Source organism: Thunnus albacares, chromosome 4, assembly GCF_914725855.1.
Source record: "Thunnus albacares chromosome 4, fThuAlb1.1, whole genome shotgun sequence".
NCBI classification, from domain to species: domain Eukaryota; kingdom Metazoa; phylum Chordata; class Actinopteri; order Scombriformes; family Scombridae; genus Thunnus; species Thunnus albacares.
The window spans coordinates 33,474,306-33,618,484 of NC_058109.1; the positions used below are offsets into that span (position 1 = coordinate 33,474,306).

At 39.2% G+C, this 144,179-nt stretch overlaps 1 protein-coding gene across 2 annotated transcripts; it reads left to right on the forward strand.

Moving 5' to 3' along the window:
* Window positions 1-400: 400 nt before the first annotated feature.
* fbln2 (fibulin 2) lies at window positions 401-78,758 on the forward strand. 2 transcript variants are annotated; one of them, XM_044349534.1, is made up of 17 exons: window positions 401-485; window positions 3,141-5,090; window positions 28,261-28,384; window positions 30,161-30,290; window positions 31,330-31,516; window positions 37,367-37,576; window positions 39,560-39,688; window positions 43,743-43,844; window positions 59,006-59,140; window positions 61,341-61,478; window positions 63,698-63,841; window positions 64,859-64,987; window positions 66,742-66,867; window positions 68,254-68,370; window positions 71,399-71,527; window positions 73,460-73,583; window positions 76,749-78,758. In XM_044349534.1, exons 2-17 carry the CDS (start codon window positions 3,248-3,250, stop codon window positions 77,107-77,109), a joined length of 4,128 nt encoding a protein of 1,375 aa, XP_044205469.1. In that variant the 5' UTR covers window positions 401-485; window positions 3,141-3,247; the 3' UTR covers window positions 77,110-78,758. The 2 variants fall into 2 exon arrangements, with proteins under 2 accessions (XP_044205469.1, XP_044205470.1); XM_044349535.1 differs by having other exon boundaries at window positions 424-485; window positions 3,146-5,090.
* Window positions 78,759-144,179: the final 65,421 nt, after the last annotated feature.

Below are 144,179 nucleotides of genomic sequence, written 5' to 3' on the forward strand. Positions count from 1 at the left end.
CTGTTTATAATATGATAAAATGTCTGCGGTGAAAAAGGTCTATTGTCTTGTCATCCGTGACTTCATTTTCACTGACACTGAAAGAACACACTGCTATGCTTTGAATGCTTTGAATTTTTTTTGTCTGTTCTCTACCCCAATCTGTTATAACTTTGTTGTTGTATATATAAAGTATATATATAATTTTACATTTCATTTCATTTTCAATGTTTCAAAATTCAACAACCCAACTCAATATCCCCATCTTTACCTGTTATATTGTGTGGGCTGGCTGGCCCCGCCTGCAGACCCTTCTCTTTATATGTATTATGGTGGGATCTCCTCTGAAGTGTCCAGCAGAGGAAACTTTTCGTACCTCCCCCTCCGCCTGCCTGCTGCCTGCTGCCTGGTCCCAGCAGCGCTGCGATGGTCAAAAGGTCCACACTTGCAGCACTCAGAGGACCGGCAGCCGGCGGCTCTCCAGCCCATCAGTCCTACATGACAAGGTAACACATACCGGTGAATACAAACGGCTTCACTCGTTAAACCGTGTGAAGTGCCCGAAACTTTTTACCGACAGATTTCTCGCCTGTGTGTAACATATAGCCTAGTTAAAATATGAATGTTGTTGTAAAAACTTTATTAGTCGCTCAATGCGGGTTGTAATTATTGTAAAACTCGTTTTTATCGTTTCTTCAACTTTTTACCTACTTTTGGCTGCAATCTTGCAGAAGTTGGATAACTTTTTTCACTTACCAGGTGGAAATGGAGGACATTTCAGTTTGAAAAAAAGGCTTTGATAGAAAAAGATACACCGTTTCTATTCGTTTTTCTTTCATCTGTAGAATGTCGCTGCACTTTTTTTTATTCAAATGATAGGCTATACGTTTTGCTACCTGCATACAGGTGTAACAAATAGCAAAAAACCTTCAATAGACTCTGAAAAGTTTTTGTAATGTTCGTGTTGTTACAGATCAGGAGCTTAAAGCGATTTTAACTCACTTAATCTTTAATATCCCACTGTATAAATGAATCTCATCTCAGTGTATTCCAGTGTGATTTATAGTCTTCTATACAATGCAAAGATGCATTAAAATATTAAATCTTTTTTCATAAGTGAAGCTTTTAAAGAATCATCCTAATTTTTGTGCATATTGGCAGAGCTGCATGACATCAGGGATTGTTTAGACATCAGCTGAGTGTTTGTGCTTGTGTGTGTGTGTGTGTGTGTGTGTGTGTGTGTGTGTGTATGTGTGTGTGTGTGTGTGTGTGTGTGTGTGTGTGTGTGTGTATATGTATGTATGTATGTATGTATGTATGTATGTATGTATGTATGTGTGCGTGTGCGCGTGCGTGTGCGCAAGCAGAGAGAAAGAAAGCGAGGAATCCCCTATCCCTCACTGTTCTGGGAAACACCAGGCTGCTTAGACTACTCAGTTTGCATTCTTTTGCAGTCATGCCTTGCCAACTTTTATTATGTCTGGTACAGTAACAGTGCATGTCACTCTCACTGACAGAGCCGCAGTGATTCTCACTTCACAGGCTAGAAATAAGCTCAGTTTAGACAGAAGCCCTCCGGGGTGGTGCTTTGGCCAGTTGTCCCCCAGGGAAGCTGTTGCATGAGCTCCACCTCTGAGAGTTAAAGATTTAGAGCAAGAAATGCCAATTATTCAGCTCCTCTTCCTTTTCTCTTTTTCAGAGTTTGCATTTTGCGGTTCAAACTTCTTGGCTTTGACACTGTAAAATATCAAAACCAGCCTTTTTATTTGAACAGTCTGGGAAGCATGAGAACCAAAAACTTGATTAAGGAGAATGTGAAGGTTTTTGTGACTAAACTCAATTGTTCTCCTTTAATTTTTGCCATACCAAGGAGCATGATCATTTTATTACAACACAGTGGGTCAATGAGTCTTAATCTCTATTCATTTGACCAGAAGCTGAAACCTGACAATCACAAAACCATTCATTTGCTTTTTATTAATTCATTACTCCATAAATGAACAATTTAGCTACACTTCCACTATGTCACAACATTTTATAAGGCCAAGGTTTAAAGTTGTGTCTCAAGTGTGTTTCAATGCTTTTGCAAGTCATGGTAAAGGTAACAGCAGCAGTTTTTAATATAATATACTTATGAGTGTGAATGTGTGAACTATTCTCAATCTGTAGGTCTTTCCCTGGTTCCCTCTTTAAACGTGTATTTCATGACTCAGATCACAGATGATGATGTGAACAGATGATGAAGGTAACTCTGCATTGATTTACTGACTTCTGACAGCAACATCTGTGACAAAGTTGTGTTAAATTCAGCACCTCTGAGATACTTCATGAATATCAGCCCAAGAATAGTTTGATATAGGGGTGTGTATTTACTTGTCGAGATGACCTACAGGCTAGCCAGCATCCATTACCATGGCAAAATATGCTTAGTGTCTTTGATGATGAATCAGTTTGTTCAAAAAGATTTCAGCAATTAGAATAACCATGTGGTAGTTTTGGAATCTTCTCAACTTCAGAGAGAACGATGTGGAGCAGAGGGGAATACTTTGGTATATCAGGCTTGATTGTTAATTTAATTTATCAAATTATCAAATTACCAACAGATTATGTTTAAATGAAACAAATGAATGAACTCACTACAGAATAGAGCTGTGTAGTTCCAGTCACTTTGAGTCTGTACTACAACTCTTATTAAACACATCATTTAGAACAAGAATCATTAGTCACAGGAGGCTGTGCACTACTCTCTACTCCACTAATTACTCAGAAAATGTACAGGGCTTTCCATAAAGTGTAATCAGTTTCCAACTCAACTGCTAAAGAAATGTGAAGCAGCTACATTCAGCAGTTAGACTTTAGGGTTGATTGCAACACAAGATTGTTATGGGATTTTTTTTTTATGGAGATAATCATGGTAAAAATTTAAGACTTGGGCAGGTTCCAAGTTTCATCATGGCAGCCTGCATAATGATTAAAAATACTGTACTGTAGCTGATGTTAACGAAGAGTGTGTCGTCTTAATGTTAGGACAACCATGAGGCTGTAAAAACTGCACTCTCAAGAGCTCTACTAGGAAGCCAGATGTTTGTCTTAGCCTGCTTTCATTTTGAGAAATAAGCCTCTGTCTGCCTGTCTGTCTCTCTTTCTCCTGTTTCTTGCAGAGCAGAGGTGGTTTGCATGGGCAGAATGTGCCAGAATCCTTGAAGATAAACCAAAGGCCTTGGACGATATCTGATCTCCTTTGACTGTTGTACATTCACCTGGTGCCATGGCTGGTCTTGTAAGAGCTGAAGTAATGCTGCTGAAGTGCACATTGCTCTTTCTATACCTGAGTGTCTGCTTGTGCCAGCGTGACTGCACCGGTGTGGACTGTCCCCTGCTGGACAATTGTATTGAAGAAGTGCTGGAGAGTGGCTCCTGTTGCGCTTCCTGCTTACAAAAAGGATGTACATGTGAAGGTTACCAATACTATGATTGCATCAATGCTGGATTCAAGAATGGGAAGGTGCCGGAGGGAGACTCTTACTTTGTCGACTATGGCAGCACAGAGTGCGCTTGCCCCAGGGGAGGGGGTCGGATCAGCTGCCACTTCATCAGCTGTCCTGATATTCCGCCAAACTGCATAGAGGTTTTGGAGCCTGCAGACGGCTGCATGCAGTGTGAACGCATAGGATGCGTCAATGGCGGGCAAAAGTATGAGGCTGGACACTCCTTCCACATTGACTCCTGCCGGGTCTGCCACTGCCCCAATGAAGGGGGGAAGCTGATGTGCTACCAGGTACCTGACTGTGACCCGGACAAAGTCCATAAACCCATGTTAGCTGCACCCACAGATGTCATGGCCAACAGGCGTGACAGTTACCCTTACAGGTTTGACAAACTAGGCCACATGGATCCATTCTCCACAACATATCACCTTCCACCTAATGGGAATCTTCCTCTCTTTAAATCTCCGCCATCGGATAAGGAGGAGCCAGATTATGATTATGGTCCTACAGACTTCCCAGAGACCTATCCTCAATCTCTAGTCTTCCCCACCCAGTCTTCTTCCCTCAGCAGGGGCATTGCTGTGTCCAGAGGCTCTGACAGACCTGACAGAACCTCTGCCTTTCAAAGCTTTGACAGACGAAGCAAGCTGGAGCTGAGAGAGCAATATGGAGTTCGTGACCATCCTGCAGAAAAAGAGGAAGTGACAGAGAGCCCTCTGAGAGTAGAGCGCAGCACTGTCAGGCCTCATATGCATGAGGATGCCACTACTTCTTGGCAGCACTCACAGGTTTTAACAAGTGTGCAAAGTGTCTCATTCGGTGATCTGAGTACACAGACAGATTTAGAAAATCCTTTGGATGCACACAAAAGTTTGGGTACTGTCATATTTCCACTAACCCATGATTTAGACAGTGAAAAACACCCTGAGTATCCACATATGAGTTCAGAGACTGCAATTGATCATCAGAGAAGCTCAAGGACTAAAACACATCAACAAAATGCATCAGATATTGTGACAGTCAGAGGTTCTGAGATTCAGATCAGTGTTAGTCCTCCAGCAAGAGGTACAGAGAGTCAAATCAATCAGCAGAGACCATCAGATAGAGTGAATTTTCCCTTGTACATGCTGAGAAGCCAAGAAACTCCAATCCATCCTGAGGCAAGTTCAAATGGTCAGATACAATTACAGGGGACAGTCACACCGCATGATGAGGAAAGACTGGATGAAGAAAAGATGGAAGAGGAAGAAATAGTAACTTTGCAGAATGTCACTGGGCCCGAGGAAGGGGATGTGCCCTACAATATCGAGTCAGAACAACAGGAGAGAGGCCATGAGGAGTCAGATAGCAGCGTTCCGGCCGGCAGCTATGAAACGACCACACCCAAGCCCAGCACCAGCTCCCCCAGGTGGCCTGAGCATTCGTCAACTCCCATGGTCCATTTTATTACCACCACCCAGCCACCGGTAAGGGTCAGGCTACATGAGAGTAAGCCCAGCAGAAAGCCAGGTCAGAGTCTGGTTAACCTTCACAGTGAAAACCAGGAAGAGGTCAAGGAAGAGGTGACAGAGAAAGAGGAAGAGAGGAAAGATCGTCCTGTTGTACTCGACAAACCTGATGAAAGTAAGTGAAGAGACACATTCACAACACAGATGTTTGTACTCAGTTTAGAACTGCTGCTCATATCTTTTTTAAGGGTTACTGTTGTAAAAGATGCGATGACGACTGTAAGAAACACATTTTTTATTACATCCTAACATTGCAGCATCTGGCTACCTACTCTCCACTAGGAAGCCCCAAAAATGAAGAATAAAAAGAATAAAAAATACAAAATTTCCAGTTAAACTCCAGACAATTGCCCTTGTTACCTGTCAGCCCTCTCTCTATCACCATAGTGGTGCTACCATCTTACGTGGTAAACAACAAGTAAATGCCATGATGTGTCAGAGTTACTGGTACTTAATTAATTATGTTTGTTTTTCACATCCTCTTGAATATATTTGCACAAGATAGTAAATAGACATTTTAAAACATTTTCAGAAAGAAATAGAGTGAGGATAACAAATAGGCCAAAGTAATTTAAAGCAGTATTAATTGTTTTAAGCCACTAGGGGGCAGCAGAACAAGCTGAAAACAGAATACTGAAATATTATCGCCTCATTAAGTTGATCTGGTGAACATGTTACCAAAGAATTGCCTATTTAAAAAGGGTGTGTATCTCTCACTCTCAGATGATTCAAAGAGTATCTAGATAAACATGCCAATATCCGGTACAAGGATGATATAGATACATGTAATGCTATAAGACATTGTGATTCAAAGCCTATTTGATATGGTTTGATTCAGCCGCAATTAGTGATATTTTATGTATTTAAAATACATCGTCTCCACAACTTACATTTAAAATAGCCTACTAAATCAGAAATGGAAAATAATCATGTCGTCTGCCACACTGTTGGCCTGTCCCTGAGGATGATGAATTTTTCTCAAAAATGCTGCTGGGTATGGTTTACCTCAGCTAGTGGGTCAGTGTCATCCTTCTGAATTTGGCATTTTCAATAATGCTGTATGGGTATATGTCCTTGTAAATAAAACAGCATGACTTCAGCAATCAGGAGGAGCTGGGGTAGCATTAGTAGCTTTAGCTAAAAAAAAGAATAAAAAATACATACTTTGTGTTGACTACTCTTTTCTGTAACTTTTGTCATCAGCTCTCACATTGTCTTCTTTAATGAGCAGCAAGGTTTGAGGTGCCACCTGCAATTTATTTTACAACTAGTGCAACGCCCATTCAAAATGTGCCTGTTCAGAATGGACCGATTTTTCAATAGTGCCCATCCCCTACATGTCTTTCATGCAGACTATCAGTAGACACTACAATTTACCGATGCTTCCTAGATGCCTCAAATGCATGCTATCAGTAGACACTACAATTTATTGATGCTCCTTAAACGCCACACATGCAGAATATCAGGAGACCACAACTTTGAGCTGAGCTGAAGTTGATCAGATGAACTGTAGTGCCCGTTCAAAACGTGCCTTAGACATCCTGCACTATGTCTTGAACATACAAACAAAGTTCTTATGCGTGAGCAACGGGAATAGAGTTTCACTCTCTAAACTTTTTCAATTCATTCTCTATGGTAATTCTTATCTCTACGGATGTAATCCCATCTCTGACCACAATGGTGGTTCCAATGGCAGAATGGTGCTGTCCATATTTCCGCCTGTTGAATCCATGTGCAGAAGAAGAAGCAGAAGCAACGTTGTTAATTAGGTATTTTTACATATTTCTGAACGTGCCTGAGAAATCCAGCACTAAGTCTTGAACGTACAGCTAAGTTTCGTTCACAGTACAGTTCAATAGTAGAGTTTAAATCTGTTAAACATTTTCAAGTTATTAACACTATGGGTGTAATCCCACCTCCGGTTGCTCATGGGGGAATGTTGGGTCTCTGTAAATTTAAGAGTACAGTCTAGACCTGCTCTATGTGAAAAGTGCGCTGAGATAACTTAATGACTTCACTTGACTACTGTTTACACATCAAGCAAAAAGGGAGTAACATTAGTATTTATTTCGAGTTGTGTTTCCGTCCACCTGAAGAATCTAATTCCAATATTCAATCTCATTTTAGTTCTGTTTTGCTCTCCACCAACACCTGAGAAAATAATCTGGCTTTTAGCTGCTAAATGCTCCACTGTGTTCATGAGCTAGTTGCAAACTTCTGTTGTTTGATGCAAGACAGGAAGTGCACAGTGGGTTCTGGCACTTGTGTTAATATAAAAGATATTGATTAATGCAGCTTTAATGCTGTAATGTTAAATGTGTGAACTTCTGTGTTACTTCATGAATCCTAAATTGCTTTATCTCTAAAAAAATATCTGTAATGCAGTCCAGCATTTAGCGTCCCATTTTGAATCCAGAATAATTCATTTAAAACTCAGTCTACCTGACTTAGCTATACAACATTGTCCTCACAGAACAATGCTCCCTTTCTCTATCCTGCTCTAAACGTTAAACCAGGCTATATGTCATGTGTGTATGGAAGGAGTGTAGACACTCGCTGGTCCCCAGGTATCTTAACAGGAACATAAATAGTGAGCCCAGAGTCTGTCTGGAGCAGGGAGTCAAACACTCCTCCCGTGGTGAACATTGTCTCACAGCAGTTTCTTACCAGTCACCACCATCCCTCACCCAGCACACAAGGCCTTGCTGCTTTTTACTGCACGTTGCCTCAGCTCTCCCACAGGAGAAACATAGGCAGCACTGGGAGTCAGGATTCAGTAGTAAATACTCTCTGGCCTCCAGCCTTCAGGTGCTTTTATTTCAGAGGTGTTTCTTAGATTTAAAAGTTGTCATTTGAAAGATTTAGAAACCTTTCATTGTATATTTTAGTATGGTGTCCATTAGGGGTGCAACGGATCATAGTTGATCCATGAGCCGTACGGATTGCCTCCCACGGTTCCACACGCATGTGAACTGCAGATTAATTGCAAAATTTAATATCTCATTTAAAATAAAGTAAACAAACACTTTTCCGCAGTTAATGTTTGTTTGGTGGCTCGTTCAACAAACTAAGCTGCAGGACGAGACGCATGTTCATGTTTGTAAGTTATGAAGTTTTGATAATGTGGACACAGGCTGTTGTTTCATTCACTACCATGCTTAAAGGAAGAAGGTATCATGCTTCATATTGCAATGTAATTTAACAATTGAGCTTTGAATATTTTATATATTTTAAGATTTTATTTAAACATTTGATATCTTGAATGTTGTTTTCATTTAAGACCATGGGCAAAAGTTCCATGCTGTAAGTGTTTCCCAGAAAATATGGAATACAAAGTTTTGTCTCCCCCTCTGAGCTGAAAAATTATCCAATCCGTGACTCAAATCCGTGATACGATCTGAACCGTGAGTTTTGTGATCTGTTGCACCCCTAGTGTCCATCAAACATCACAAACATTGTGTGGGCACTGTGACTTCTTGGGTTTTTCAGCTGAAAAAAAACCCAGCTTTCTATAAGTGGCTCTTTATCTTTTCAGTCATAAAGGGTCAAACTGTACTCATGACGAATTCCCAGTTCTTCTATTTACCCCTAAGAAAGTATAGAAAAGTAAAACACACCTGGTTCTTGGGCATTTTACTGTAGTAATGCAATGATCTACAATAATTCTTTAAAACAGCAAATGTAAAAGCTCTCTGGCTATAGATTGAATGACAAACTGTGTTATAGAAACTGATTGTAGAGTGTGAAACAAAAAGGACATTTATTTAGCTAAAACCGTCATCGTAAGTTTGGTCAGAATTTACGCAGGGCATTGCATGTTATATAGTTGAGATATTTGATCCATTGTTGGTGTATATGAAATGGCTTTTCAAAGGTAGGTGCAGTAAGAGAGCCAGATGTTAGTGCCCTGGAGGGCTTAGATCAAGCCCCCAGGAAGAGTGCCACTCTATGAGATGTATACACTCACTACGTTTAATAAAAGTACTCTTTAAATAGAGCATGTGGAAGATAAAGTGATCCAGTTCTTCATATATTAAGAGGTTGTTCTTAATCAATTAATCTTTTGATGAGATTATATAGTTGCAGAATCACTTTGTGGCATATTTGATTTATTCTCAGCCCATTTGCACATTGATTCATGGTAATAAGGAGGGACTTGTGTGCAGTGGACTGGTTGGTGGATCTCAACCTGATTCCAAAGTCTCTCCCAAAAAATGACACACTGCTGTGTCCTCTGTAGCATATGCGGGAGGATAAGCCTAGGAGGAGTTATCTGTCGGCTTATTCCAGATAAACTGCTTTCTCCAGATAGAAACACTCAGCTTTACAGATAGGTAGCTGCTCACAATCTTCATGTGGGGATAGAGGCCAGGGCCAGGCAGGGCCTCTCTCCAGCCTACTGATAATGAAGTTTATCAGTCCTGATGGCAAATCGTCTCAGGACAGCACCAGAAAAGCATGCAGGATTTGGCAGCTCTTTAACATAAGTGGCTCATTCTTTATTCTTTGTCATTAACTGACTTTTATCTTTTTAAAGATGAAAGGGATGGTTTGGCTTGCATTTTATCTACCAGAATTACATCTACTTATGTTTTGGCATTTGTGACTTTTTCTTGAGTTTCCTAAAAACTTAAAATAAAAAATAACATTTTTTTTTTTTTCTTTTCGCATTTTTACCACAGTTTTAACCATGCTAGCAGGATGGTGGGTCAGTGGGTACATCCACCACTTTGATCCAGACTGAAATATCTTGACAGCTATCAGACATTGGTCCCCAGAGAATGAAGCCTACGGTCTTTAGTGAACCGGTGGCTTTTCCTCTAGCACCACTATGAGGTTCATATTTGTGGTTCTGAGTGAAATATCTGATCAACTATTAGATGGATTGCCATGAAATTTGCAATAGATATTCAAAGTCTCAAGAGGATACATTCTAATGACTTATGAAATAAGTCATTAGAATGAAATATTTTTACAACTATTGTCTAATAAACTCAATGAAAACTCTATTGTTCGACCCACTTGGCAGGTTCATTAAAGTTTTAAGGCTTTCTAAATTCTTCCTTCATATATTGTTTTTCTTGATCATACTTAGTACAATCTATGCTTGCATGCATAATAGTCTCCTCAGCCATCTGGAAAAAAATATGTGCATATATCAGTATCAGCGCATATATCGGTATCGGCATTGGCAATCGGCCACAGTGAGTTGGAAATATCAGCATATCGGATATTGGCAAAAAATCCAATATCGTGCATCCGTAGCAGTTTCAAGAAATTGTATTAAATCTTAATTAGCATTTCTCCTTACTAATATGCTGACTTTTTTGTTTGACAATATCACATTACACAATTTTGCTGTTTTGAAGAAGGGTATTTTTTGTAGTGCAGTACTTCACCCATCTCCTGCCTACAGTGAGTTATATTCCGTAAATTATGCTCAGCCAGTCAGATATCCTAAACAGTCTGTCAGGGTGATAGAGTGGCTGGTCAATCAAATGAGGATGATTTATTTGTCAGGTACCATATTTATGTGCTCCGTCCCTGGGCTCAGGTGAGTCAGTCCTGAAGAAGCTTTTCAAAGGTTACTGTCATGATAATCTCACATGATGACAAACTGTCTGAGGCATCTCTGTGGCTCCCATTTACATCTGTCATTTCTACTTTAGATGTCTTGGTAGACATTTGGGACACTCCTGAACTATTTGATAGCTTTCATTTCTTTTTGCTAAGACCTGATGCTAGGCTTGGCAAGCTTTTCAATCTAACACTGCACATTCAATGACAGATTTACAGCAGCAGATTTACAACTCAAAAAGCCATCAAAATGAAACAATGTGTTCTTGATTTCGGATAGTAGAGAAAAAAAGTAGCCTGGTCATTATAGCCAGTGACTGTCAACTTTGCAGGCTAATAACAACTGTTGCTAGCAGATTTCATCAGCTCTAATTAGCTAGTGAGTTAACATTAACTCCATGAGTTATAATGTTGTCTGGCTGACTTGTTTTAAAATGAGAACCCTGCAAAAGATCTTAAATCTGCACTTGACAGCAACATACATGATATCATGCTAATCAGGCTAAAGCAACAGTACATGTACATGTCTGAGGCAAGAAGTCAGCATCCTCACCAGTCCTCACTAGCACAGTACTATGGACACACTTTCTCATTTAAGTGAATGGGAAAGTGTGTCCAAGCTTTTGATTGGTACTGTATGTAGAGGACATGGAAATGAAGGAGTGGCATTGTTTTTGTATTCCAGAGTACAGCTAGTTATCCCTAGTATAGTATAAGAATTAAAATGGTAAGATCAGAATGTTTGCCAATTTTGTTCTAACACACCCCTCTTTAAAGAAAACCATACTAGGACAAGCGGTGGTGAAAAGTAACTAAGCATATTTACTCAAGTACTGTACTTAAGTACAATTATGAGGTACTTGTACCTTACTTGAGTATTTCCATTTGATGCCACTATGTACTTCCACTCTAATGATGTCATATATAATAATATATCAGTCAGAGGGACATTAATACTTAGTACTTAGTACAGTTTGCTGCTAATACCTGTGTACTTTTACTTAAGCAGGATTTTTCGTGCTGGACTTTTACTTGTAATGGAGTATTTTTACATTGCTTTATCAGTACTTTTACTTGATTAAAGGATCTGAGTACTTCCTCTACCACTGAGGACAAGCCCCATAGAGGTTAGATTTGTGCTTTATTGGTCATACTCAAGCAGTATGGTTCCGTTTTCACTATACAAGAGAAACAGCTTTGAGGATGATGTCTAACCAATGAGCAAACTTTTCAGTTTAAAGTTTGCTGAAATTGTAAATCTCCCCAAATCCAGACAGAGCCACTGATGTTACTCTAAACTCTAATATAGTAGCATCCAGGACTGCCTCCCACACAGTGGATGTGTCCTGAATGGGTTTTTTCTACCATAACCTGGAACCTTCCCACCCCCCTATTGTAGTTAGCTATATGCTAACTCTTGGCCTTGGAAGTAACACTACCTTAGCATTACTACTGTAGGTGGTAAACTTGTTAGCCGGGAATGCTTTGCAGCTTTCAGTAGGGCAGATAAACACACAGTTGAATCCATTCCTTGAACATTTGCTCTTGTGTTTTTAGCCTTGGACAAGGCAAAGTACACCAAATCATTCAATTTATTCATATACCAAAACCCAAAGCTTGACAGGCCTGTAGTTACAGTTGCTAAGCTATGATTGGACAACCGCTGTTCAGGGAAGGGGTTTATCAATTCAATTACAGCAAAGATCTAACAGAAACAAACACATATGTCACCATAATAAATTGTAGAAGAATAACTGAAGTGTCATTTGCTTTTTTGGCTTGAGAGAGGGGACTCCCAGCCTTCCTCGCTGAAATGTGTTGCAGCCTTGGTAGCTGCTGGTAGCATCCAACACTCTAATAGCTGGGGACTAGTTGTTCCAATACACATTACGGTCTGGAAAGTGTGTTTTGAAAGCCAGAAATCTCAGCTTCCAGTGAAGTAATTGTTGAGTCACTGGTATCGATCAACAACCCAGTCAGCTGCCTGCAGATTTATTATGGTCATCTGCTATACCGCAGTAAAACATTGGTTATTATAACACCTTTAATAATAAGATACACAAGTAAAGAAATAACTGACTATAATTCGTCATAGCACAAAACATGTTTTTTCCTTGAGACAAGCCCTCATTGGATCCTGTGTACCTCTTTAAACACCACTGCGTGATGCAGATTCAAGGTCACACACAGTCCTCTGAGAAAAAACTGCAATCAAAATGCCATTCACACTCCCAGGCCCTGACAGATAGGATGGTCATGGGATATGCCTCTCACAATCTGGCCCACTCACGGCTGTCTACACTGCTACACTGCAAATAGACAAAAAGACTTTTCACATCATAATTTCCACAGAATCTTCTTAAACTCCATGATCATTTGGCAGACTCTGTCAGACCTGTGTCGAGGTAGTCTGCATGTGTTCAGTAAATGTGAGACAAAAGTTTCCATCTGTTCACCTATAATCACAGTATTTCCTCTGGGATATACAATAGCAAACACTGAGCTGGGTGTGCTTTAGAAAAAATCTGACTTTGATCTGAAATCTGGACTGTGTCCAAGCAGCAGAGTATGTACACAAAGCCTGAGAGACACATGTCTTTATGTCTGGATTAGTGACAGAAATTATTTTCCTCTTCAAAGGGGTTACTATACAAACAGTTCAAACTGAGATATGTATAACATATGAAGTGACAGTGACTGGATTTCCTGGCTGAGTGGACATTTACCTTACTTATATCACATTTGCATTATGTTGAAACACATGTCTCATACATTAAGGGATTCAAACCACAAACCACATGAGTGAGGATTTATTATGTGTTGCGTTATCACTTGTTTTTCTGCCATTATACACTTAATGTGCTTAATGCAAGACATACATGGAATCTGCCTCAATACCCACATTTGCAGTATTTTTAAGTAGTCGATTGTCTGCTTGTGTGATGTATTTCTAGTAATTGTCAAAAATGCCCTTTAAGACATCAAGTGTGTGGAGGTTTTTCAGACCACACTGGGACACACTGGGTTAATGTGGCTCTCCCATTGCTGCAGGGATTTCACTTTTTTTCTCTTTCACATTTGGGATTTTACTTACATCAAACTACAATTTCCACAGTCAAGAATGAGCATTCTCCCTCAACATGTTTCATTCTTTCTGGGTTTCCAGAACAGAGAACAGGTTTTGACTGCTAAATGAAACCTCATCTGTCGTATTTTTTCTTCATTGTCTCTAAAATGCCATCAAGTGTCTTGTATTTCATGTGCTGTCGATATAATCATTTTACTTTCTGAAGATATAGTAGATGTGTAAACTTTTCGTAGATTTGAACATTTGACGCATTCTCACAGCAGACCAAGAAGAAGTCTTTGGCCAGATTAGAATCTGAGGCACAGAATGCCTACCACATTAAATCATGATAAAACCAAAAGTGAGTACATCCGTAATTCGCCTTCATTTCCTATTCAAAATACATGTAGGTTTCAAAAACCTAAAGTTTGTTTACAACCTGTCCAATTGTCTGACTGCTTGTGTTGACTTTTTTTGAATGATATCACTATGTTCCCACATCTCAGCATTTAACTCAGGAATTATGGTTACTGCAAAAATAAAAAATAAAACAAACTGCAGTTTGTAATAAACCATCCTTTAAGCGCTCATTGGGACAAATCTATGACTTCATTCACTGTATGTCATGTGACCCAAAGGCAAAACTCCAACATTTCAACATTTTTTCAGAGTTCCATCCTCTCCCTCTTCATCAGATCAGCAGTGTCTCTTGTCAGTTTGCTAACAGATCAGTCATCGCAAAGGACTGCAGATTTCTTTGTGACACAAATCAAAGAGTTAATCACTGCGATCTGTCTTAGAGAGACAGTTACCTTTTTTTTGGCTCAGCTCCATGTCATCAAGAAGAACTCATCCTGTCTATAACTCTCTCCTGTCCCAGCATGGCCCTGGCACCTGGCACTGTATGCTTCCACCTCCAGTTTCTAATTATAAGAAATCTAATTATAACGCTGAGGTCACCTTGTAAAGACATGAAAGTCTGCAATGTTTGGGACTATTGTTACATTACTAAAATAAGTAAATAGAGCAATTTAAGCCAACACAACACTGAATTTAGCTTCTTCCAACACCGGGGTTGATTAGGAGCATTTGCACTGTGTTTATTTATAAAGACTACCAAACAATGGCAAATTAATAATTAGTTTCAGAGGTTGAGAAAGAGAAGGATAATTTTGGGGCATCTTTTCACTTAAAGGCAATTAAACTAGTTGGTGACATTTTTTCAACTAAGTGTCAGTTTTTCTCATTTCTATCATTAACTCATGTAAAACAATAGTCATTCAACAAACACAATGTTCATGAAAGTTTTTGGGATTTCTGTTCTTAACACCTGCTGTTAGGTTGGTCTTATGGTAACAATCTTCTCATACACAGGAAGTGATGTGTTTTACATTTTTCCATCTTGTCTGGAATGACTGGGTACGTAGCATGAGTAATGATAGCCGCCCTGGCTAGACGGCTCCAGATACAGACAGTCTGAGTTTGATCAAATTCAGTCTTCCCCACTAAGTATTAATGACCTACAGTATTGCACACAACAATGCAGTCAAATAGCATTTTTTTTCTGTCCTCAGCTCTATTGCTGTGCTTTCTGTCTATGGTTTTTCATCAGGCTTGGTCTCCACCTCCACTTGCCAATCATGCTTCTGCAATTTGATCATCACCCCATACAAAACTAAGAGGCTTGAGTCCTTCAACAGGCATTTGCGGTGTTAAATTTATGAGTCTTGATGTTGATTCAGAAATGAAAGATATATATCACTTGGAGACACAAGTCTTCAAGTGATAGAGTTCATAGAGTGTAGACGCCGCTATTAATTTTGGCAAAGTTTCTATGTGCTGTCACATGCTGTAATTTTGTGTGTTTTAAGGCATTTGGGACTTTCTGTGTGTGCACTAGAATTTTTAGGGCAAATTTCCAGACAAGACTGAAAAAACAAGGAAAACCTTGTAAAGGTGAGGGCAATTATGGTGCTCTTTTGTGAGAGTTATAAGGTCTTTATTTATAAGGACTTTATTCATGGCAAGATGACAGAATTGAGACCATTATTGGACAGGGATTAGGGATTAGAGGATTGATTTGACTATAGTAAAGTAATAGAAACTGTCTGAGAGTTTGTATGGGAGCCAATGTAGCAAAATAACTTGGCTTTGTGAAAACAGCAGTGTCTGCCTGTTGGAGTGATACATTCCAGGAAAAGTCACTTACTGCACTGATGTGAAATAAACTCAGCTGAAACACACTGTGGGAAGTACATCAAAAGCAAAAACACATCACACAGTTTCTTCCAGATGGTCACGTAATCATCTCTCATTATCTGAAATGATTTCAACACAGCATTTTGTGTTGCACTTTTAGCTGTTTCAGCCACTCTTTCATTCTCAAGAAAGGCAGTTTTCTTATTTTCAGCGTCATTGTACCTATATATTTTCACTGTCAGGTGATTTTGATGATTTACAGTTGAAATATTATGTTTAGATTTATGATGCTCCACAGCAGATCTATTAGATCCAGATCCATTAGATACATGTAATGCATTACCAAAGACAGTTTAAGTCCTGATGTCACACCCAGACTATGTAAGTCAGTGCAGTCTCTCTTCAGAGTTACTTGCATCATTCTTTCTGAAAAAGTTAAAGGTGTCTCTGGGGTGTAGATAAGGATTTTAACAGTTTTAACAGTTTCAACATTTGCCCCAAACCTTTCAGTACAGGATGTTTGGTTTTGTTCACAGCTTTATTTCCTGTAAACTAAATAATTACTGTCAAATTAACCAAATAGTCTGCCAGCGCAGCAGGTTTCCCAATACAGGGAGCTCCAAAAATAAAACAGCCAAAAAGTTAAATGTAGCCCAAGTTTTGCCACAATACAAAGTATTTCAGCAAGACGCTGCATTGGCCAATCACCTACATGCAAGTTTACATTCCTGGCAGATTACTTTGTAATTTGAATGCTGTATTTCTACTGTTGAGTGAAAGATAAAGTGTTGTGAAATCCTGCCTCACAGTATTGATTATAAAATGTTGTGCAGTGTTTTGGTCTCTGAAAAGCCTTAAAATGTTTGGATCTGTCACTCAAACTGGACTTTCTGGATCATATTTCATATCTGTCCCAGCAGACAAAGGCAGTGAGTCACAGAACATACTGTTGAACACACTGTGGGTCTGGATTTTTAGAAATATTCATTATTGCAAATGTCATTGTGATTTTAATTCTAATTTAATTTTTCAACTGTTTCCTGAGTTTTTCTGGTTATTTTTTGCATTTTTCATAGCTGCTTAGTTGCAGCATACTATTGTCCTTCATAAGACTCCATATAAGCTGATATAGGGTCTACTCTTGGTAGATTGACCTTTGCCAGATCAAGCTACTGAGGTCAAGAGGAAACCCTAAATGATGTCAACCAGGCTCAGCAGCAGGCACAAATCATCAGCCTCTCTAATAGTGTTGCTGACAGTATTGACTTGACTGAGGTAGGGTGTCAATAACTCAAAGGTGCACAGAGCAAAGGGACACAGTCCCAGTTATTTATGGTGTCAGTGGAAGCTCTGTCTGATTATCATCTCCAAGATGGATGACCCTCAGGTGTCCTGCATCTGCACCGTCTCCAATTCCCTGATTTAGCACAAGATCTTCAAGCACCCTGAGGTTCTTTCTTTTTTCTTATTTGAAGTGCAGGTATGAAAGCAGCATTATATGTGATAGATGGGAAGATTCAGTTATTGCCTTGGACCCAGAAGGGAGTCAGTATGAACCCCTGGAGTCTCAACAGTTCTTGCTTCCTGCTGTCCCTGGATAATACTGTTGTTATGAAGGTCTGCTGGCCTGCACACTCCACCCCAGTGTCAACCCGACCTACTACATGACCCCAATCACCAAAACAATGCTGCATTCTCTGCAGCCAAGTACACAGACTGCACAGATGACTACCTAGAAATATGGGCTCCTGAAGACTTAACACTGCAGTATGCTGGTGTTGTAATACATGGTGCACGAGTCAAAAAGGTGTGCCAGTGTTTACATAGTGGCCCAGAAAAAAAAAAACACTGACCTTAACTTGGACTGATCCCATTTGTGTTATAGTATCACTCTGTCTGAGCTGAATGTAAGGCACACAAAAGAATGTGTACTTCCTTTATTTCCATTGCCTGTGGTGTTTTTGTCAGCTTTGAATAGAATAGAGCTCAGCTCTTTGCCGACTGTCTGGGTGGAAAATCAGAAAAGGATTTTTTTTGTATTGTCATTGTTATTCCCAACAATTGAGAGAGTGTCTCTTAAGATGTCTGCATTAAAAGCAACTGGCATAGATATCGTGAATAATGGATGATATTGATTCTCATCTCCTGTTATATTTCTTGCATATAACACTGCTTGATGGCTTTCTTTTACATATCTTAAATGAATCTGTTTCTCCTGCTATGTTCTCAGCTGATTTCAGAGCCATTTTGCTCGTGGGGCTTATCTGCAGGCAGCAAATCCTCTACATAAAAGCTTAAGATGATGTAGAATGGGACCCTCATCTGTCACTGGGGTCGTTCTCCTTATCTCTGAATGTTTGTGGAGAGATGGCTGGGTCATGGGCACAGACTGTCTACTTTTGTTATGACCCCAGTCATGCTGCTTTCAATGCCTCCTGGCCACGGTAAAGCAGAGCATCAAGCAGCTAATCATACGAAAACTGTATTTGTTTTGTGTTGGTTGAACTTCAGCATGAAAAAGAGTCAACAAACACTTGGATCTGCCATTGAGTACAAAACAAAATCTTTGTTTCTTCTTGAGGAAGAGTGGAGGTGATTAGGGGAACTGAAAATTGTTATTTTTTGCAGCTAATCAAGGCAACAAGCCCTCATGTAATAACATACTTTTGCAGGGGGAGTGTGTGAACAGTTGGAAGCTGAGGCTTAAGAAGTGGAGCACTATGTTTTGCTGCCAAATCGTTCGGAACTGAAGAGAAGAAGAAAATGAGGCATCGTGTGCCTTTTCCAAGCAATTTCATATATTATATGTCAACTTTAATCGGTCATTTCACCCAAAATAGGGGAAAAAATATTTTATCACTTACCTCCAGTGATACCTAGCCAGGCAGATAGTTTTGGATTCATTTGTCCAAGTTCTTAGATATCTGCCTAGATGTCGGCCTCCATCTCAGTACAATGGAGGTGAATGGAAACGTTTGTGGTCTTCACAGCATTGAAAAATGACATTTAAAAACTCAACAGCAACATCTCTTTCCAGAAACAGTGTAGTCAGTATTCTGAATAATCCACAGAACACATTATGAACAGTTTTCATTGGGACTACTTCTTCAGTAGTTGGTTGTTCCAATGGAAAATGGTTTCACCCAACCTCTAAAACCAAAACTATCTGCATGGCTAGATATCACTAGAGACAAGTGACAAAACATGTTTGTTTGGGTTTTTTTTTTTAGGTAATTTGGGTGAAGTAACCTTCAAACCTTCATAATCAAGAGCAGATATTACAGTTGTACTAGCATGCCTAAAGTATATTGAAAAGTGCTATATAGATGGATGTAGTCTGAGTAATCTGATTTCGTCATCTACCAGCCTTTAAATAAATATGTGAAAATATTACACTTTGCTCAGCAGTGGACTTACTGCTACTGTTAGTTGATTAATTAATCAATCAATGGAAAATTATTTGCCAGTTATTTGGTAAGTGATTAATTGTGTAAGTCGTTTTTCAAACAAAACTGGTGGTTGCATCTTCTCAAATGTGACTGAGAAGATGTAATGTGAATTTTCCACTTTTTCTGGTCTTAAAGTAATTGAACATATTTGCTTTAGACCGTTGTTCTGACAAAACAAGACATCTGAAAAGATCATCTTGGCCACTGGAAATTGTGATGGGCATTTTTATAGAGCAAACAATTAATCGTTATTGCAGCCATGCTCAACATACATAATTTAAAGAGGATGTAGCAGTCCAAGGGGCATTTCACAGACAGTGAATAAAAGGCAGTAAGGAATTTTGCATTGCATCAAGTGAGCACAAAGCCCCCCCCCCCCCCCCCCCGTTTTGTTACAAGCAAACAAAAGTTGATTCAAATTGTAAATCAACCTCAAGCCCCCAATTTTTTGTGTTGGGCACATGGCCAGCCCTAAAGTAAATATTGAGTATGACAGTACATGCTGGTAGGGCTGTGTAGCCAGGGCTGGATTAACCATCCAGGAGGTCTTGGAGCATAAATGGGCAAATAAATAGCCATGCAGTGAATCTGGGGCCTTCAGGGACCCTGAGAGTCTGCTGTCCTGGTGCAGTTGCCTGCTTTGGTATGAAGCCATTTAACCCAAACAATCCTCTCTCACTTCATCTTCTTTCTTTCCCAGCTTCTATAAAGGTATTTTGGCAAACATCAGGCACAATTACCCTTTACAGAAAGTAATATCAGGAGCTCAAGGTCTCAAGGAGTTTTTTTTCTCGGATGCCAGGTGTCCATTGACCGCTGAAATGCCTTTTTTACTGTTGGAAAAGCATTCAAAATGGATTTATTTCACATGTTCGACATTGGGACCAAACCTCTCAACAGCGTGGCTGCCATGACTGGCAGATGTGAGAGGTTGGCTTGAAAGAGAGTCTTGCATTTTGTTGCCAGCGGGGCCGCTCTTTCAAACTTCACTTTCTAGGCCATGTCTGCTCCACAGCTTAGATCTGCTTAGACTGCTGGTGGTGGTAAATTTCTACCAAAATGATCTTGGCTGATGTCAGTAGCATTGAGCATAATGAAGTCTGACAGAGAGAGGATGTCCCAGAATATGAAGGAAATGACTCATTACTCACTTTTGGTGCAACTTTATGTTAAGTTCAGACTTTATGAACAATGTTAACATGTTTATGAATCACGTTAGCATGTTGGCATGGTAGCATTTTATGACTTTTGTACTTTTATAGCTAAATCAGATGCATACCTGATGCACCATTCGTACTTATCATAAAGTGAAATACAGTTTTGAGGCCAAATTTGGAACACTGACTTGGGCTTTGTGTTTGAGCCGCCCTGCTGTCTCATATTTGGAGAAGAATGGCAGCAGACATTTCTCACAAGGCAGCCGGTGCTGCTGTGGACAGGCTGCTGCTGATGGGTGTCTGGGGCTGATAGACTGCCAGACGTGAAAAGGGCTGACTGGTGGTGGGAGGCCGGATGGGCACGCTGGGCATTGCAGGAGATTAGCATTTCTAGGCAAAGAGGAATAATAGTTGAGAGCAACAACAAAGCTGTTAGCTCTGTTGTTTCAGAAACAAGAGGCTGAAGGTGAGAGCAAAATGCTGTATTTCTGACTTTGCCCCTGAGGACAGCAGAGTGTGAAACAAAGACAGTGCATTGCTGTACTGTGAGGTCCTTTCTTTATCTATTTGAGTGAAAGCACATATTTCAGGGACAACCCTGACTCAGTGTAAGGACAGTCTTTTCAAGCCTGCAGTCCATTATATTCCCATCTGCTTTACAGATGAGACCCATGGGGGCTGAGTAAGAAGAAAGGCAGAGGAAAAGAAATGGAGATGATTCTCACATATCACTGTGGTCATGTTAAACCGCCTAGATTTGGGAAATTCAACAATCTTCTGGCTGACCTTAAAAAAGTGTGAGCAAAAAGTAGGGATGTTGTTCCTGGTTGTTCTCCAGGTGACACCGTAGAGATGCAGAGATTTCACAAGAGGCGACAGTACACTGATAGACTGGCTATCTGTGCAGGGGGCAGCTATTTTTAAAGCAACACTAAAAGCAAACTTTTATGTAAAAATACACAGGTCTTTTCAGCCAAATTAAAAAGTGACCTCTGCCAAAACGAAATGATTGTGACAGATGTGATCATTGGCAGGTTTTCCACACACAGGAAACAGCAAATTAAAACTTAGTGAATGAAAGGCAGACTCACATGTGAACATTCAGAGACAGCTGAACTTAGCCTTTGAAATAAAGGAAAACATGCATAATTTGACTTTGGTACAGGCCTAAATCTGAGACCTGAACCTGAACCTGATCCAACCCGGCTAAACCAGAAACGTACAGACAAATTAAACCTGACCCAAGATCCAAAACTATATTTTTGCTTTATTTTATCCATCGCTAACTGTTAACTCACCAGGTTGTTGGCTACTCTGTGTCTGTCCCTCCTCCTAGAGAGGTTTTAAATATCCATCTGCAACACATGACACGCATGGATGAGAGAGAGACATTTATTAAAATCAAAAAAGTATTTCTCTCTAATATGATTCATGACTAAAATGGCAACAACTCTTTATTAAGAATTTAACTCTCAAAAACACAGTTAATCTGCTTTATGAAGACTGTGGGTGTTTGGGGGTTTAATCAGATCAGATTTCATTGACAGTAGCCGACCAACAATACTCCAATGTCATCAGATTCTGATTCATATGTTCCTGATCCCGACTGCTACACAGACATATATGACATCACCTTTTTCTAGCTGAGTTCCACCCACTTCAAACCAGTAATGACCTATAAAAAATAGCTTGTGAAATAACCAAAACTGTTCTGAATTTGGCTGAAATTTTAATTTTATGTTCACGAAGGAGCCCATGAACTTCAGTCCATACTGGAGTTCTTTTTTTTTTTTTTTTTTTTTTTTTTTTTTTTTTTACATCTCACCAAAAAATTGAAGATATTCCTCACATTTGCACTCATTCCAGTGTGGTCATATTGGACTGAAGGTCAATGTCACAATGCTTTCAAATTGTTCTGCAACCTTTCCTAGAACTCTGTATTTCTGCAACTTGAGATCTAATGTGTCACTGAATGCTGAAGGATATTCTTGCCAACATGCTGCATTGTATGCAGTGTATAATTTTGACAGGATCCTCATATTGTTCTGGAGAAGGATTAAGTCAGTTCTCTGCTCTGCCTGGTTTATTTGTTTAGGAAGCATATTGATGAATGACTGTCACTGTGTGTTTCAGGGTGAGAAAAGCTTGCGACTGAGTCAGGGTGGTGGGAGCTGAGGCAGTTAGCATCCTCGCATTGTTCTAAGCCGTTTCCCATACATGACTGCTGGTATTATTACATTGTAAAAACGACACTCCCTGAATGCCTTGAGTGCCTCGTCGGTCCATTCATACTGGCTGCAAAAATAAACACATTGAAACAGAAAGCACTCAGATGTGGGAAGGATAGAATTCATCATGTTTTACATCTGTGAAAGTTCAACAGAAACGAAGGGAGTTTTTGATTTGTTTAAAATAACAACAACAAACAAACAAACAAAAAACATGGAGACAGTAATGTTTTGTCTCTGTCCAGCTGGCATGTTTGCCAGGGGTGTAAGAACATGCAATTCAACCTCACTTCATACCACCATTCTCAACTGACACTCCTCTCTGTGCATTTTGGGGGTTTTAACAGCCAATACAGATTTTTTAAAATTAAGCTGCCAGTTTAATTTTCATGACAGTATTGAAAGTTGTCCATTTCCCCAGAATTATGCACTTGATTTATGTACTCAGCTCTACAGAACATTTTAGCGTCTTCCAGCTCATTTTTACGGTTTCATAGCTGGCAACTTTACTGTCAGTCTCATCACTCTCATCCACCTTGTTTCCAGCCACTGCAGGCAGCTGTTTTTTGCTAAAAAGCTCTGATAAACCCACTGTACACTTCCTGCCAAGCACCAAATACAAGATAAAAGTTAGTGGTTAGCTGATGAACACAGTAGAGCATTTAGCAGCTAAAGACCCTGATATTTCCCTCAGGGGTCAGTGGTTACCTAAAATAGAGCTAAAAGGAGAGTAAATATTGGACTTCAAATTAATGCTAATGCTACCCCATGACTGTTGAATGATTGTTACATAGGTGTTTGCCATATCAACTTTAACTTGCCCCATAGTGGCCAAAAATATCTGCCAATCGTGCTATAAAAGCTTCATTAAATTATTTCTTTGGACACTTGGGGGCAGTAAACTCAAAAATTAGCTGAAAATACAGCTGACATTTTCTTATGGCGTATATGTAAGCAAACAGTTGCATTTACACATTTCGCAGAGCAACATTAGCATTAGCTAGTTGCTAGCTTTGTTAGTTGTTACTGGGTGGGTAGTGTAGACTGGGTTTATCAGAGTTTTTTCTGGAAACATGTGCCCACTGCTGATGATGATGGCAAAATGCATTCATTTATTTATTTATAAATGACTTTTTTCACATTTGATCCATTATTAATATAAAAAATATTGATTAGTGCAGCTTTAAATTTACCAAATTATCTATTTAATGTCAGTAAAACTCTGGAATCTTTCAATGAAGAATGAATTTAAACACTATCAGATAATGAATTGAATACTATAAATACATTTTGCAAAGATTACAACATGTCACTTCTGCACTACATTAGACTTCATTGCTTAACATGAATGAGCTGATATTTCTGTACAGATCAGCATCAGTGTAATAAATCAGCTAATCAATATATCGTCACCTCATTAACACAGATAGTGTCCATACTACAAAGACAATGGTGTCACATGATGCGGTTGGTGCCTGGATGTTGTCATACATTCTCAGCCGTCTAAGATGCCTCTGACATGTGTCTCAGTGTGGTGTGAGACAGGTCTGTGTTTGGCCAGACAGAGTAATGATGGCGAGCAGTGTGAGGCCGGGCTAATCAGTCCAGACAAACCCCATGAGAGCTCCTTAAGTGGATGGATGTCTCTTATTCTTGGTCTATCTGCTACATAACAGCCTGGTTTGGTCCAGAAGTAGTGCTGCCATCCCTGAAACTGTTTTGACTCTTGCAACAATAGCTATTGGCAAAAGTGTGGTTTCTGAGTTATAAATATATGCACTTGCTCCCATTGTTTCTCAGGTAATTAGTAGGCTACTCCCGATTGTTAAGCTGCATCTGACCCTCCGGCTGAACCTCATGTTTGGCCTTTGGCAACGACTCCTGGAACATACTTCACATAACAGTGGGAAATTACAGTGCTTCCAAATTTCCCATTTAGTGTCAGTGTGAAAAAATGAACCTGTGCGGTTGTGACTTCAGATCGTGTCCAACAGTTTTTTTTCCTCTCTGCAAAATAGACTGGGATGATGTTTTTGGTTCCAGTCTTGAAACAGTCAGAAGTTCTATGAAACGAAAACTAGCAGAGATGTTTCTTTTCCTTCTTCTTCTGTAATAGAGAAAGGAAACATACCTAAAACCTCATCGTTTTTTTTCTTGTTGGGATTAGAAACAGATTGCATGGAGACTCATCAATAAAACATTGGACATGTCAGCTTCAAACATCACTGTGTGTGAGATTAAAGTCTTTCTAAAGCAGGATCTCAACAAGGACATGGATTCTACAATAATAATGTTTTACAGAGCATCGTTTCAGAGTGGAAACACAAATGTTTTGGGGGTAAAATAAGAAGTTGCTTTTACTTTCATGTGTCTTCTTCTCTTAACGTGACACTATTTTCCGAAGACAGCATTTATAAATTATGCACAGTAAGCTACAGACAGCCTTTGCTTTAAATGATTGTTTACTGAGCATTAAAGGAGCCGGGTTCGGGATGAAACTGAATGCAGTCAGTTGAAATAAAAGGAGTTTCAAAGTGAAGCTCAAAGCAGATCTATTTAAGGCATTCCTGGCTCTATGGGTCTTTTTCAACTGAACGTATACAGCGCAGTATGGGATTAGCATGGTTTAGATGTATTATACTTGGAGGTGAATACAATAGATGTTACATCAAGGAAATAATGCATGCAGGAAACTGCAAGATCTGATCAAAATGCTTTATTTGATGTGGAGCAAATTCTCTGTACTGTTGCTGTTTTTAATTAAAGGGACTCATACACTGTAGCGTAATGCCGTGTGTGTGTGTGTGTGTGTGTGTGTGTGTGTGTGTGTGTGTGTGTGTGTGTGTGTGTGTGTGTGTGTGTGTAAACAAATGTATTCATGTCTGGATGCTTTTATGCATCAGAACAGTATAAAAGTATGAAAATTCTTTTGTATTTGCTGTTTTTTTGTTGACATAAATAAGGTTCATGTCCTCAAAGTTATAAAACAATGCTTCATTTCATGCAGTGTGAATAAGAAGAATATGCAAATGTTCTGTACTGCGTATAAGCCTACAAAGGTTTATTGAGTTGAAAAACAAAAGCTCATTGTCAGTGGCTTTTCTTCAAAGGGCACGGAGAGAAGTTTGGTGTGTGCGTGCGTGAGTATGTGTGTGTGCTCGAGTGTTCATGGTAATGTGTGGATAAAAGCAGTGGGGTGAGACGGCTTTGGGTGTGACGTGGAGGCGATGGGGAGGCTGACGAGCTCTCTGCGCTCTATAGGGCCAAACAGCAGCAGCAGCAGCAGCAGCAGTAGTTGTGCCTCATGGTGTGTTCATCCACTGACTAAGCTTGACGCAGAGCAGCCAGACTCGCTACATACTCAGCAGTGGGGGGGCATTTCAGTCTCTGTGGGAACTGCAGTGTAGCAAAGCTGCCACGTCACCGGTCCCTTAACGTAGGCAGGGTTTGCTTCAAATGAACTGACTTCTAATTGGAAGCAACAAAGTAGCATTGATTTATTTGTTTATTTTTGGCTGGTGTATGCATTGACAGAAATGTGAGGTTTAGATATATGAAATGCTTTCATTCAGTTGGGGATTTAATGGGTTCCTGGTTTAACACATGTTTTATGCTCACTTGCTTCAGTTAATGACATTGAAATGATGCCATTGTTCCTTTTTATAAGTGGATTGCAAAATAGAGATGGTTTTTGAAGAGGAGCCATCACTGGAATTTTATTTTTGTATTCTTTTACTGAATGACAAAATGGCCAGTTCATAATGACAACTGATTTAACTTACAGAGCCATGCATAAACTATCTAAGGTCAAATCAACTTTGTCTCAATAAATGAACAAATATCTCTGCTCCACATAGCATTTTTCCTAAACCTCCTGTCATGGAGTCATAGCTGCAAAGCATGCTGCTGGTTCTGGAAATATATTTTCCTACACTGTAAAATCTCATTTTCTTTTAGTTCAAAAAGCCTTGTCTTTGCAATTGTGAACAAAACACTGCATCCCTGAGTTCATCTAAAATAGGCACAGAATCTGAGCGTGAACTGACTTAAACGGCTGAATGTTTTATCGGGTTTCAACAGAGCATGAAACTTTAGCTTCCGCCCACTGTCAGCAGAGCATGCAACAGAATTTTAAGCTTGGTGAATGGATGTTTTAACAGAAATGCTCTCCTTCCATTTGTGTGTACACAGACATACACCTTTGACTTTATAAGTATGGATGGCAATGTCAGTTGGTTCACCACTTTGGTCTAGACTGAAATATCTCAACAAATATTGGATGGATTAATATGAAATTATGTACAGACAATCAATGTCTCCAGAGGATGAATTCTGTCAAATTAATTGGCATGAAATTAGGCACACACATTCATATGATTAGTCATATCCTAATGACTAATGAAAGGATTGTGAAAACTGGTAATCCCCAGACTTTCATGTAGCATCATCATCAGGTTAACATTTCAATTTGTTGAATAGTTTGGTTTATGACCAAAAACCTGCAAAACTAATAACTTCCCTTCAGCTAATTCCCATCAGCCTCAGCTGTAGTACTAACTAGCAAATGTTAGCATGCTAACATGCTAAATTAAGATGGTGACCATGGTACACATTATACTGTACCAACTGAACACCATGTTAACATTATTATTGTAAACATGTTAGCATGCAGTTATTAGCTTTTAGCTCCAAGTACAGCAGTAACTGGTTAGAGCCTCACACTGCCACTAGCATCGCTGTGAACTTTCACTGTGTGTTCAGACAGATCCCAAAGTGCAAGTTGAAAATGTCTCAACTAACCTGAGCGAATCATTTGCGTGTATATCAGGGAAAAAGAAGAGAAAGAAATCTGTGAGAGAGTCTCTGGTGAGTTCTAAGTTCAGTCAGAGGCTGAGCACAGAGACACAGGCACACTCCCACAGACACGTCAGTGGTACAAATGGCTCACCAGGAAAATTTGTGTGAATGATGCAAAAATTTGCTTAGCTTTCTGTATGAAAACACTTTTTGTCTTTTTATCAAAGAACCAAGTATTTTCTAATACAGTTGCTCATCTTTTGTACTGATGATACAACAAGGAGATTTTCATGTCCATTTAGGACAAGCGCTCCAATTGCCAGTCACCTGACATTGTCCAAGTAGAAAATGAACAGAACTTTTACACTTTCTGAATCCTGAATGCCCCAAATACGTCCTCCCACCTTGGTTCTCCATTGTAGCTTGTGTTACCCTACATGTGCTGTACATAAACACTGCTTTTTGTTCACAACCCTACCTGAGAACTGCAATTCTACTTGTGAAAACTATGTAGAGATTAAATTTAAGCTTTCCCCAGCTGTTTAAAAAAGTTTCCAATCATAAAATGGGCTACTGTATTCTGGTAACCTGACTGCACCTCTTTATTCAGCTGCAAAAATCTTAAAGGTGCCTTTGAGGCGTCTACCATATGTTTCTGTCTGACTGCTTACTGTATTCACTGCACAGTTCAGGCCCCTGTCTGGTCTATATAGAGTAACTGTGCAGACACAGATGATTTACTGCAGGGCTGTTTTTGTTCCATCAGTCTTGTGTGCTGATGTATGCATACCTGCGTGTCTCTGTGCTGCAGGTCCAGGTGTCTACGCGGAAGACCTGCTGCAAAGCTGCTGTGCTAATGGCCAGAGATGGGCCACAGAAAATCACCACTGCAACCACATGCCTCTGCTGAACAATGACAAGCACTCTATATGCAGGTAAGTGACATGGCCTCAGATTCAGATTGTAGTTTTATTCAGACAAATATTTTTGGATGCTGCTCTAGAGGCAGAAATAATCTCATTTTTTCAACATGATGTGATGAATTCTCTTAGCTGACAGTTTATGTAGGAGTGCTGTAAGCCATAGATGTATTAAGATTAAAATGTAAATGTATAACATAACATTCTAGCAGGACACCCCTGCCTGTCATTCAAATCAAACTTGCTTACCAAGTGCATATGCTAAAAACATTTTTCAGGTTTCCTCAGGTGTTTTTGGGCGTGAAGCACATGGGTGTTAAACCCCATTTACACTTAGTCACTTCATGCGTCTTGGGCAAATCGAATAGCTATCTGATCTCAAAAAAGTGGAGAGTAAATGCATCCAAAAAGCTTTCATGATGGACTGAAATCTCCCACCTCAGGTATGGTTCCCTGTGATAACAGCAGCTGAAATGAGACTGAAATTAGCTGTAGATCTTCCTGTCTAATTAAAGCAGTAGGGCTCCAGTGATTTCAACACATACAATCATAAAGAAAGCTTAACGAGCTGCTGTAGCATTTATCTGATCACTGATCAGCTCAAGCATTGATTGATCTGTGTGGGTGAGAGAGGGGAAACTTTGAAACACACACACACACACACACTAATCACAGCAAGCTACCATGCAAGGAGCTCCCTAACACTCAAGGAGGAGTTAGGGATCAAACCACCCTGCGATCAATGGACAACCCACTATACCCGCTGAGCCATCCCTGATCTGAAGATAAGACACTTGAAATAACATTAACATGAGTGTAAACATGAGTTTAAAACACAATGTCTACACAGCCTGCGTAGCATGAGCAGTACTATAGCAGAGCAGCAGCGGCAGCTTCAGTCCTCCGTCTGTGTGTCTACACGGAGGCGTTCAGGCAGAGCACTGAGTGTAGGTCACCCTCGTTTTGGCAGAACTCAGTGCTTAACATACAATCACCATAGTTATATATCTGCATGAAATGAAAGAATGTGTAAAAATACACATCAGGTCACGGTTACGTGCGAACCGTTATGCCTGTGTAGACAGCTGTATTGATTAAAATAGAAGCATATCTGTTCTGTCAAACATGTGTGAAATGGACGACTGAAAAGCGCAGCTGAAACGCCTCCTGTGTAGACAAGCCTGTAGAGTTCTTCTCTGGCTGAGCTGGCTGACTTCCTGCTGGCTCCCCGCACACTTTCATGGCATCAAAATAATTTACAGATGCAGCTCTTCAAGACTTTCCAATTTTTATCAAAACCAATGACCATATTTGACAATCCAAAAAGTCATATTATTTGTGACTATTCCAAAAAAATGTATCATTTTACAACTTGTCATTTGGTAATAATTGTGTTTGGGAAAAGTGTTTTTGGGCCAGTGGGTGTCACATGAAGGATGAAATTTCATTAGAGATTTGAAAGGCCTGCTTTGAGTTTGAGTAAACCTGATGATTATTCAAACTTCACTTACCTTTATTCTTAGGTTTTCTTTACATCAGTCACCACTGACCAGTTTCTCCTTTGCCAGTTCATGCTCATTCTTTTTTACCAAGTTATCTGTCTTACACCATGTAAACACCAGCTCTGCCTTGGCTTTCACTCCAAATCATTCATATTATCAACTCTGGCCTGACTAAAAGGTCCCCAACTGCGCACATATACTGTGTTCATCTCTTCAGCTCAACATATCATCAATCATTCAGTGTTGTAAATAAAAAATGTACGTGTATGTATGTGCATGTGTGTGTCAGTGTTGCACAGAAGCAGTGCTGCCTCAGCTCAATTAAGGAGAACCAGTGTGAATCAGGCATAACTTCAGCCAGAGGAGGAGACACCTGTGAAGTGTCTCAGGAGGACCAGTGCACAGATGACTCCTACCAGGCAAGTTTAACATCATTGTCTCACTACCACTGGAACTCATCCAGCAATGTGTTACTTCTGAAGTAAAGATATCCAACATAGATTGTCTTTATTAAAGAATGACAGGGAAGATAGAACAAACACAAGGAAGACGGTTGAGACGTGACTGGAAGAGATGACATCATAGGTGGATGGCACACACATTTTCTAATTTCCAAGCTCTTCATAAAACAAACATTGAACTGATTAAAGGTTATTACATTTTCCTCTAGAATAGAAAATGAACTGTTTTTTGTGAGTCAGGTAGAGTGTGACTCACTATTTCAAACGGTTCAGGATGTCAAAACTAGACAGTGTTTAAGCTATGAGTTCCCACACATAGACAGTGGTGAAATACTGTGAATCCTTTGGAACTGCCATAATGATATGGTGTATTTTAGACTTTAAACTGTTTAAACATCCCCTGAAACGCATCTTTGTTTTGCCCAGAGCGAGATTTCAATTTTAGATACCTGTGCCAGCAGAGAGGCTTTCATAAATATCAGACAGTTTATTTGTGTTTATTGGCGAACATGTTGAAATATATTTGTGAAGAAATGCCAAAATCTCCCACTTCTGTGTGCATCATTCAAACCTGTGAATACTTCCATATGGAAATGGGAATCATGCCTTTGATCAGAGTCAGCTCAAATAACTTTCCCAGTTTCTCCAAGAGGAAACCCGGTGGTTTGGCCCTCCAGCAAACTGTTCATGTGTTAACGCAGCTGAGCCAAACCATTGTGCCAGGTCATTGTTTTAGAAGAGAGTAAAAAGGTGAACGTCTGGTTTTCTTTGCATGACATGTGGTTCAGCTTGAGGCGGCAGCTGAAATCCTTTGCAGTGTGTTCACAGGGATGAACTAGCCTGCTTGACTCTTTAGCTGTTATGTCTCTCCCTCCTCTGTTGTTTGATAAACAGGGCTAAAAGTGGAGGGTCATAAAGAGAAGAGTCGATTAGAGATGTGAAGGGCACCCCAGTGACACACTCCTAATAGGCTTTGCTGTTGTGTCTGGATCAGCAGGTGTGCTGCAGCTGCTGTGCCCTCGGCATACGTGTACGCAGTGAAGGACGTGGTTGCAATGCCCACCAGTACCTGGGATACCCGTGCGGACATGTCTTCCTCACATGCTGTGAGGAAGAGGAAGGTCCAAGCCAGCTCCCGCTGAGGAGAAAGCAGAAGCCCAGACCAACTGCTATACCTAGAAAAGGTAACTGTTACCCACTGCATAGCATTTTCTTACTGACATGGAGCTTTCAACATGGAAAAAACACTTACATGCACTTTTGTTAGGATTTACTGTATGTGTTAAACTAGTTGAGTTATGTTAGAACTTATCCTTGGACCCAGAGCTTCTCTAATGAAATAGGCACGAGGTAAACAAAGGGAACGCTAATGAGCCTTGCACATTTGCTAATGAAAAAAGTAAACCTTTATGCTACATGGACAAGATGTGCCTAAAGGGATAAAAAAACATCTATAATTTCATGACACTGGCAAACTTCTTCTGCTGTTGAAGATTATGTGATATGATCAAAAGCTCCAGAGCAACCTTGCTCTGAGATTGCTTTGTCACTGTCTGTTTCCAGGGGTAAAAAGGAATAAACTTTGAACCTCCAAAAACTGTAATTTGTCAAATTAGCTACAACATGTGGGCCAGGGATTCATCCCTGTTCCATGATGACCCTGTAGACCTGCCTGCAATCTTACCCTCACACAACCTCTTACTGAAACCATTCTCTTTTCTTTGATAGGAGAAGTCAAGGGAAATGATTCATGAAAAGTCTCTCACACCACATGGGTTGCTAACTAGTGACTATTGCTAAAACTGGTAGAACTAGATAAACAGTGAACAGTTGGACAACTGAGTGGGCCATGGCTTTTAGATGAAGCTGCCTATCAAGCCAGTTGGGCCAGCCACTATATCTTAGTCTAAGCAGATACAATGTAGATATAAGGCTGAGTCAAGCTGTTGAGTGTCTGCTCTTTATGCCGTATTCAGACCAAATCAGGTTGTGCAGTGAAAACGCCAGTCCTCTCATTCATTTGAATGGAGGTAGTGCATTTAGGCTGTGGGGGTTTTGGTCACAGCGGCGCCGTACTGGTCTGCAGTTAGAAAATTGATCCAGAGTCAACTTTTGGAGAAACACAACCTGACATCACACTGCGGTGGCCAATCACAGCCGGCGATCAGACTGATCAGAGCTGTAAAACCCTGCCATGAGGGAGTACAGGGAGGACATTTCTCTTCGTTTGATAATGTTAAAAGTAAACTTAGACTTTACTGTCGGCTTCCCAACTCGTTTTAAAAAAGACGAGAGAAAAAGAGAGAGAGAGAGCTGAGGGCACCATTGAGAGAGAACGAGAACAGCTGTGATCGAGCAGTGAGAGTGAATAAAGAGAGGGAGCAGTGGTAGCAAGAGAGCCGGTGAATCAGATCAATAAAACATTATTTTCTGATTGTTTTACAGCGGTTATGTTCTAGAGCACAAATAAACACACCCACACCCCCACACACCTCCACTCAACCCTGCGGTGGTGTGCTGTAACGCCTGATTTGGTCTGAATACAGCCATAGTTGGGTGAGAGTACAATTGAAGGAGGATGTTTAAAAGTGCATTAGTTCAGAGAATGGTGTTGGAAGTTTTCTTATACAACTGCTGAAGGTAATAAGAGGCTTCAGCAGTCTGAGTTAGAAAAACCAAGGGGATAACTGCCAAAGTTTAGTCCAAAGTCTTTTTAGTACTAAATTCCTACTTTGTGTTACTATCCCTCTGCCATGGCTCAGCAAGCTAATACCATCCATGGAATCACAGAAAATTTTAATTCTAAAAAGACTCTAAAGAAGATCCCAACTTGATTTGACCATCAAGTGTGATTTCAGACTGCTGAAGTTTCATATTAGCTTCAGCTGCACGTTATAATTAATTTTGCACAGAACAAGGACCATGGATTTTGTACCTCATCACTTGAAATTGCTTTAAGCAGGGATTTATTTTCAGCCAGTACAGACAGGAGGAACATTTACAACCAATTTTTAAAGAAATAGCAACCAATAATCCCTTCAGTATACATATGGGCATATCAGTATTGTTTTAAGATCAAAGAATATTTTAAAAAATCAAGCATTTTGACTATGGATACTGACTTTTTTGAGTATACTCAAGTTTGTCTCTATTCCAATGGGAACAAATAACATACTCAAAACCCACTTATAATTAGTATGTAGTCTGGAAATGAGACACAACTTGGGTACAACAAACTAGGCTTACTTTCCTACTGCTGTTAAAGTAACCAAATTTCCTCAAATAGTGGCCAAGGCCTTTATTTACCTCAACTACAGAGGGTTCCAGGCCTTTACTGAAAGTAGGCTTATTATTTCTAATGCCCTCTGTTTGATTAGTGTATTTACTCATATTTTAGTACAAAGCCTCCTTGTTTTCTGATATGCTTCTCTTTTCTCTGTTAAATTTTTGTTACTGCATTGCTGGTAATCTGGTGCTTGAGTTCCCCATGCTCATGTAGTGTTCCTGCCGTCATTATTATTAAAATATGCGCCGTTATCTTTGTATTTAAACAATATCGCGTCTCCTCTGTCCTCCTCCCCTCTCTGTGACAGTCAGCTAGAGGGCTAAGCTTAACTGGCATGCACATTATATTGGCACAAGGAGTTTATCCACCCTTGTTTTTTCTCTGGCCTGTTTTTGGGACCGACCTTCACTTGTTCGTTCGTTATTGGAGACTGTCTTTTATTTGAGGAAATATAGTAGTTAACTAGTTTGCCATGTCAGTTAACTTGGAAAAATTTGATTAATTCCATCTCCAAAACATCTCTTCCTTCAAAATACTGTATATTTGTAACTATTTTAACAGATTTTGCACAGTACAGGATTATTATGGAATAGTCCCGGGCTGAGTTATCACTATTTTTTTCCTCATTGAAGTTTATGTCAGAGGTGGAGTATGGGCCAAGTTTGATCTTCCAAAAGACAGATGCTCAAGGATGATTGGTCAGGAGTCACATTACCATTCAGAGTAATGGGAAAAGATGTATGCAAGCTGTGATGAATCAGGAACAGATGGCAGCTCAGGCTGTTGTCTGTCTACTTGTGCCAGCAAAGTTTTCCTCTGTCTCTGATCCGTCAAGTACCTAATGCCAGTGACATTTACATCTATGAATTTTCAAGCAGTGGAGGTTCAGAACAAACATGTTTCATGCAAAAGCATTCTAATACCCATTTGTATCTCCTTATAACCAAAAATGGTGGAAACACTGCTTCTGTTTAGAGAAGTAGCCTCTGAATATGAGCTATATATCTTGTTTGCAGCTGTAAGCTCCATGAGAAGTGATTTACAGTGTTTTTCATCAATGACATCAGGTGTGATGAGTGAAAAAAGATTACAGTATGACACCACATTAGTGTGTTAGTCTTTCTGTAATACTCCTGTACAATTAAAGCATTAAATCCATCTTAAGATCTTCTGAAAAGATCTTAACTTAGGAAACTTAAGATGTTTGTTGACAGTTCATGGTAAATATACCATAATTGATTCGGGATTTGGTAGACCGTTGGCCAGCTTTTAGTTTAGTTTATTGGGACCAGATATACACAGCATGACATTGCAGTTCATTATCAGCCAGCCTTCTTGGTTGTCCTTTAATGGGAATAGTTGTATCCAAATATGATGGTGAGGTAAGGTCAGTACTGTTATTTCATTCACAACATCAGAGGAATTCCTCCTAATCCCACCCTTTAATAGGCTCTGCTCTAACCATCGACTGCAGCTCATTTCCTTCAGCTTTAAAGGGGAAATTTGAATGATGTCATTCTGAAGTGGGAATCAATTAACCTGCTGAAAGCTGTGAAAGGTTTAGGAGCTGCAAAGAGTGTTCAAGCTCTCAGTCAGAGTGTGTCCCACTCTCTCTCTCTCACACACACACACACACTCACACACACTCACACTCTCAGGATGCATGAAGGATGCCTTTACTTTGTGAGCGTTTTATGGATGAAAAAATGGATGAAATGCACTGTAATTATTTCCATGGGGGATATGTTTTCAGTCTTATGACTCACCGCCTTTTAATTAAAACAGGAAACATTTAATCACTTTGCTCCTTTGGATTTAAACCCCAGGTAATGAGTGTGAGAAATATTTACTTAAAACCCACAACTGAACACATTACTGTTACAGTACACTGCAAACAGCCTTGTGTATTTTGGCCTTTAGATTCTTTGTGATACTGGTCAGATGCTGTGCAGATTAAAGTGGCACTCCACCATTTACTAGTAATGGTTAGTACTACTGTGAAAACTGTTGTATAATGTTTTCTGTGGCTAAGCAGGCAGCTTTTGTTGAGTCGGAAAAAAATATTTAAGTCACATCACTTAAGTCACATCACACCTGTCAAGCTTTCTGTTCTCACTTGGCACATATGCAGTTTTGCAAATTTATAGCTTGCACGTTGCAGAAATGTTTGAAAGAGTTGATCTTAAATTTCACACAAAGTTAACAAAAGCAGGTCTCTTCTAGCCAAGGATCATGGACTTACTGACATGACAACTGTTGCTGGCAGGTTTGATCAGCTATATATATATATAAGCTAATGCTAACACTAAAACTACCTTTGTAATGTTTCCAGCAGGTTTTGAAAGAAAAATCCTGTTACAGGTTCTTTAACATAAACATAATGGCTACATATATGATAAATGTTGAAAGACTGCGGCTAACGTGTTTCAGGCAAAAAATCAACATCCTCAACAGATAAAAGTATAAGTAAGAAAGTAAGTAAGAATAAAGTGTAAACTTCTCTAAACCAAACAAAGCACCTTAGTTGCTTTAATGTTCTTACATTAGAGCAGATAGACGCACTGTTTTATCCATTCCTTTTACTTTTGCCCTTGTGTTTTTGGTTTTGGAAAGGAAACCCTTGTTACAGCCCCATGCACAGAATTTAATCATGTGGAGAAATTCAAAGCCTGCTGTGCCTAGTTAAGGTTGCTAAGTAGAGGTCTTGAGTACATACAAACAAATCTTGAACAGTGAATGTTTAAACTGAACAGACTTTACTGAATCACCAGTGTCACTGAAAGAATCAGTAGCTTTTAGCAGTGGAGCTCCCCTCGCTGGTGAATGAAAGCACCATTGTTAGGTCAGCCATGATACACAGTTTGTTACTTGCTGTCCTGCAACAACCACAAAAACAAACATGGTGTGATAACTCTGCTGCAAATAGATGGCTGCTGAGCCATGAACCTTATAAACAGTGCCTTGATAGACTTAGTTTAGTACTGAAGACTTGTACTTTTACAAAGTAAACACTTCCTTTCTCTTTTTTGTCAATATTATTGGAATTGTCAATTGACAAAACTGATCAGGGTTTCGTGGTTACATTCAGTGTTAGCATCCTGTCATGACCAGTCGATTGAACCACATAGTGTGAGCATATACAGTAAGTCCTGTGTTTAGGCCGTGCAGAAAGGGCGATTAAAAAATGTAGTGTGAGGTAATGCAGTATTACAAGTTTAATAAACTATACAGTGCCTGCCCAGTTTACTTAAAAGTTGTACTCAGACTAAAGTCCAACTGTGTGACAGAGGCAGTGTGATATGTGCAGTAATAGAAGTTTTAAGCTTGAAACAGTAAGTATGTCATGTCATTCCCTCTTTGCTAAATGAGTTTCCCTCTCTACTCAATCTAATTGCTGTCTAAAAGCGCTCAGCATTTTATCTGTTTCTTTTCCCAGCATTTCACTCCTCTCACATTGGTTTCCTTTGGTCACAAGAGTTTAATAAAGGCACTAAGGCCCCGACCTTTGCACTTGTCACTGGTTGTTCCTTGTAATGATGATGGTAATTTAGGAATTGAAGCTCTGGATAAATATCACTTAAACACTGAATGTAAACGCAAAGGAGGAACAGATGTTGTTTTGTGTCCTCAAGTCAGTTTCATGAGGTAAGTGTGCGGGATAAATTATAGAGGCAATCTGGTGCTGTCTCTAATTTGAGAACCCCCTCCCCTTACACACGCACACACACACTTCTCTCATTCTCTCCAGTCTCAGACAGCAAGTTCCCCAAGGAGGCCTTCTCCATCAGTGCCACAGATGAAGCTGCCAACGCAGTGGTGGAGCAGGACGATGTGGATGAGTGTCAGCTCTACCCGGGCCAGCTGTGCCAGCACACATGCACCAACATCTGGGGCTCCTACCGCTGTGGCTGCCACCCAGGCTACATCCTGCAGCCGGACGGACACTTCTGTGCACCAGGTACTGTAACTCACCTGGGAAAGTTAATTCACACAGGTTATACTGGATACCAGGGCTCTAGCTAAAGTAACTGGTTTTAATTGTAAAGCTGAATATGAGCCAGGTAAGCTCAAACTTAAAATTTGACAACAAATTTTTTTTTCAACATCTGTGCACTCTCATTGCTCTCGTAGTTCATGCATTTTGCTATTAACATGGCATGCAAGCAGCACTTACACTATAATTAGTTTTTGTACTGGGACTATATTCTCATTTTAACAGTCAAGAGGTAGCTGGTGGCTGCACCTATTTTAACATTTTCCTATTGGCCCATCGAAGGGATACTTCAAGTTGGGAGACTCAAGGCTGAGAAATCTAAAAGCGATAGATCCTACACTTCCCTTAATGCAACCCAGTAGCATCTTTTCATTAAACCCTCCCTGCTTGGTAAACAGCCATGTCTGTCAAACATTTGTAACTGTAACGACCTGGTGCTCTAGAGGAAAGGGAAGCAACATAAAACCAGCTGCAAATTGGAAAAGAAGTTATTTATTGCAGCAGTGGATCATGTGTCAAACTTAAATGGAGTACATATAATGATGAATAATACAATTAACAAAAGCTACAAAGGAAAAAAGGGCCTGCGGGTGTTGAAAAAACAAAGAAAACAATATAAAAAGAGGATTCCTAATACAGAACTTTTAATAGAATCTATGTTCCTGACTAAAACAAAAAATATAACCTCAGCTGACTGAGCTGCCCTGTGCTTATGTATCCATTAAAACAAAATAAAGGCAACTACCTCTTCTCTGTAGTGTCTCTATACACTACAGTGTGTAAATGTGAGAGCTTGTTTGTAAAATTATCACAATGAGCTCAACCTGGCCCAGTCTTAAGGTATCTCAACAAGTGTCTCAGATTCACAATTTACATGATACTAGTACAAACAGTCTGATTAAATAGATAAACAAAGACGAGAGACACAGTGGCCTGCAGATCACACGTAACACAAGGGTGTGTAAGTAGCACACTGGCAGCTGGTGTTTTGGGCACTCTTCTGATTACAGATGTCATGGTGGCAGCCAGGAAAGACAATTGGCGGTGTCTCAGCAGTGGGGTCAATTGTGAACATGTAACTATACAGTATTATATACATATAGCTTTACACAAGCTATATGTCATTAAGCAAACCCAGATTACTCTGATGACATCATCAGGCTTTATTTCTCAGACTTGACAAAGCTTCCGTATAGCACAGTTGTGGCATATCTCTCATGCTTTTCAGCATTAGTTCCTCTGGATACTCCATTCAGCAGTCAGTCTTATTTATTGCCATGAGTATGATGCTAAATTGATGACCTGGCAGATATAATGCTAACCACATAGTGTGAAAATAGTTCTTATCACATAGTTTGGTCTGTATAACTTGTGTTAAATATATATGGGTTGTCCTCATGTTGTCTGCTATTTGACCTCACATTGTACAGATGCCTGATTGGAATTCATTGACAGAGGGATGAAGGAATTGCTGCTCAACAAAACTTAAATATTTGACTTCTATTAGAAGCTTAAATCTAGGAATGATGTTTTTTATGTGTTTGCACATGTATGGTCATCTCACTATGATTATGCTGTGTTAAACCAACAACACATTACATCATCATACTTATGGCACTTATGCAATAGCTAAAGTCTTAAACTTAGGCTCATCAACATTCTTTGCAACCTCAAATGAAAGATCACTTCTACACAGACCTCTCTCTGTTCTATAAAAGAGCTTAATGACAAAAACATCCAGCATGGGTCAAATTATGTCTTGTCATTAAGAAACAGATATTATGTGGAATATTACTTTTTAAAATTGGTTTCATATATGGGGAACATGTGAGTCAACCTGCCTTCATTCTGCAGTATCTCAACTTGAAGTCTGAATGACTAACCCTTCATTTAGCTGCAGTACTTTATACACGTCCCTCATGGTGTCTGTTGTGTTTCCATGTGCAGTGAGTCCTGACGAGGACAACAGAGTGAGAGAAGAGGACAGCCTTGCTGTGATCCCAACACAAACCACTCCGACCAGCACTACAACCAGCACATTCACCATCAGCCCTGTCCACCTCAATCCCTGTGCAGGTAATGCTTACGTTACAGATGTCAAGTATTCATGTGACATCAACAAAGGAGTCGCCACACTTACACCTCTCTACAAATGGTACACGCTCAAGTATTCAGCATCTGTGCATTCACATAAAAATACATCAAAACCAATGTTAAGATAGTAAAGAACTGTGGCTTAAGAACAATGGACACTAATGGTCTGCAGCCTGCCTGATGTAACACACACACACACACACGCACACGCACAAACACACACAGACATATACTGTATGTACATAGACATATAATATACACATATAGATATTTATTCATATATTATAGGTAGGACACATGCACACATACATACATACATGCACTCATATGTTTTACACTATACTATGCTATTGCTTTTACTATTTTAAATATTTCTTTTTTTCCTTAGTGCATTGTCGAGGAGCTGAAACCTAAGATAGGACATAATAATAAAGAAACTTGAACTTGAACTTAATTCATAAAGACCAAACTGAAACAAATGGATTACTATAATCAACAAGACAATAGAAACCCTGCTTCCAAAACATCATTATGTCGTTGCCATTTTGTGTAGCTTACATTACATTTTCATTTACATTCTTAAACTACTCCGTGACTCCATCTTGATTGCACTTCAACCGTCAGACTGAAGTCATCATGATTTTGATTTAGCTAATGAATGCTTTAAAATAAATGTCATATGTATGCCTCTAAACTTTGTGTAACACGACACTATTTCTCCAAAATAAGGTGCATTTATGTCAGGAACCTTTATCCATTATTGATTCTGGTGGCCTTGAGCTTTTCTGAATGTTTGTTTGTTATGCTCCTCAGTGGCAGCGAGGTGCACATACTATACCACATGAAGTGTATCAATTATGATATTTGGTTCAATTAGTAACTTCATGAGAAGCCATTGTACTACATTTGCACTTGTACACCTTACAAGTCCAAATGCTGTTTCTCATAGAATGGCTACTTTTTAGATATGAGAGCCATCATTGATAAAAATGATGACTACAAAACCTGACCTAAAACAATGGTCACTTCTTATGTAGAATCTCCATTACAGTGCTTTTAAATGCTAATGTCCATATAGATTGATATTTATTGAAAGGAGTGTGACCAAATTTAACTTTGGCACATTTTCTTTAGTAAGTTTATGCCACATGAAACTAGTTGCCTCAGCAGTCAGTTTTCATCTACAAGTGAATAGGACCAAGATTATTATATTTACTGGCCAGAAAGTCAGAAACTACATATTCAGCCTTAAAGGATTTGGCTGGTGACTTTCTATGTTTTTCTTTATATCTACAAATCTCATGTGCAGAGCCAAACTAACAATGAACTGATCTACTTCCAAGTATTGTGTGTGTATCCAAAGCCTGATATGTCTGATTCCTCTGTGCCATAGCCCTCTGTTGTTGTCCAAAAACTATTAAAAACATGTCAATGAGCCACACAGCTCATTGACACTGCACCAAGTGACATGTTTCTTCACCCCAAAAAGTTAAGGCACATTAGTTTGTTTAGAAACTGCTCCAAAGACTAATAACAGTGATCACGTTTTCAGTCTCTGGAGAGTAGTTCTGTATGCAGGAACCTGGTTCTGTTTACAGAGCCTCGCCAGCTTTTCTGCTCCCCGGAGACAGAGGAATAAGATCAGGCTTTGAATACACACACACAATACTAGTAAGTAGATCAGGTTATTGTTTGTTTGGCTCTGCACTGTGTTGACAATAAGAAAAATATAGAAAATCACCAGCCAAATCCTTTTAAGCTGCAGACATATAAAAAAAAAACTTTCATCATTAGTTCAGATAGTCAGTACCCAAAATGTTGGAGAGTTAGTTTACACTTCTCTGGCATCAGCTGACATGGAGAGAGCCAGAGAGCCATATTAACAACTCAAAGACAAAATAGCTTATATTTTTGAAAACTAGCACACTTGCTACTAATTTTTCAAAAAGTATTGTAGCCATTATTTAAGTGCTAAAAGCTAGTTAGCCTAGCTGACCTCCCAGAAAAAAAGTCACACTAAACTACATTTACAGTATCTGCGCAAGCTAGTATGTTTGCCTGTTGTTAGCTAGCACATCAGTTTTTATTTACTTAAATTTTGCTGCTCATGTGCCAAGTACCAAACTGACCTTATTTAGCTCCATAGCCTACACTAAAACTAAACCACTGAGATTTCTCCAGAGTTTCTCCACATAAATGTCATCTAATCATGAAGTGTATAGTAAATGTACAGTACCAGTCAAAAGTTTGGACACACCTTCCCATTCCCTTGAATTAGAAAGTGTGACCAAACTTTTCACTGTTACTGTACATCTACTGTCAAATGTACTAGTGCAGTGCCCGTTCAAAACGGCCTGTTCAGACCTGGCCGATCACTTGTCCTCCAGCCACTACTTCATCACATAGAGAAATTAATACAGTTGATGTGAGGTGTGAATAAGTTTATACAGAAACATTCTCTTATACACAGATGTTATAAATATTAAGTACTGTAATAGTAAATAAATGTTCTTTTCTCATTTCAAGTAGCCTAAAATAAGGGCTGCATTTAAAAATAAAATTATGCATCCCAAAATAAAGTGGCTCGATCATATTGGGCGCTTAGATCATTCCTATTTTCTGTGCCTTCATGTCGGATTTGAGTGAAAAAAAATGATTTTGAACTGCCCCCATCGAAATTATTTCCTTCATTTTATGTGCATATATATACAGTCATTGTGTACTGGGGTCTGAGCACTTCCACAACACGGGTGAAATATGCTCAACCATGCTCCTGAACGCCTCCTAGTTTATTGCTTCAAACCAGTTGATGAAAACGCACCTAATTCGCATTTTCCTTTTTGCAACATTCCAAAAGTTCGCTTAAAATTCTCTTGTGAATCTAATGGAAACACAGCTATTGTTAACTTTCAACCCATGCTAATTGACCTCATTTAGAATAACGGGTGATCTATTCATAAGCAATGAATTCACATGGATGTCATTTTCAGGCTTTGACATTATTCACCAAAATTGCATTACCATCAGCATAAAGGTAGCTGTGAGATAATACATTAATGTAGTAATATGAAACATGATTTGCAGATTTTTAGCTCTGGTCTTCACTTCCTGCTGTGATACACTTCTTCATGGATCCTTCCCTTTGATAAGGGTGTGTGTTACGCTCTATGTGTAGTGGGTGATGAGAGTGTTTTGGGCTTTGGAGCGTGTTTCATATGAGGCAGTGAAGCGTACATGCAGTTGCTGGTGTCTTGAGCTTCTAACTCCATGTCTGGAGCCCAGTAGGCCGGATACATCTGCTCAACACATCAACTCTGCTTTTATTGAAACAAAGCGAGCAGGCCCGGCTGAGACACATGATGTGTCTGAGTGCTGCCTGAATTTCCTGCAGCGAATAACTCCCTTATGAACAGAAGTAAAAACAGGGACAGTTGCCTCGCTGCATGCACTTTCACTGATAAACCGTTCAGCCATAGCTGATCTTCTGTGTTCATGCTGCTGCAGGTTCATGAGCTGAATCTTGATCAAGTCAGGAGAACAGCAGCGCAAACCCTCGAGCTGCCAGAGTCTGTACTCCAGGCTCCAACAAAAGCGCTGCTCCTTCAGTGTGTCTCTGATTGTTAGTTATAAGAATATCCTGATCAATTTATTGAGTGGGCCTTCCGACACTTCACCACTGCAGAGCTTTAGTGCGGAATGTGTTGGTGAGTAATTGTGGGGAAACAGTTTCTGGCCCATGCGTCTTTGTTGCAGGACTATCGAGCTGTTAAATAGGGAGAATCGATTAAGTTGTGTTCAATGCGATGGCTCATGAGAGGCTTCTTCCTGCGGGGAGTGATGATCAGTGTGAGGGTGTGAAGGCGGGCTCCATAGGAGCCTTGGGGAGCATGACAACAGGGCAATGAATTACTGGGACAGCAGAGAAACAAGGATGAGAAATTTAAGACATTATATGTGAATGACTGTCCTGGAGGTGTAGCTGTATGGCATCAGGAGATGGTTGTAATCATGCTGCTCATATTTCTGTCTCTTGCAGAAAATGGTCCTTGCAGTCAGCAGTGTACAGTGGTGGCTGGCCGGGCTCACTGCTCCTGCTTCCCAGGGTTCTCGCTAATGACAGATGGACGCATGTGTGAAGGTAAGGACTGCTCCATCTCATAGTGTTGCCATTGGCCATAATTGGAACAATTCACAGAGCTCGTATGTATCCCTTAAGCTTAGCCCCTCAAGCTGGGTTTGCACAAAGTAACAAACAACCCAACACCACCAACAATACCACTCACTGCTACATAAATGAACAACAAACACATGCAGCCATGACAACAAAACAAGAGTGCAATGGAGCAGTTTGTCTAGAGATCAGGACACTTTTTAATTGGATGCAGTCACTCATGAAGGAGGAAAATGCAGGTCTTGTGATACTAAACAATGCATCGACTGATTGGGCTCCTACTTCCTGGTGGTGGAGACCGTTGCTTGTAGCATGAGTCAACCATAGCCAATTACTCTGTGGTAGCTGTAGCTGCAATAACAAACACTTGACATTGCATGTGATTACTTAGTTTCCTTCTTTTCATAAAACTGTGATACGGTGGCACAACAGTGGCACCTCGGACATAATTCACAACTGCAGTGTGTTGTAGTTTAAATGACAATAATCACGTGTGCTGTGTGGTGTCCGCAAATCAGGATGGTAACAATATTGATGTATCTGCTCACTATAAACCAAAATTACATAATTTCCTCAAGTAATAAAAAGAATAGGGCTGGCAATACTCTATATTTCTGTTATTTTCTATAAATCTCATGAAAGGACCAACAATACATTAATATGTCTTTTAGTATTTTTCGACTTCCCTATAATGTCCGTGGCACTCATCCATTGGTTATACTGGTGGCATAAACCTGTGTCAGAAATATATAGTTTAATTTTTTAATAATTTCCTAAAACAGCTGGGAACTGTAGTTTTTAGCAAACTTTACTCAAACAGGAGTAACATGCATTTGTTGGAGCTGAAAGACGGTGTTTGTTGGATCAACAGATAAACTGCAGTGTGTGTGTTCATTGTAATGAAGGAACATGTCACCAGTACAACTATGGCATAGAGGAATAATTTATATTAGGATTTAGATACGCACACAATACTTGTTAATAGTTCACTTCAATGTTGGCTTTGGTCTTTTCATGGGATTTGGTGAAAAACTTCAGAATATCACCAGATTTATCCTTCCTTAGTATTTTCATGTTATGCTATTTTCTAGTCATTTTTACTCCACTCCATGTATTAAGTATACACATAATTTATATAGTTAGTAGTTATTTTGCAGATTAAAATCACTCTACGTATTATTTCTTATATTGGCAATACATCAAATGACAATGTATAAAGTAAAAGGGGTCAATAGACTACTTTACCAGTTTATAAGGTCCACCTATTGCAGCCCTGCAGTAAATTCTACCTTCATGAAGGTTATAATACTCAGTTTTGGTTGAACTGTTTTAGAGTGGTGCTGATTTTACTTACTGTAATGGTCATTTCAGAGGCTGTAGCTTGTGGAACTGTTGAACTGTACTTATTATACTGAGAGGTGTTTATAATATATAATCTACCATCGTTGCCATAAATGGAGTGGACAAACTATTAGAAACACCTCTCAGTATGACAAGTACAATTTGACAGTACTGGCAAGTATAACCTTCATGAAGGTAGGATTTATTGCAGGGTGTTAAGTAAAGGAACTAAATACATCTTTCACTACTGCTATCCAGGACACATTATCAGAATAGGTAGCTCTGAAGGACCCTGTTAAGCTTCATTACATCCTAAAAGAGTCACCTACATCACTAATAACAATGGAAAGTTCACAATATAAAGATAGCTGCTCACCAAATAAAGGCTCGTTGGAGGTGCTGGAGCTGAGGATCAATGTGAAATGACAGTAAGAAAAACATCCACACAGTCCAAGTTAACATTATACTGTGGGAAAAAGTCATCACAGAGGTAGACCAACAACATTAAAGGACTAGTGTGTAAGATTTACTGGCATCAATGAGGCTCCAGATTGCAACCAACTAAATACCTCTCCCCTTCCAAACATGTAGAACACGAAAAACGTGACAGGCCTTCTCTAGAGCCAGTGTTTGGTTTGTCTTTTCTGGGTTACTGTAGAAACATGGCGGTGCAACATACTTTGCATATTATGTTCCATTTAGTCCGTTCCGCCAGATGCCACTAAATTCTACACACTGCACCTTTAAACCTCACCCCAGAAGAGAATGTAATTGTTACCGTGCCAAAGACTGTTTTCCACGAATGGCCTTACAGTAATAAATTTTCTGTAATAGTTAGTAAATTGATCCATGAATTTGCAACAGGGCTAAACCTTGGCAGCAGTTTTTGAGAGAAAAAAAAGTGATGTATAGTCCACCTCTGGAATTCGATGCACACCCACTCGATAAGTGTTGCTTGTGAAAATCCCTGCTTACACCACATGGTACTGTCAACTGGACAAGATGCCATTACAGAGGTGGATAGTTAGAGAGTGAGTGATATTTACATGAAAAATGTTTGCTTGTATAAATGCAACATCATGTAATGCTTAGTTACTGTTTTGAGTAATGGATTTCCCTGCAGTTGTAACGCTGAATGTATACATTGGAAGTGCAGTCCTGGCTGGGTTTATTTAATCTGTCTGTCTGTCAGCAGACAGCATAATACCTCTGGATGCATAAGCACTACATAAGAGTTAGTGTTTCCCCTCCTATCACTTCACTCAGTGAGCAGAGTAAGGACTTTCTCTCCTAAAGTGTTCCCACATGTGAACACGTGGGTGGGCAACACTTGGATCCGACTGAAATGAAACAAAGCAAAGCAAAAAAGCAAAACAAAGCACCACAAGATGTGAACATGAGGGGGGGTTTTGAGGCTTTGACAGACTGTGAAGTAAACTGTGTAGTGCTTGTTGTTGTAGATATATCATAAAAACTGTGAAAACACTGTGACGGCATTAACACCTAGGATGTTTGTAGTAAAGTCCTCTGAAATTTGTTCAGCAAATGTAAGCACCCCTATCAGAAATACTGATGTGATTAATCATGGCTGTGTTATATTTTAATTCACAAGTTTACAGGGTAAATAAAGCTGATTTTATCTGCTGCTCTCCCTATGGTGTTTTCAGCTGCATATGAATGTGAATGAATAGAAACACACATTTGTTCCCATGGAGATGTGTGTGAATGAGCAAGGATCCTTCCAGTGTTACAGGCAGGATGGGATGTGTGCAGAAGACTCTGCATAACCTGAATAAAAAATGTGTTTGTTTGATGGTTAATCAGCACTCTGACATTATTTCTGCTCATCACCAAACTGTGAAAGGATATTCTTAAGTTTCCCAGGCAAACACACACAGACACACTGGTCATTCACACACCATAGCGGTTTGTAGCTCTAATGTATGTGGTTGCCACCTTCACCCACTTATGAAATTCACTCTGAGGACTAAACAAACCATTGCGGGCAAGGTTAGATTTGTCTTGCATTCCTCTAAACAGTGCAGGAGGATCAGCTTTCAGAGTTATTATGTGGACGATAATTGTGGATGAGACTCTGCACTAAATAGCAATCAAGGCACACTGCATTATCCTCTCTGTGGTCACATTGCTAACATAATCTTTAGGTTTGCATGGCTGGGATTGTTGGAGAGAGATATTATTTTACTCAGCCAAACCTTGCGGAAGATACTTACACTAATCGACCACATCATTTTCAGAGTCATGGACCCGCCCTGTCAAACAGAGAGAAGCCTTGAGGTCCAATCCAGGCCAAAGGTCATCATAGCTGTTTCACTCCAAATGGAAACCCATTCAAATCATTATCCCAATAGAGATGTTTCAATATTCTGTCCTTTTAAAAGTCTAAGTGCAAGGCTAGTGCTTTCATGGCAGGGCAAAGACTAGTGTAAGCAGTACTACTGCATAAAGGCCTGCACACCAGGTTTTATTTCATGGCTAATTCAGTTCATTCCAATGGAATCGCTGCGATAAGTGGATTCACTCTTGGGGGTAAGTGAATGCAGATTTTTCTCATTAAGTTCAATTTTGGTGAACTTTGACTCGTAAATTTGCATCGTTGTCCAATTGCAACCTATCTCCTGACAGTGCCAGAGAGTCCAAATGGTGGAAGGTATCATAGCTCATTAGCTTAAACCTCCACTATCAGGGTAAAAGTTGTTCCACAAGTTATGAGACAGGAGCTCGCCAGCCACAGCAGTTCACCAACTAACTCTGTGAGTAGTCACTACGTCACCGAGCTTCCCAACCCACCTATTTCATATGGATGATGAATGTCACTTTGTGGCGTAAGCACTGAATCGCAGATTAAAGATGTTTCCACAACCTTGAAAATCTTTTTGATATTTTGGAGAATACATGGAGGTGGAAAGAGGAACACAATAAGATGGAGTTCCATACAGATAAGGAGGCACATGGCTAGCTGTTGGTGTGTGGGTGAAAATAATTTCTTTGATGTTTTGCTGAGAATAGAAAAGATTATTATTAAGATTACATCGCATCTTGTGGCCTTCTAGAGGATGGAGTTGCTCAGTTGTCATGGAGATGGTTTAGCAATGATCACGTGACCTATAAATGGAATTTCAGTAAAGTAATAAAAGATGGTCATATATAGGAGGGGGAGATTGTAATCCCTGTCTCAGTTGAAGGATGGTATCGGGCGTCAGATGTGGATGACCTTTGACCCCTACTTCTTGTTCCATACTATGAGTGGTTTTGGTCTAGTGTTCACAGACAACTGACTACTATTTTTGGTGTTCATTCAGTCTCCTGTCCAGGGTCCTCACCATTTCTTGCAAATAATTTAGTAATTCTATTAGTGAACACAAATTAGATACTTGTTGCAAATCCACAGCAGCTGTGGAATAACGCTAAATAATGTAAATAAGACATTGTTAAATACAGGCCCTGCACACAGGTGTTTTGAGTAATAAGACCTTGTTACAGGTTTGAAATGAAAGGCAGAGCTATGCTGAGAATTACATGAGGTCACCAATCTCCATGTACCAATGGCTGTACTCCATTGACCTGTGCCAGTGTGCCACTTGTTAAGCAGCAGCAAGGGTGGGGAAACCAGCTGAAATCGGAGTGCAGGTGGCATATAAAGCAATAGGTATGACCTTGAGTCTCTATCGGCTGATAGCAGATACTGAAGATGCTAGTGTAAACTTGAATATAATCTTGATAGAGACAGTAGAGTAGCTTTTTTATGTGGATTCAGCCATGACAAGTCTTGACAATTATGAGTTTATCAGTCTGTGTTGTTTGCAGAAGCCATTGATTCAGCATAAGTTTCATGTGCCTTTTCGTGTGGGCGTTAATTAATGGGTATAACAACAGTCACTTCTAGGTAGAGGACTGGTGGTTGATTTGAATCGTGGAGATATGTAAACTTGGCAAACTTGTTTCTTTCTGTTGTCATTTTTAGCCGTAACTGTAACGTTTGAAGATATATAGTTAAACACGGTGGTCCGACCTATCTGATATTTCTGCTGGCTTTACTTTATGTACTGTATTGCTTTGCTAGCGCCTTTGGTTTGTTTTGTTTTATGGGGGGATTTGCAGTGAAAACCCAGAACGGAGTTTTGAGTTATCTTTCTTTTATGTTTGTGAAACTGGATTGAACTGAACTGATTAGGAGTTGTGGGGAAAACAAAACGGACCCTTTACCAAGTGTATTGAACTCTGAGACTGTGAGATGAGTTTCACACGCACATCCTCACACACTGGAAAACCCGAACCCTTCTCCACTCTTTATCATCACCCGGCACACCCATGCACAGCAAAACTTAGCCATTTTCCCTTCAGTTGAGAGTATAGCTCCCACTCTGGCATCCTCCATCAGCTATGGCGGTGTGTTAGTGACACGGCACTACTAGTTTAAAAATGTCTGTGAAGTTTGCGGACATAGTAGCTGAATCTGTCCATGGAAAAAAAAAAATTTCAGCGGATATCTTAGTTACAACGAGATTGAGCTAGCAAAGCAGTTTTGTGTTTATATGTGAGGTATGTATTCAGTTTGGGAAATGCCGCAATCTCCAGAAAGCATGAGCTCAAGTTGGCTGGCTGACTCATAATCAGGGACTAGAAATCATCTCTGTTGCTAGGTTGTTACTAAGGGATGACTGTTATATGCACTCAAGGGTGTGCTTTACCTTTACTGTTGGCACTTCAATGATGCTTACGGAATTCGGCACACACACCTCGTTCCTGACTTTTCCTGTACCTGACCTGACACTGTCGTGCCAACAATGACGGTAAAGCACACCCTCTTGTGTAATATTGCTTAAGTGATGTCCAGTAATTAAACATCTGAAATCAACAATGTTTGCATTTTCATAGTTTCTGGATTTTTCAAAGTGGGAGAAGAATAAAATATAATTTTAAGAATTTCTTTTTTTTTGCGATCAATTTTTTTTATTGGCATTTAAATTGGCACAAATAAAGTAGATAAATATACAGTAATCCCAAATGACCATGCATTAATATCTCACCCACTGTTACTTCAGTAACAATTCAGCCAAATTTCTTTCTTGATTGTTTGAGTGAAATGTTGAGGTAGACTAGATCTTGTAACCTGAGGGTGCACCATGTTCTCTTCTATTGGTCTCCAAGACACACCATAAGCAGGATTTAATCATTTGGTGAAAGGGCGCAGTACAAATGACCAGTGATACCACTGGAGGTTAGGTACGCCAAATCCCCCATCACCTTTTTGTCTTTGGAGAGCTGACAGTTTCAGTCCGGGTTTTTTACTCCCCCATACAAACCTCGATGTTAGAGAATGGGTTTTTCCAGTGGTCTTTAAGTGGTGGTAAAGGTATCACTTAGCTAAGAAATTTGATTCTTGGGAGGACATTCATTTTAATAATGGAGATGTGAGAGTTAACAGGAGAATTTTCCATCTTTGTAAATCTGCTTCTACCTCTGTCATAAGTTTCCAATTGAAGGGTGGATTAACACTCCTAAGTATTTGATGTTCTGAACCACAGGGATATTGAATATGGAGGTCAGTTGTCTTGCTGATGCATTTAGTGGCAGTAAAGCAGATTTATCCCAGTTAACTTTATATTCCGAGATCTGACTAAAATTACTGGATATGTTTAGAAAGTGGGGAAGAGACTGTGGGACATCCTGGATAAAAAGCAATATATCATTGGCATATAGAGAAATAAAGTGCTTGGTGTCATGCATGATAATAGGTTCATGACAAACTGATTGTCTGACAGCCTGGGCCACAGGTTCAAGAGAAAGAGCAAAAGAGAAAGAGGGCAGCCCTGATGGGAGCTACGAGATACAGGGGTTTAGAACAGGTGTTCCTTGTCAAGACCATAGCAGTGGGGTATGAATAAAGAACTTGAATCATAGCAATGAAATGATTACCAAAACCCATAGCCACTCGAAGTGATCAGAAGCCTTCTCCACACTAAGAGAAAGGGCAGCTGTTGAGGAGTTAATGTTATTAGAGAACTCAATGATATGGAGAAGCCGACGTACATTGTCTGAGGCAAGGCAGTTTTCAATATTTGGTCCTTACGAATTAGAAAATTCATATATGGTTCCAATTGAGAGGCTAGCGCTTTGGCATATAGCTTGATATCAGTGTTGACCAGTCTTGTGGATCTTGGATAATGGCTATGTTACTCTTTTTACAGGATGAACCCTTTGAAATTACAGAGAGAATCATATCCATCAAGAGAGGTCCTACCTAGGGCCAGAAGGCTAAATGAAATTCTGGAGATAAACCATCTAAGTCTGGTGACTTGCCTTTATTCATCAACAGAAGAGCTTTATGGAGTTCAGATGAAGACAAAGGAGCTTCAAGATCAATGTGATCCTCCTGGGAAAGCAGTGGAAGCTGTAGTGGGTTTTAAGAGCTAGAGCAGGATTGGGTGCCATAACTTATCTCTGATGTATATAAACAGGAGTAGGATGCACCAAAGTTATCATTAATTTCTGTGAGGGATTGAGGGATTTCTGTTGGGTCTGTACACAAATTACCAGTGATGGATTTAATAGAGGTTATATTTGGTTTTCAGTTTCATTGCTAGCAAGTGGCTTGGTTGTGCACTATTTAGATAATAATTTTGCTCTGTGTCTGAATAAATGATTGAGGTCTTTGCTGAGTAACTCCCTCTTAAGCACCAGCTCAACGTATAACGTTCAAGGCCATAATGTATTCTGCTATACTTCAGAGATGTCTTTTCCTAATTTCTGAATATCCTGCAGTCTGGATTGATGATTGATCTGATTGCAGTCAGATTGGAAGCAAACCCAATTGTTTCCAGATCATTATCTGATGGTTTATTAGTTACAATAAATTTATCTAATTGTACATTCATTTCTTTTAGGTTTCATTCTGCAGTAGTGTGGAGTTGAAATGCCAATGTGCTGCATGCTTTGGAGTAGATAAAATGGTTATTATACCTTTCACAGTTCTGTGATCTGAGAGAGACATGGAGATGAAAATGTAGTCAATACAAGAAAAAGATTGATGTCGTAAAGGGAAACAAGTATATTTTCTCACTGGGTGTGCAGTCTGCCAAGCATCTACAACAGAACAATCTGTAGCCCATTTCCGTAATGCACTCGATGCCAGACATTGTTCTCTTGGCTCAGTGATCTCAGTTCTGCCCAAAGAGTGTAGCCAGACTGCATTAAAGTCACCCCCTATTATTAGAGCAAATTCAGATAATTCAAGTATTGTATTAGTTAACTAGTTATAGAATTCAGCATCAAATACATTAGGTGTATATACAGAGAGAAATGCCATTTTTGTCCCATTTACTACTGATTTTATATAAGCAACTCTCCTTTCAGTATCTCTCCCACATCCTAGATCCATATATTGAAAAGGATGTTTTGCAAGGATTACTACACCTCTATTTTCCATTTTTTCTTGAAAAAGGCCACCTCTACTTTTTTCTCCATAGGAAGTCCGTAATGCTTATTTGTTTCTGAGGGATATTTAGGCCTCACCCATTCCAAGATAGTAGTGTAATGTTAGTCATGAATGTATAAAAGAAACAGCAGTGCCACCAAGAGATGCTCAAAAAAGTTTGATTTGATTTATTGATTGGGACAGTGTACAGTTTTAAACATTAAAGATGCACTGCACCGGAATTAGCTCGAAGCTAAGCTAAGCTAGTCCCCCACAATCAAAACAACAGCATTACAACAAACAGTACAAAGCAAAAAAACAAACAAAACACATAGAACACACCATACAAAATACAAAATACAAAGCTACACACAACAGCACATCACATCACATACACCCACAATATCAATTAGAAATTAATAATGTAAACTTGTCAAATTAAAAGTAAGACTCCCTGCACTAATGAGAAGACCATAAATGGAGTTTAGACTACAATTGTTTAATAAAGAGAAATAAGATCATTCCATAAGGTCCTGTCCCACATTCACCACCACCATGCCCCCTGGTCTCCTCTTGTTCCCAGCCCTATACCCCTCTCCCAAGAAAAGGGGAGAATAGAGTTGCAAACAAAAATGAGCAAAAAAGAGTGCAAAAACAAAAAGAATCAAAACCACTCAGCTTCAAGACAGAAGAAGAACAGCAAATAAGAAAGAAACAAAAACATCTTGTAATTATTGTTAATACTCAAATAAGGTCTGAATTAAAGTTACTTTACTGAATTAAGTACTGGATATCAAACATAAATGGATATCTTAGAAAATAAGTAAGAAAATAGCTGAAATCACAGAGAATTTAAGCAGTTGCAGCAGATATGCGTAGTATGAGTTTGAAAGTCAGAGAGGCAACGCCAAAACTATGCCCACCAGAGGAGAAAATAACCAGCGGAATAATATGCAACTAAGGGCTGAAACGCTAACAAAATGCCTGTGGCTGGTAGAAAAAAATTAGATTTTAGCATGTCAAAGGATTATTTTAGCACCTTACGTCTACCAGAGAGGAAAAGGTTTGTTTATAGTATATGCTGAAACCCATACATTGAATATGTTAAGATGCAATACATGAATGCAATGTTGACATCATGTCTACAGTAAAGATAGCACAACTGTGTAGCAAACTCCACCACATAACAGGCTGGCATAACGCTTTAAACAGCTGATATAGCCAGTACAGTTTGTAAACATATGCAGGGAAATTACATGCACAGACATGCAATCATTTCTCATTCAGGCTCTTTTTAAAGTTATTATTTCAGCTGAATGCAGGTCAGCTATTCTGTGATTTAAACATCTGTTACAAACACTGCATAACTTTCAACTGAACAGCTGTTCTCTTTTTACTCAACTCAACTCAACCTGTTCGCTGTGACTAGCAGTGTGTCCAGGTATATGTGTCATTTTTATGGAGGTTCTTGAGCTGCAGGTTGTCCGTGCAGCTCAGGTCGGGTCTGTCTCTCCCACCACACAGCACACAACCCTTTAACGTTATCTACTTTTGTCTTCTTAAAGGCTCAGTTTTTCAGTGCAGCAGCTTATAAAGACTTAGTTCTGGGTTCTTTACCCTGTTGGTAGGTCATCCCACCACACAGCAGCATTTTTCTGTTTGCTAGCAGACAGAAATGACAAGGAGGCACCTTCACTCAATACAAAGTCAATGGAGAGCAATGAATTGTTTTCTCTTCCAAGGTGGGGGGACTTAATTGCACTCTGTCTCTATAGCAGGGACGTCTCTGCCTGGCAATACAGTCACTGTAATCTGGTTCGAATTGAACAGTGTGGCCAGCAACTTTCACAGGCACTCTTCTTGACTCATTCAAGATGTGGCCTCTATGTGTGAAGCACAGACATTTCACTATCATGACTCTTGGAGTAGCAGATATAAGTTGCATTGGCCTGATGCAATGAGCTCGCATCAGCTCCAGTGGATTTTCAGAGTGATGTGGGAACCACTTGGGGATGTTGGTCGTCAGGTAGTCCAATGCATTTCCCCTTGCCTCTCCCTCTTTTAGGAAGATTAGGCGCAGGTTGTCTCATCTTCTTATCTCCTCAAGGGACACCAATTTGTTTTCAAGTTGGTTCAGTATTTTGCTGTGTTGTTATGTGGTGTCTTCAGCATTCTTGATCCCTACCTGCAGTGTTAAGGTGATTGAGCGCTGGGTCTTGATCTTCAGCATGTTTAGATAGGGTCTCTTGTGTGGTTCCTAGTTGACTTTCTAAATTTCAAATCTTTCTTTGAAGTTCTTTTCAGCCTGACTGACTTTTTCAAGGTAGATGCAAGATAGGCCACTGTCAGCTGGCACGCGGTAGTCTCATCGTCATCCATTTGTGGTTTGTCAACCATCTCTTTGGTTTTGAAATTGCGTGATCACAGCGACATTGTAATATACAAGGCAGGCAGAAGTTATTGTTCTTTTTTCCAAGTGTGATAGACTTGAAAGTCGTCTTATCAAAAGGTTTTGCTGTAACAAAGACAAAGGAACTGGAGCAGAGGGAGTTCTACTCCGCCATCTTGATCAGGTCGGGCCCAAAAGTTTTCATTATTACGTGGGTCTTAATTTTTTAATTTTAAGAATTTCTAACAAGGTAGTTGAACTTTTTTCATAGATAAAACATATTAGACACAAATTATTACTCAAAGAATATCTTAAAACTTTCTTGGAGGGGATTTTCAAACTTAATGCAATCATATAAACTGTATTGTTCACTGTTTAATGAACAAACTCTTGCTTCACTCACAATTTTAGCCGCAGTGGCTTCATTGTCATATGTAAACATAACCAAATCCAATTAAAATTAACCTTACTAATCACAAACAAGCTCAAAGCAACCAGCAAAATTTTACTTTTTTAATTCTTTTGTTGCCAACATCAGGATCTGTGACTGTAACAGTTCTTGAGTGTATTATTGTGTTGCAAAATAAACCCACACACCATTGATATAGCTGTTTAAAAGATATGAAATGGTTAATATGACTGGATAAGAAAAAATCATTTATCACCACACCCTCTGGTTTATATTTCACCTCGCCCAGCATTTTTTCTCATAGCACTCAAACTTGCAGGTGCAGTTGGATCAGCACTCAGTGACCTTGTGCACATGCCCTGGTGCCCTGGTGCTTTCTACTGGTGTCTGTGATTAAAATAGAATCCCATATCTTTTTGGAAAAAATGTTGTTCATATGCATGCTTTAAATGGCACATATTCCTGTATTCACGTTTGTCATTATTGAGTTCTCACAGCTTGAGATCTAACCCTAACCCCCTAATCCCCAGCTTTTCATGAGTCCCACCAGTCTGCATCTGTGTAACCCTAACCCTCCTGTCTCAAACCAAATCTGCAATAAAGCCAAGGCTTACTTCATCTACCTCAGCTTGAACTTTTCAAAAAGATCTTGTTTTCTTCTTGCTTTTGCATAATAGTGCTGCCTACCAGACATCCTCCGGTCTCTTGATGAAATCTTTCTAAAACTGCTTTCGCCCTTCTCCATTTAACTAAGCATTTGTATTTTTTATTTATTTTTCAAAAAATAGACTCTTTGTTTCTGCCTTGTATTGGATCACTTCACTCCTCACAACTGTGTAATGTGGCTGTCCCCAGAGACCAGTCAGGAAAGGTAGGGACCTTGAGGCAGTAGGCACTTTTTCCTTTTCTTTTTTTCTTTTCCCTCTTCAAATGACGCACTGGAAATAATGCTGCCCTGCGGTGGAAGTAGAAGGCGACTTTCTGCACCACTGGCAATACGCAAACATTGGAAACAGGCCCGTCCATCCCTAGGCTTGACAGAGAGCAGGGCCCAGAGGACAGGGTGGACTCAGTGTGATTTGCCCCTGGAAATATCCTCCCTACAACGAAGACAACAGATGTCTCTCAGTTGAGGAACAAACAGGGACATTTGCGAAGGCAGGCCCCAAAACAAGAGTATGTCACAACAGCATGAGTCCTGTAGAGTCTACAGAGTGTACAGGCCAATGTCAAAAGAGAGAATTGTTAATTTTAGTGAGTAAGAATGTGTTTCCTGCAAATCTACAGAGACTTCATATAATACAATAAACTGTGTTCTGTGCTGTGAGAGGTGATGCTTGTGCAGTGTTGGTAGGTGAATTACCTCACAGCAAAAAAGCTGCAGGGTGTTACACACACACCAGGTAAATGCTGAAAACCTCAGATCAGTGTTTTTCCTCCTTCTGCTCCCTGTGGGAAGGTGTTGTAAGGCACACAGTTCATTCAAATTCCCCGTAGCAAAAGCTTTGAAAGTCAAGACAGGCATTTCAGCAAGGGACTGCCAACGGATACACAGGCAACACAGGAGAATATGTTCCTCCTTTTTGTTTTGAGCCTTGGCTCCTTCATGCAGATTTGTACAAGACCTTTTCGTCAGGTTCCCTGTGGAATGCGCCATATTTCGAGGTGATCTTCAAATCTGGATGACTGCCACACTCTTGCATGCACACAAACGCACAAATTCACACACAATAATCCCAGTCCAACCCTATCAGCGCATCCAGCTAATCGGCCATGCGCTGCGATGCATGATAAGGGAATGCAGCAGTTTGATAAAGATGAGCCACAACAGAGTCACGATCCACTGTCTCGGCATGAGCCCACTAATGTCATAAATCAACAACGCCTGTTTACCGGCTGTGGTGCTGTTTGACTGATAAAGATTTAAAGGTTTGCAACTGTGTATTTTATTTCACACAAACAAGCATGACAAGCAAAATATCACTTCACTTTTGCCAAGACCTGATATTTTAAATTTGACTTGGGATTTACAAAGCACTCACTGTCTAAAGTTGATATAGTGGCCCACCAAACAGCACTGCAGGACACAGCTTTGTGTGCAGTATCAGTGGTACTAAAAACATTCAGTCCAGCTAAAGTTGAATTCCCTTATTTTTACATTTTTTAGTTTAAGACACCACCACCATACCAGCAAGAATACCATTGATTCTTTGTCCATGGCCACTCAAATAATTTCATTTTAAACTTATTTGCATAAAGTGGTAATTATCTCCAATCATGGAGACATTACTTGTGTTGCACATTTCTTGCTGAATAGGCTACCAAGCATCAATTACCACAGTACATCACTTTGCAGGCTAGATAGCTAATTAGCCAGTTTGCTCTTGTGCTTTAAACAGCTTAAAAACCTACCCATAAATGAAAATCAAAATGAAAAATATTGTTGTCCTTAAATCAGTATTAATGAATTTTGTGGGCTACTTTGGTGCAGCAGAACAACCTATAAACTCAATATTGATATATTATCACCATATAAAGTTGTTACAGTGAATGTGTTAGCCAAATTACACAATGTCTAGCAGACAGAGAACCACATTAGCATTCATTTTGAGTCATGTTTCCGGCCACCTGATGAATCTAAGTCCAATGTTCAGTTACTCCTTTTAGCTCTGTTTTTGTCCTCACCAACTGCTGAAAAAATATCCGTCTCTCTGCAGTCTGGTGCTGGGCAGGTAGAATAGAGTGGATTTATCAGTTATTTTGCTGAACACAGCAGCCTGCTGCTGGAAATGACATTGATGAGAGACTGAACTAAAAAAGTGAAGTTATAGGTTGTTAAACCAAAACAATGAGCTAAAAGACAATAAAGCACTTCATAGAGCTGATCAGAGCTGCAGATTCAATAATAATAATAATTCTATGTGGGTTCAATATTACAAGTGACTCCTTTCACATGGCATATAGTCATTTGATCCATTGCTAATATAAAAATATAGATTAGTGCAACTTTAATCATCAATACCATTCCATACACTGTATGGAATGGTATATACTGTCTGTCCCCCCAGTTAACATGGTGTCTTGGTCAACTGTCAATGAGACACGTACATCATCCTCACTCAGAGGTTTTATAACTTAAGGAGCATTACTGATGAATTTCCACAAACCTTTTTTTTTTGTTTTTTCTCATCAATGAATTTGAGAATCACTTTAACATAGTATGTTGACCACAACAAGGAATGACCTGTTGGATTTTCATGCAGGCAAAAAGCAAAACATGTAATTTCCTAGAATGCCTCAAACTCCCTGACGTAAGAAAGACTTTCTTTGTTAGTTTCTTAAGTTTTTTTTTGCTGACGTACATCTGCTGCTGATTCACTGAGCCCCATCACAGTGACAGTCAGGGAGCGCGGGGGGGGGGGGGGATTACATCCAGGTCCTGTCCATCACAAACTGCGAGAGTCCCATCTCACCTCCACCTCATAATCTCTGTCCGTCTCCCTCTGCCCCCTCTCATTTCACACACAGTCACCTTTGTTCTTCTTCTGCAGATGTGGACGAGTGCGTGACCAACACCCACAGTTGTCGACCCAGCGAGCGCTGTGTGAACACAGTGGGTTCATTTGTATGCGAGCTGCAGGTCACTTGCCCTGCAGGCCACCAGCTGAGGAACAGTGTTTGTGAGGGTGAGTTCATTGTTGCTGATGTATTTCATTAAGCCAATCTACCCAGCACTCATACAGAGCCACTGAAGTAGTGGAAATTCTGATGCTGTCTTCTTTAATATGCAGAACATGTTGGTTTTTTGTTTTTTTGTTTTTTTTTTAGTGTAAGACAGGAAGGACAGGCAGAGTGAACAGTAAACAGTGAGCCTGATATCGATGAGATAAAATTACATACAGTAACACTGGATTATATGCTGCGCTGTTTCATTTGAGCCCCTTATTTATAGATAGGTCACCATTACTTTTATAATGAGAGGTAATTTCCAAACATGAATACATTGGCTATTTCTAACCAAAGTATGACTATAAATAGTATCAAAAATGGGATTTCATTTCAGGAAAAAATTAAGCAATATAACTTTAATGTCAGGCAACTAAAACGGTTGGCTTAAGTTAGGGAAAGATTGTGGTTGCTGTTAATAAAAAGGCAAATGTTAATATCAGGTCTGACACAGGACACAAACTCGCATGAAAGTCAGACTCACTACAAGCCCAACCACCAGCCTGACCGCCACACTCCATACTTTTCGCCTTGCTACATAAAGGGCAAGGCGAAAAGTAAGAGTTCCTTCATTGGCACTGTAAATTGTGAGGTGTGGATTGTCCAATATTGTTGTAATTTCTTGGCTGTGATACATCTAGCTGAAAGCCGTAATATTCATTCATACTGTATGAAGTTGTAGCATTCGTTTTGTGAGACTCTTAAGATTACCTTCAGTGTATTTTCACCTCCTAACACAACTTGGCAGTTATGTTTGGCTGAGGCTCGTGTGTGTTGGAGTGTGATACTCAGAGTTGCCAGTTTTTCAGCAGTTTAAAGAGGATCCAGCAACCATCAGTACACACATCCAACACCCCTGGCTCAAACTGGCACTGTGTAATAGATGCTCGTACATGCACACACAGGCTATTCTGGTCCTAGTGTTTGTCATCTCTTCCCCTCTATTGCTCTCTCTAATTGTACTGCAAGAAGTCCAAAATAATTTGTCCTTAAATGGCCTCTTTAGGTCTCACAAATCCTTGAATACAAGACTATAGTGTAGTACATCACAAATAGGTGTTGTGGCTAATGGAGTATCCTGGCCTTATTGATGGCACACAGTTGTTTTCAGAGGGGCTTTGTAACAAAGACAGGCTATATTTAGACTACTCATTTTTATCTTCGAGCCATTTTCAGATGCAGAAGAGTACAATCAACATTACTGACACAAAAAATCTACACAAATCCCCAGAGCAATGTGTTGAAATCAGAAAAAATGGACAGATTATTTCCAATCATTTTCATCCAAAGATTCCAATCGCACTGTGACGATTGTGTGTCTGTACTCATGACACAAAGCCAGCTCAGTCAGCAAAGCTTCATTAAGATTTATGCTAATTCTTTTGGCCCCAGTAGTGATGTTTGTGCTTCAGCAGATGCCCAGATTCAATATGTCACAAGATAATCACCCAGAGAGGAAGCATTGCGCAGGCAGTAAAGCATATGAAAGCTCTGTGACTTGTGTCATCAGCACTTGGCACCAGAGAGAACTAATCAATGTAGCTGGATGTTGAAGGTGATATTTAGTCGACCATCCAACAAGGATAAAACTAATTAGCTGCATGAAAGAAGGATAAATCTTCCCTGTGACGTCAGAAATGCATCCCTCTGATGAAGATTGGTAGAGAAAAGCTCAAATTAAGACTTTCCACTTGTGTACCATGGGACGAATCTCAGAGCCCTATATAACATTAACTCCTGAGAAATTGGCTTGCGGCACAAAGAAAAAAAAAAACGAAAGGAGCAAATCTTCCATTTAAACGCCATCCATTGCTCATGAGATTCAATAACTGTCATTTAAGAAGTTTTGTTCAACTTCTGTTAATTGCAGAGTTGGAACAAGTGATATTTTTATGGGAGGGGAATTTTTCCTCAAATTAAACACTGACAGAGTGGAAGTTTTGATTTCAGGGATGTTTCAACTGTTTATTCTGTGCTTGAGTCACAGTGCCACCTACTGTACTGTTAACAAGCTGAACGCTCAGACTGAAGTTGAGAGAGTTGACAGCAGATTTACAGTCACTGAATACACTGAATGTAGTGTGGATTATTTTGGTTTGTCAGGATGACTCATTGCATTTATGCTTATCCCATAAATGTACTATCTGCTCTTTCTTACAGACATTGATGAATGTGTTCTGCGAACCCATAACTGTGGCACGGGCTTGGTGTGTGAGAATACAGTGGGCTCTTTCCTGTGTAATCCCAAAAACAAGTGCATGACCGGGTTCACACAGGACTCCCATGGCAACTGTATAGGTAAGAGGCTGTCAGTGTGGCTCTCTACTGGCTCTCAACTTCACGAACAGTCATAGAAGGCAAACAAAATATTAGAAACTCCTAACACATGACCATTAAATAGCTAATAGAGAGTTTTGGCCCCAGACTTTGTCTTCAGAACAGATTCAGTGCTCCTTGTCCTACTGTCTGTCCTTGGCTGGATTAATGAACAGGTTCACAATTTTTCAAGTCTTTCTTCAGTCAGGTCTCAATATGAACAGTGAAAGAGGTTTTCCTCGCTGTAATTATTCCTCCTGTTCATACTGGCTATTAAAAGATCCCCTTCAAATGTGCTTTCAATGTAAGTGACGGAGGCCAAAAATCCACAGTGTGTCCACATTTTGTGCAAAAATGCATTTCCAAGTTGATGTGAAGCTTATATGAGGCTTCAGCAGTCTGAGTTAGTCATATCAAGTGGATATATGCCAGTCTTTTTAGCATCAAATTCCCTCTTTGTGTTTCCCTGTTGAGCTTGAAGTATAGTAACAAAAAGAGGAACTTTGGCACTAAAAAGACTGTAACAGGTTGGCAAAAAAATCAGTTCACATGAGAATCGTGATTCTTATCTTTAGAATAGGTTCACGAAGGCCAGAAATGTATTGTGTAACGTTAATTAATGATGTTATGATAGAACTAAAAAGGAAGAAATCAACTGCAAGGGTTATGCTAGAGTGAGCTTGTAGTTCATCTTCATAAAAGACAAGCGTTTGGGTGCATTTTGGATTTCATAACTTAATAATTAGCAAGATGAAGCATTTAGTGAATACTTGGTACCCGATCACCCAGCTGACCCACGTTAGTGGAGCACCAAACTCCAGCACTAACAAATGAAAACAGCTGACCAACACACTGCAGAATCCAACTGAGAAAAGAACTCAGTCCATAGTCTGTTTAATTTCTAAAACCTTGCACTTTGAAAAAAATGCCACAGAACAGAGGCTTCTCTCCACTGCCAGAGACACAACTCTTTTCTCCCCCTCTTACTCCATTACATACCAACTTCTGTTTTTACGACATTTAACCAGTGATGTTGGTCAGTAAATGACACTTTGATGATTCCAAATTAATGGAAATGAAAAAAAGCTTTTTTCTGAGTGGATTGTTTGGCACACAGTACACTGGAGTTACAGCCCAAATATAATAACCCCAGTTTCTATTTATTGAATCACAAATTGTTTTCCCGCCCCTTGACAGGTGCCATCTTAACAAGATAATTCCCACTTCTTTACTGTTAACACACATTAATCCTGGAGCTCTTTTTTCACCCAATTGGTGATCCAGCCTTGTGTCTAACTGCATCATGAAACCCTGCAGCTGTTGGAGAGATGAAGGAGGAGGGAACTTCTACTTCCCACGAAGGTGCAGTGGTGTTTAGCTCTGGCGGTTTGGGAGGCCATATAACATCCGCTTTTCTTTAAATTACTTTACAAGTTGTTAAACAGTGTGTAGGGAAACATAATCATCTTGGTATGTGGGAATATCATCAGGTAGCCTTTTTAGCACCTCTGGGTGCTCCTGATACCATAAAAGTGTCTCATATTCCTCAGCTGATATACAGCCATGCAGAGCAAAGTAATCATCAAGCCTAATGACAACTAACAGATGACTGCACTTACATTACAGATCTATCACAGAGGACTGAAGGTTTCCTTTGGCTTTGTTTCTTTTTTTGGAAATCTTCTGTTTTTTTCTGTGTTTTGGAAATGTTTCCAGACTGACCTGCCTTTCCACAAGTAGTGCACCTGCCATTCAAGCACTGTTTCAGTGACCTTGTTAGTTCCCTCATGGGGCTTTGTTAGCTCACTTAGTGATTGTTAAAGCGGTTTCAAAGCTGACAGACACCACCAATTGCAGTTCAACTTGACGGTCATTCTCATTCATTTTCTTCAAAGTCAAAATCCTTTTGCATGTCTCTATTTTTTGTCCACCACCCATATCCACATAGCCACATGCACATGTGTACTACACCGTGCACCAAGTACTGGAACCATTACATGCTCAGAAGGCATGATTACTGCCAACAAGTCAACAAGTAAATACACAACTCCATAATTGCTGTGTTCATATTACTGTGAGGAAATAAGCATGCAGTAGGCAGATCTGTCAATCAAGATTAAACCTGAAACAATCACTCTCCTGTAGAAGTATCATTTTGTTCAGCTGTCTTGAGGCTTGATTCTCTCTCTGTGTTTCTGCAGACATAAATGAGTGCAGCAGCCTGAGTGAGCCATGTAGCTCAGGTTTTAACTGTATCAACACAGTGGGTTCCTACACCTGCCAGCAGAAGACCATCATGTGCAGCCACGGCTACCACGCCAGCCCCGATGGATCCAAATGTGTCGGTGAGGTTTACCTCTTAAACACACATACAACATATATATGTATATGTATATATATGTGTATATATATATATATATATATATATATATATATATATATATATATATATATATATATGTGAAATACTATTTCAAGTTACCAGTCATTTTTTTCAAAATGTGCTTTTTTCCTTAAATTTCACACCATTTTCCCCAATGATCTCTTTATTTCATATCTACACAAAATCTATGTATGCCACTCAAAACAAACAGGGCAGAAGGAGTGATGTGATTGGCTGTTTTCTTGGTCTGAATGAGCAAGCAAGATCTCATCATCATGTCATCTCCTATCTTTGAAATTTCATGTTGTCATATACAATATTTTTGCATTCTCGTCAATACTGCAATATGCCTGGATTAGGTGAAACAGCCAATGTGAATATAGCATATATAAAGACTATATAGTATATTAATCAATATTAATCAATTAATTTCCCAGAGCCCTAGGTGACATCTTCAAATGTCTTTTTTTATCCGACAGTCCAAAACTCAAAGGTATTCAAGAGATACAGATATAATCAAGAAAAAGCTGCAAAGAGCTTTTTTGCTTGATAAATGATGCTAACAATGAATCAATTTAAAATCATATGAAAATTGGCTCAAATCAAACTAATCAATTCACATCTATCTATCTATCTATCTATCTATCTATCTATCTATCTATCTATCTATCTATCTATCTATCTATCTATCTATCTAGCTATCTATCTATCTATCTATACATACATACATACATACATACACAGTTAAGTAAGCATCATTAGACAGTAGTGTTACAATTCTGAGTAATATTTGAGGTCAAATGTGATTTTGTGGCTCTGCATAAAGAGGGAGAGAGTGAGCACAATAAAGAGAAGAGTATGTGTTTGTAACTGTGTGATTTATACTGTATTTAGTGTTGCGAGCAGGGGTTTAAGGTAGAGCCAGTCAGGTGCAGAGTGGGTCATTGCTAAGGTGCTTTATCTGTCTCTGACTGTCCAGACATTGATGAGTGTCAGATGGGGACACACCGCTGTGGAGCGGGCAAGATCTGTCACAACCTCGTTGGCAGCTACCGCTGTGACTGTCAGACGGGCTACCAGTATGACGCCCTGCGCAAAGTCTGCACCGGTATGTATCGCTGTGTCAGGTGATGATGAGCGAGTTGGAGGTTTAGTCGTCCAAACAGTTTTTGAAACCAGAGCTGCTCTGGAGGCAGACATTATCCCACTGGTTCAGTTAAAGCTCAGAGCCACAGAAACAAAGGTTGTCTGGTAAATGTGTCAGATTTAACTCAACAGAACAGATTCTATTTGCACATTTGAAATACTTTTGGATATGAGTGTTACATTTTAATAATGTTAGTCTAAAGTCCAGTAAAAAAAAAGGCAAGAGTGGTATTCTTGTGAAGCCTACATCTCATGCTAACTGAAGAGACTGTCATAATTCAAGTTACTGGGCTGGATCTAGTGGAACAGGTGAGCAGGTGGTTGTGGAGATCAGGGCTGTGGCTGAAATCACTACTTTATTTACTATTTCCTTATTTTGTTCCTACAGTGGAACAAAAGAAATGCAATGCATTGTCACATTTTATAGAGAAAACTGCAGTCTGACTCCTCAGTGATACAAAACGATGATGATTCTGACATCAGAAATCTCAGTTTACCACTCACTGTTCAGTCAAAGACTGAGAGTACATTCACACTAAGCTGGGAAGATTTGTAAATACATCTTTTTCTCTCCATTTCAGCCCTCCATCCATACTAAAACAGAATTTTTCTTGCCCAAACACTGAAACTGTCAAAACAGACTCCAGAATGTGTAAATCTTAAAACACTGGCTTTGTCTTAAAACAGTTTCCTGTGGAACCAGCTGGCTACAGGGACACTACTACAGACTGTGCATTTAGTTACCTTTGTGATATAAGATGAATTGTGCTGCAGGAAGCTGTACAAACAAAATCTACCATGGCACAATTGATGATGCATCTCCATCTCTAAAAGAAGTTCCCCTTCACCTCCTCATTAAACCTAATGACAGTACTTAGAATTTAGTATTGGCTGTTCTCTGCTGCTCTCTGCTGGATAACACTATAATTCAATCCTCCTCACTTTGTTTTCTGTATTGTGATTAGATTTGTAGTGGCATGGAAAATCCATGTCACAGTGAAAAGCAACTCATTCAGTTATGAAAAACAAAAGGTGAAATAATTGCAATTATGTATATTGTATTTCACATTGTTTCATGGTTTGATTTTATTTTATTTAGGCATTTAAAATCTTCCATAGTATTTAGCTAAACATGTGGCTATTTAAATGTATGGCACCATGTTTTAAAGTTCTGACACTCCTCATTCAGCAGAGATTATAACCACGACTTAATCGACAGCTGTTTCACTTAAAATAACACAGACCTGTTCATTAAAGACAACATGAAAATAACGTTCGGAGAGTGTCTTGCCTTCATAAAGTATATTTCATAGAGCAGTCAGTTTGGCAGGACAAATTAAGGGAGGGATAGATAACAGGTGGGTCAAAAAGCAGATGTAAACACACATTCCCCCTATTACTGTTGGAGGAGGAGGCAACAGACCAAACAGTGTGTGGAGGAGGAAGAGGAGTAGTTTTGAAGTTTTTGTTCCAAAATCCAATAGGATAATATAGGTTTGAATGTTCCTGTTTCAGTAACGTTTTAATATGAAAACCACTGTGAAATGTTCAGCATACTGTTAAATGTACGTTGGGATTTGAAAAATTAGCTAAGAAGGTGAAAAAGTCACCCTACATATAATTTTTTTATATGTCTGAATGAGTAGTGGCGTAGAGTCTTTAGTGGCCCGGAGGTATCTGTCTTCCGTCTAATAGCTCCTACTCCTGCACTGACAGATGTAAATGAGTGCTGGCGCTATCCTGGCAGACTGTGCGCCCAGACCTGTGAAAACACCCCAGGCTCCTACCACTGCTCATGCACAGCCGGCTTCTCCCTAGCATTTGATGGCAAGAACTGTGAAGGTAAGCTATACTACACAACACACTGAACATTTAAATGCCACCTTATTTAGATGGACTATCTTATTTTCCTTGAAGAACATAAGGCGTAGAGATAAGCCTCTGGGGAGAGTGCTGACATCAAGAGCCCAGTGCAGGCTTTCACACGGACAGAAAATATATATATATATTGATGGAACTGTTTATGAGTCCTTTGTAAGTCTTTGTTATCAGCAAAAATTGTTTTCTGTTGAAATTTAATTTAGTTTCCATCTCCTGGATGCGGCGGCTTCTAGCAGTGCCTATATAATGGTTTCCAGGTTCAGGTGCTGTCAGTCATCAGTGCGTTGAAGACGTGGTAATGCTTCAAAGAGCAAAGCTGACCAAGAGCGTGATTAACTTTACGTTCAGCTTGTCACAGCCATTATTCAGGGAACTTTATCAAGTTGTGAAGGTTTCCATTCACATTCATCCAAAGGTGAAGCTTTGCATTTATCAGGGTTTATTATAAAACCATGTCTGTGCGATATCATTAGATTTTGATTAGTGCTTTTCAGATTAATTTGTTCCAGACACTTGAAGCTTGTCTTTCTTGGGGAATCAGTGTAATAACAAATAGCTTCAGAAGCCATCATTGCACCGTTAAAATGACTGAAGTGGTAATGTGCGGAAAATCTGTGTCATTTCAAATTTTTTCTCCATCTTTGGTTCTAAGCACTCATTGCTGTGGTGCACTTGTAGTCATTCAAACACTCTGAAGCAAGCCCCCAGGAACAGTGCTGAATTTTGAAGACAATTTAGCACAGCAGACTAACTGTGTAATTACAACTTCCGGGTCCGTCACATGATGTACACTGGAGCGGCTGTAAAACGGTGAATACACTTTTTTGGCATCACAACCCCCGCAAAATGATTCATTTCACTATCACAATTTGATAAATTTGATACAGCCACATGATTTAATTATTTTCACTAGTACGCTTGCTCTATTGGCCACAAAGATGCAGAAGATCCATGTTTTTTTAGACTTGGAAGTTGATTTTTTGGGGGGCTTTTTTGGCCCCCCCTCCAACACTGTATCCATTTCTTAATACATCCGTGATCTGAAGCCTTTTTCCTTGACTTTTTTCTTTTGATGTTTCTCTTTGATATCTTTTGACGAGCAATTTAACACCCCCTGAAAAATCTTGTTTTTGCTGACATCCAGTGGTTTTCTCACCCACTGCAGTGATGTAGAAGTGTACTCAGTACAATGTGACATCACTGTTGGGTGTGGTAAGAGGTTAACTTACCCTTTAAGCCTCTGTGGGTGGAGCTCATTTTTGCCTAAATGGTTAAATGCAGTTAATTCAATTAAATACATGAAAAACAGAAATAATTCTAATCATGTGTGTGCTTCTCTTTTCTTAGATGTGAATGAATGTGACAAAAACCCTTGTAGCCAGGAGTGCGCCAACATTTATGGCTCATATCAGTGCTACTGTCGGCAAGGCTACTACTTGAAAGAGGATGGACACACTTGTGAAGGTAAATGAAAATTTGCTTCCAATAAGGATTTTCTACCAAGGATTGAGAACAGGAGACTGGTGGAGTTGACGGATCAAACCTGCGCTAAAAATAGAGCGAATACTGGAGTTACATCAGCCAGTTAGGACAAAAACACAAATGAATATTTAAGTTGTCCCATGTCTGTTAGATGTATAAATACACAATGGAGGGCTAGCATGTAAGTCACAACAACATTATACTGTGATAATATGTTGTATATATGTGCTTTTCACTTATGAAGTCGCTTTGCTGGGGTAAAAGAAAAAAAAAAACGATTAATGCACCTTTAAAGCTCGTATGTGTAGTAGTAGCAAACAACGCATGCCCATACACCTCAGATTTAATCATCTAAAAATTCTGCACATAGTAGCTTTAAATTAGTCTTCAACACTAGTTGTTTTGGTGGTCTTTCCTCAGTATTTTTTCCCTTTGTTGAGACAGCAGAATAAAACTGTTAGTGATGAATGAAAGTTGGCAGTAGAATCAATATAAAAAAACAAACAAATCAAGACTAGATTTTGCATACTGTGGTGCCAGAAGAGAGTGGAATGTCAGTACCAGTGTAACAGTCAAAGGTAATGCAGGCAAGGTATTGACAGTCCTGCATCCACAGTTTATTATTTATTTAAAGATACAAGGTTTACTGCAGAAAACTAGTTCATATAGGCTTGTAGTCTGGTTGCATCAGCAACTGTATGCATTCATATATTCAGAAAAGAGGAACTTCTTCAAAAAGCACATACACACATGGCTTCAGCAACAACTTCCCTTGAAGAGACTGCAGTTAAAGGGGAACTCCACTAATTTTACACATTGAAGTGTGTTACCCAGTGATAGGGAGTACTATTACATATGTGAAAAAAGTAGTATAAAGTCTTTTGTGTCTCCAGAGGGAGCTGTGTTAAATCTGATAAATTGCTCAAGTGATGTCACTTGAGTCAGCGTTGGTTGTGTCTGTGGTGTGAACATCTGGGGGTGTGGAGTTAGAAAAAAGTGAGGTTACCAGACCTCTGTAGCTCCTCAGCACTGCTGGAGGTTAGCAGTTCCAGGCTACATTAGGTGCTACTAGCATATTGTAACACATCTGATTTTAAGACCTAACTGTCAGCAGTCATGTTGCTTTGTGGGTAATGTAGACACCAGCTACTTGTAAGGAAAGAAGAATGTGAGGATTGTCAGGTTCTGTTGTATCCATTTTTATCTTTTTAACTGTCCTTCCTGAGTCTGACAAAGAATTCAATGCTACATCTTTGGAGTGCTCTTTGTATGTCTCTGCAGCAGTACAAATTGAATGGTATTCAACATCAAAGCTCTATAGGAGCAGAAAGGGAAACTGAATTTGGGTAACACAGTAGACAGGTTCTTCTTAGGACTGATTGATTGTAGGAGTTATAACACTTTTAATTAAAATTCAAAACAATGTCTTAAGCTGCGTTTCAACTGCAGGAACCTTCCCCAGGGACTAAAAAACCTTTTGAGAAACTCAGTTCCTCCACCTGCATTTCCACCAAAGGATCCAGGGTCTAAATGAAGTTCCAGGGAGATTATTTTACCCCCCAAAAGCACAGGAACCTTGGGGGTGGGGTTTGCAGGGATGACTATCACTGATTGGTCAAACACACACAGCACAGTTGCTTCAACTTTTGTACCGCTTCATTCATAAGACAAGAAAGTGCTTTAGTATCGATTTAGGACAAGGGGAGGGCATTTCTCTTTGTTTGTTAATGTTAAAAGTAAAGTTAGGCTTTGTTGTCGGCTTCCCTACTCATTCTAAAAAAGAACAAGAGAAAAAGAGAGCGACAGCGAGGTGGTGGTTTAGCAAGCAAGGGAGGGAATGAAGAGAGAGAGCAGTGGTACGGATAACAAAGCAATGAATGAGAGAAATAAAACGTTATTTTTTGAGAGATGCTCTCTGCATTTCTTTATCATTCATTCATTGCATCTAAATCATGCAGTAGTAAATACAAACAACAGGACAAATCTGTGTTGTTGTTTTTTTCCTCATGGGTTTAATTTGCATGATTTACTTGGTTCTGCAGATAGGGTGGAAATGCAAACAGGACTGCACAACAAGGACTTAAAGTTTCAAGTTCAGTGCCTGACATTAGTTCCTCTGGTTCCAGAGGAGTCCCTGGAACTTTTGGTTGAAACGGGACTTTAGAAACACTTGCTTTAAAGCTGGAGTGCGGGACTTTTGTCTCCCCCTTCTGGCAGTGAAAGTAATTACAAAAACACTATCAACACGTTCTTACGTAATGCTGAAGTCTACTCTGTCACTACTGTTGCAACTGCACAACGGTGGATAAATTGTTTTGAGCGTCACACAACCCCTGCAGAATGGTTCCTTTCACTATCAGAATTTGATCCATTCGGTCAGATAACATTTAGAAAGTCTAGAAGAGCCACATGATTTAATTATTTTATCCCCATTCAAGGTAGCGGAGGGCTAACTGGAAGTTAGCCGGTTCAGCCAGCGTACGTCTATGGGTGCACATTCAAAGGGCCAGTGCGGGAATGTCCCTCCTGACATGAGATTTAAAAACTCTGTATACTGTGAAATACAGAGATTTATCTGCCGGTGATAGGCTTAATCAGCATTGTGTAAACTCATTTGGCAAGGGCTTGAATGTAACAGACATTCGTTTATATGTAAAAGTTCCGCACTGCAGGTTTAAGGAATAACCCTTAAATCAAATCAAAAGCTTAATATTAAGACTCCACTGATCTGAATAATGATACAATGTTTGGTTGAATGCTGAGACCAAACTGATAGCAGCATGACAGTTGTCTTCAGTAACAGATTTTATTTTGTTTTGGGTGACGGCCTTAAGATAGCTCCTGTTGTTAATTGCTCAGACGGGAAAACGGTCACATAGGTGTAGAGAACACACGCAGACACACACAAAGATAAAGAGGAAAAGTCCTACTGCTTCATTTGAACTTGCCTGTGGCTTCCTCACAGCGCTCTAATCTGACTGTTGAGTGTGTGTGTGTCTTTTTTTAACAGATATTGACGAGTGCTCCCAGAGCATCGGGAATCTTTGTACCTTCCAGTGTGTGAATGTTGCTGGCAGCTACCAGTGTGCCTGTCCCTCTCATGGATATGTCATGTCCACCAACGGACGCACCTGCAGAGGTGAGGCCTCAATGAACATACATGAACATGTCCCATAGACACGTCCATTAAATGTACTGAAAATAGATCTGATTTTTTTTCCCATCTCTGAAACACACTGTTTTCTATAGTTTTATTTCTTTTTGTGTTACATTTGAGAACTTTCAAAGGTCACTGAAATTATGTTAAGAGAAAAAAGCTGTTTAAGAGGTTTTGGTTTCCTTCATTTAATGTATTTTTCCACAAATTGGAAACTACAGGCAGACATATGTGACACACTGTTTACATCCAGCATTAAAATCTACTGTAATTGGTCCCAGTCAAATTATAAATGAAGTATAAACTGTGTTGATGTGTTTTATGCGCAGATGAATTCATTTGTGCATTCATTTATGATATCAATTACTCTGCAATATGCCATTACTTATTCATCTAATATTTTGTCTTTAGTAGAAACTTTCAAACTTATCGTTAAGAGAATTAAAAAAATACCGAAAAGGAACTTTGTTAAAAATGCAGGAAGTGGCTGCACTTATTGTGCATGCCAGAGTGACTCTGACAGTCTTTAGCCTCTTTTATGTTTCCTGTGTGTAAAAATAATTAAAAAACAAGATTGAAGCCTGTTTAAAAGAATAAAGAAAACTAATGAGCACACAAGCACCACACTTCCCCAAAATCTGCATTTGGCATGTTGTCACATAACATTTACAGCTTTTACAACACAGACTGAGGCTGTGAGGATTATAAAGTACCACTAGAAATATGAAGGACTAAAGTTTTAATGAGTGTGCTCTTTCCAATTTGTACATAACTCATTCATCTTCAGAAACACGTTTGATACAGTTTCACTGCAATCTCAGCTCAAGGTCCACTCTTCATTAGTGGACAGAGTTTGCTCAGTTGTCATGGAAATAGATCTGTTGATATGCAAGCTCTGTAGTTATAATTTCATACATACCAATTTACTTTTAAGCATTAAAGGAAAAGTTTGACCTTTTGGTAAATATGCTCATTTAGATAAGAAGATCGATACCACTGTCATGTCAGTCTGTTAAATTGTCTATGAGGCTACAGTCAGGAGGTGATTAGCTTAGCTTAACATGAAAGCAGGGGGTAACAGTGCGCTAATGAACATTCTGTAACTTGTTTGTTTAATTTGTACAAACAGAAACAATTTGTGGTTTCACATGGAGTTATGTACTATAACTAGAGTCTTGTCATGTAACTTTGTTAAAAGGAGTGCTATACATATAAAGAATTATTATATTGGTCTCTGTTGGTTGTCTGGTAAGACTCCAGGAAGTCACTGCACCCAGCCACTGGTCTCCAAGAAATGTCATACATTTCAGTTTGTGTACAAATTAAACAAACAAGATACAATATTAGTAAGAATAGCAAGAACTTTGGACAGAGCCAGGCTAGCTGTTTCCCCCTGCTTCCAATCTTTATGCTAAGCTATGCTAATCACCTGCTAGCTGTAGCTTCATATTTAATGGACAGATATTAGACTGGAGAGACTGGTATCAATCTTCTCATCTAAGTCTCAGCAAGAAAGCAAGTAAGTGTATTAACCAAAATGCTGAACTATACCTTTAACCTAACTCTAACTTAACATTGACAAGAAGTCTTAAAAGTGCCATTGATGAAATCATAACACTGTCTCCATGACAAATGAGCAAACTCCATCTGCTGATGAACACCATGTTATATGCTTGAAAACTCTGACAAAAGCATAGTAATATTATAGTAAATAGTAAAAGTCGAACTTAAGGTGGAAATGTTTTGTCAAGTTGAATGAGTTATGTAATTATATGATGGAATTTCAACCCAAAAAAGGAAACCATTTCCAGTGTCAAGACAAAAATATAATGCCAAAAAATGTTTTTTGCTCTGTTCAAAATCAAACTTTCAGATACTGTCAGTGTGGTTATTGCTTTATTCATTTTTTTTCAGATATTGATGAGTGCACAACCGGCACACACAACTGCTCATATGGACAGAACTGCTATAACCTGCAAGGAGGCTTTAAATGTCTCTCCTTTGACTGCCCTCACAACTACAAGAAGGTGTCAGACACGTGAGTCAAGGTTTTTTTTCTCAAAACAGCAACTTTCCCCTTGGTTGCATCTGGGTATTCCTTATTTTGGGATATTTATTGGTGAACAGTCTCTGCTCACTGTATATGTTAAGGTCATTTTGCTACACCCCGGGCAGTTATATCCTGATGTACTGACCCTTTCAGCACTGACCTGTGTCCATGGGTTTTTTCGATAGATTTTCCTCCACTGTAGATCCTGTCTGCCCGTCCTCCTCTAATGAGAAATACCATACATCCATGTCCTTGCAGTGCAGTGTGCTGCGCAGAAGGTCCTTATTAGCTGTGAACCTATGGCAGATACTGAGGCTGGCTAGTAACTGAACATGACTCCCATTGAGCGGCACGATGAAGTCAGATGACTTTGATCAGCCGGTGCTTCCCAGGGCCGTCTCTGCAGCTCTCCCTGCTCTGCGCTCCAGTGGACAGAAACAGCACACAGACCAGTTAGCCCACAAGGCATATCTTATCAGTGTCATCAAAAGATACCTTATTAACCCGAGTGTGACGTGGCCTGGCTTGGCATGGGGAGACATCTTTCATTCATGAGTAGACCTGGCAGTGGCTAAGATTAAAATGTCTCCTGGTATGCCTTCAGTGCCACCCTGTGATTCATTGGAGCACGGTACAAGACAGTTTTGTTTTGGCATGAGCTGTGCACATTTTATGGTGCACTATACCAAGCTTTACTCCAGGCTGTATATTCTTCTGTGTGATAAGCAGATAAGCAGTCACAGAACATCAGAATAGAGACTGGAAAAACACTGCAAGTGTCCATCTGAGGACGCCAGCTTTCTTTATTGGCATAGTATGATTTTTTGGCCACTTAGGGGCAGTGGAACAAGCTGAAAACATAACATCTGACATATTATCACTTTAAAACTTTGTTGTAGCAAAGGGTTAGCAAACAGTTGCCTATTTATGTATCCACATTAGCATACATATTAGCATCCATTTGGATTCATGTCTTTGTCCATTTGACACATGTAAGTCCAATATTTACTCACTTTTTAGCACTGTTTTGGTCTCCACCAGTGCTTGAAATAATTATCTTACTATCTTATTGCCAGCTAAATGCTGCACTATGTTCACAAGCTAGTTGTTAATTCTGTCCATCTGTCGTGCTGTACAGCTACCATACAATCATTTAGATTTGTGATGTGTGCTGACAGATTAAGCCTCAATGATACAAGGTATGAAAAGCAAAAATAGCTATTTATTTACTTAATTTTGAACTAACAAATGAGATCATAAAAAAAGGAAAACTACAGAAAATAATTTGGAAAAAAATAAGGCCCTTTAACTTACTGTAAATTGAGGTCTGCCAAAGCCCCATGTTTAAAATTTTCATAATAATATAGCCATGTTAATATGAAGAAATATAGATTTGTAATGCATGCATGTAATGCATCCTGTGCTGTGCTAATGGACAAGGGAAATGTTAAAACTGAGTGAGTGACCAGGCAAGGTTCTTTCAGAGAGGGCCGCTGCTGCTGCCTCTGTTTTTCCAGTATGAACAAGATGTCAGCCATGCCAGGAGAGAACATGGAGGACTGTAACTGCCCGATTTGCATCTCTGCCCGATCTTTGACAGCTACGTATGGCAACTCCATTTGGACAAACAACATTAGAGTTGACTTTAACAGTCCTCTGTCACTGCTCAATAACTACTGTACTACTACATCAACAAAAATGAAAAGTTTCGAGTATTATCAGCTTCTGAGAGATTACATCTCCCCAGCCTATCCACCCCCACCTATCCATCCATAAGGCTAGAGTGCTTCAGATCACACCTATTGAACTACATTGTACTGTATAGTACTGTACTGTATTGAACTACAACTCTTTGTCTCTATTTCTAAGATAACAACGAACAAAAAAGCTATTAAGACCTCTCAAATAATCAGGAAATTACTTTGTGATAAAAATAAATAATATGCAAAATATATGTTTAAGTTTACATCTCTCTTGTACAGATTACGCTGTTTATACTTGTGCATGTGCAACACAGATCAGGCAGTGACAAAACTCAACTCTAATGTTGTTTGTCCAAGTGGTGTTGCCGTACTTAGCTGTCCAAGATGGTGGACCCACTTGCACATGTTTGGTGCAGATCGGGCAGCGATGCAAATCGGGCAGTGACGAGGACTATCTGCAGCTGCCATCTTTTAAAAAATCTTAAAAACTTTCAATCACAGAAACCACACCGAGAAAAATCATGCAGGAACTAATTTTACTGCTATCAGTTCTACACCTCTTCATCAGCGGTGAACAAACATATCAATTAAAAATGAACAATGTCAGAGAAACATCAGCGTCACATCTGATTATTCGGTGTGGACCAGTAAATAATGTTAACGATATTAGTTAGCTTAACCTTGCTATATTAATGGTGTGAGTTCTAACCATTTCCATTTCATTGGGATCACCTTTATTGGATAGCTGATAAAGTAGTACAGATGTAAGAAACAAGGGAAGAGAGAGATGTGATATGCAACACAGGCCCCCGGCTGAAACTGAACTGGGACATGGTTAGATTAAATGTGGTTAGCAGCGACCTACAGAGTACAGCACAGGTCATTAGTAGGATTGTATGCAGCCGGTAGCTGTGACAGTAGGGTTGTAGCACTCTCATTGGCTGGGCTAAAAGACAATAACACAAGCAGGATACTCAAAAATGCATCATTTGGTACAGTGAAACTATGTTACCAATGACACAGAGTTGAATGATTAAGTTTGGAGATTACCGAGTATTTTGTATAGATACATGCTTTTTAAAAATTTTTTATTGAACTCCCTTATTTATATTGTTTGGATAATTCTGTACAACTGCATGCTGCAGAATCAATAAAAAAGACACTGTTACTTTTCAAAGCTCAGAAGGCACTTCGCTGCTGAAATGCCAGTAGAGAAATGTAATCGCTGCATAACCATCATCCTAAAGTGCTCATGCTACCTTTACAAATTACTATTATACTTGTTGTCTCAGTTTAGAGTGTGTAGGCAGCAAAATACGTTTTTCACAGTAAAATGCATTCACAAAAAGTTTTTCTGTTCCAAGAGAGTTTAGAACATTTGCATCCAATTACTTTCTCACTCACCCACCCTCTTCCTCTCCTTGTCTGTCTATGTCAATCTGGGTTTCAGACGCTGTGAGCGGATCAGCTGTCCCAGCAACTCCTTAGATTGTCAGAACTCCCCCGTTCGCATCACGTACTACCAGCTCAGCTTCCAGACCAACATCATCATTCCTGCACAGATCTTCCGAATAGGACCTTCCCCCGCCTACTCGGGTGACCACATAGTCATCAGCATCATTAAGGGCAACGAGGAGGGCTACTTCAGCACCCGCAAGCTGAACAGCTTCACAGGCGCTGTCTACCTGAAGAGACAAGTCCGAGAGCCCAAAGACTTCCTGATAGATGTTGAGATGAAGCTGCTCAGGCAGGGGACATTCACCTCGTTCCTCGCCAGGATCTATGTCTTCATCACATCCAGCACTATGTAACAGCAGAGAGAAACAGAGAAGGACTGGACATTTCATATGGTGCTAAACTTTCATATGTGCAGACTGCCCTCCAACAATCAAGCATTAATCAAGAAAATTGTAAAATGTTGCCAAAGAACTTGCTGTTTGCTTTTCTGTCTCAGTCTTTGGCAGGTTGGTGATTCAATCAAGCTGTCAGACATTTTGCAGACTTTAATGACAATCATATTTTGTGACAAACTTTGTATTTGTATTTACCAAAGTATTTTTCAGCTTGACTCTTGCTAACATAATTAAGCTTTTATGCACCACCGTTGCTAGGGTTGACTCAGGCAGTTTGTTTGTATGGATAGTGGCAAGGTGCTGCAGGGGTCACTGCACAAGTCTGAGCTGGTGGTTTGTGCTCTGCTTTACTCTCTTTTAGACTCTTGTTCTTTGACCTCCCCCTATGTAAATGTTAATTTTTATGAGAATTATTCATGAAAATGTCTGAAGAAACCTTTGCAGCACTAGAAGTTAAGGGCACTTGTCTCATAAGGAGCCCCGAAGCTGACAAAATGTACTAAAAGCCTATCAGACGAGTCAAAACTCAACTGAACTGAATACATCAAACAATAAAATTGTTAGTTAAATAATTAAAATGGAGTGTAAAAGGAAATAGAAAGCCTTTTCCTTTAACCTCCAAACAGTTGGTAAAAAAGAAAATGCTTTTTTCCCTTAACCACCAATCAGTGGATAAAATAAATTAAAACTTCATTTATTTTGCTCTATTAAATATATTTTTTTCTAGCTCATTTTTATTTTTAAACTACATAGTTTTCCCTTTTTCTTTCACCATTTATTAATTTATGTTTTTTTTGTTTTGGTTTTTGTTCCTTTTGTTCCTTCCTATGTTCCATGCAACACTGACTATTTTCCTCGTCCTTATGTGACAATGAGATGGGCATGTCCATGTACATACAGATCATGGATTGGAGTCCAGTGTGTGTGTGTGTGTGTGTGTGTGTGTGTGTGTGTGTGTGTGTGTGTGTGTGTGTGTGTGTGTGTGTGTGTTTGCTAAATACAAAAAAACCATAAATCTTATATTTCCTTTAAACTATATTTTAATTAGTTAAGCAACATGTTTTTTGTTGATGTATTCACTTATTTTTTTTAATTCACTTTTGTCTGTTTTGGGACTCCACATAAATACCCAATTTCTTTAACATGGTTAAAAAAAAGTAGCAGATGCTTCAAATAATACATTTTATCTACATTTGGTGTATATTATTTTTTTTAAAAGATGTGATCTGATGAAATGTAATTGTTGAAATTCAGTGCAAAACACACTAGGAAACATTAACAAGTCATGTATGGTCATTTACAGCACTGAGAATATTAATGTAGTGTTACTGTTGATCATGTTATTATTAAGTGTCATATTAAGTGTCATATTCTTTCCTTATTATTGGACATATCTTTCTATGTTACTGTGTTGTAATTATCTCAGGGTAAAAATCACGCAATCTTGTACTCATTAGACAAATTCCTGTGTAGTCTACAGGAATGAATCAGTCTGCTGGCATCACACAGCATGTACAGTTTCAGCCGCCACACAACATTTATATCTGTAAACCAATAAATCAATAAATGATTATCAATTTCTCAATAAAAGTACAGATTAAATTCTAGCACAGTGTCAGAGTCAGTTTTTCCACATCAATGCATGCTGCACACGTCTCTGTGTTGTTACTATTTCCATCCTGAGTGAACAGTGAGCCAACATCCCCACCTACTGGTGAGAAGTGTCACCAGCTGATAGACTTCTGTGTTAAAGTAAATGAAAACTTATTTATTTTCTTCTTAGTACAGCAACATTTTAATATAGATGTTATTTTGAATATAAACTGGTTCACACCAAGTCTGAGAAGTCCTTATCTTTACTGTTTTTCCTGCTTTATCTTAACTCCTATAACACACATTTAGTATGAGTTACACCCTGGAAAGGGTGTGCTTTGCTACCACAGCCTATTAATATACGCTGCACATTTCAACAGATCTCGACTGGAAAGTAGGGTGGGTGAATCTATCACAGGTCACCATGTAAATAAACACCACTGTCTGACCAATACAAGGTTGTGGAGGATAATATCAACACACATATTTTTGGGATGACACTATAGATGGCTGAAAACCAACATTAAGTGTCCTTGTCATAGATTATCCATAAGTCTGAACTCAGGTTTGAACAGATATTCCCACATTTGGTGTTTTGATGATGGTGATGGAGAGCAATGTCTAACATGTCCCAAAAATCGTCATATCTGCAGTGAACAACGTGTTTATGTGTTTAGCTAATATCTGTTTTGTTGTTGTTTTTTTCCTAAGGCCTGCAGTGGTATTTTCACAAAGCAGCATTAACAGATTTTTTGGCCACTTGGGCGCAACAGAATAATACAAAACTGACATATTAACACCTTATAAAATTGCCTGTTTACACATTTAGTAGACATGGGGAGTCATGGCCACATGATGTATTATTCACTCTATTCATTCTATTTTCTACCTCTGCTTTGGTCTCCACCAACTCTTGACAAAAATATGTCTATTTAGCTGCTAAATGCTCCACTATGATCACCAGCTAGTCGCCTACCTGGTCTGTCAGCTGTTTGGCGCTGGGCAAATGTTAAATGTTGAAAACAGCTGCTGCTGGAAACAAGTTTAAGGGTAATAAGCCCAAAACAGCGAGCTAAAGGGTGATACAATTCTCAGTAATTCTCTTTGGGATTGTCATTACAAGTGAACTCTTTCACATCAGTCTTTTGGTCCACTGATGATACAGAAATATTGATTATGGCAACAATTCATGAAAACATACAAATAAAACACCTATCTGTAGTGAAGCTTCTGCTTGCTAGTGCAGCTTTTATGTACTGTACCTGTTGCTTTTTATTCATGGTAGCTTAAATGCAGTGAAGCAACAGAAAGACAATTTTGAATACCTGAGATGGTTAGAGGTCCAAGAGGCCAGAGCTTTTATTTAGCAACCCACACACACATTCGCTTTCTTTTTCACCCCCGATACGCTTAGTGGATCGACTTGGTTCAAAATTGAAAAACACACCAACCGCAAGCCATATGTCTTATCTTCTTTCAAATATCTAAAGGGGTTATACTGCACTGTTTTGATTTTGCCTCCATCTTTGGTGCTCAGTACTCATTGCTGTAAATAAACAAAATACAATACATCTGTCGGTCAGTGTGACCAGTAGCACATCTCTTCCTGTGAGGAACAATCTACCAGACTGTAATCAAATATTGTTGATGGAATATGATGAAGTTATAACAATTGAAATTTAGGAAAATGTAAAAGCATCTGGAAACAGGATATTTGTCACAAGAATTAGTGGTCCATTTGGCTCACAGTCTTCTGTATGACGTGATGATACAGGGTTTGTTCAGGAAACTGCCCAGCCAGTGAAGCAGTGACACTGGTCTGCACTGGGTGGCCTCTTTCCTCTCTGCTGAAGCCCAAACACATCCGGCTATTGAGGTGGCGTCCCACACATGCAGGGGTGTGATCTCTGATTATCTGTCTTGACTTCAAAGGGTTACCAAGACAACAAGATATATGTGACAAGACTTCCAGTAACATTGTTCTGCTAACGCCTTAAATGCCAACAGTTCATCACGTCTCACTGCACTGCTTGCGCCCTGCTGTCATCATTGGTTTAACTACTATCAGGCGTTAGCAGAATAATGTTACTGGAAGTCTGCTTATAAAGTTATTGTATAATTACATAACTTACAAAATAGGATGTTTTTCTTAAACTTCATTCAGATATTAGTTTTATCACCAGCCTTAAAAGAATAAGGCTTGTACTATCCATGTTTCTCCTATTGTCAATAAGCCCAATGAAAAAAAACAAAGTTTTTTGTAATTTATTAATAATACATTTCTAAAACTTCAGCAGCAGCAGCTTCTTCACACTGTCTGTGACTCTAAAACCTATATGTTTCTATTGAAGACATCAATCCTTAAAGCAACTATAATAAATATTTTGTATAATAGCAATATTTGAATTGACAATGTGTAATGTGTCAGCTCATTGTTTAGCTGTTCAGCTGTAACCTTACTGTTTTGGTTCACAGTGAACACAGTGGAGCATTTAGCAGCTAAAGAGACAGATATTTCCCTCAGGAGTTGGTAATGAGCAAAATCAGAGCTAAAGGAGAGTGAATATTGGACTTGTCACTGTCACCTGTCACTGCATGTCACTCAGGGAGTTATGAAGCTATAGATGCTCAGGAGTCAGGGATTTCAATTCCTGTCTTGCATTATATTGTTCTGGGTTGATTACAGAATAAAAATCATATTTATTTGTGTGAATTATAACAAACAGCAAAGTTTTATTGGGTTTTCTTGGACTTGGTCTCATGGAGGTAGCAAAAACAGCAGAACTGTATTTCATTTATTTGCTGCTGATGTCATGTTTGGAAGTAATCCTGGAACAGAAAAATAAGAGTTACAGTAAATCAGGGTTACAGCTAGCAAATACAGTGATGTATTTGTTTGCTGATAATGCCTTAAACTATATTAGCCACTTAGTGTTTTCTCTGTTTTTGGTTCTGTGCTGATAATACAAATAAAAAGTCTGTAATACCTGCAGCAAAATTTTTATTTTTATATGAATCCCATAAAACTGAAGAGTGTGGCAGATGATCCCACTGTACAGAGCTGTCAGCTACTGAAAGATTGGTTTAATTAGTCAGATGTTATTGGAAGGTTTTACAATAGTATCTCATACTGGTTATAAATGTATACAGTATGTGGAATATAAATGTTGATAGACAGGATATGACAGCCCATAAGGATAAAATTCTGGGTGGAAGACAGTCTCCTTGTAGAAATGTGGCAGCAAGGTTGAACAGCGCACCCTTGAAAAAGCCACATCAGTAAAACTCTGATAAAAGCGAAGAGCTTAGGCAATGAAATGAAAGCAATGTGTTACAGAAAGTGATCAGTGACCCTGACGCTGAGCATTCAGGCCGCCTGGCTTTGATCTGACTGTAAATGGAGATGTGAAGAAAGTGGAGCTCAGCTTTTACTGGTGGATGGTGAAGTAGTTGGGAGCAGAAGCTCTGTGCTGGGCTGATTTTACTTCAAACAGCTGCAGGCTGTGAGGGCAGTTTAGTAAATGAACTCCAGCACCACGCTTCACTGCATCAGACTGTATGCTAACCAATACCTGCTAGAGTACACCCAAACCAAAAATGGATAGAGAGATGGATAGCTAGGTAGAAGTTAGATATTCACACACTACTCAACAAGATTGTATAAAAAGTGATTAAATATGTCTCATATCATGATAGGCATTGTTTCACTATCAGGCACTGTTTCTTATATAGCAACATACAGGCCATACCTCTTATTTAGTAACACCTAGTTATGTAACAAACTCAACCTCAATATTTTTCGTATTATCTTGACAAATCAGTGTACATAAAACATGCACACACACAAACACCCATCTTCTGTCCTCAACCAAATGAAACTTAAACATGTAAACGTTCAGCTGAAGCTAGCATGACTCTTCAGCAGTTTGTGATATATATACATCAAGTGGTTATTTTCCAATATTGCGATTGCAATAACGTCTTTTTGGTATGAAATTTCTCCTTTTGCCTTCATGGACGCTGTCCTCTTGAGCCACAACAGAGGGAGAGAAGTGGGAATTTGGTGCTAATATGATACTTGATTTAACCACTGCTGAAGCCTCTTACTAGGTTTAACTGAAATGAAGGATTTATTTTTGCAGAAAACAAAGTATACTTACATTGAAATAGCTCTTTACCGCTGCTGTCAAAGTTCATGATGGTTAAACTTTTTCATCTTGTCGCCACACTTCACCATGTGACCATGGCAACCACAGAAACGATACAGGAGATGATTTTACTGGTGTGTGAGTTTCCTTAAGTGTTCACCTCTTCACCAGCAAAGAACACACAGATCAATGAAGAGAAACATATTAGAGCCACATAAGCTTAAAGTCTGATTATCTGACCTGGGACGATAAACAATGTTTTTGATACTAGTTCGCAAAACTTATTATCCATTACTCACCATTTCCTCCTTTTTAAGTCACACCCCACTCTTAGCGGCGTGATGAGTTTGAGCCTGTGGTGAAGCCTACAGGCTGTTAGGATCAGAGGTAGTCGCCGAATCAAAACACAGAAAATCGTTGTTGCCAGGTGACGGCCACTGTGGACAGGAGAAACAATTACAGCAACCAATAACTTTTTTAATGTGCATGTCAGTATTTTTTAAGATACAGTTGGAAAAAATGTGAACTTATCCTTTAAAGCATCCCAGTGGGACTCCCTTACATGGCTGGCCAAAACCAGTCACATCATGGACTGGGAAAAGGTCAAAGGTCATCGACCAGGAGTCCAACTCCATGACTACTGAGTAAACTCCATCTGCTGAAGAAGAAGAAGAAGAAGAAGAAGAAGAAGAAGAAGAAGAAGAAGAAGAAGAAGAAGAAGAAGAAGAGATTTGGTTGTAAGTTCAAAAAAAAAACTTGTCAAGAACTTGAACAGTTTGATCAGGTTACATGCTGTACATGCTGGAGAGAAGCAAATATTTCATTAATCCACAAAACCACTGAAAAAATAAACAGTCCACAAACCTGCTGTATGTCTCTGTATGTCTAGAGTATGTCTCTGGCAACTAAAAATTTAGATACTAAACTAAATACTAAAAAGTATTCAAGAAGTCCTTCATCCCAAGTACCAGCTGCATTCTTACCTCTGAAAAGTGACAGATGAGAATTAAGCCACAGACATGACATGAACTGTTTTTAATGTGTAATGTGACCTTGTCTCTGTGTTTGTTATACTGACTGCTTTGCTGTCTCTTTCTTGTAAGAATCATGTGTAGTGCGTCTTCAGGCTTCGGTGAGCTGAAGACAATTTGCACCCTGGTGGACAATAAAGTTACACTCTATTCTATTCTATTCTATTCTATTCTATTCTATTCTATTCTATTCTATTCTACTCTACTCTGTTCTAACACAGGTTACAATTGATAGTTACTGCATTAAAAGTACCTTCAGGTGGTGGGTAAGTGAAAGTCACAGGGACAGTTTCTTAAGTAGAACTTGTTAACTTTCATGTTCACTGCAACCTGAGGACAACAAAACACAGATAATAAACATGATACATCACTTGCAACCTAAACAGTTACTAAACAGTAACGCTTCAGGAAAGGTGCGCAGTGTTATGAAGTTTCCAATCTACACAAAAATAAACATATTTTAGAATATAAAACAAATATAGTTACCATTTATTAAATTATAGAAATCATCCCAATAAAAATGCTAAAATAAGGTAATCTACAAAATAAATCTTTACAAAAATATGTTTAATTTTACACACTTGTAATCCATATTTCCCAAACTTTCCTCCCTCACATTACTTTTCATCTTAAAAAGTGATACTACTGTTTGCAGTTTACATGTTTGGCAAATTCTATAAAAGTCTGTTTTACTGTCATCCATCATTTCATTTTTAAAATGTATATTTGTACATTGATGATTTCTTTTTTGCCAACTGAATTCTGTTGCTTTTGTTGTTATAATAAAATGCAAGACTCAAATAGTTTTTGTCAGTGTCAAATATTCAGCCAAAATCTGGTTAATGAGGCTCACAAGTAAATATCAGCATATTGTAACCTGAGCAGAATCTACAACATCAGACATTTAACCGATCATATTAGATTTTCTGTAGCTGAAATCTCAACCTTGGAATGACAAAAATTATATTTTCATGTCTGATGTCATGGAAATATTGCATAATGAAACCAATAGAAAGAGCTCAGTCACGTTCTTAAACTTTGTGGTGACCCCAGTCAGTGAGCAGCAGTTTGACAGTAGAGGGCAGCAGACTGCACCAATCCTACTGCACTAGTACGTTGTTGAAAGAATGTACATTTGCACAATACACTTGCGTAACCTGTCTGAGCTTCAGCACATCAAATACATGCCTACATTTTCCATTCCAGCACATGTGAGCACAAACACATTCCCATTCTTCTCACAGGGGGCTTCCTCAATACAGAACCACACCACTGATTCCAACTGACTGGTGTGTTCAATCACCTTCCCAGGGTAATAATGTGTCAATCCAAGCTATTAGTGGATGTTATCATGCAGACTTCCATGAAATCATGAGTCAGCTTTTCCATGGATAAATGTGATGTGTTTCTTCCAAAGCAGAGGCAGAGACTCCCTTTGTGACGGCAACGCCAGGTCCTGTTGGGGTACCAGTCTGTGAGGCCTGTGTATACCTAACAAAACCCACTGAGGAATCGAAAAGCTTCAGTTTGCGTAAGATCTTCATTTTATTTACCACATGGCGTACCTTGTAATTGTCGGCACACTCACGATTAGTCATCGAGATTTCCCAGTTTTAATGGGTTTTGGAATGCTCCTTGATGTGACAAGCAGAGTCTCATTTTGATTAATTCTTCTTTGTCATAACTGCAATCATGATGAAATGCTATTTCATGTGATGGAGTATTTTTCTTGGAGAGGCCCGTTATGGAAAATTACCCCTCATTTTTATCATAATTGCTCCCACCGCTCCTCTTAATTATACAGTATATGTGGAAAGGTACACAGATTAAAAAATGCAGTTATTTAAAAATAGATAACATGAAAGATAAGATTTGCATTTCTGGTTTAAAACACTAAAGTGTAGCATGTGTGGCATTCACTGATGGAAAATCTGATGTGTTAGAGGAATCAGGTTAAATATTATATATATTTTTGTCATATCCAGTCAGGTCAAACATATTTGCCTGAAGCAATAATACAAATGCAGCACAGTCTGACTGGATTTTACATGAGTTTGAATTGACTCTTCCTCCACCTCCACCTCCACCTCCACACAGTGATGGAGGGAGGATGTCCAGGAGTAGTGGACAAAAACAGACAATAACCATGTATAGATAAAAACTTTTTTACAGCATCAGTGTGTCTTTCTGTACATACTGTCAACTTACCCCTATCCATGTTTTCAGCTGAAAATCCTACCTATCCATGATAGTCTGTATATGGTGTTTAGGAGGCTTTTTTAAAGAGCAATATTGAAAAAACTAGACTGGATACATAGATTTGATGTTTTGATGAGCAATAACATTTAACTTGAATATCAGCAAGCAGTGTCAGCTAATGGCAGCTTCAGTAATCAAAAACATATCAGACTGTTTGAAGCAAAAAGCATTTCAAGTGACTAGCAAGTAAAAGCTAAAAAAGTAAAGTTAGCTTGTCTCACCTTCAGAGTTTCATCTCTGTATTCTACTCCTGTATAAACTAAAAAACAAGGCATGATGAGAGTACCACTGGATGTTTGTTAAATGTTGGCAAATTTGATACTGTGGTGAGCTAATATTAGCTATTAGCTGAAAATACAACACTGACTGTTGAGTTGTAATGGTGAACGTGCTAGCAAACAACAGTCAGTCATCATTCATTTCAAGTCATGTTTCTGTCCACCTGATAAATGTATGTTTAATATTCATTCTCCTTTTAGTTCTGTTTTGTTCTCCACCAGCGGCTGATGAAACATTTGGCATTGTAGCTACTAAATGCTCCACTGTGTTCACCAGCTAATCACTCACTCTGTCTGCTGGGCAGTGGGTTTATCAGAGTTTTTCTGCAAAAAAATAAAATAACAAACAACAACAACAAAACAAAACAAAACAATGATGCTACTGGATATGAGGTTGATGAGAGCAATGTGACTGAACTCAAACATTACAGGCTGTACAATGAAAACAATAAGCTGAAAGACACTAAAACGCTCCATAGAGCTGAGGGGAACTGCAGAGTTCTCAATGGATTTGTCACTACAAGCCCTTTCACATTATGCATGTCATTTGATCTGTTGTTAATTTATAATAAACAATAAATAATAAAATATTGCTTAGTGCAACTTTCATTACATAAAATGTTGCCTTCCTGTCTCACTCATGGATCTATTCAGAAAACTGTATACTCAACACCAATGTAGTGCCTCCCATTGTCACCCAGTGCAAATAACAAAAACCTTTTTCTCCTTCTGGTTTTGTGATATTAAATCTCAATGGTTTATAAGGTCATAGTAAGTATGAGTAAGAGTAATTGACATTCCTGACCATTTGAGACCTCCACGTTAACAATTTTAATGGTGGTTTATCAGAAAAATGCTTTTTGGACTGCAGCTCAACTCATTGCACTGTATCCTGCTCTCTTAATACATCCATAGTCCAACTTCACATTAGTACTGATATTTTTCAGAGTCTTTCAAATGTTGCAATAACATGGGGCCAGAGGATATTAAAGCATTTGCCGAGAAGATACAGAGCCAGTCCAGCTTTGGCTGTTTAGAAAACTTGAAATCTCAGCTGCAATTGAAGAAACAAGTGACTGGCATTGATCAGAAATATATGAATACAAATTATGATCAAGATCCAATGAAAATATAACTAATTTCACCTTTAAATTGACACATCCTAAAGGCTTTGCATTTCTGTGCTTCATAAACATGCCACACTGAAAGGAGTGGAACATGTAAAGCCCTGTCTGTTAACTGATTAGGTATCGTGTGAACCAAGAGGAATGAGCGCCAATACATTATGTACATGGATATATGACCAGAGGAAGGGAGAGACTTTCCCTGACATACCAAGCACTGACTTTCCCTACGGCACTGACAGTTAAAAAGAGGGGAAAAGACTTGAAAGCTCACTCCATCATACCTTAACATACTTGTTTCCGGCCTTCAGGGAACCTGGTTGACATGTAGCTTATCATTGTTTGGTTCAGCTTCATGTTTTTCACATGAACAGAATTCTGCCTATTGTTAAACTTTCCATGAATAAATACATAACCAAAATAATAAAAAATATAATTTTATATATAATAGACAAATTGATAAACTATGTATCTTTATTACAATAGTGATTACAGTTTTTTTTATTTATGATTTATGTTGACACTTAGTGTTCATTTACTGTTCTCTGATTTAAAGCTGCACTCATCAATGGATCACAATATGTGTGATGGGAAAGGCATTACACAATATATCAGCTAATTGTTTTGGTTTAACACAAATTAACTGTTTTGCTTCAGCCTCTCTGCTCTCATCAACTTCATTTGAGGCATTTAGCAGCTAAAGAGTCAGATATGTTTCTCAGACGTTGGTAGAGACCAAAACAGAGCTAAAAGGAGAATGAATATTGTTTTTACATTCATCAGGTGGCCAGAAATAATGGATATGTAAATTGGCTGACACATTCACAATAACCACTTTATACGTGATAGTATTGTGTTTATAGGTTGTTCTGCTGCCCCCATAAATACAGCTCCAAATAAATGCTAATGTTGCTCTGTGTCTGCCAAAAGTATAAATAGGCAACTATTGCTAACATGTTGGTAAGTTATAAGGTGTTAATATGTCAGTTTTGCGATATTCTGCTGTTCCCAGTGGCCAAAACGCTGTTAATGCAGCGAAAACTGAGTTACAAAGAGAGTGAATACTGGACAAATTTATAATGTGGTAATAGTCAGTAGTGGTAGTAGTCATAGTCAGTTCCACTGCACCCCAACTAGCCAAATAAATTAATTTCTAAAAAAATGATTGCTGCTTTAAAGGATGTTCACAATTTTTCAAGTCTGTCCTAAAATAACAGTCAGGTGATAAAATGAACATTGAAACATGTTTTTCTTGCTGTAATCATTCCTCCTGTTCATACTGAACATTAGAAGATCCCTTCATATTGCACTTACAATATAAGTGATGGGGTACAAACTCTACTACAGTCCTCCTTCTGCGCAAATATGTATTTAAAAGTTTATCTGGAGCTAATATGAAGCTTCAGTCGTGCAAATGATTCAAATCAAGTAGATATCCTTCAACGTTACAGTCTTTTTAGTGCCAAAGTCTCTCTTTTTGTTACTATTCTTCCACCGCAGCTCAACAGGGAAACACTGCCTGAGGAAACACAAAGAGGGAATTTGATGCTAAAAAGACTGCAAATGAGGCATATATCCACTTGATATGACTAACTCAGACTGCTGAAGCCTCATGTAAGCTTCACATCAACTTTTAAATGCATTTTTCCACAAACTGACTATGTGGACACACTGTGGATTTTGGCCTCCATCACTTACATTGAAAGCATATTTGAAGGGGATCTTTTAATAGCCAGTATGAATGAGGAATGATTAATTGAGGAAAACCTGTTTCAGTGTTCATATGGAAACCTGACTGTTGTTTTAAGACAGACTTTTAGAAATTATGAACCTGTCCTTTAAGACTTCTCACCAGTAAAACCAGCGAAATGCCAAAGTTACCTACCAAGCACCCCTATTTTTGTGCATCAGCCTGAAAATAATGTAGCCAAAATAAAAAGGTTACTGTTCATAACTGTGGTCTCATTTGAAAGGCAGCTCTTTAAATTTTACAACCAAAAAGTCAGAATGAGTAAGTGATCCTGAACCAAAGTTACAGAGGCTAAAGTGTCCCCTGGGTGGGACAGTGTCGTTTAACAGCTTAAGGTTCTTTCCGGCAGCAAAAAAGTCAAGTTGGCAAATCAAATTCTAAATCCACTTCACTTGCCTTTGTAACCAGTAAAACAGAAAAAGTATCTACAGAATCAGTTGATTTATTGTTGTGTCTGTATACTGTAGCGACCATATGTTGTTAGACATGGAAAAGTGCATTCCACTGACTTAAAAAAATAGTGCTATTTTGGATTTTAGTGGCTTGACAGGTCATCTTCAAACCCCCATTGTGCTTCATGCAGCCCCACGCTTCTCCCCCTGGCTAAGTGAGAAAAATTACTTTCCTCCAACTCTGAAATGTTTTGCTTCCCAGGTTCACTGAAGAGTAACTGCCTCATAAGAGCCGCTGTAACAGAAACATTCGGAAGTGAGCTCCCCCATATATATCCATAGTGAAGTGTGGTTAGTTTTGTCAAACTACTTTATAAGAGCTACATCATTGTAGGAGCCAAAGAGATTAGAATTGTGTCATGCTGTAAGTGCGTTGTAGTGATGTAATGTGACAGACCTCCAACCTGCACTGTGCCCATATAGGTCAGTGCATTGCATCAAACGAAATGTCTGGCTCAAAGGAAAGATGAATCTTTGTCTTTCATGTGAGGTAATGAAGTTCAGAGCTGAGTGCTGTGTTTGAAGTTGTCCAGCAGTGTGTTTGTTGAGGCTGGGTGGGTTCACGTTTGAGTCAGCCTGGGTGCTGCAGGTCAGCTACACGGAGGGTCGGGTCTGACAGCACGAGCCTTTGTACTCAACAAGTGATGCTCGCACAGGTACGCAATGCTGCTTTGATCCTCAGGTCAGCTAAATCAGACACAGGTCACTCCTGAGCGATGAAGCTCAAAGCTGAGAAAGATATGTTTCAGCCTCTGAGAACAAAGCATCTACAAAGAGGTTGTCATTTTGGATTTCCTTGTATTACTATTACAAGATTTCTTCATTTTTACTTCTAGTGAATTAGGGTCACTAAAACTTCACAAATTTTGGGTGACAACATACTGGCAATAAATCTCCTCTGAAGATATCATATTTAATTCCCTACCTGTGTTATGTCCCATCTCAACATTAAAATATAGTTTCTTTGCTACTTTAAAGCCTTTATGTCTACCATTTTTATGTTATTTTAGCATGTTGCTAATTATTTTGAGAACATAGGTTTCCAATTATAAAAAAGGGATTTTTTTTTATTTATATCAATTTTTAAATCACACACATAGGGGCTTTAAAACTGCATTGTTTTTTCGGCCACTTGGGGGCAGAAGAACAAAGAAATAAACACATACAGTATTTCAAATACATATGCCATATAAAGACGTTGTGGCTAACATGTTGGCAATCGATTGCCTATCAAGCAGACACCAGAGCTGCCAAGTCTCACACTTTGTGAGATTCACACAATTGACACAGATCCCACAATCTCACACCACACATGCCTTTTCTCACGCTAACTTTTCGTCTTTGTGATTTTTAAGCAAAGGAACAGCAGTTGTTTTTTTTTTTTGCAAGTTCAGGCACAGAGTGTGACAAGGTTAAGGCAGCACTTTTCATGGATTGTCCATGAACACACTGATCATCATCTGTTTGAACCAAACGCATTCAACAAGAAATCAACAAGCTGATAATTTATGCAGATACAGATTCTAAATGGATAGACCTGAGAGACTAAAGTGGGGGCTTATATCTTTCTTATCCTATGTTTTGAAGAAAAATATGTGTAATATCTGGAGTGTAGTGTAGTGCTACCTAGGTAGCAAGACCATTTTTTATTTTACAAACAACTCCTTGCTGCTGCTGAAGCAGGGTTGATGAGTGGTGAGACTGAACCACACAGTAGATGTGTCAGAAAACCAAAACAATTCAGTAGAAGAAGCTAAAAGCACTGCAGATCTGAGGGGAACTGCTGTTTGGTGATAAGTATATAGTATTTGGGTCACATGTGACCCATTTTCACATGGTCATTTGACCCATTGTTAATGCAAAAAACATTATTAGGGTAGCTTTAAATCAGGTTCATTTCCTAATCTGTTATTAACACAAACACAGTGATTTAATCTCATTTATCAAACTATATGCAGAACGTATCAAAAGTACATGATTTTATGACAGAAAGTGGAAAATGATTCTCCACCTTGACCTTCAGAGGTGGTCACATTTTTTTGTAAGGCAGCAAGAAACTACAGGTAGCTTGTTAATTACTCACTGCATGCCATGATGAGTGCAGTACAGCTATTATCAGCTCTGTCTCAGCCCCTGGGGCACTGTGGTAATTCCCTCTGCTCTCCTTCCAAAAGCTCGTACATATAATGAGTTTGCTGTGATGATTACAGCCGGGAATTTCTTTTCTGAACACCCTCGTCAATCTGCAGAGGTTTGAAAGCCATGTGATCATTACATCTAAATAGTTTATTCGGTAAAATCTTTCACAGGTGGCTGAAGATGTGCATAAGACATGAAATTCTGAAAAACTATAAACTGTTTTTGATCTCAAATCTCTGTGCAGATGTGTAACTTGGTAAGGATACAAAATACAGCATACATGTGATTAACAGTCCCGTGTTATGACCTAGTTTTTCCAACTGTTATGATGAATGATCTTGTATCTTTTCCTGGTGAGAAACTCATTTGGTCCATGCCCTTATCATGTGTAAATATCAATCAGTGTCCATCAATGACAGAGCAGCAGTATGTAAATATATGGTTCATGCCTTAGGCTTCATGAGTGACCCATTTGAGAATGATTGACCATAAACACACTGCTCAGTACAGTAACAGTTTTCTGTTGGTCATGTTATGACATCAAGACAGCACTCCTCAGGGTGGGGTAGGCATGGTAAGTTTATAGCAGTTCAATAATTAAGTTTCAGTGGATTCAGTTGGATTGGAATTTGATTATAAAAAGAAAGGAAAATCACTCTTGCTATCCTATCCTAAGATGCTGTGTGAGTGCAAGATTGAAACCTTATATATATGCAAATTTCCCGGCACTGAGACACCTCTAAGAGGCTGGCATTTCTGATAAATGAGATAACAAAGTGTTTCAGGAAGGTGTAGGTTGTCCCTTATGGGAGGTGGTTTGTTATTTTTCAGAGAAATGTGTTGTTCCCAGGCCCTCAGTCAGCGCTGTTCCAAAGCAGAGTCTGGAAAATCCATCACCTGCTACTAGCACCAGTTCTATCCCTAATATGGTATAAATAGAAGGAGAAACACCATATCTTGTCTATTTGTAGTCCGAATTATGTGTGGGCTTCTGACCTTACAGTATTATGACCCAGGCTCTGTGGATTGAGGCCTAATCCAGACCAGTATAGTGGTGTATATACAGTATAGTAGTATATAGGCTATATATACAGTACCAGTCAAAAATTTGGACACATCTTCCCATTCCCTTGAATGAGAAAATGTGTTTGACGGTTTATATACTACTAATTACTAATAACTACTCGTTTTTTGAAAGAAACATAATACTGTCCATATTATGATTTTTATCAACAGACCCGCAAAGTTGCACAATATTCATACTTAAAGTTCAACGTATTTTATTTCTTTTCCCTACAGTATCCACTCATGGCAACAAAAGCATGATTAATATTTTTATTGTTATGTTTTGACAACTCAAAGCACTTAGTTAAAGCAGTATTCATTGATTTTTCAGCCACTTAAGGGCAACAGAACACACTGTACAGACATTTAATCACATTAGAAAGTTGATCTGTGTAATGAGAAGCATTAGCATTCATTTGGAGTTGTGTTTGTGTCCACTTGATGAATGTGAGTCCAATATTCACTGTCCTTTTAGCTCTGTTGTGGTCTAGATCAGCTACTGAAGGAGATATTCCACTGTTTAGCTGCTCAGTGCTAAAATACTTTCACCAGCTAGCTGCTAATTTTGTCTGTTGGTGCTGGGTAAGTGTATAGTGGGTTTATCACAGCTTTTTTCACTGAAAACAGACTATGCCTTGCTGCTGCTAGAAACAGTGTTGACTGAGTGAGACCAAACAAACACAGTAAAATTGCAGGCAGAAAGTTGCAGAAAACCAAAACAAAGAACTAAAAGAGGCTAAAACGCTAAATAGAGCTGAGAGGAACTGCAGAGTCAGGTTATAATTCATTTGTCATTTGATCCATTGTTAATATAAAAACACTGATAAGCAAAGATTTAAGGTTGTTAAGGCTGTTGCCTTGATTAACTGTTTAAAAAGTAGTGACTTGAAAACACAAGGTAATATGTATTACACCTCCTACACTAGAAAATTTGTTGCTACAGAATAAATGCAGGATATTCTGGTCTCTGTTGCCGACTCACCACACACCAACAAATACATGGAATGCACACATTATATCCAGATACTGTACCTCTAGCTTTTGTTGTGCACTCATTCATATCCCAGCGGGTTGAGCCTATCTCATCTCTGTTTTACTTGTCTGCAGTAGAGCTGTGTGTACATATTGTGTGCACATGTGGGTGCTAGCTGTTACTTTTTCTTTAAAAGACATTTTTATCAACAATATCCCATACTTGCAAAAAACAACTTATTTCTCAGCCATTAATGGTTCAATATAAAGAATTTTTTCTTTAGCATTCCTTGTGTCTGAAAGAAATAGGAAAGGGATGAACGGTGTTGTTTTTTGACTAAACATTAAAATGATATTACAGTTTAAGCAATTACAAATGTCATTTATCATGCCAGTGCATCTGTGAAACTAACTGATTTGTCAGCATTCTGCATTCTTTAAGTGGTTGTGAAACACGACACAAGTGAAGTGCTCGAGTTGCAACCTGACAAAAAGGTAGGGGTCCCATCATGAAAGGAACTCTGCTATGTGATGGGGGATAAACAGGTACTGAGCTGCAGACCATATAGAAACTTAGCTTTATATTGATTCTTATTGTAAGCCTGGTGCTGTGTTGAACTGTCTGGGCATTCCCGGTGCTCATTATTGCGTTGATGCGAAGCACACAGTAGATGCTGTAGATCACTATCTGGAGGTACAGAAAAGATGAAAGGCTGATTTATGTAAGACTTTGCTCCTGCTGGTGCTTGTTGGCGTTAGGATGCAAATATGGCCTCTTAGGGAGAATTTGGAGCTATTTATCATGGTGAAGTACTTTGGCACTATTATGTGTGTGAGATAAAATTGATTTCATTTTGATACTTTGACGTATTTATTTCCCAGTAAACCTGTGGGTGATCTCATAATCTTGCACACTCCCCAGATAAGATTGTTGTCACTTGAGGGGCAAGTTTGTCCTGAGGGTGGCACCAGAAGAAGAAAGTTGCTACTTAATTTAACTCTGTGCAGTGGTTATTTCAGATAATCTATAAGCTACATGCTTACAGTTAGCATACTACACTAACGCTAGCAAAATGTCAGTATATTACCATGCTAGCTGTATTCATTCTAACATTAACATAGACATGTATTTTAAATACATAATAAATCTTGGAGAGGCTAACATGATATCATGCTTATAGTTAGCGTATTACACCAACATGCTGTCGACTGTTGTCAACATATTACTATGCTGCATTCATGATAACATTCTGGTATTCACATGCAATATGTAACAACTATTGGAGACGTTGACATGCTAGTATTTCTCACAGTTAGCATGTTGTGCTGCATTCACACAATGCCAGCAAGGAAAAGACAGAAAAATCTCTTATTCTGAAATGGCAACCCAACTGCTTGCCTTGTCACACCAATGAAAGGGCCTAAATATGTAACATGAAACAGTGTATAAATCCCCTTAAAATAGCTAAATCAGTTGTAAAATCACATCTACTCCTCCCTAATTTAAAAATTCAAAATCTATGCATGTGCAAATATTTTTAATTTCAAAGGTTTTCAGTGATCACAGAGAAACTTTCCTCCTTCAGTAGATGAATTTGAAAACAAACTCTGCACATACATCATTCTGCACAATGAAGCTCAAACATCCAACTAAAGGTACAAGAAGAAAAACATATTTTTGAGTAGAGGGGGACTTTAAATTACATACAGTAAGCACAATAACATATGCTAATATTGCTGTGCTAATACTAATAAAGCTGCAGTTATCACTGCCAGAGAAGCTGTTTTCTCTCTGTAGCCTGTTACCTGTTTGACAAACACCTGCACATGAATAAAACCCTGCATTCAGTATTTATACTGTGTCCTGGTCAGAGGCACATGAGCCATTTCTACTGACAGAATGCGTTTATATTACTTATTTGCCTCTGTATGTATTGATATTCTGATTGTGAATACATTATTTAATAAACCAGAATATGATCAGAGTGTCTTTTGAGCACTGGAAATGATTTATTAGGCAAAATGCTTCGGGGAAAAAGGAAATTATGTAACTCATAACAAACCCGATGCTCAGGAATTTTCACATAATTGAATGGCAATGATGATAAATGATGTAAAATATAAATGTGTTTCTTGCCGACAAACTCTCCTACTCTCCCTTACTTTGATTTTATCCATAATAAGAGTTAATGGGGGAAATAACACTCCATCTTCACTCCATTATGAAACTGCTGTGATGTTTTGATGTATCAGATCAGTACGATCAGCTGCAGTGTCCAATCAATAACTGATATCCAATAAGGGGGTGTGTCTGTCAGTAAAAGACTTCCGTGAAGGCTGTTCTCGTGTGTCCTCGCTCATGGCTCCTCAGAGATCCTCCTTGTTCCTCGCTCCTCAAAGCAGAAATAAGAGCTTTGAGACAGCCTTCAAGATGGCAGACCAGAACAACTTCCGGTTCAAGCAAGGAGCGAGAAAATATCAAATAAGAGACTTGAGATGTACCCTATGAAATATGATCCAGGAAGTCGAAAGTTGTCCACCAGGAATGTGCGCTTGCATGTTTGTGACTGGCTAACACAGTGTCTTGCCGCATGACGCTGTGTTGCATTGCAGCAAATGGTGAACCAGGTTCAACTTTATGGCCAGACGACCCTGCCTTGTTTTGCTGGAGCTCCTGTGTTGGCAATTTCACTTTCAAAATATGACTGAAGCTAGCGAGTGGAACAAGTGGACTGGCAGCACTGGATGAAAAGTCAGTGCATTACCAAAACCAAAAAGTTATCAAAAAGTTGTTCCAAAAAGTAATTTTTACCTTTCAGCAACATCACCGAGAACATATAAATGACTGCAGAGATTTGTGAGAGAGAATGTGTGATATATATGACCTTGTAAGTAATCGTCGTTTTATTTCATGATACTGTCATTTGTCTCAAGACAGTGCTTGAAGGTGAAAAGTCATGGATGCTCTCCTCTTATAATCCACATTATGGTGGAAATTGCTCATTGTCTTGGTATATGGGTAATAATCATTATTCAGAGGCCTTTGCTTTTATGAGTCAATTAGCCAACAACAAAACACAATGCCTCAGCATCAGCAGCACTGCAGGGAATTCCCACGTTTCCCATTGACAAAACCTCAGTCTGCTGGTCCTGCAGTGTCTCATCCTGTACATTCTCAGGAGGTGAGACTATTAACAACAGTATTAAGCTTGAGGCTTCCAGCAAAGTAGCGATAATCACAGTAGGGGAATACAACCCTGAAGATAGTCATGCATGAAGAATGCCACAGGAGACAACACTGTCAGATGTACACATACAGTACAGTATGTATACACACACTAAAAATTGTTAGAGTAAGAGATCCAGTGTTTCATACTATTTGGCATTACACAAATTCCTAATATCATATTATATACACTGTATATGCTATTTTACCATATACAGCACCAGTCATACTCATTTGTCAATACAAGTCTAGTCTGTACAACCTCACTGCACTTAAACATACTGTATTTCATCACTTGTAATATCACTAAAATAATACTGTAATCCTCCTGCCGGGATTTAAACTTCAGGTTTGATTCTTATTAGAACTGATCCAAGACAGGGTTTTTACATCCCATACTGATATTTTTGGTTTGATGTGGCTAACAGCTGATATCTGGAACTAATGTTCAGCAGGGCTGTAGCTACCATTGGTCAGGTCCTCTGTATTTTTTCTGGGAATTTGGAGTTGTTAGTCACCTGGGAGGTGTTACATAATGTAATTTAAAAACTTTATGGGTATGATGGGTATTTTATAGGCTGATTCCAGAACAAAATAATTTACAGACTCAATATACGTGTATTTAAATGCAATTACTTTTAAGCTAGCCAACAATTCAATCAATGATTTAGTGTTTCAGAAATTAAAGGATTTATATTCAGTATGCTTAAAAGCCCCAAATTATATGCAATTAGAATTTTCCACAGATTTGTACCCTGAAAACATCATGTAGATCATGATAGGACATGAAAAACATGAAAACCTCTTGACTGAAACCACTGAAATTTAAGAGTTAAAGGTACACTGTGGATTTTTCTTGTAAACAAAGAAAAGTTATGTTTGCACATCGTGTAGCCCATATCGTATAACAAACATGCTGAATTCATTTCTTTCCAAATAAAACATCTGCAAAGCCAAAAATTGTGCATTGTTTATATCCATGTCTTGTTCTTCACTGCCTTTGTGGGCACATTAATACGTTTGTTGGCGCTTTACTGCCAGCAACTGTGAATCAGTGGAAAAGTGATAGCTGGATGTGAATTGTGCTCATGTGCATGTGCATCCTCATGCACAATAGAAACAAGACGGTGACTCTCTCATTAAAACACTGCCCCATAGCACTACTAAAGGTCCAAAACTCCTTTAAGCAACTTTTTAAAGGGTCAGTTTACGAGTTAACCCAAAAAACTAAATTACAAAAACCTTAATACAGTGAAGGTAGTTGGGATTTAGTTTTTGGTGGCCACTCGGCACTGTAAAATTGCATTCAAAACTTTCAACAGCAACATGTCTTTCCAGATATTGTGTGATACATCACTGTTAACAGTTTAAAGTAGTTCAAATAAACTATTCACAGAATGATGAAAGTTTAGAATACAACACAACACACAAAATGTGCATAGAAAGCTATTTCATTTCAGGTTTTCAAGCATAATGTTGCTGGTAGAAGCAGAGCTTCCATCATAAGATAATGACAGAAACATTTGTATTGAATTATTTTAAAAAAAGAGATCAGAATGACTATAGCTGTTTCTCATGGAAGGTGTGTGAGCTGTCTTAAAGCTCCAGCTTTCACTGGGGTCAGAGGAGAGATGACACCTGACCGGCCAACAAAGCACAACTCTGCTTCCGTTCCATCAGTTGTCTTTCGACACAAGACTTTGTGTTTCCTGTTAATTCCCCTTCAAGAATGGCTAGACGGTTTTTCCCCTCTGAAGTGACAGATATTTTACCAAGCTCTCTGTTTGATAAACAAAAAGGGTTCAAGGATCTGTTTCATCCATTCAACATGTACACATCTGAGGTGATAATGAATTTAGGGGTTTAGCATGTGCACAGACAGTTCAAACACCTAAATTCAAGATTCAAGAAGAAAATGGGTTTAAGAGAATTATGTATGGCTATTTTGAAAGCTGACATATTTCTATGTTAGATGTAAAACAGTCATACTTTGGCCATGGTTTGACCTTTCGCGTGTTAGACTACCCCAAATTCTTATTTTACCTGAAAGCATCTGCAATATAACAACCATCAATGCGCTCCAGAGCTACTTGAATCCTTGAAAAAAAATCTGACATGTTCACAATTGACAGGTCTGCATCCAGGCTAGAGCGTGTGGGGGTTGACTGATAGGTATTTTTGACTGATTTAAAAAAACAAAAATCAGAAATCCCCATCAATTTATATGGCTTGTAAAGAATGCGCATGCCAACAAACCAGAACACCTTCAGACCGATATAACACATCAAAGTAATCCAATAAACCCAATTTATAGTGGTATATCCCTGCAATATGTAAGTAGCATTTGAATACATTTTTAAAAAAGCATTTTTTAATAAAATACATCATCTTACAAATGAAGGTTCATAATATTTGGGGATTTTCTTCTTCAATTCATTCCATGCACGTCATATTTATATAATTCACAAATAATACTTACTGGAGTATATATGAATAAAAAGGCAACATGCTTTTTAAAACTTTATCAATATATGTTGTTACACTGACAAAAATCACAAAGAATTTGATGAATATAACTTTTATTTTATTTATTTGCATAACCCATAATGTCTTAATGGACTTTACACCAAAGAACCAACCCAAGCTCTCTAAAAGACAATGAAAAACTCCCCAAATCTTTGGCATGTAAGGATATGGGGAAGAAATCTTGGAAGAAAGAGCGATATCCTCTCCTCACTGGATATTGGTGGCAGCTGGAACTGCTTTGATTTGTCTCCAGTCTTCAGCTGGAGCCTTGGGGAGATAGGGAAGGGGTGGGACTGGCTTGATTTGTCTTTAGACGGCAGCTTGACCCTTTTTGTCTTCTTGGCTGCTCTCAGACTGTTTCTCTGTTTTTCACAGCTGCTAATTCTTTCCCCAATTTTTCAGTCTCACTTTTGTAAATGTTCGTCTCTGCTGTCACTGCCTTCTGTGTTTTCCTCAGCTCTTCAGTCTGGGTGTGCAGCTCTTTCTATAAGGACTCAGTCTTCTTGCAGGGCACCTCTTGGCTTGGGTTTCTTAACTTCTAAGGTATTTGTTTAACTGTTTTTTACACAAATGAAAATGACATGTAATATCGTGATCAACATTTGCTCTTAAAGTCAGTGGTTCAGTTAAGCAAAATATTCCTGTACTTCACATGGAACCCTATTTCTCTACACTGTCTGACTCACTTGCTGACTTCTAATGTGAAACTTTGTTTTGATTCAGTCTTGCAGATGAAGTGAGGGATATGAGAACCTATTGAAATATTAAAGTAGGACTAGTAAAGCATTGACACACACAGCTACATTTTCTCTTAATGTTCTCAGAAGCTGCTGTCACTACAAGCAACAACTGACGCATTCAGGTGACTGTCACCAGTTAATGTGAAACAACTGAAATAAAAAAAAAAATCTACTACATCATACATATCTGCTCTATAAATCATATGTCCCGTGTTCTCCACAATGGAGAAATGAATATTTTATACTTTTTTGTTCCATGATTGTGCCCCCTACCTTTCATTTATTTCCATACAACTAATCAAATTTCTTCATTTTAAACCATATTTGCATGAAGCCGTATCATCAGCATTCTATCATGGGCAGACAGTCACACTGAGCCCGATAGCATCCTACTACACAAAACAACAACAACCCAGATTAGCTTTCCCACTAAACTCTCCTTCTTATCTAACTTACAAACATGAACACACGTCTTGTCCTGCACGTTAGCTTGTTGAACAAGCCACCAAACTAGTGCTGGGAAGTTAGAGTGTTTACATTTTGAAATGCATAAGTTGCATAACCCCTAAAATGGAGACTTTGAAAATGCTGTTGATCCCATTTCAGTTTAAAAATTCTGGGATTGCGTTTTAGTCTGTACAGGCGGAAAACGATGACACAGGCACCCACGTTCACTTCCTGATTGAGTCTTATCATTCATGACTTATATTCATGTGTTACTTTCAGTAAGAGTTCCACCTTGTTGTCGGTCCAAGCAAAGAAATCTCTGGTCTTACTTTTCGCTATTGCTGTTTTTCCTCCGTAGTATTGTCTGCAACTAAGCAACCAACCACAGGGTAGACAATCTGCTTCCTGTCTACACCAGTACGCGCATGCCCACTTACATGATTTCAGGCGTGTTAGTATGGATGGAAATTATTTCTGAAATGGTACTAAAACGCTTGTGTGGACGGAGATTGTTTTTGTTTTAAAATGTGGTTTTAAAATGAAAACATATTAACTAGTGTAGATGTGGTCTAAGAATGTACCTACTGAACAAACAATGCATCAGTGTAAAGAGCAGGGTCATACACAGGAGTTGTTTCAAGTCAAGTCAAGTCAAGTAAATTTTTTATTTATATAGCACCAAATCACAACAGAAGTTATCTCAGGGCACTTTCAACTGATCCCTGGACCAGATTTCCGGAAAGCTTCAAGAAGTGGATTTTTACCCTGGCTGTGACGAGCCCACAGCTGAGGATATGTAATGCTAGTTGGGCTGTGGCATACTTAAAAGAGGACCAACTGCCTTGCACTCCTTTGCAGTATTTACAGTGTAAAATACGAGGCTGGCAGAGGAGTGTGTTCTTATTTATCTTGGCTCTCAGCTTATCAGTGGAGATTGGAGCTGTTATGAGAAACATTTTTGTGGGTGGTCTCTCCTGTGTTTGTGGTTTGGCTATGATGCTTGGAAGGAATTAACTGTAGCCTTGTGTGAATCTGTATCCTGCTGTTGTATCTTCTGCACACTTGACCAATAATCCCTCACTTCATCTCAGGCTCCTCCTCAGGCACTTCTCTGCTTTGGGAATGTGAAGTTACAAGCGGGATACAGAGCTAACTATAAGTTAGCAAACTCTGAGCTTATTTAACCCTTAACTCTTTATTGAATGAAATGCCCAATCCTAAGAACAAATTGACAAGAGAGCGTAAACAGCAAGGTACAGAGAAACAAAGAAAGGAGCTCAGAGTGCTATTGTAACTGCCCAGTGCTAACTGTGCTAGCCTGCTACAGTAGTTCACCAACTAGCCTTGTGAGTAGTCCCTTCACCATGACTCTAGCACTGCGTCTTTCATGAGGAAGAGCGGATGAACTCAAGGCTTTCAATCACATATCTCAGTCTTCATCAATGGAAGGAGTGTAAACTCTGAATCTACAGATTTTTTGTGCGTAGTTATCTCCTCATTCATAAAGATTCATTTAATGTATTTATTTATTCATTAATTTATTTTGGTCAAGCTCCTTTTTCCAAAGCCATGAATGAACTTTAATGCTTTCAAAAGTTAGGTTGAACCATAACCACAAAGCTCACTTATTTGCTTTCATAAAAAATACTGCTACCTCTTGAAATAAATACTAAATAGTATACTTAAAATGAAGCTATAAAACTAATGAATAGGAACTGTTTTAAACTTTCTCCACTTTCATTTTAAAGTAAAGAGAAAAATAATTTTAATAATTTTAGAAAGGGAAAGAATGATCTACATAACTTAAAATCATGAATCTGAATATCTGAGACCATGGAGTGAATTACACAGAGAAATAGGAATTACATAATAGTGGTACAGACAGTGGTAATAGGTGCAGTGTTTTAGCTGATGATAGTTAGTGCCTTTTGCTTAAAACTATTTTCTACATAAGAATGCAAAACTATGCTATGTAAGTCATTGGAAATGAACTTGTGCTCTCTTGTAATCAAGCATTTAAAACAGCTCTTCTTCAAGGTCCCGGCACAGTGAGACATGCAGTCTTGTATTGGATGCAAACATTTCCGTCCCATCAAGCCAAATTAATTTGGGGATTTGAGCAAGCAGAGAGCAGAGAGCTTTTCTCAGCCGAGTGCACTTTAACCTGAACTTTCATCGCCTGACGTAGGTGGGTCTGGCTACAACAAAGGATAATGGTTCTGATGACGGATCCCAGTGCTGTCTCACTGTGTGGCATGCAGTCTGCTTCTGTGCTGCTGCTGTGACATACACACACACACACACACACTGCGACATTACTTTAGACCTCAATCAAAACTACTTGTTTGGCTTTGCCAAGACCAGCTCAGTTTCAAGGTGATTTATTTACGCTGTGAAAAGACTTCCACCAGACTGCACTGGATACAAGTGAATCACGCTCACAGGGTTTTATCCAAGTGCATACATGCACAAGTAAAACCAGCAAGCAAAGGCAAGCAGGGTTACTCATAGTCCCAGAATGCTTTTTTGGTCCTTTGAATCATTATAAAAAAATCTCTGTGTGATTTGTCATGTTTCTCACGTCAGGAACTGAGGGCCGTACATTCAGAAAAAATGTTTTTCAGTCAGAGACACTTACATCAAGGAATGACCATTTATAGGAAATGGTTATGCAGTTAGATTTCGTGACATGATCAGGTTGAAATGTCTGCAGTGTACGCCTAGATGGATGTGATTGGATGTTACCAGTCATTGAGAAGCATATAAACAGCTGAGACCGATCAACTGAAACAAACGCGAATTCAGTGCTCTGCCTGAACTAAAGCTAAGCTCCATAGTTATGTTTCCATACTAAGCATATTAAAATGTCCAAAAATATATTTCTTTTTATACACAGTTTTGGTCCCTTTCAATATATATTGAACCATTTACAAACATATTGTGAGTTATAAATAAAATTAATGTTGTTTTCAGTATTATTATTATTTTTGGAAATACAATATAGCCTTCATCACCGTTACTGCTATTCAAGCATATGCTGTAGCCATCATGTAGATCCTATTGCCATAAAGGCAGATTCCATTTTATTGCAACTTGGGTCTTATTTTTGTATTTTTGGCCATTGTATCGGTTATGATAATACTGTAAAAAACAAAATCATTGCTGACATCATTACAACAGATGAGAGCCATTAGACAGGTTGTCAACAAGCCGACAGTTCTGTTCTGTAAAACGTGAGTTAAAATAGTACAACTATAGTATTGCACCAAGTTGGTGCAAACTAATGGATGTTTACAGCAGACATTTTGGGTAAAGGCCCAGTTGAAGCAGTATTTAAAACTTTGTAAAAACCACAAAATTTTGTGGAAATATCAGTCAATTTCAACGGAATCTCTGCGATCTGCGTATTCACTCACACAACAAGTGAATCAACACCAATCTACTGCTTCGAATTCAATTTTGAACTTTTGACCTGTGTATACACACCCTTGACCAATGGCAAGGGTAGCATCTTGATAGCTGACCTGTGAGGGAACGCAGATCCAGACAGTTGAAAACAGAGGACTCTATCATAGCTTATTAGCTATTACATCATGCACTTTGATTTAGAGGTGCAGTGTGTAGAATTTAGTGGCATCTAGCGGAAGGGACTTGGCAGAAATCAAAAATAATATTCATGCGTATTTCTCAATTAGTGTGTAATCACCTGAAAATAAGAATTGTTGTGTTTTCATCACCTTAGAATGAGCCCTCTATATATACATAGGGAGCAGGTCCTCTTCCACTTTAGCCATTTTGCACCACCATGTTTCTACAGTAGCCCTGAATGAACAAATACTGGCTCTAGAGAGGGCCTTTTGCTAACTGAGTTAGTACAGAGAGCTATTGTGACTGATGATCAGTAGCTAGCAGGCTCCCTGCTGGCTAGCTCATTAGCAGTTATCTTGCCAGCTGTAGTAGTCCACCAACCAGCAAATAGTCACTGCTTCACCAAGCTTTTAGCACCACCTATTTCACATGGCTAAACTTCTCTGTACTATGGTGTGGCCTGGCTTAACATTTTTTAACGTTAATGTTTGTTCTTTTTCTTTCAAATATCTGTATGATTGTCTGACTGCTTGTGTTGCTTGTCCAGTCTTCTTTTTAGCATTCCCAGAATAACTCTGATGGATACCATGTTATTATTAATAATAGAAATTATGGTCACAAGAATCATCCTAATTATCAATAGCAACCTTAAGATTTTAGCAGTTGTGTATTGTGAATACCACGTCCTCCCTCTCTATCTGTATGTATCTCTATTTTCCTCTCAGCTGGCCATTCCTCTATGCTTTCTAGTGAGTTGTTGTTGCCCTGAGTAACAAATCAGCTCAGGAATGTGTGTTGTCTCTTGCAAATGGATTTAGGGCCAATAAATTTTCGAAAGCCAAGTAATGGACAGACCTTCATATTGATGAAGAGTTGGGCCTTGCCTTGAGAGAAACAATGTTTCTGGAGTATTGAGTTCTCTTGGAGTATTTGTTATGACAAAAGGCATTTTCCCTCTTTAGTGTGGAATCTTATCGGGGTTTCAGGCTGTGCTGATAGCTCTGACTCACTGTGAATTAGAGCAGGAAGCCCCTGTTTGATTTACACCTCACCCGCTCCCAGCGACAGCACAGCAGACAATCCCTCTAAATGAACACACACTGTAGGCTAAATGTAGCCTGACCCGACACTGAACGGTGTTTCTGGCTGCAGTCTGCAACGCCACAAAGGCCAGATGCTCTCTGCTTCTGCTTTTCAGATTGGAAATAGCTCCCATCCACAGCTAATGAACATCCTTTCACTGGATGACAAATTGAGGAGACAAAATGTGTGTCAGGTCATCATAAAGTATTCTCCCACAGAAGCAGTGTCGAGTGCTGCCTGTGGATGTGGGGAATGTGAATCTGCTCTGTTGTGCAGCAGTCAGGCAGACAAAGAGCTGGGCCAGGGCCGTCAGCAACTGTGGGACACACTAAGCATCTGGTGACAGATCCGTCGGGATGCATGACCACTTTACACTGGGCTGCCTGTGTGTGGGAGTCCTGGATAGATACGTGGAGTGTTTTTACTGCCGACTTAGTGCACACCTCAGGAATTCCAGCACAGTCCTGTCCTCACTAGTAAAACCTGCTTGTGTGCTCTACTCCAAACAGCCATGTGTTTAATTGTCTGTGGTAGGAGCCTGCAAAGCACAAGTGCCTCCTTTTTTTCCACCTGTCACATGAACACATCACTAGGTGTTCTTCACTTGGGCTGAATAAATCAGGACAAAAAGCAACGCCCTGCTGCATTCATGCAACTGCTGGAGTTGTTTACGAGGATGTGGAGGCTTTGCAGGAGCAGTTTGATGATACAATGCTGATGATTCAGCACAATTATGATGAAATGTTGCTCTTAAAGGTCAGAGTTTGTAGAAAGAAACTGCTTTTCTTAAAGATTCCAAGTTAGAAGACTTTTTAATCTGACAGTATTATGTATTCATTCTGTTGCACCATCGTGACCTGTTTGATCATTTGTGAGGATTATTACAAAAGACAATTATTCCTGGTCTCCTTTCATACTCATGCCACCCTGTCTGAGAAAATACGTTGAACCCTGTCATTGTGTGTGGCACGTTGGGTAAATGTGTCAGAACTGTAACCCTACGCTTTGTGGTCACAGCCCATTCTGAGCAATTTCAACCTGTACACTGTACAGTTATGTTTAACAATGGATCCATGTGAAAGACTCCTTATGCAAGCGCCAAGAGTGTTAGGTAGTACTGTGTACTTTTCAGAGGTGTACACTATTTCCATTTGGCATTTGGTGTTCTTTGTAAACTGATGATTATGGGATATAACAATATGTACCTCATTATACATTATATACTGTATGTGTCAATCAGTCTAGTAGTTTTATCCTGTAAGGGATGGTGGTCTTTAAAAAACATGATCAACCTCTTCAGGTTGATATTTTACCAAAATCGTGTTCTTTGAATGTGCACCTTAAATAAATATGGTGTGTTTCTGAGATATATGCCCAAACATGAAAAATATTCATTGATACAAAGGTATAGAGACGGTAGCAAATAATTTGTTAGTATATCTGTGAATCAATGTCTTATTTTTACATGGTTTGATGTATCTATCAGTTATGATAACACTTTGCTCACCTATGTAATAAACAGGAATTACCCTTTAATGCACAGTTTAGGCAATTGATTCATTTCTTCACATTGTATACTTAATTCAAAGGGAACGATTCTGCAGTCACTGTCCATCTTACTTTATGTTTTACCATGCAATTACTTCATTGATAGACATTGACAATAACTGTTCCTGGAGAATGATTACATCCATCCGTGATTGTACATTGTGAATCAGAGTTTGTTGAACACTCTACTGTGCTGTGTATGCTAAAACATTGGTACAGAGCATTTATTGGATCACGTGGATAGTGTTGTTGTCTCTGTTCTTATCACTGTATGACTCAAGGGATATGCTAGGAATTTAGTATTGTATTTCTACAAACATTGAGGACGTGTGCGATGCCCATGTCTGCGAAACTCTATGCCCCCAATTTGTGACCCAGACTTGATGAAAAACATTGTTGTCTCCAAGCCAAATGTGAGATAACCACTGACACCACTGATGACATCACTGTGACATCATCAGGGGACTATTTTTTTTAAACTTGACAAAGCTCCTCCAGAACCACAGAAAACATTATACAATCGTTATCACAGACTGAGTAGCACTCCCCATGATAAGTCAAATGATCTTGATGTGTAAAATTGTTGGAATGGCTCTTTAAATTAACTGAACAAATCAGTCAATTCAATGAAAATGCTGCATTGAATTCTCATAAACCGTGGTCATTTTGTGGGTTTCAGGTATGTTTAAGTTATATTTTTATATGAACGCGAACGCTACTGAAGTGATAAACTGGCACAAATAGCTGTACCACACTGTAAAAAGCTAGAGAAAAGTTCAGAAGAAGAAGATGTTCATTTTATAGACTTTGACTCAGCTGCCAAAGTCTTACCAATCCTCAGACACCTCCTCCTCAACTCCTAACTGCTGCACAGCTGCACCACCGGATCCACTCTCTACACTCCTGAAACATCACTGCCTGGCTGATCCAACAGCTAGCTCTCAGCACATAGTTTGCTTTGCATATCTGCCTGACATATTGTATGTGGTAAAGACATATTCTAGATTCAAATTATCCCCAGAACAGACCTGTTTAGATGTTTGTTTGAAGATCATGGGGCATTCCATTCTTGAATCCCAATCAAAGAAAGATCAGGTAAACTGGGGTTCACAGGCCTCAAAGTTGGCAGAAGCTGACATAATCCTATCTTGTTTTTATGCCGCTGCCTGTGACTTGGTGTTTTGTTCCTGTGGCTATAAATATCTGAATGTGTGCCAAGCAGAAAACCTTTCTATGCAAAGTATGAGAGAGCTCTTACTATACTTCCATTTATGAAACACTGTGGCACTTTGAATAATAATTTGTATCTTGTATGTTATTCCCCCAATAAAATCAATTACCGGAAACCTTAAAAAATACCTCACCTTAAAATGACCTCTGCTCCCTCACTGAAAAATCCACATTGAATATGCAAATATTGTTCATTTCAGAAGTTTAACTACACAACATGTCTCCTATTTCACCATTCTCAGTGTGTATGCACTGGAGGTTTCAAGTTTCCACATCACATATATAAGTTACACACTGGACCATGACTGGCTCCAAACTGTGAAAGATGCCTAAATAAACACAACATACATTATTATGTGTATTTTGTTCTTATGTATGTATTTACCGTGTCATAATAATGTTAAAAGGACAATTATTTTCCTTTTTTGTCTTTAGTAATTGAATTAACTAAATGCACAGTCAATAGAAGTGCCCCTCTGGTGGAGGAGTCATCGTCAGTCTGTGTCAGCGATGATAATCTCTGCCCACAGTTGGACAGTTGATTGTTTTTCATTTTGGCATGGAGAGTGAATTTCCATTTCCAAAAACAAAAAGCTGCCTTGCACCTCCTAATGACTGCAAAGCACACCTCTTTAATCTGGGCCAGCTGTGACGGTACCTGACACATGGCAGTCTGTACAAGCCCAACCTATCATAGGACCACACCTGGCATGACTCAGTAAGTGATCATTGACTGCTTTCTCTTGTAAGATCAGTAGCTGTGTGTGCATAATCAGCACAAACACAAATACAACGATGCAAGTCATTTCACTAAAATATTTAGTTTTAATTGAATTCTAGTCAAACACAAAGAAATGAATCTGTGTACTCAGTTTTACTCTTCAGTTGTATGTTTCCAGGCTGTGGATGAGCATAATATTCCTGGAATGGACCGCGTGGATGAGTTGGCAGAGTTCCTGGTTGAGCTACGCACAAAGACAAGCCCAATACTGACCAACCAGCAGGCCAGCATCATTGTTAGTCTGTGGCAGAACCTGCAGGAGCAATCTGATAAGGACTAGGGGGTGTACACTGCTCGGCATCAGGACAGGCTGCTGACAGGTCGCTTTAGGTCACCAAAAAAGAAGGCTGTTTTCACTCATGGTGTAGAGAGCACAAAGAGATGTGATCTGGGTTCGAGTTGCTCAGTGATCAGACTCCTGCTGTCTGATGGAGACCATCTTTTTCAGGCTGTGTAACATTCACAGAGGTCCAGAAAAGTCGGGAAAACATAGCATGTCAGGGTTATCTTGCATTCTACAAGACTACATAAAAATGTGCGGCTAATTTTGGGCAATGGCATTGTGATGCAGCAAACAACCCTTCAGCTGATTGAAGTAAACCAGACCAACCTCACCCAGTGGCATAACCAGCAGTTAAAGGGGCCAGAGGACACTGTACTTTTGCCGCCACACAGCAATCAGTTCTCCACCTTCAGACTCACGGATCCAGCCACAGCCTATTCTTTCCAGCCTCCAACTACTTCCTTTCACAAATGTGCAAAAGAGGGGTTCAGAGTGATTTACCCCAAGCCAACAGCAGCAATGCTCCCCTGTCCCATGCATGAACCCAGTGCCCCCAGCCCTCTTGTGTCGTTTTACCCTTTCCCACATCTGTCCTCATTGGGGCAGCCATTGACAGCATTAAGTGACAAAACTGCACCCACAAAACAACAGCACCATCGACTGTCATGTACAACACTAGTAGGAAATGTGGCCAGTTTCATGCACAAGAGATTGACCATAGTCAGTACAAATGAAAGATTTATTGTTTTCCAAACTCTGAGCATATCAGCAAAGAACAGTGGTTGGACACGCTTAGAAAATAATTTGACCCTTGGTTACTTTAGCTAACTTAGATATTTAATTTACAAGCATTTTTGCCACTAAATTTTAGTATTTGGATCCTCAATTGGAAAAAGTGATTTTACATTCTTTGCATCAATCAGGATTTGAATCCTTTGAATCGGAATCTGATGACAGTGATGGATTCTTTTGTCTCTGTCAATCAGATCCAACCTTTCCTAAACAGTCTTGAAGAAGCAGTTCAACATATCCTCTATGTTGAGAGAGGAGCTACTCTGACAGTGAAGACAGATGGCTCACCTGGACTTTTATTTATTTATTACATTATCTATCACATCTGTTATATTTCAGATTCATCTGTATATAATTTTTCAAGTACTGTCTGTATATAGATACATATGTATATACTTTTGTAATTATTCATGTTTCAATGTACAATTAATTATAACATCCATGGACAATCATGCCATCACCTTACTACCATAGCAATATCCACCTGACTTGCACTAAAGTACAGTGTATTATAGCATATTAACATCATTGAACAGTGTATAATCAGCAAATAGTATATTGTGGTTATAATTATGGTTATATCTCTTGTTTTTTTTTACTTTGTCACTTATTTAGTCATGAATATTACATACTTAAGATTTCAGTTTTCAAGGACATTAAACAGAGATTCAAATCTTTGTGATTGTTTCATAACATTTTATTTGAGCAACTGAGACAGTTGATTTGCAGTTGTGTTAAAACTGCAGAAGAATGCAATAATTAGCAAATAATTCATCAAGCTGAATTCATCCTTCAAAGTAAAATGATGAATGTAAATGTCATTTGAAGCAGGAAAATGTTCTGACAACCAGGAACACGATCCTTTCCTAGATTTGAGCTGCAGCACAGGAGCAAATCCTCCTTTTTGCAAATAGAAGCTTCATGTAAAAACATATTAGGCCTATGTGTGGTGGAAGTATCACAGCCTCAGGGCACGGACCTGGAATTCACCGTTTGTTTAGTGGATAAGAGAGCACTGCCGGTGCTGCCGGCTACAGCAGGAGGTGGTGCAGAGTTCAGCTGCAGGTAAAACTTACCTGACAGACTGACCTGGAGCTGTCTGACTGCTGGGAAACCCAAATGGGAGGGAGGGTGAAGAAGGAGCTGACAGACGATCACAGGAGGGGACACATAAAGGGAACATTGTTCAAAATAGGCCACCTCCGAATCAGCCACTCATATTGTATATCTGCATTTATACATGAAACAATGACAGTAGAAATTCAGCTAATGTGAACTTCCCTTAAATTCAGAGGTATTATTTTTTTCAGCATCGGGACAGCTTGTTTTGTGCTGCATGTTCACTTTTACATACAGTACCAGTCAAAAGTTTGGACACTTTCTCAGTGTGTCCAAGTACCAGTCAAAAGTTTGGACACTTTCTCAGTGTGTCCAAACTTTTGACTGGTACTGTAAATACAGTGAAAAGTTGGTGCTTCAATATGTCCTGTATGTATCCCTATAAACACAGTTTTCATTATTAGTTCATATAATCAAATGGAAATTTTGAAATAGTCATAAACTAACTTCAAGGTTCAAAGGAAAATGTCCTAAAGGTCTTGCTGTTTGAAACATGCAAAAAACAAAACTCCTAAGTTTGAATTATCCATCACAGGTATTGTTCAAAAAGGGCGTGTACATTTAGAGCTCTGCACATGCCAAGGGCTTCAAATTCCTCAACTAATGACCCCTCAAAACACATAAAAGTGGTGCATGCAGTATATTTGTTTTACTTCCACTGCAGCACAACTGTATACTTGCTGCAATGAAGCCCAACAGTGTGTTTTACAAATTAATAAACCTTTCTCCTTATGACTCCTAAGACTGTTGACATGAGGGTATCAGTTTGATCTGCAGGACTGGTGCTTATCCATCTTCCAGAAGATTGGGATCTCACTTCAAAGAGAAGCTCAGTGCTTCCTATCATTAGTGGTGAGTTATAAACCCGCAATTAAGTCCAAATTATGTCTATTAATAACCTGCATGGGAGAGGTTGAGAACTTGATGACTTAATATGTAGGTAAGATCAGTGAGAGGACGTCTATGAAGACATGATAATTTAAAGAGACAATCTGCATGCGGTCACTGTGACAATCAACTGTATGGACCAGGTGTTAAACTTCCTGAATACAGATATTCAGCATGCTTGTGAAAGGGCTGTCACCCTCCCTCTCATTACCCACAAATACCTGCTCCAGGTTCGCTGTTTCCAGCCGAGGGTAGAGCTATGACAACTTTTAAGCTGAAATACACAATCTTATGTAAACATCCTTAAGTCCTTCAAATTACCAAAAAAAAAGGTTGTTCATCATTGCAAGTGTCCTGTATCCAGATACAATCCAGATGTGACTTACAGTAATATACTTCCATGTACACATATGGATCTACTCCAGTCCAGAGGGTGTTGGTGATGCTCTTGAAACTGTTTGTCTAACAGATGTTCAATCAAACAATTGAAAAACTAAATAAATTAAACCAAAAAGGGTTAGTCTTAGAAAGTCAGAAAAGTGCTCCAAATGGATACACACACCTTTACCATCTTTCCATTTGCAGGACATGAATGCTAAGAGGGGTGACATATCCAGAGAAACCTTTTTAATGTAAATGACTTTCAAGTTTATTTATTTTAAACAGTGCACAGAGTCTCTCTTGAATCAATGGAGCTGCATTCTCTCCATTTACAGAAAACCAACTTTTTGGCAACAGCAGAAGCCATAATCAGCCACTTATTACTGGCACTGACACTCAACTAGATATAGTCTTTAATGTCAAACTATTCTTCCTCACTGCCACTGTGCTTTAATTTCAACATACAGTATTGTCAGTCTCAATGATTTCCAAAGCCACTCTTAACTGTTTTGGTGCTAATTTGTGGTGAACCACTGCTTGACGTGATGCCAGGCATGGTATTCCACCCCTATTAATTATTACCCTTCCACGTCTTCTTGATACTAATTCTGTTTTCATGTCTGCTTGCTGTTGAAAGCACCTCTACCTGCCTGTAACTGTCTGATGATTGTGCTCAGCTGTTGGCCTTCATCTCCTCTGCTGTCTGTGTGAACTTTAGAGTAGATGGAAAGTATAACTGAGTACCATCCAGTTCTATCTTACTGTCTATGATTTCACTTATCTTTCAGTCACTGTGCTACCAGAGGCTTCAGGAAAGTGACAGTTCTTCCATCGACCCCCTGGCAGGAAATAGGAGGAGGGCCTGTGCTTCACATCTATCTCAGTTTGCCATGATGTACTGTTCCTCCCCAGTCAGGCACTTTGACTGATGTGGACAGCTTAGTAATTTCCCTGCTGTCTGAGTCATCAGAGTATGTGAAGACATAATTAGTTTCATTGCTTTGAGACGAAGGGCAAGCTCCGTTTGGTTTAGACTGTAAAACTAACCACAAACATTTCACTTTATAACTTCATGAGACTTAAGGATTCTCTTTGAAAAGCAGGTGTGGAGGCACATCTCATTGTTGTAGATTAGACGTTTGGAAGCACTTTATTCGGTGCATCACTCCTTTGTCAGTGTGTTCACCTGCAAGGTTACTTCTCTCAGCACATTCAATATAAAGACATCAATTTAGCTCCAAAGTGCAGCTATATGCAGGTGATGATAGAATAGATAAAACACTTGCCCTATAATTCATATAATTTATGTCATTAAGGCCACCAGGTGCAACTGTGACCTTGATCTCTTGTAACAGTCCTCTACCAACTTCACTATCATCTCACTCCCAAACAACTGTAAGATTTTTAGTCAGACGTGTATTTGTAGTAGAGTAATATTTGCTTTTAGATGGCCTCAGACAGTGAAACAACACAAAATTTGCTCTTTTATTTGTTAACTCTGTACAGAGCAACAGCGCCCAAATAGCTAGTTTTCAACAGCTTGTAATCGGGACTGCTGATTGAATGCAAATTCCAAAATATTTGATGTAATACATAGTCGTTGTTGTCAGGTGAAAATTCATTAAACTCCAAATATAATTCACCCCAAAAGCATCAATGAAAAAACTATGACATTCCCTGGTATGGACTATGAAGAAACATCATGTTCTTCTCTCACACTGATCCTCCCGGATGTCCAAGGAGACCCTGAGAGGGGAGAAAAGCGTGGATCCCAGGGCTGCTGGGTATGTGTCTATCCCAGTTTGTATGGTTTATGGCTGCTGAGTGGACAAAAATCCCTCTGTCCACTGAACATCTAAAACTGACCATTTCGAATTTCTACGTCTTCGCATTTGGCCAGTTTAGCCTCCTGTGGTAGAGTTTGTCTCTCTCCAAGGTGCTGAAACAGTTTTCGTGTTCTATATTTTTTCATGTTCCCTTTTCAGAGTAACTCAAAGTTGACCACACACTGCCACTCGTTACTTCTCAGCCTTCGTGGCTTCAATATACAGCCACCACCTTTGTGTCATCACCAACATGATCTTCGATGAAGTATGGCAGGCCAAGACAAACAGCTACTCAAGCAGTGACTACGTTATTTGTGGAAGTATGAGGCTCGAGTGATATGTTTTTACACTGCATTTTATTTTAAATGTTTGACGGAGTGGGTTGTCTGTCTGTTTTCCATGTATAGCAGGCTAGGGAAAGATTGTGGTCTTTCGAAACAGTGATTTGAAGCATGGGACATGTCATGTATACTTTATTAACATTTAACTGAAGCCACAATCTTTTACTAGCCTTAACCAAACTGCTTTTCTTGCCTAAACCTAAGCACTTGTGAGACTCAGGATACAAACTGGCTCTCTGGTGTCCCAGTCCTGCACTTTGTATGCCCACAATCCACCCAAACAACCTCCGACCAAATTCTGTGTGGTCACAAGCGTTGCACTTCCGTCACTTGAAAAAGGTTGTCATGGGACATAATCCAAGCAGCAATGACCTATTTCCTCAAAATGTATTTGGCATTACAAATTGGTAGTGTATAGACCTAATTTGGAGAAGACAAGATTGGATAAAGATAATAATGTTTGAAGTGGTGTTAACACTGGTGATGATTAGTTGAACATGACTTCTATTAATCATGTTTTCTGTGAGAGGGTTTCCAGAGAGGTCCTGACAGGTTGGACTCAGACATGTGGAATAAATTAGTTATATCTCCAGGTGATGTTTTCCTGACAACATGAACATGTTATTAATGGATAAGTGTGGGAATACAGGGCACCCAGCCATGTTGCTGGTGTGGAAAATTCACTTACACTGCCTTGCTTGTATTTGTGTGAAAAAGTTGTAGTTGTCTGTTGTGGATGTGAGTTATCCCCCCCGTTCACTTACAAAATACAGTTGTATTCAAAAATGTATCAAATTTTTATGGCTGACAATACTCCATGACCAAACTAGATTTTAAAAAATATAACAACTGTCTCCAGAAATGCTTTTCAGTAACTTCCACACTAAAAATTTACTCACAAGTGAAGAAACTTAAATTTAAGCTGTGCCTTCCGCTATTATTCACAATGCATTATAAGAACACTACTTACTTACATTCAGAATTACCCAGGAGAGAGATGAGGATACAAAAAGATAAGGATTCAGACAGGTCTTTGGTAGGAAGCAGCTGTCTTTGTAGATCTAGAGAGTGATTTTGAATGGCAGATTTAGAGGTTAAACTAGGGAGGTATCTGCTGCTGTGCCTGCTAGCTCCTGTACTTCCACAGTGCCTCTCACAGATGGATGTGGAGCCTTGAGGGTCTGGAAGCTATTTTGGTGTGAAGGCAGAAAACCTGTCCAACAAGCTCTGTGCATTCACAAAGAATGTTCATCTCTCTTTTTCTCCTCAAGTCTATGAGGATTTTCAGCCTGTTGCCTTATTACACTATGAGTTTTAGGGCCAAAGAGAATTTTTTATTTTTTTAAATTAATCTTTTTTTTTTATTATGACAATAAAGTTGTAGAATTATGAGAATAAAGTTGTTATTGTATGAGAAAAAAGCTTAATAGAGTTAATAGAGTTGTCAAGGGTTATTATTAGGCTACCAGCTCAACCAAATGTAGCAGCCCAGCAGCCATTGTTTGTCTCAGGTGACATGCCTGAGTCAACAGGTAACATATTAAACAATTTGTCGTTAAACATTTGATAAATACAGTTTTGCTTGCTGAGCGAACAGGCTTACTGTTTCCTTATTATTTAATGCTGCATGAGATGATTTCTAACTTTCTTAATGGGTTAACGCTAGCAAAGTCAACAACATCCTGTCATGTAGGCCTAATAGAACTGTATTGCATGTATATGATGTGAGGCATTAACTGGGGCTATGGTCTACATTTGTCGTTATTGCTTGTCCTAATGATCTGGTCCATGATCCACAGTAGGCTTAGGTATGTGAATTTTGTCTTGCCATTCTTGTACATTACATCACAATACTTTGTTCAGATTAAGGGTACAGTCTTTTAGCATGACTCACTCAATTTTAGGCTGTTAGCAGTAGTCTCTGACTCTTGCTCTCTCCCAGGCAAGGGAACACATAACAGATTTGTTTGTCTTTAGTACCCGGAGCCTAAGCATCCAGAAGACACTAGGACAACAGCAGACCAGATGGACAGAGACTGTTTTGTTTCCAGATTGAGGTTTTTGAGACTTAGTTTTTAGCTTAGCTTTGTTTTGTGAATGTTTGTTGGCCAATGGTAGCTAAGTAAGATGCTTGTTCACAGGACAATAGAATTAAACAAATTAATATTTTACAATATGTCATACATTGAGATAAACTGAATTAATACCTCTTGTCCTGTTTCCAGTGGTGGCTGTATGCACCTTGAGCTACATGGCAACTGCTAATAAGTGCCAAAGGAAGACCTGCATTGCAACAAGTATGCATTAGGTGAAATATGCTGGTTTGATATACAGTGGCAATATTTTCCAAATCATTCAGTATATCATCAAAGTATGTCTGGTATTGACCTACTGAAAGTATCACTTTGTTAACATAGTGCATATAAACATAGCACAAAAAGTAAGGAAATTTGTGTTTGGTAGATTATTTCTTTGTTGTAACAATGCTTCTTGGCAGTAAATCTTAGACCATTGGAAAGCTTGTTTAGTTCCCTTTTAAATGGTGCCACATTTGTAAGCTGAGTATGTGGCTTGCGTCCATGAAAAATTTGCCAAATCTTCTCTGCCAATGCCAAACAGCTTATTCTGCCATTGACTCTTGTTTGGTGTTTGGTGGATTGGTTGATTGAAGTTTGAAGAAACAAGATTTATTGGCAATTTAACAATTTATTCATTTAACAAACAGGAGCCTCAGTAGCGTGTGGAAGAACCATACACAGCCACAACAGCCTGGCACCTCGACCTCATGCTGGTCACCAGCCTGGTCACACACTGCTGTAGGATGGTATCCCATTCTTCAACCAGCATTTGTCGCAAGTCAGCCAACGTGGTTGTGTTGGTCACTCTGGCATGAACAGCACGCCCAAGCTGATCCCACAAGTGTTCACTGGGGTTGAGGTGAGGACTGCTGGCAGGCCATTCCATCCTCTCCACTCCCAAATTCTGGAGGTTATCTCTGATAAACCCTGCTCTGTGAGGGTGAGCATTGTCATCTTGGAGGATAGAGTTCGGTCTCAGATTGTGGAGATATGGGATTGGCACTGGTTGCAGAATCTCATCTCGATATCTTTCTGCATTGAGATTGCCTCCAACGATGACAAGTCTCGTTTTTCCAGTGAGGGAGATGCCGCCCCACACCATCACACTGCCTCCACCAAAAGATGTTACTCTATCAGTGCAGTAATCAGCATTGTGTTCTCCGCGTCTTTGAACCTACGATCCAACTGCTGTAGGCAGAATCTGGACTCATCGCTGAACATAACGTTCCTCCACATGTTCAGGTTCCAGTGCACGTGTTGCCGAAACCAGCGTAAACAGGCCTGACGATGAAGGGCAGTCATGGCAGGCCTCCTGGCAGCACCTGGGGGTACCAGAAGCTCAAAACAAGAGTCAATAGCTTTACTCAACAATGTTACCAATGCAGGCTGTGGATATTTACATACATACATAAGCCCACTAGAAATGCAAACACAATTTTCCATAGGAACCAAGTTTCACCTTTTAATAAGTCAACATATATTCTTAAGTGCTAGCAACAATGAAAAGATATGTCCAAGTACTCTGATTTTTTCATATTGAAATTAAATTTTTGTAATTTATGTACTGTGAGTCTTCATAATTCTTATACAGGGCATCTCTACATATCCATTTTTCATAGTACTTTCCTGCTTATTCTTCTCATTCTTCTCATCTGTGACTCCTGAGTTCATTGAAATTAAGCTGCCTCACTGTCTAGTTTACTCCACAGGTCCATGATGGCAGAGAAACTGTCAGAAACTGTGACTTTCCTGACAGGTTGTGGTGTCTCAGAGGAAACAATCACTGGATTGAAGAGCTAAAGGTACTATTATGAATATAAGGTGAACCAGTCAATTAATTAGTTTCCTATGTAACTCTGAAAGGGATCTTTAGAATTAAATTTTCTCTTGGCCATAATTAGTAACCAAGATATTTAATAGAGTGGAGGTTAAATCTTCTTTACAACAATTTATGCATGTCAGCTCATCCTTTTCTTAATTTTCAGTTTAGTTCCTCTTTGATAGCTATTAACATGCAGGCGTTGTCATGTATTTGTATTGTTTTTATTTTTAAGTCAATCTCATGAAACAGACAGTTTCCAGTACAATAGTGCAGTACTTTTTTTTTAAACTAACAGCTTAGCTGCTGATGTGTTTGAGTATGACACTTTGCTACTGATATGTTTTATTATTGACTGAACATCTCTGTTTGTTTATCTTCTTGTGTAACATTTGTTACTTAAGGTAAAACCATCTGCCTGATATATAGAATAAAGCACAAGTGACAAGTGGTTTATTTTTGGACTTTTTCTTTAGTCATCTTGTTTTTACTTTCACTTTGATAAGGCACTTATTGTTCTCTTACATCTTAAGTTAACAGAGATGTGTCTTCCCTATTTCAGATTGACAGAGTGGTCATCCTGCTAATGGAAGATGCTCAACTGGCAATTATCTTCCATCATATTAGAGACAGGATTGCTTTGTTCAGTTTTCGCAAGCGCCAAACACACTCAAAGTGAGAGCAGGGTCTTTTTGAAAAGCTAAGGGAGAGGCTCAAACTTAGACAGGAAAATTACAAGGGGGCGGAGGAGCCAGAAACATCCAACAAAACAAAAAGTAAAGCAAAACCGTCCACAAGAAGTATTGAAATAGAATGGGTTCACACTGATGACAAAGTAACAAAACACGTCAGAGCAAAGCCAGGCAGGGGGACGAGAAAGCTCACATTTAACATTCAGGAAGGTTTTGATGAGATACCAAAACAGGGAAAGACACTATTCTTTCCAGATAGACAATCTAGCAAAGGTTACAAATCTGATTTTGAATTTGATGTTTGGGAACTCGGTCAAAACCAGTGCTGGGTGAAGAGTCTGATGATGACCCTGGCTGTGATGGTTATGTCTCTGAGCCTGATTTAGCACCAGATGATGAACAATCGACACATGACAATGGACAGAAATTATCAACAAGATTCAACAGATGAGCCCCATGACTCCTTTCCAGAGGTGTTAATTGTTTCTGACGAAATCCTCACAATCTTCAGTAACCAGAGAAAACCCTGCAAGCTCAAGTCGAGAAACAAGAACACTTCTCAATGTCATCAGTGATCCATGGCTTTCTCTCAGGATACCAACTATGCTATTTTAGAGGATGCAATATGTGCAGACACCTCTGACCCTGAGATCATTTTTGGTGCACGGCAAACAGTGAATGTTGACTCCCTCAGTGACACACTGATCTATCGATCTGATGAGTTCCCTCAAAGCCCTCTTAATATTTTGCCTGAAATAACTTTGGTCTTGCACCACTCACACAGCTTTGGTGAGATGATAGAGGCATTTTCTGACCCTAGAATTTTGAACAAAACATTGAATGTGAGACGTCTACTTCCTGAAACTCAATAGAAAAGGTCAGCAGGTTTGGTGTAGTCAGAGATGTCTATGGTAGCGTCTGGGCAGAGTTTTCTGAACTTTGTACCCTTGGAGCAACTTTGAAAATGCCCTCTCTTAGGCATGATTTCTATGCTGCTACATGAAAAGCAATTGGGAGAAAGGATTTCAAGATTGCCAGTACTTGCCAATCAAGCTTGCCCCACCTTTTCTTGAGGAAATGTTTTTTGGGGCAGGGCACATTGACCTGAAGACAAGTTTTCTTCAGTTTGTGAGCTCCCAAGAGCAAGATGTCCTCAGGCATGCTTTAGATGATTTTATTTCTGTTGATGTTGATGACCTTCTAGAAGTGCTTGACAGCTATGAATGTAGGAATTTCCATTTCATGCCACTTTATACTTCAACTCCACATCAATCCAAAGGGAAATATTGCATAACAACTCACAGGGGGCCTTTTTATGCACCATGAGCACACGTGATAATTAAAGTACATTTTTCTGATAATGCCTATTTTTACTTAAAGGTTCTATATGTAGAATTGTGAAGCAATTTACATGTATTAATGCTTTTTAATTGCCAATGAGTGAATGGGTAGTAATGTTACATAAAAAATGAGACCTTCCTCAACTTTCTTGGTTGTCTGTAATAGTCTGTGGACTGATTTCTATGTGAAGGACCCGAGCTGGATTTTCCAAGAAAATCCTATGGAAGTGACATTTTTGCGCGCTCCCGAGTGCCTTGCCTCTCTCCCGCCAACGTCAACAAACAACCGGCATAACAACACAACAACATGACAAAACTGTGCTATCCAACTAGAAACACCCTGCAGATATTAACTCTCCAGCTAATGAAACAGCTAGCTGCCTCCATTGACTACACCACTACACCTTTCACAACAAAACACCCCCACAATGACAAGTCACCCACTTCCGAGCACACACAGCTAAAACAACATTATTTCCTCAACAAAGTAGTAGAAAACAAGCTCCAGAGTGTTAGCAGAATATAGCTTACCCCTTTTGTTTTTCCTGTTGGTAGTCCAAAGGTTGTAATAAGCACACATTTCACAACAAAACCACAGCGCATTGTTCCCCAGCCACAGCCAGTTACTCCCCGACCACAGTGCATTGTTCCCCAGCCACTGACTGGCTGGGAGTGAGAGATGCTTTGTTGAAAAAAAGTAAAGGATGTGACTACTTCTTCCACCTCTTACTCTGGCAGATCCGCTGAGGCATAAAAATAAGGTCATTGCTAATGTCACAGCAACTCGATAAAGATTTTGAACAGAATAAATAAAACTGGTTAGGCAACAGTTACAGCAACAGTTTTAATAATCAAGATTCCATTGTTCTTATGTTGAGCTTTAGGGAGCTCACAGAAAAAGATTAATACAATTGGACTGTTCAACCTATGCAACGAATACCCTGCACTTGATATCAAACTCCAATTAAACACACGTGGCATTGTTTTCATTTCTCTATCCTTTTACCATGTGAAAAATACTTAATACACAGTCCCATGAAACCAAGATGTATTTGGAATAATATAGATTTTGGCTAGAATGTAAAATAAATGACATGTGTTCAAATATTGTGCAATGTGTGTACCATATTTATAAGGACAGACCTGCCAAAGGTTCTGTAGAGGTTGTCATATTACGGCAGCCTCTCAGTGACCTCATATTCGTCTGTCTTTTCCTGGTAAAACAAAAACAATGTGCACATTGTGAAGGCTAATTTAAACATTTTCAAGTATCTCTTTTCTTAATAGTGAATACAGTTCCGCTGCAGTTTATGCATCCAGAGGAGCATTCAAACTATTTTCATCCAAAACCAGAATGTAGAGCTCAAAAGCAGTTTCATGACAGGGGTACCGCCCTTTTGGGGTGCACTCCTCCTTGCAAACAGCAACCTCCTCTGGCAGAAAAGGCTGAAGTTTGTCCTCAGCTGCTCCATGGAGTTGTGGAATGCAGAACATGAGAATGGGGCGTCCTCCACACATCCCTTGGGCAGGCCTTGGTCTTATTTAGATAGATAGATAGATAGATAGATAGATAGATAGATAGATAGATAGATAGATAGATAGATATTTACTACAAGAACTTTATTGATCCCCAAAGGGAAATTCAAAGGTTTGTGTTTGGTGTGTATTCCATGTTAACAACCTCATCCAGTTCATCCATGACAATTGATATCCAATTAAAATGGTTGCAGTCGGTCCACACTGCACTGTCCACATTAAAAATGAATAATGTATCTTAACAATCCCTGCTACTAGGAAGTGATATGGGATTATTTCCACCTGTTGAAAATAAACTCTGAGTGCACACCTAGACTGTGATGTGTCTGTAACTGATATGATCTGAAGATGATATGACATGCACTGCGTTGTGATGTGTATGTTCAGCAAGCTTAGCAAACAGATTCTCTATAACTGCATGAATGTTTCTCATTAACACCATTGTTTCATATACAGTATACCCTGCATTAACACCAGTGTTTCATATACAGTATACCCTGAAGTATGCCTTTTATTAAGCAATTACGTGGATATGGTTGAGGAAGCAGAACTGTATCAGGTTTTTGTCCAAGAAGTCTCCTGTGAAATGTCCATCATCTCTGAGGAAGTGAGCAGCCGTCCGGAGCGGTGGTGGAGGTGGAGGCAGAGAGGAGCAGGAAGAACCTGGCTTTGTTGTCGGTTCAGCAAAACGGGATTTGTATCTGGAGTTCAGCCTGGCCTTCAGCCGGGGCTGAAGAAGTCTGGGCTCTGTTGTAGTAGGCAGCGTTGTGACGTCATCAGTGTGCGGTGTGCGGCGGCCCGGCGGCGGGAAATGAACCCGAAAGAGCGGGAGGATTTGAGCTGCAGACGAGAGAGTGGATGGAAGTAGAGTCTGCATAGAGTTGGAAAGTTTGTCTTAATCATCATTTCATAGGAGTGGGACGACCGTCTCCTTGAGGTGATCTGGTTGAAGATGTTAATCGCTTGGAAAAGAGCCGCGTCCGAGTGGGCCATTGCGTGGATGCGTGTGGAGCGTCTGGATCCCAGCTGATCAGAAGCGCAGCGCCTGGAGGAGAAGGGTTCCATGTGGATGTGGTGGTGAGGGAGATATCTTGTTGGTCCCGCTGGATCTAGTCGAGGGCGGTATGTTGCTGAGGAACGTGGATCACGGAACCGGGAGAGAGGTAAGCCTTTGCAATACAAGCGTGTCGTAGGTCGTGTGAGAACTGAGACGAACGGGAGAGAAAGGGGTTAGACACGCTTATATAGGTATGCACGGATGATTGAATTAGTGAGGCACAGGTGACTGAATTTAGTGAGGGTCGTGGTATTGTTCCTGAAAGAAACTGTAAGAAGCTAATGTGTTTGCCCCACTAAGCAGTGTGGATTTCTTTGTACCTTCCTAACAGTGTTCACCTGCTTGGAAGTAAGGGGGCTTTCACACCAACGTTAGCACTGCAGAAAAAAAAGGGGCCATGTTTGTGTGAAGTTGCAAGCTACAAAGTTATTTGCCAGTTATGCTAATGCTGTGCACTGCCTCTACAGAGAAAAAATGAAAACTGTGATGAAATATATTTGCTAGCAACCTTTTTCCATGGCGTGTTGATGAGACTAACCAGACTTAATTAAGCAAAAGCTGTGACTAAAAAGAGAGTTGACTAAAATAGAATCCATTTTTAAATGGAAAATCTATAAAGCTATAGTCTCAACAACTTAGCCAAGTGAGCAGGTGGCAGAAAAATAAATAAGCCTGTTTCAGACATGGACCGTGTAACATTGCTGGCTTCATCTGTTTGCTTTTTGTCATTCAGACAGTGGTGTCCGTTACACCAGTGTTCATTAAAGCATTGATAACAGCTCTCAGTTGAAAGTTAATGATGTCAACAGAGTTCTCAGTTCTCTCACAGGCTACTTACGGGAGCATTTTTTAAATTTATTTAGCTGGCTAAACCTTAATTAATTACCATTGTGAGTGCTTCTCACAGTAAACGTCCTTCTCATTTATAACAGAATTCTGCTGCCTACAACATCCGACAATGCACAAGCATAACATGGCAACTATTAAAAACTACCAAAGTTTTTGAGAAATTTACATTGTAGTTAAGTCAAGAGGTTGTGATATGTACCACAACAAGCTAGTGAAGCTCTGTAAACAGAACCACGTTCCACATGCAGTGCAGTGTTATCTGCCATACACAGAACTACTCTCCAGAGACTGAAAACGTGATAGCAGTTATTAGTCTTTGGAGCTGTTTCTAAACAAACTACTGTGACTGTAATTTTCATGGCAAAGGAACATGTCGCTCAATGCAGTGGTGTGGTTCAGTGACGTGTTTTTAATAGTTTTTGGACAACAATGGAGGTCTACAGCACAGGGGAATAAGATATATCAGGCTTTGGATACACACACAATACTTAGTAGGATGAGTTTATTATTGGTTTGGTTCTGCACATGAGATTTTTTTTGACAATAAGACAAATATAGAAAATCACCAGCCTTATCCTTTAAATATGTATACAGACATCTTCATTTCATTGCAGCACTAATAAAATAATAATACACTTAATTTAATCTTTTGTGTGTTTTAAGTGATCTATGTGCAAAAGACTGAATTACTTTTGGTGTGTGTGTGTGTGTGTGTGTGTGTGTGTGTGTGTGTGTGTGTGTGTGTGTGTGTGTGTGTGTGTGTGTGTGTGTCTAAGGTGTAGACAGGTAATGTGTGAGTGATGACAGAGATACACACAGCTGCCTAGTTGGCAGTTTGACACTCCAGCTTTGAGGGGATATCCATTCTCAGATATTTTGTCTGAAGCACCTCAAAGAGCTTTAGCTTATGAAACAGTTTTACAAGTTTACTCACTGAGCCTAAAATATCATCTTCTCCAACAATAATAATGTCATATCTAATTAGCTTTTTGAAGCTTTATCAAAGAGACACATCACATTACACATCATGATATATTTCCTAATTTTGCTGAACATGAATACTGTTATCACTTGTAATCCTTTGGTTTGATATTGTAACTCATTATTAATTGTGTTAACAACTGAACACAACTACATCGATGACATATTTTAAAACAATTTACATGATAAAACTAATAGTATGAATTGGCATGAAATATAAAGAAATGTCTAACTGCAATTGACATTTTAAATTAGAATTCCCTTCAAATCCTTACATTATGAAGTTATTTTTAAAATTACAGCTTTAAGAGCCACTTCCTAATCACTGTCATATCTATTTAATATGACGATCTTTGTTATGTAGGATTCAGTAAAACAAAATTTTATCAGCATAAAACATTCAGTTCATTCTGGTTATTCACTTACACAACTTGTCACATTTTTTGTAGTTCCTTTTGGTTTTGTGCAGTACATCAGTGTGTGTGTGTGAGAATGCACACACCCTGGATATGAGCCCTGTGAATAATGGGAGTTCAGCACTCTGTCAGTGTGAACCTGCAGATGGCGCCCCAGTTCCTGAACCCTCTGATAATCAATCCAAGTGTTGAGCAGCTTGTATGCACAAAGATATGCTCGGAATAAAGAGCCATGATTAATCCATATTCAATCAATCATCAGAGGCAGTTTGAGATTATTCTTAGGTCCTATTAAAATCATCAGAGTGTCTTTTCTCTCAGAAATTGTTACTGGCCTCAAATGTTTCATCATATTTTACATATTTTACAAAAACAACCATGAACATGTGGCAATGTGAACTTCTGACTTGTAGCATGTAAATGGAACGGTGTTTGCTTGTTTACTAATAGAAGCATCCTGTGTCTTGCAGTGGATTAAGCCTGTGTCAACAGAGAGCTGAGCTTTAAACAAACTGTGCTTTAGGGACAGTCAATTGCTTGTAATCTGGGGCCAACAACCAGAGTAGGGGTCTGTTTGAAAATAAATACTTCAATGCAACATGACATACATCTTGGAGTGAAACTTGTCTTTCTAATAAGCAAACAAGCATTGACTAAAAATAGAAAAAAAAAAATAGTTCTCTAAAAATAGAAACATTCTCAGAGGAGGTTGTTCAAGACTCCATATTTATTATTTGAATAACATTTTTTAGACATTTTTTAAAATCTGTATTATGATAAACAATTATTTCAAATCAATCAAATTTATGATCTGTGAGTTATGGCCATTTGAATTCATCATATTGACTGGATATGTGCATGTATTATCTAAATGTGTTTGAAATTGCACAGTGCATTCATGAATTATGTCACAAAGGTTTACAACATTTTAGCACCTCACCAACACCTTGAAATGAAAACCTTTTTTCAGGGTAGTCAAAATACGCACCAAACACTGGAGGGATGGTGAGAAAAAATGAGAATAGCAGAAAATCTGTGTATTTGTAGATAGATTTGTCTTGAAACAACTGATCTGAATAAAATAGTTTAGATTTGACACCTCACAGTTCAGGAGTTATGGACCAAAACCTAAACCGGTGTGAAAAGACTAAACCCATGCTTTTACAGTTCATAAAACTTTCACAATGTGGTGATGTCTGTTCTACTGCAGGTTTGCCTTCTATTCACCAGGTCATAGGCTCTGTTTTTATTTAAACATATTATACATAGGCTACTGCTCTGACAAATATAATGCATGGCTTTAAATAAGACAGTTATGTAGTGTCACAGTTTCATAATGGCACACTAACTGCATGTGAACCAAAAGTTCTTCTCCAGCCAGATGTTGTCTTCTAACTTCACCTTTATTTGCTTTCCATTTGACATAATTAGTTTAATGTTAGGAGAATACAACAGCAGCTATCTTAATGGATTTTTTTTAAAAACAAAAAGTCTATATATCTGAGACCACTTTCCCATTCACTTGAATGACTTTGACCCCATTCATATATATGTATATACATATATATATATATATATATATACCCAGATTACCCATATCAGATAATATATTCTGGATGTGGCAAAACATACACATGAATGGGAAACCTATATACTGTTGACATTTGTTATAATACTGCAGTGAGGGTTTGCAGCCTGGCATTAGGAGGAGATTGTGCTAAATGACTAACCTTGTCTGTGAGCTGGTCACCATGGCTGGCTAGCTGCCATTGGGAACACTGGAAGTGTGAAAGGGATAGCAAAGCCCCTCAATTGGCTTCCAAAGCTAAGCTTAGTGAGGCCTCTTTTCTTCCTCAGTGTGACGAGCCGCTGAGGCAGGATCTCCAAGAAGCCTGTCACTTTGACCTAATCCGTTTTCTGCCCAGCTGTGGGGGAAAGTCACCTCTTAGTTTTATCACATTTGAATGCAAACAAGGCCGGAAGGGTGCTTGTGTGTCACATCGGAGGGCCTGAGAGCTCCTCTGAAAGGGAGCCCCTGTAGTCAGGGAGAAAAATGTGACAGGCAGCTCTATCATTGCTCACCAGCCAGACAATTTGAAAAATATTGCCTTTTTCAAGGCGCATTCTGCTTTTTGGGGGCCTAACCCAACACACCAGGCTGTTTAGCATCTCCACAGCCATGAGATTGCTCCTGATAGCCACATCATGGGGCCTCATTGTCAGTGTAACACTGCGTTGGAGCTAAGAGGATTAACTTTAACAATCCAGCAGTCGACAGGCGCATAGATTCATTCATATAGAACCCTTTAACCGTAAATCACCAGACAGTCTTCCCCACAGGAAGAAATCCCCACTGTTTAATAAGCTCTCTGATGTAAACTTTTTCATTTTCTGTGAGGAATCCTGGTGAGATTATATAAAAATAGCTCGACTCTCCACACATTATGACACAGCATGTCTTTTTTGACGTCTTTGCGTCATAGGTTGGGTGCAGCTTTAAACTTACTGCATGTGGTTGTTCCACTGACATCAATGTATGAGCCTCACAACAGCCTTGTCTGACTTAATTATAAAGGAAAGCATGAGTTTGTTATTGGGACTATGTCCATGTACTCATCGATCTGCCAAAGACATAATTGTACTGACAGAATGATGAGGTCACTAGTTAACCTGGAGTTACTTATGGTCCAGATGTGGGGGCTCAGTAGTAAATTGCAACGTAATGGACAAATATAACTATGTATACATAAACCACGTGTTGCTGAGGTGAAATGTTCCCTCGACCAAAAGCTTGATCCAAAATGTTTAACTGTATTTTATATACTATACATCCAAGTTAAGCACCAGACATTGGAAACAGTGTGGTTTCAGACATCTATATAGCAGGATAAGGTCATATATGAGAGCAGTTTCTGGAGAAAAGTCAGTATAATGAGTGTAAAGTTCACCCAAACCAAATGAAAGAAAATATCAACAAATGCTGATTGTTCCAAACCACATACTTTGTTCAAGCTGTCCTCCAGCTACCACACTGCTGTGACATTCTGCGCTGGCTGAAATGATGAATGGGTTTAATAAGTCTGTAGCTCACGGTTACACCACAGGCAGATGAGACAAAACAAACCTGTGTGTTTCTATGTGTTTTAAGAAGCATGCAGAAAACACACATGTACAGACTAGCTTTATGGTTCTCTGGCACCCTGTCTTATAGACCTCTGATGGAGCTCAAGTCTGTGCACTCACAAATACTGTCACACAATCTGATGAAGTTAAAAGATTGTTTTCAGAATTTCGCTGACATTTTATATTATATATATTAATACCAAATCAGACCAGTGTAGAGTAGAGTAGAAATCTTTGAAACACACGTTAGCAACATGTTCATTAACAGAAACAGCCTCCAGGGCTGAATAGATAAAAGCGGCACCTACAAAAACTCAAACTTTATCCACGGAAAACCAGAGGGGGAAAAATGTCACAACTCAGCCCAAACTATAAAAATAACTGATTTCTGGGAAGTGCAACAGAAAACACCATAGCAATAAACACTCAGCATCAAAGATAAAGAAAAAAAGATATTTTATACTAAATTTATACAAATCCCATTTATCATTTCATAAATGGGATTTATTTTATTATTATTATTTATTTTCACTGGACTTGATGAATTCTTTTGAGCTAGTGGTAAGAGAAAAAAACAGACATATGTGGTATATATATGGTTTCTCTCTGTCGTCCCTTATAATGTGTTTTAATGCAGCTAATTCACCATATAGCTGAGCAGCAGTGAGTGATCGGCTCTATTGACATGTAAAATAGTGATCGCAGAGAAAGTTAGAAGCTACAAAATGTGGTCATATACAAGTACAGCCGCAAAGCATCAGTTGCCGGAACTTTTATCACTTATCGTATTTTAAATGTCAATATAGCATATCTCACAGCACAGCCATTGTCATTAACTTTATCTGCACTTTGCAGCTTGGTAATGACTGCTGGTCAACATGGTTTAGTATTTTTGAGCCGCAATCTAATTTCAGATTGGTTCTGTTATCTGACAACAGAAACAAAAAAAATATGTAAATGAGAACAACTATATTGCGAAGCCTTAAAATGCAATATAGATGAATACAGCGAACAGGAGGGACTGAACATAAGTTTAATTGACTGTCTCAGAAGTCAAACGTGCATGGTTTGTGAATTCGTGCTCTCAATTTTGCAATCCTGCTCACCAATTCTAAATGGATTTATTAATCCCTTCGCATGGATTTCCACATCAGTATTTTTTTCCACCATATAACCCATGTGGAGCTCCATAAAAACCAGTCTACAGTGGCAATCTGTAATATTTTTCCTGTATAATTTTTCCTCTTAGACACCTGGCGGATTTCGACAGGACAAGCCTGCTGTAGTCAGCTGAAACCAGAGATCATTGGACCTCAGTAACTGCAATTTATGGCAGTTGTGATCGCACCAGTATCGTCTAACAGTGCCTTTGCCACATTTTATTTCAAAGAAGTACTGTAGCTGTGTCAATGGCTACTGGTAATAATAGTATAGCTTTCCCCTCTGGGAGAAAAAGTGAATGCAATCTTGCCACACCATCACTCTGCTTTTAAGCCTCATGCACACTGCTGACATATCACACAAATGCTTCTTTTATTACCTGGCAGTGATTGTTTGCTGAATGGGGAATGGCCTCCAGGAACCTGCTAAGCATTCCAGAGGAGCGCTACATTATTCCAGGGAGAGGAATGGCCATTGTGTCTCTGCTGGGTCAGCCTATCATGTAGCCCAGAAATTAAGGACGAGTTGCAAATAGGTGGATTTGATCTGATTTTCTCTTTCAAGTCAGGTGCACAATGGGAGTACAGTCTTACATGTGTACGATTCTGTTTTATGAATCTATTCGCTGTGGCTTTAATCTCCCAAAGAAGTACAGATGTGTGTATATAAGGCAATTTAAAGGACAACCTTTGATTAGCTGGCATTGCTGCAGAAGTATAATAATCTACTGTACACAGTAGTATACATTATTAAAGGGATGGCTCACCCAAAATACAAAAAATGTATTTTCTCACTTCACTCCTGTGGTATGTAATCACACTGATAGCAGTAATTCACTTACCTACTGATACCACATTTAACTGGAACTACTTTCTACTGAAGAAATAGTACCAAAATAAAAATTACATTCACCTACAAATGGGGTGGAGGCAGAAATCTTAAGAGATGAATATCTCAAAATCTGAACAATCCAAAACTATGTGCATGTTTAGATAGCACCAGAAGTAAATGAGAAAATGTTTTTGTGTAAATTTGAAATGAAATATAGTAAAGATTAAAGCTGCTCTAATCACATTTTTATACAAGCAATGGATAAGATTACTATGTGTAATGTAAGGAGTCACTCTTATTAACAAGCCCACAGAGAATTATTACCCCTCTTTGCAGTTCCCTTCAGCTCTACAAAGCTGAGTCATTGTTTTGGTTTTATGTTCAGTCTCACTGCTCTCATCATCCCCATTACCAGCTGTAGCAGGCAGCCGTTTTCAGCGAAAACCCCACTGTACACTACCTACGCAGGACCAGCTAGCTCTACTTTTGGTAGGAACAAAAACAGACACTTATATTTGTCAGGTGGCCAGACACAAATGATGTTTACTGTATTTTTATTTATTAATTGTATGTACATTAATGCTGAAGTTAATGCTGTGTCTGCCGGATGTGCAAATATGCAACCATTTGCAGACACGTTCACCATATTAGGTTTATACTCTATATGTCATCGTTGTGTTTACAGCTCGTTGTGCCACAGCAATTGACAAAAATAATTTATTGCAGGTTTAAAGGGGACATATTATGCATATTTATAGACCTATATTTTTAATCTGGGGCTCTGCTCGAAGAACTTTGTATGATTTACAGTTAAAAAACTCCTTATTTAACTCATACTGACCCTTTACACAGCCCCTCAGTTTGGCATCTGTCTGAAACAGGCTGTGTCTTTAAAGCCCCCCTCTGTTCTGATTGGCCAGCTTCCGGGAGCTATGTCTCAGCCGACTTCCGGTGGCTCATAAAGGCTACGTGAACAAACAGTAGTGGCATGACTTCACTTCTTTTTCTCGTTCTTGTCAGCTTCTCAAATACATCTGTACATGTTTGAGCTGAAATATGATCCAAAATATGAGTCAACAACGCAAACACATGGAAAAACCTTAGCAACAATCTTAGCAACCAAGGCTATGGAACAGACAGCCATTTATGGGGATGTGCGATGAGCTGATGTCAGCTCATCTGCAAGGTATTCAGAGCAGGTTGAAGCCCTGGCTTTTGACTTGCAGGTTGCATTTCTACACATGTTCACCTCAAGTTTTGGAACTTTGACCATAATACAACATAGATATCTGACATCATAATAGTATGTAAATAACAGAAAACCAGCAAAAGCATAATATGTGCCCTTTAAGTTTCTAAATAGTTATTTTAAAGGATTCCATTTAATTACAACTTAGTCTAATTTCTGTAATTTTGGCCATCATTCCTAATAATAACATTGTACTCCATAAGTTAATTGCTAAAATCTCAGGACACGGCAACATTGCTAAAAAGAAGTTAAAACAAGAGACACAGACAGTCATACAATCAAGGCAGGTTTTTAACAAAGGTTAGCCAGACTCATCTGATAGAGAAAACAAAGGCAAACTGTAAAATGAAAATAAAAACCACGGCCAAAACTAATAAAATGACACTCAAGTTGTAATCAACTCATTATAAAAGACATGAAGGCATCTGAGAGATACCACACATACTTAATTATTGATAAATTAGATTCATTTGTGATTGCCACCGATTCACCGTATTACTGTCATCATACATTTCTTCATGCTCATCCTCTGTGTCCTTACAGCATATTAGCTCCACGTCAATCAGCCTGGCCGGCATCAGTTATTTAATTATCATCCTTGGTCTGACATCACTAGTCTGGCCAGCTGTGTTTTTCTGAGTGGAGGATGACACCGAACGACACCTCTGACCTTGTGCTGAACTACACTCTCAGCCAATCAGGCAGCGGCAGAGATCCGCTCCTGCAGTTAGCTATCACTTGAGCACACTCAAGGGCTAAATGGAGGTGGAACATCTTTCCAGATCAATTGGAAAAAAAGAGGAGCATCCAGAGGAGCTCTGTGGAAAATGTGTGTTAGTGCAGAGGTTGGTGATGCAGCCTGCCAGCACTTGTGTGATACAAAAGACACAGAGAACACCTCACCTGTTAAATCTGAGGGCCACTGTCTGAACCTGTCCAGTTATTCCCAAAAAGCCATGAATATAAGCTTGTATCAATGGCAGGCTGCCTGAGCCTGGGCAAAAGCTCCTACTGCTTATATGGTCAGTCCAAAAGCCTCAACATAAATATCAACTTTCCCTTCTTGAGGAAGCCTCAAGCTGTCTAAACAATGATAGAGGGGGGACAGCAACAAGCAACATGAGGCAGCCATGGGAAAGCAGAATGCACATCTCAGGAAGCAGAAGGAAGAAATAGCCTTTATTTTTCTAATTCTGAGAAATATGAACTTAGATCCCACATGTTTGTTTAACTTTTTAGAACTGCCAGGTGCAGAGCTACACCAATATGTTAGGCAGTAATGCATTTCATTACTTTTTTCAGTAACAAGTAGTGTAATTCAGAGATTACAATACAGTTACTTATCCAAGTAACACTCCATTACTTTGACAGTTTGGGGGTCCGGTTGTTTACTGTCTTACCAGTAGTTTGATGGAGGATTAATATCAATTTGGTCTCTGTGCATTCAGTGGACAGACTCGACGGTGCGTGCTTGCTTGGTACAAGGGCTGGAGGTGCAGGGACGCTGTTGGCCACCACCAAAAGAGGACATTTTCGGCTGGCTAATGTTAGCCACTGGTAAGGCTACATTCATGAATCAGATGGGCGGGATTTCATGCAGTCACTGTTGCTAACATTAAGCTAGCTGTTGATGGTCAGTAAATACCTCCAAACTGTCGGCTGACTGCTTGTTAAACTACGTCTCCTTTTTCCTCTTCTACACGTGTTAAACACAGAAGATGGAACATGTGGGTGTGTAAGCTTTGAAGTTTTTTAAAGGCACTTATGACAGCTGAGCAACAAAAGTGAAGTAAGGAGTAATGTCAGTCCCGCGTTATGGGCAGGCCCCAGTGGCCAGGCCCGTCCATCCAGGAATTTCGCCCTCCCAGGGGAAATCATAGGCTTACCGGGCCCAAGGTCCAATGAAGTGAAAGGGCCAATGGCTCAGGGGAAAAATTTTGTTTTGTTTTGTTTGTTTTTTTTCTTAAATGCCTGGCCAGTTACTTTCCTCTGGCACTGGGACAGAGTAATGTCAATAATTACTTTTGCTGTTGAGTAAGTGTAAGTAATTACATTTTTCAAGTAACTTCACTAACTAACACTTCTTACTTTGCACTACATTATTTTATTTACATGTACACATTCCTACAACCCACAGTAAAATTTAGATACTGTACAATATTGACAGCTGCCAAGTTTCTGTCAACAGTGCAAGTGAGTCAACACCTGACTTTCATTAAAATCTTATCGGAATTAACCTCCTAAAAGCAGGATTCTGTATTTAAATCTTTTATCAAATACATACAGTGCCGACTATTGTTTGTGCCTCTATTTTTTGGCTGTCCTGTTCTAAAAATCTTAACTCCATTGCCAGACAAGAACATCGATAATGGACAATTCTGCAAAAGGATCAAATCAATAACCTTTTTTTAACATCTGTTGCCAACTTTTTAAAGGTGTACTATGCAAGATTTTCCTAAAAAAAAAAACAATGTATAGACTCATACAAAAATAATCCCTCTCAATCATCACTTATGACCCACTAGAAGTGTGTGGCGAGGTATTTATCTACAGAGACTCTGCCCTCTGTCTGTATTTTCTTATTACAGTGAAAACCGCTTACAGTGATCAACTGTTTATATAAATCAAAAAACTCGGGACAGAATCATTCCTATACAAATGCTGTTTAAATAATTTGCTTATAGTAATCAAGTAGTCCGCTTACAGTGTTCATTTTGGGTCTTTTCATACATGACAACATATAGAAAAACATTTTAAAACTACAGTAATTCTATTTTTTTTTATCTTACTCCCATGATACACGTATGATATGTACTTAGCAGCTGCAGCACCATTATCAGGTATTGCAGCACACCTCCACAGGTTTGTGTGGAGGTGCGGGGTGTGGTTGTGGACATGTTTATTTGTAACTGCTGTGAAGCAATCACCAAATAACGTTGTATTCCTCTCATTCACCAGCTTTCTCACTACCACTGCTCGCTCTTCTCATCCACTCTCTAGCCCTCTCGACCACTGCTTCTCTCTCTCTCTTGCTCATCTATTTTAAAACGAGTCAGGAAGCCGACATCAAAGCCTAACTTTACTTTTAACATAATCAAACGGAGACAATAGTCCTCCCCTCTTTCTAGTAATGTTTTTGTCCCCCCTGATGACAGGGTTACAGCTCTAATCAGTCTGATTGCCAGCAGTAATATACAAATGTCAATCAGATAGTAATCTGCATGAGAAATAAAGAAAAAGAAAACAATTGGTTATAATAATCATCTGCTTCTAGTGACCAATTTGACCCGGACAGACATGATCACTATAAGCAGTTTCCACTGTATTGTGCTGTGTTCAGGATGCTTCTGGGCTGCAACCTTTGGGCTGTGGGTGTGTAGCTCCCAGCCAATAACAACACGCAGGGTGTGAGTGTGTAAAAAGGCAGTGGCCAGGTACCAGATCGTAAGCGCGCATACAAGAGTAAGCTACGAAAATGGCAGACACAGCACTGATGTTCTGCTTGTTCAACAGTTGTTTAATAAAGTGCTTGTACTGTCTCCCTTACTGTCATAGTTGACTTGAGTAAAGTCTGTTTCATTCTGTCCGCTGTGGACTCTGTGCTCTGCAGCAGACTGTTGTCCGCTGTGTGCATGTATGTGTATGTGTGTGTGTGTGTGTGTGTGTGTGTGTGTGTGTGCTCAGCCTCGCCCTCGTGCATAAAGGCACAGAGAGCAGAGGACAGACGTTGAGCCAGGGAGGAGGGGCCAACTTTGAATGTTGTGTTTACAAACAGTGACCAACAAATCCTGCATAGTATGCCTTTAATTAATTCTATGCATAGAAACTACATTATGGTTGAGATTAGGGAAAGATCATGGTTGTGACAAACTATGGTTAGGTTTTGGCTACAAAAACACTTGTCAATTGCAGGTCTGTGACAGGATACAAACTCCACTCACCTGTATGAAAGTCAGGCACACTATACACCCATCCACTACCCCCTCCACACTTACTTTCCCACTCACTACATAAAGGACACACGATTGCCTGCGCTGCTAAACTTTGACTGTATATAAATATGGATGTCATGACAGCCCCCCAAAAGTGAAGCCAAAACATCCCCCCAGTGGCTGGCTGCAGTATAGGTCATAAGTCCTGCCCTCACCATGTTGATGGGACATGAGCCAAACTAAAATATCAAAGTACACATCAAATACATTTTTACTAAAGACGGTTTCTGTCATTTTAAGTTGTTCTTATCACGCTGACGTTTGCTCAAGTGCTCATCTTTGTGATATGTTTGTTTTTAATTAGTTATTTGACAATATCATGTTTGACAGCTGTGACAGCCGCTCTCAAACCTCCGTCAGGTGGCGGGACGGCTGAGGGGGCGTGTCCCACAGGCTGTCACAGGCTGCCTGACTCTGCTCCAAATAACATCACACAAGCAAAATGGTAGCTCCCGGAAGGAGATATTTTGGCTTCACTTTTGCATAGCATTAGGAGGTGGAGACATGTCGTCCATATTTATACACAGTCTGTAGTTGTAAACTGTGAGGTACAGAATTGTCGGACAAGGACATCATTCCCAGGGATACTGGGCTGAAAAATCCAGTTGGTGGGTTAAATAGTAAAAACTTCCTGCTCCCCTTAAAAGATTTATGTAATTGCTCTTTAAACAATTACAAACAGTACACCCACCATACCTGTCAACATTGGGCTTTGAAAAGAAGGCAGATTTTCCAGGTCCCCATCTGACCATAGTTTTTACATTATAAAGGGTTTCCTCTCTCAGCTCCAGAGATCTAATCACCAGGTGCCTTTACTGCCTGCCCTGCTGTAATCGGGTGGACGGTTGATGTGTTCTTTGTGGCTTCTTGGGCACACTTATGTTTAACAGTCCTAGCGTGCCGGCTAACATTGTTTTTCCCACCATGACAAACACTAAAGTCCACCTACACACCTTGCAAAACGCGTGGTTGATTCCTAACATGCATTTGTCAGGAATGAGAAAATAGTCTCCCAGGTATGTAAATATTTACACAGAAATTTTATTATTGTTATTTTTTGTTGGCTAGAGTTGTTGTGTAGTGTTAGTACTTGTATTAAAAGCTCTGCAAATCCTTTTATAGCAGGTTTCAATCTTGTGCTTTGGCTTTTGTTAGTGGGGATGCCCTTTAGTTTACATTTGGATAAGAGATTGTGCCTTCAAAAATATTTACCAGAACAGTAATTTATCTAGATACAGGTGTAAGTTCCTTACAGTTTTCCTGCTTTGAATGTGTTCATGTCTCTCCATCACCTGATACCTGGGCTGCTTCTATACATTTCTTTTTCCTCCTTAAACTTTTTCTTTCAATCAATCTTTTCAATCAAAAAAAAAAGAGTGCTCCTAGAAAAGAGGGAAGCCGGTCTGAGTCACTAATAGCTGTAGAGTGTTGCGAGTTTGCATAAGTGCTGTTTCAGAATTTGAGAGGTGGTTAAGTGGTGTTTACATGCGTTTAGTCTCCACTATGGCCCTGTGTATAACTGTAAAAATAAAAAAGGGAAATACAGGATATTTACAGGAAAATTACGAAACAGGAGCACAGTGGGAGAGGGGGAAAATACGGGAGAAACCCGGGAAAAACAGAAGAGTTGACAGGTCTGCATCCCACCAGCACTAGTTGCAGGTTTCAAGGACAGAGGCCCACAAGGGAATCTCTTTCAGCCTGAAAAAAGTTGCAGAGTATAATTGCATTACAGATCTTCAGAGGGTTTTGATGTCTGTCTCCCTTTTTACCGCTGCCAGACTTTGTCTGAACATCAGAGGCTGCAGAAAGATGAAAGGTCACCAAACCCACAGGTACAGTAGTGTTGTCGCTATTGTCTTCCCTACAGTATCATTACCCTGACAGCTGACATGCAATCTGGCTTTTAATATGTCACACGGACCAACACAAGAACTGCACAATGTTCACAGACAACTAGTAGTCAGGGCTGCCTCGACTTTCAAAGCATGACATTTGGCACAGAAGTGAGCTGATGTCTTTTTTTCCTTTTAGAATCCATGTCTTGTCGCTTGTTGAAACTTGTCGTTTTAAAGCAACACAACAGAGAGCTCCAAGTTCACTGATCAAATCCTGGGCTAATGTTGCCAGCGTGAATGACTAAGCCTTGCAGTCATCATTATTGTGCTAATCTCCTAGTTTCTAAAGTTTATAAGGCTGTGCCATTGTAGTGACCTTATGGTGAACCTCAAAACTGACAAATCAAAAGACTTTTTATGCAGAGCAGGTTCTGAATGTGAAAAAAAGATTGCTTCAGCATTCAATATCAGGGCAGAAAAAAACTTCCTTCCACAGTGATTAAGAGCTCTATCACAGAGGCTGTTGAAGCATGCAGTTTTGGTGCAAACTCCAGAGTCATGCACATTTACAATATGAGCGTGCCTTATCTCAGTAATTCCTCATGAAGCTCATAAAGATATGTGCTTGATGAATGTGAGCAGAATAGTTTCCTAACTGAAGCAATGCATACGTGAAAACAGACAGGTGATTGGACGTAAAGATAACATGCGGCGAGGTCCTGCGCAGGTAGTGTAAGCACACCCAGAACTCAGAGAGGAAAACAAAGCTCAGGTTTCCTGTCTGCTGCTGATTCTCAGGAGTGTGTAGCAGACGTAACAGAGGTGACAAAAAGTCCACTGAGGCCTTGCAGGTTTTTCAAAACGTGATCTGCCATACAGTATGTGACTGAGTCTGGTCTGGTGTCTGTGGCTGTGAAAGGAAAGCCTTGCTTCTGGGTTGAACCACCACTGTCAAAATTGATCACCAGTAACATTGGGAATCTGCAAGATTTTTAAGACAAAATTGGCAGCATATTTTAAGCAAAGTCAAATCAAATGTACTTATTTTGCCCAAAATCAGTGGATCATTTCACAATCTGATCAAGATATGAAACCTTTGACCCTTAAACAGAAACTCCCTCACACACACCAAAGAAACTTAAACTGCAGTAACCTAATAAAGAATTATGTGGTTTGGTTTGGCCACTCGGGGGCAGCGGAACAATGTGTAAACACAACTCTGACATATTTTCACCTTATAAAGAGAATATGTCAGCAACTGTTGCGTATTTACACATTCAGCAAACACAGAGCAACATTTGCATTCATTTTCATTTGTGTTTTTGTTAATCCAAAAAATATAAATCCAATATTCCCTCTCCTTTTATCTCTGTTTTGGTCTCCACCAGCTCCAGAGGGAAAGAAGCTCTTACGCTTCTAAGTGCTCCAATGTGTTCATCAGCTAGTTGCTTAGTCTGCCATCTCATACTGTGCAGGTAGTGTACAGTGAGTTTATCAGAGCTTTTCCAGCGAATATAGCCCCCCGCTGCTGCATGGAACAAGGTTGATTAGAGCGGTGAGAGTGAACTAAACAGTAAAGTTTTAAAACCAAAACAATGAGCTAAAAGACACTAAAATGCTCCTCACCACCCAATTTCAGAGTTGGGTGGTGAGTCTGTTATTACAAGTGCCATCTTTTAGATGACATGTTGTCATTTTTTCCATTGTTAATGTAAAAACAGTAAAATATTGTATAGTGCAGCTTTAAGTAAATATAGCAAGTATAATTTAAAACACATTCATTTTACAAATAGAGCAGAGCAACATGGAGATGGATTGACAGAAGATATAACCAGTTATCGCTTTAATGTAAGCTCTGTGATTGTGTATTAGAAGTTACTTCTCATTCATCATGCTAAGCATTTGAAGAGGGCACAATTGTTTTGGATATATTGATATAGTATTTGTCTGTCACCATGCTGTTCATTACTCAAACTTATTTTAGCTTGACTGTCACAACTGTTTTCAGGTTCCTCCAGCTGCCCCCTCTGCTGCGGGATGATCCACCACATTCCTCGGCCTAAATCAAGTGTGAATGGTGCAAGGTGATGAAACCGTTGAGAACCAGTAACTTCTACATAGGAATTTATGTGTCACTTAAAGCGTACTTGCTATCTCTATAAATAATGATCTCTGCTATGATTAGTCAGAGTTGTTTAGGCAGTAAACTGAAACAGGATACAGGATTTGTATTAGTTGTTGATTCAACCTCTCCACCCACGCTCTGCTTCAGGCCCTAGACATCAGAGTTTTCTCATCATTTAATGGCCCAATATGCTTCAAGAACTTTTTACATCCCTTTATTTAGGGAAAAATTATAGCTTGCTGGGCGTGAAGCAGGAAGTCGTTTGTGTAGCTGATGCTTGCTTATTTGGTTTTCATGTCAGCATGGCCACAGGGACATACCTCCCATGTGCTGTCAGTACAGTGGTTCATACGGTGCACACCATGTGTCATTATTGCATTCTTCACACATTTTTACAGTCAAAGGAGCATAGGGTGTAGCGTCTGATGTAAACCTTTGTAGGGACAACTCATAATTTAGTTCCCCCCGTGCTGTAAGCTCTAATAACAGCATGATACTCTTCTATATACTCCACAAATTGGTATGAACTGCAAGCTAACACAAGCATGAGAATCATTTCTAATCCTTTTCATACGTGGAATGTAATTTCAGATACACGCCACACATGTGGTAGAAAGGCCTGCAGGAGAAAAAAAGTGTAATTAAGTGCATCTTGATGTTATTTCCTTTGGCTTCACTGGGATTAAGCCGACTGTCAATCACTGCAGGAAACAAAGGGGGCCAGGGACCTCCTGCATGGCTTCATGTCTCAGTACGTAACCACAGCACAACTACATGACGCCTCAGTGCCGATGGCAGGAGATCTCTACCTGCTCCACACATTGATCTCTGTTTGGACTGAGATGGAAAAAGCAGGTTGTTGGCATGACTGCAACATTGGAAACCTGTATAATCCTTTAAATATAGAGTTGCGTGTACTATTTACAAAAAGTGTTTTTGTCACGAATATCATGAGAACATTGTGTCCACATTGTGACACCTTCACTCAGGTAAGATTAACTGTAAAATAAAAAAAAGTGAATGACAGCAGAGTTAGAGGATAGGTTCAGATCTTTTCCAGTCTGTCTTTAACACAATACTTATAACACAAAGAGTTATTGGTGACTGTAATAATTCCTCCTGTCCATGCTTGTTGAATCAAAGCTGATATGAGGCTTCACCAGTATTAGTCAGCCAAATCAAGTGGGTATCTTTCAAGGTTACAGTTTACACCAAAATTCCCTGTTTGTGTTTCGCCAGTGTTTCCTTGCTGGAGCGCAGCAGAGGGACACTGTCGAGCTGTAGTGAAACATAGATGTGTTGCTGGAATTACCCTATTCTGTGTGCTCTAACTGAACTTTTCCCTGGCTCTATTCTAGGGATGCGTATGAGTAGTAGATTAATTACAACACATACCTGAGCAATGTTTTTTCCCCCAGTTTGATCTTTTTTTTCTTTCATATCCATGGATTGTGAGCATGTGTGCATGTATGAAAAAAACGTGGTGCTGCATGACCTCATTCTAAAAATACCATATTGACCTGAATATAATAATATGTAATGATAATAATAATTTGGGGGGGATATTACATTTGACAAAGAGGCCTTTTACAGTTTTCAATACACAGTTAAATGTGCCAAAATTTGAGTGAGTATTCCAAAGGAAGCCTGGCATTCTTGTTAAATTAGGTTTGACCTATCACTATTACCATTGTAATGGTGGGTGTCAGGCTGTGCCGTCATAAATCTCATGACAGGCAACACCATTCTCTATCCCTGACCTAACTTATCTTTAAGCTGCCTTTACATCTCACTCTCATCCAAGCAAGGAGCAGATACTCAGAGGCTTGACCCAGCCTTATATCTATTAAACTACTGTGGCTGGCCCTACTGGCTTGACAGGCAATATCATCATAATGCCACGGCCTGCTCAGTAGTTTACTATATATATACTGCATTGCAATGTCAAGCATGTGTATAGTTCATAGTAGGGACAGTGGAGATATGTCCCTACCACTTTTCTGATTACCTAAAATTGTCCCCACCACTAATATGATATTAATTGCATATGCATTTAAATCAAGTATAATTTCCATCGGCTCTATAAAGGGTTAACTCCCTCATGTTCCCCCTGGATGAGAAATAGTTTCTATTGGTGTTTGTTCACTTTGTTCCCGCCTCCCTTACATGCAGCGATGTGATTGCTGGAGTGCCTTTTGGATGAATCAGAAACAGCACTGCGCTTAGTCAGAGGGGAGAGCTTGAGGGTAGAACACAAGATAATCTAGGCTGTCTTTGCTTTCTGTGATCATAATGTTATGGTACTGGTATCAAATTAAACATGCTGATTGTTCAGTGATATGAAAGACACAGCTGTCCTGGGCTGGCTAACTCACTACAGACCAGGAATTGTAATAGTCTTGCTAGGGTTAGCACTGTACAAACAAAAATAGTTAGACATATTCACGTAGTACTGGTAACTGGTATACTTAGCTAACATTAACAGATAACGTAGTTAGCTAGCAAACTAAATGTTGTTACTATTACTTTTGACTTGGCTAACATTAACTGTTCTTGTTCTTCTCATGTTCTCATGTTGTTGGCCAAACAAGAGGAGCATTAGTAATTTTTCCAGGACTACTACTTTGCTATTCTGTCTTCCCCAGAGTGCCCTTTTTTCAGTTAAGGTGTATCACTTAGTGGTTGTCAATACAGATAAGAGAGAGAGACCGACCTGTGTGCTGTAATGTTATCTCAATGAGCACATCCTTCTGATGTAATTGTTAAAAAAACAATTTATCCCATGTGCAAGACCAAAACTAGACAAATATAGCTGTCAGTGACAGTGTATTACATAGTGGTTGTCTATACATGCATCAGAGAGCGATAGAGACAGACAGAGAGAGAGGAGAAAGAGGTGACCAGATAAGCAGTTCAACTGTGATCTTTAGTGTTGTCGTGTTGAGAGTGTATTTCTCCCTCTGATATTTATAAAACATTAAAAACATGATTAATAAATCATAATAGGTTCTTGTAGTTAATGTCATGACATATTTAAATGTTTATAGAGCACATTTATGATTTACTATATATATGTGCATCATAAAAAGTATTGCGATTTTTTGTTGATGTATTTTAGGATCATCGGCTGATATTGTATGATATACCAAGGAAACGGGCATTGGCTTTTCATATGGTACACATCAGATGGTTGTTTTGTCAGGTTGATGTGGGAACACCACCAAGTACAAGCACCTCAGACACAATAAAGGCAGACCAACGCACAGGGTTGAAGGTTAGGACTTAAAAGGGCTTAGTAAGACATACTCAGAGTCTCCGTATTGTGGTCAAATTCCTGCTTGGTTAGTACAACTAAACATGCTGCATTACATCTTTGTTTGTAGGAGATTGGCCCACATAGAGAAGATGTTGTTAGCGACGGGACCAGAGACAGTGAGAGCAATGGTGTCAGGGAGCATGAGGGCAAAGAAAGTGTTATGGTAACAAACCAAACCAACCAGACCCAAAACACATAGGGCCTCAGGTACTGTCAAATAGAGTGCGACATTTTCAAGCAAAGTGGTACCAGCTCTATCCCTTTCTTCACTACTGCTCATCTTTGCTTTGCTTTGATTGTGTTAAAGCATATGTGGTCAAAAACAGCAAATTGGCAAAGAGTGTAGACCCAGCATTTTTCACAAGTTCACAACTTCAATAAAATCTCAATCAGTTCTGCAGTACAGCATAATCACTGATAGCATCCAAGACATAACTGGGAAAGAACAGGTGTCCGTATGCGTTAGATATGTAGACCATGATTTGGTTCCCCATGAAGTTCTTGTGGTAGTATATGAGGTCTCAGGAACCACAGGGGAAGACATAATTATTGCATGGTCAAACTTATGATGGTGTAGTGAATATGGCTGCTAAGTTTCCTGGAGCACAGGCCGGGTGAAGAAATGCCAACCATTGGCGTTCTATGTGCACTGTGGGGCACACTGTTCACATCTCATTGCACAGTCTCCTTGTAATGCTTCACCCATAATCCATGAGTCTTTGTTTTGGATCAATGAGCTAGGATGTCTAAGCATCAGTCTGGAAAGTTCAAGGCAATGTCAAAGGCAAATGCAGGACCACAACCTAACACAGCCCTAAAACCACTGTGTCCTACCCGATGGACAGTTTGTGACAAGGCAATCTGTGCTGTACTCAGGCAGTATGAAAATGTGTTGACAACTTTAGAAGAAGTAGCATCTTCTAATAGATCGGATAGTGGCACAAGGGCTTATGGTCTGCTAGAGAGATTTAACAAAGGGAAGACTATAATTTGGTTTACATTAGCTTCTGAGGTA

Bases quoted from the DNA above. Each gene is read 5' to 3' on its own strand.
- fbln2 (XM_044349534.1), top strand. From the start codon at position 3,248: ATGGCTGGTCTTGTAAGAGCTGAAGTAATGCTGCTGAAGTGCACATTG. The intron at 30,291-31,329 runs GCAAGTTTAACA...CTGGATCAGCAG, and splicing joins GCACAGATGACTCCTACCAG to GTGTGCTGCAGCTGCTGTGC. The intron at 43,845-59,005 runs GTAAGGACTGCT...CTTCTTCTGCAG, and splicing joins AGATGGACGCATGTGTGAAG to ATGTGGACGAGTGCGTGACC.